Source organism: Schistocerca nitens, chromosome 2, assembly GCF_023898315.1.
Source record: "Schistocerca nitens isolate TAMUIC-IGC-003100 chromosome 2, iqSchNite1.1, whole genome shotgun sequence".
Classification (NCBI taxonomy): Eukaryota; Metazoa; Arthropoda; class Insecta; order Orthoptera; family Acrididae; genus Schistocerca; species Schistocerca nitens.
Genome location: NC_064615.1, coordinates 736,891,926 through 737,036,104, shown reverse-complemented (window position 1 = coordinate 737,036,104; position 144,179 = coordinate 736,891,926). Strand labels below are relative to the sequence as shown.

The window sequence follows — 144,179 nt, the reverse complement described above, 5'->3', positions numbered from 1 at the left end:
CCTCGCTATCCCAGCAGAAATAATGTCCATCATAAAACCTTTAAAATCAAAAATATCTAGTGGGTATGATGAAATATCAACAAAGTTAATTAAAGAATGTGATTCTGAGTTAAGTAACATATTAAGCTATCTGTGCAACCAGTGGAATGTTTCCAGAATGGTTGAAATAGGCTGAAGTTAAGCAACTGTTTAAGAAGGGAGATAAAGAAATAGCATCAACTTTACATCCAATTTCACTTTTGCCAGCATTCTCAAAAATTTTAGAGAAAGTAACGTACAATCGGCTTTATAACCATCTTATCTCAAATAACATACTGTCTAAGTCACAGTTCCGATTTCTAAAGGGTTCTGATATTGAGAAGGCTATCTACACTTACAGTGAAAATGTACTTAATTGATTAGACAAAAAATTGCAGGCAACTGGTATATTTTGTGATCTGTCAAAGGCATTTGACTGTGTAAATCACAATATTCATTTAAGTAAATTAGAATATTATAGTGTAACAGGAAATGCTGCAAAATGGTTCAAATCTTATATCTCTGGGAGGAAACAAAGGGTGTTTTAGGAAAGAGAGATGTATTAACCTATCAGGCATCATCCAACTGGGAACTAATTACATGTGGGGTCCCACAAGGTTCCATTTTAGGGCCCTTACTTTTCCTTATGAATATCAATGACGTTTCCTCAGTAACATTACCAGATTCCAAGTCTGTTTTGTTTGCCAATGATACAAACATTGCAATAAATAGCAAATCAAGTCTGGTTTTAGAAAGATTGGCTAAGAAAATATTTGTGGACATTAATCACTGGTTCCTAGCCAATTCTTTGTCACTAAACTTTGAAAAAACACACTACATGCAGTTCAGAACTTGTATGGGGTGTCCCACGAGTATATGCCTAACATACGATGACAAACAGATAGAAGAAGTGGATAGTGTTAAATTCTTGCGATTACAGCTTGATAATAAATTCAACTGGGAGGAGCAGACCACAGAACTGCTGAAGTGTCTTAACAAATCTCTATTTGCAATGAGAATTGTGTCAGGCATAGGGGATATAAAAATGAAATAGCTGGCATCCTAAGCTTACTTCCATTCCACAATGTCATATGGGATTATTTTTTGTGGTAATTCATCAAGCTAAGCTAAAGTTTTCCGAGCACAAAAACGTGCAGTAAGTGTTATATGTGGTGTGAACTCAAGAACATCCTGTAGAAACCTGTTTAGGGAACTAGGGATACTAACTACTGCTTCCCAATATATTTATTTCTTAATGAAATTTGTCATTAAAAATATATCACTTTTTCAAACCAATATCTCAATTCATGGAATCAATACTAGAAATATGAATATTCTTCACAAGGATTTAAGGTCACTTACTCTTGTAGAAAAAGCTGTGCATTATTCAGGAACACACATTTTCAATAACTTGGCAGCAGCCATAAAAAGCTTAATAACCAATGAAATTCAGTTTAAGAGAAGCCTAAAGGATTTTTTGGTGGCCAACTCCTTCTACTCCACTGATGAATTTCTCAGTAGAACCAACTGATTTCTGTAACTTCTGCACAATTTCATTGCAGTAATGTGTTCATTGTAAATAAGTGTGTGTGTCACTAAGTACAATCTAACTTCTGCACCATTTCAGTGCAGTAATGTGTTCATTGTAAATAAGAATTATAGTAGTTCTATTACCTGTTTATTACCTTATAAATAAAAAACATTTTTATTTTAAATTCAATGCATTAGTGTTTGTAAAATGATTCTTTCATGTAGCGTTCATTCAAAAATGACTATCATTCCACTTGGGACCTGTGGAATGGTACATTAGCTTATTTGTTTGAGCTGTAAATATTGGTCATGTATTATTGTTTTTCTGACATGTTCTACAACTTGGAGGACCTTCTCAGTACGGATCAATTGGAATGAAAGTAAATCTAAATTTAAATCTAAATCTTCTTTTTCTGCAAACAATAACAGCACGCTGCTTGAAACGTGAGCCGTATGTAGACGCCATTTTGACGCTGTACTACGGCTCTGCCATCTGCCAGAACGGTTCGAAACTTCACCAGCGTGTGGAATAAACATCAACTGTGAAGCGCCAACAAGGACCTTTGTCTATGTGTATTAAGGGCTCGTAATTGGGATGAATGGTAATGTTGACGTTTTTAATTTATTCTGCTAATTGTTGACTGCTTTTTCTGAAAAGTTTTCGGTGTTTGTATGTGCCTTGACTAGTATCTGGTTAATGTCATTCATAATTTTGTAACCAGGAGTGTTACTTGAGGTGACAGTGTGCCTCATGGGCAACTTTCTTTGTGTAGTGTTGGTTGGCATCTGATCTTTGGTACCCAAGGATTCGTGGCAGTCCCATATTTTTCCTCACTGTCATCAAGATATGTGTATTTAATAACTGTGATCTGAGTTTTGTTTGAAGTTCCTTTCTGAGGTCTTTCGTACTTAAGTAACGTCATTTTCAGTGACAAAATCGAATGTTTTTTTATATATTCTTCTTCCTTGATTATCACAAAATGTTTCCTTTATCTGGCTTGGGAATTGTGGCTTTGTTGTCACTTAGCTTTATACTTACATCTTTGAGCTTTTTCTGTCATTTTGGTTGGCATTATAACCTGTTCTTGTTTGTTTACTTCTGTGGTTAGCTTTCATAACCTTCTGAAGAAAAGTTCTAACGCTGAGGTATAACCAAGAAATACCAAATATTATACTATTTAGTATGTGCTGTGACATAAATATGCTTATATAAGAAACTATCTTTAAATAAGTTTATTTTAGCAGTTAAGAATATCTGGAATGATATTAACATCTGTATGAGAAAATGCTGAGAGATGATGGTGTGGTTGTTATTCTGGTATGTATGTCAGACAAATTAATTTCCAGCAAAAATGTAAGTAAATACGATAATGAGATGATTTCAGTATATGACTCTCTTAAAGTACTCACTAAAATAAATGTGTCTCTCCTTATATGATTAAATTTCAGGACATAGCTTTTCTGGCACATCCAGCATATAATTGTCAACATATACCAGATAAATGTACATGTAACTATAATGAACCTGATGATGGCAGCATGTTGCTGAAACATGTTATGCTAATAAATGCTAATAAAAAGTAACTGTAGCAATAAAAATTATTTCATAAAAGAGATATCATCACATATACAATTCAGAACAGAGTTCACTGGTTGGAGATATTTGTTGGATGTGACTAAAAGTTACAAAGTGGTTGACAGGCCACATTACTTTTTGATTTTGGAGAGAGGTATAGTCCGTGACTGACATGAGTATTATGATATCTCTAAAATTAAAAGAAGTATAGCATCATGCATTGACGTTGCATATCGCATAACAATGATTGGTACTGAATATGTTCATTTGGCACCCCACACCAACAACCGCTTTGTTTAATATGATTTTGCGTCTCCCTGGAAAGGAAGGAGGGAAGGAGATGAAACTTGAAATAGTACGTGAGTTATTTTAGTGATTACAAAATTGAATCAAATTTACAAAGCACTTGGCAGTATAAACGCACTTATTGACCTGACGCCCCCCCCCCCACCTGGCTTAGGTGCATGCACTGATCCGGTTGCTGATTGTGACATAAGGCCGTCGAATTATCTCTTGTAGTAAGCTGGTCCACAACTATTGTAACTGGCCCTCGATATCCTGGGTACTGGTAATGCACACTGCACACTGATGGCCGTTCTACCTGCAACAGAGGACTGTAACTCTAATCATTTACACAGCCGGCGATGGTGTGTGCGTTTGCGATGATACACTGAAACAGGACCGTGGTGGTGTATTTGCAGAAACTACCACCCATTTTGACAAAACTGACATTTAGTTGGAAACAAATAAGCTCAAGGAACCTATAGGAAGCAGCATAATCTTATCTCAAGAAACAGCTTTGTTCATCAGAATGTTGTTCTGGCATTAGGTATCAAGCAGTCATGACAGTAAATAGAGTGGTAATAGTGGATAACTCTAGAACCAAGTGACTAGGTACACAGCATCAAAGATGTTTACCAAATTTTCATTGTGCCGAAGAATGTGATCATGACGCCAATGACTATACTACTGGCAAACACTGTGTACTTCCCCCATCTTATCGAAAGCCAATTTTTTTTTTAGTCATGAATCTCCTGACTGGTTTGATGCGCCCCACCACGAATTCCTCGTCCCTTTCTTCCTCTGCAATTTTTACTCCCTAATATCATGGAACTCATTCCCTGAGGTCTTAACAGATATCCTACAATCATATACCTTCTACTTGTCAGCGTTTTCCACATATTCCCTTCCTTTCCGATTTTGCGCAGAACCTCCTCGTTTTTCTACCTTATCAGTCCACCTAATTTTCAACATTCGTCTCCAACCTTTAACTTCTCGTGCATTATCGTGTTGGAGCAAGATTTCTGCTGGGTTCTTGTACGATCGAACTCGTCGGAAACGGTTCTTGAGTTTATTCATAGCCTTCACGCATACCTCTGAATTGATGGTTGACCCTCTTGGCATCACATCCACGAGAATGATGTCATCACAATCCCAGAAGACTGTCACCATGACTTTCCTGGCAAAGGGGCTTTCTTGAATTTTGTGGTGAATGAGGATGACACCACTCCATGGACTGTCTTTTTGTTTCCAGCGCCAAGTGGTTCACCCAGCTTTTACTCCGCGTAACAATCTGTGACAGGAAGACCTCTTCATCAGTCTCAAAACGCTCCGACATTTCAGATAAAATGGCCTTTATTTGGATCTTATGGTCCACTGTGAGCATTCGTGGAACCCATTTTCAACACCTCTTTGAATATCCGAAAGTTCGATCATTGGAGACGCACTTCCAACGCTGACCGACAGCTGTAGAGCCAATTGTCGTGTTGTGATGCGCCGGTCGGCACGAATAATGGCATCCGCACGTTTCAGCATGTATGGAGCAGTGGCTGTGACAGGACGTCGCGATCGTGGGTGATCATGGAGCTCTGTTTCTCCTGTGGCTGTAACTTTCTGTACCCATCACCAAACTGTACTGCAACATCGCCATATACTGCACACAAATATTTATGGATGTTCATCACGGTTTCTTTACGTAATATAGCAGAAAACGCGAAAAGATCGTACAGTCCTATTTTCTGTTTACGTTTTGCCGCAGCAGATCTATAGAATTTCGTTTAGTTGTTCTCTGCTCTCTCCAGCAATTTAACTTTAGCGTACCTCTTCATTATTTAACTCACATTTCCGGAAAGTAGCATAAAGTTTAAGTTACTGTTTCAGAAATTTTGCACTGCTGTTTTGTTTACACACAGTTGCGTATAGGCCAAATTTGTGGAACCATATTTTCGTGTTTATCTGTAATTTAACTGATTTATTCTTAATAAACTATTACGTTTATCATGAGTGAAAAGTGCTTGACTTGTCGTAGAATTGTTAGGTGGGGGCTTTGGTGTGATGGGTGATGTAGTTTTTTCCATGTGGGTGAATGTATTGGCGTGGGAATAGGGGAAGTAAATGAGACTCGTCAGTGGTTTTTTAGGATATGTAGTAGAGATAGGAAGGTACTAGAACAGGAGGGAAAAGTTGCCGCCATTCAGGCTGAGTTAGACAAGGCCAGGGGAGATCTTGACAGGTTAAGGAGGGAGAAGGGTAAAGGGAGATGGGAAGTGGCAACAGGCAACAGGAGAAACAGGCCTAGAACTTTGTCTGACAGCTTCGTGGTGAATATGAAAAATAGATTTGACCTGTTACTTCAGTTAGAAGCTGCTGAGCCTCAAGCAGTTGCAGGTGTAGACAGGGCACAACAAACTTTCAGCAGTAAATTGAAAAGTAAGAATGTAGGGAAATCAGTAAAGAGAAAGAAAGTGTTGTTGTTAGGTAGTTCCCATGGAAGAGGTGTTGGCCAACTTCTGCAGGATGAACTAGGATCAGAATACCAGGTCACCAATGTTTTTAAACTCATCCATCAAGAGAGTTAATTTGGAGTTGGAACGGCTGCTTACGTCAGGTGCAGGGTCACACATTGGTTTGGCTCCTGTTGATTCTCTCAATAGGTGGGATTATACTAGGCATGGCCTTCACCTCAATAGGAAAAGGAAGAGTAAACTGGCTGGGAAAATAGCAGGAAAGTTAAAGGGGGAAGGCACTGTCATGAGTGATAAAATACCAGTGATCATAGGATTCAGGAAAGACGCCTTTTTGCGTTAGGGAAGACAGAAAGAAACAAAATTTTAAGAGAGAGACAAACATTCAGTTTGAGAAAAAAAAAAAAAAAAGCAAACATAATTCTAGCTTGTTACATCAGCATAAATAGCTACTGGTTAAGAATTTTCAACAGTCATCAGAAATTTCAACTCACCCAATTTTAACTCAGTGAAGGTGAAATGTCAGCTGTCTTTATTGCATCAAAATATTCGAGGACCGAGAAATAAAATTAATGAATTAATTATCTGCATAGATGAATTAGAGTCTTCAAACCCAGCTGACATAATCTGCCTCTCTGAACATCATGTGACCACTGGTATAGAAATTTTAAGTGTTACAGGGTTTAGGTTATCATCTCACTTTTTTAGAGCAGAAATGGAGAAACGAGGAGTTGCCACATTCATCAGGAACTGTTATAAATTTAAGAACATAGACATTCATAAATTTTGCCTAGAACAGCATATGGAAGCATGTGCAAGGGAAGTAGAATTTCACAAAAAATCCTTCATAATATTAAGTGTACATCGAGCACCTGCAGGTAACTTTAATCTGTTCATAAACCACCTTGAAGCTGTACTGGCCCATTTAACAACCAAAAACAAAGAAATAGTGGTTGCTGGTGATTTCAATGTAGATTTCCTTAAAGACTCTCCCAGTAAGAACTTATTTGAATTAGTAACACTATCATTCAACTTAATTCCCACTGTAAAGTTCCCCACTAGGGTCGCCAATTGCTCACGAACAGCCATTGATAATATCCTTATAGAAAAGTCCAAGGAACAAAATTATATTACAAAACCAATAGTGAATGGCCTCTCAGACCATGACATGCAGGTCCTTTTGTTAAATGTTAATACTGAAGAAGATGTAAAATCTGTTAAATCTGAGCTCAAGAGGGTAATCAATAAGACAAAAATTGATTATTTTAGGACACTCCTCAGAGACATTCACTGGACTGATGTTTACAGTGCTCATGGCCTGAATTAAAAACATAACACTTCTGCTAATAAAGTGATTACCTTATTTGAACACTGTTTTTCCCCAAAACTAACCAAGGTTAGAGCAAAGTCTACAAAAAAGCCATGTATTACTCAAGGGATAGGGGTATCTTGTTAAACAAAAAGAAAACTGTATCTGTCAATCCGAAACAGTTCTGAAGTTGATGCTATAGCACATTACAAGAAATACTGCAAAATTTAAAGACTGTAATACGGACATCAAAGCAAATATATTACAAGGAAAAGATAGTCATATCAGATAACAAAATAAAGACAATATGGGATACAGTGCAGGTGGAGACTGGCAGAACCAGACATGAAGAGGGACAAATAGCATTAAGAGTAACTGAGATGTGTATAGTGTTGCAGAACATTTTAACAAACATTTTATAACTGTTACTGAAAAGATGAGGTTATCAGGTTCTGTAGATGCTGCTATGGAATATCTCAGACCAAACATTTCAAGTAGCTTCCATAATATGAATTTGACCCTCGCTATCCCAGCAGAAATAATGTCCATCATAAAACCTTTAAAATCAAAAATATCTAGTGGGTATGATGAAATATCAACAAAGTTAATTAAAGAATGTGATTCTGAGTTAAGTAACATATTAAGCTATCTGTGCAACCAGTGGAATGTTTCCAGAATGGTTGAAATAGGCTGAAGTTAAGCAACTGTTTAAGAAGGGAGATAAAGAAATAGCATCAACTTTACATCCAATTTCACTTTTGCCAGCATTCTCAAAAATTTTAGAGAAAGTAACGTACAATCGGCTTTATAACCATCTTATCTCAAATAACATACTGTCTAAGTCACAGTTCCGATTTCTAAAGGGTTCTGATATTGAGAAGGCTATCTACACTTACAGTGAAAATGTACTTAATTGATTAGACAAAAAATTGCAGGCAACTGGTATATTTTGTGATCTGTCAAAGGCATTTGACTGTGTAAATCACAATATTCATTTAAGTAAATTAGAATATTATAGTGTAACAGGAAATGCTGCAAAATGGTTCAAATCTTATATCTCTGGGAGGAAACAAAGGGTGTTTTAGGAAAGAGAGATGTATTAACCTATCAGGCATCATCCAACTGGGAACTAATTACATGTGGGGTCCCACAAGGTTCCATTTTAGGGCCCTTACTTTTCCTTATGAATATCAATGACGTTTCCTCAGTAACATTACCAGATTCCAAGTCTGTTTTGTTTGCCAATGATACAAACATTGCAATAAATAGCAAATCAAGTCTGGTTTTAGAAAGATTGGCTAAGAAAATATTTGTGGACATTAATCACTGGTTCCTAGCCAATTCTTTGTCACTAAACTTTGAAAAAACACACTACATGCAGTTCAGAACTTGTATGGGGTGTCCCACGAGTATATGCCTAACATACGATGACAAACAGATAGAAGAAGTGGATAGTGTTAAATTCTTGCGATTACAGCTTGATAATAAATTCAACTGGGAGGAGCAGACCACAGAACTGCTGAAGTGTCTTAACAAATCTCTATTTGCAATGAGAATTGTGTCAGGCATAGGGGATATAAAAATGAAATAGCTGGCATCCTAAGCTTACTTCCATTCCACAATGTCATATGGGATTATTTTTTGTGGTAATTCATCAAGCTAAGCTAAAGTTTTCCGAGCACAAAAACGTGCAGTAAGTGTTATATGTGGTGTGAACTCAAGAACATCCTGTAGAAACCTGTTTAGGGAACTAGGGATACTAACTACTGCTTCCCAATATATTTATTTCTTAATGAAATTTGTCATTAAAAATATATCACTTTTTCAAACCAATATCTCAATTCATGGAATCAATACTAGAAATATGAATATTCTTCACAAGGATTTAAGGTCACTTACTCTTGTAGAAAAAGCTGTGCATTATTCAGGAACACACATTTTCAATAACTTGGCAGCAGCCATAAAAAGCTTAATAACCAATGAAATTCAGTTTAAGAGAAGCCTAAAGGATTTTTTGGTGGCCAACTCCTTCTACTCCACTGATGAATTTCTCAGTAGAACCAACTGATTTCTGTAACTTCTGCACAATTTCATTGCAGTAATGTGTTCATTGTAAATAAGTGTGTGTGTCACTAAGTACAATCTAACTTCTGCACCATTTCAGTGCAGTAATGTGTTCATTGTAAATAAGAATTATAGTAGTTCTATTACCTGTTTATTACCTTATAAATAAAAAACATTTTTATTTTAAATTCAATGCATTAGTGTTTGTAAAATGATTCTTTCATGTAGCGTTCATTCAAAAATGACTATCATTCCACTTGGGACCTGTGGAATGGTACATTAGCTTATTTGTTTGAGCTGTAAATATTGGTCATGTATTATTGTTTTTCTGACATGTTCTACAACTTGGAGGACCTTCTCAGTACGGATCAATTGGAATGAAAGTAAATCTAAATTTAAATCTAAATCTTCTTTTTCTGCAAACAATAACAGCACGCTGCTTGAAACGTGAGCCGTATGTAGACGCCATTTTGACGCTGTACTACGGCTCTGCCATCTGCCAGAACGGTTCGAAACTTCACCAGCGTGTGGAATAAACATCAACTGTGAAGCGCCAACAAGGACCTTTGTCTATGTGTATTAAGGGCTCGTAATTGGGATGAATGGTAATGTTGACGTTTTTAATTTATTCTGCTAATTGTTGACTGCTTTTTCTGAAAAGTTTTCGGTGTTTGTATGTGCCTTGACTAGTATCTGGTTAATGTCATTCATAATTTTGTAACCAGGAGTGTTACTTGAGGTGACAGTGTGCCTCATGGGCAACTTTCTTTGTGTAGTGTTGGTTGGCATCTGATCTTTGGTACCCAAGGATTCGTGGCAGTCCCATATTTTTCCTCACTGTCATCAAGATATGTGTATTTAATAACTGTGATCTGAGTTTTGTTTGAAGTTCCTTTCTGAGGTCTTTCGTACTTAAGTAACGTCATTTTCAGTGACAAAATCGAATGTTTTTTATATATTCTTCTTCCTTGATTATCACAAAATGTTTCCTTTATCTGGCTTGGGAATTGTGGCTTTGTTGTCACTTAGCTTTATACTTACATCTTTGAGCTTTTTCTGTCATTTTGGTTGGCATTATAACCTGTTCTTGTTTGTTTACTTCTGTGGTTAGCTTTCATAACCTTCTGAAGAAAAGTTCTAACGCTGAGGTATAACCAAGAAATACCAAATATTATACTATTTAGTATGTGCTGTGACATAAATATGCTTATATAAGAAACTATCTTTAAATAAGTTTATTTTAGCAGTTAAGAATATCTGGAATGATATTAACATCTGTATGAGAAAATGCTGGGAGATGATGGTGTGGTTGTTATTCTGGTATGTATGTCAGACAAATTAATTTCCAGCAAAAATGTAAGTAAATACGATAATGAGATGATTTCAGTATATGACTCTCTTAAAGTACTCACTAAAATAAATGTGTCTCTCCTTATATGATTAAATTTCAGGACATAGCTTTTCTGGCACATCCAGCATATAATTGTCAACATATACCAGATAAATGTACATGTAACTATAATGAACCTGATGATGGCAGCATGTTGCTGAAACATGTTATGCTAATAAATGCTAATAAAAAGTAACTGTAGCAATAAAAATTATTTCATAAAAGAGATATCATCACATATACAATTCAGAACAGAGTTCACTGGTTGGAGATATTTGTTGGATGTGACTAAAAGTTACAAAGTGGTTGACAGGCCACATTACTTTTTGATTTTGGAGAGAGGTATAGTCCGTGACTGACATGAGTATTATGATATCTCTAAAATTAAAAGAAGTATAGCATCATGCATTGACGTTGCATATCGCATAACAATGATTGGTACTGAATATGTTCATTTGGCACCCCACACCAACAACCGCTTTGTTTAATATGATTTTGCGTCTCCCTGGAAAGGAAGGAGGGAAGGAGATGAAACTTGAAATAGTACGTGATGTTATTTTAGTGATTACAAAATCGAATCAAATTTACAAAGCACTTGGCAGTATAAACGCACTTATTGACCTGACGCCCCCCCCCCCCCACCTGGCTTAGGTGCATGCACTGATCCGGTTGCTGATTGTGACATAAGGCTGTCGAATTATCTCTTGTAGTAAGCTGGTCCACAACTATTGTAACTGGCCCTCGATATCCTGGGTACTGGTAATGCACACTGCACACTGATGGCCGTTCTACCTGCAACAGAGGACTGTAACTCTAATCATTTACACAGCCGGCGATGGTGTGTGCGTTTGCGATGATACACTGAAACAGGACCGTGGTGGTGTATTTGCAGAAACTACCACCCATTTTGACAAAACTGACATTTAGTTGGAAACAAATAAGCTCAAGGAACCTATAGGAAGCAGCATAATCTTATCTCAAGAAACAGCTTTGTTCATCAGAATGTTGTTCTGGCATTAGGTATCAAGCAGTCATGACAGTAAATAGAGTGGTAATAGTGGATAACTCTAGAACCAAGTGACTAGGTACACAGCATCAAAGATGTTTACCAAATTTTCATTGTGCCGAAGAATGTGATCATGACGCCAATGACTATACTACTGGCAAACACTGTGTACTTCCCCCATCTTATCGAAAGCCAATTTTTTTTTTAGTCATGAATCTCCTGACTGGTTTGATGCGCCCCACCACGAATTCCTCGTCCCTTTCTTCCTCTGCAATTTTTACTCCCTAATATCATGGAACTCATTCCCTGAGGTCTTAACAGATATCCTACAATCATATACCTTCTACTTGTCAGCGTTTTCCACATATTCCCTTCCTTTCCGATTTTGCGCAGAACCTCCTCGTTTTTCTACCTTATCAGTCCACCTAATTTTCAACATTCGTCTCCAACCTTTAACTTCTCTCCCCATGTGAAAGTTGAAGTTAAATTAATATGACTGAAAATAGTTACTTGAATGGAAACTAGTTACTTGAATGGAAACTATTAGGCGAGACAAGTCGCTTCCACAATATTTTCTCACAATTATCTCTCACTCTTCCAGGTATAAGATTAATTACTCAACCTGGAAAAAAATCTCTTTGGCTCTGCAGAATTCCGGTGATCGTCGACTGTGAATATTCTTAAAATAATGAGAGGCGTAATCGTACGCCTTGGGGAAGCCGTCCTGGGCGCTATGACGTACTCACTCTGCAGCATCAGAATCAGTGTCCAAGATGTCTAGCAATTTAGATAAACTCCAGAATTTAACCTAATAAAGTAGAGCATAAATGACCGTGGTGCAGGCCCCACTAATTTCCCAGGATACAAAGTTCTCTACGAGTTACGACAATCCAAATAATGTTCTGAGCCAAAGAAAAGTGAGAACTTAACCAAAGAACTAAACGTACCTCTTCAATTCATGAAATTATAATTTTCCTAGTTACAGTTCAGTATACAGCATTATTTTGTATGGGACGAAATGTTACTATAATTCATCAAATTATATTCGATATTCAAAATGGCAACTTACAACAATGCTGCTAATTACAAGTCCCCTGAGATACTAAGCTCTGCAGTTATAAATCAGAAATGACTACGTTTATTGTACACAAAATGTTCCACATTCTCTCCACAGAGTTTTTATATCATGAGTCAGATATAATCTGTCTCTCGCTGTCGTAAGGAGTCTTTGAGCCACATAAATCATTTGCTCGGTTGTGCTTTTATGTTCCAACAGTCAATGTTTACTACCATACAATGCTGTGCACCAAACTTAGCAGTCGGTCTTCATGCCACAAGTGACCCATCGGAAGCATCCGATAAGATTTACTGATAACACTGCTATCCTCACTGAAAGTGAAGAAGGATTACAAGATGTGTTGAATGGATTGAACAGTATAACGAGTACAGAATATGGACTGAGAGTCAATCTAAAACAGAGAAAAGTAATGAGGAGTAGCAGAAATTAGAATAGCGAGAAACTTAACATTAGTGTTGGTGATCACGAAGTAGATGAAGTTAGGGAATTCCACAACCTAGGCAGTAAAATAACCCAAGACGGAGAACAAGGAGAACACAAAAAGCAGACTAATACTGGCAAAAAGGACATTCCTGACCAAGAAAAGTCTGTTAATATCAAACATATGCCTTAATTTGAGGAAGAAATTTCTGATAATATACGTTGGAGCACAGAATTCTATGGCAGTGAAACGTGGATTGGTCAAAACGTTCCTTCAGAATTCCTTGCCTAACTATTCCACACAATTTTCAACATTCTTCCGTACCATCAACATGAACAGTAGTTTTGTTGCCACTTCCCCCAATGATTTTAGAAGTTCTTATGGAATGTTATCTATCCCTTCTGCCTTATTTCATCTTAAATTTCCAGATCTCTTTTAAGTTCTGATTCTAATACTGGGTCCCCCGTCTCTTCTATATCGACTCCTCGTTCTTCTTCTATCATATCAGACAAGTCTTCCTCCCTCATACAGGCTTTCAATGTACTATTTCCACCTAGTCACTCTCTCCTCTGCATTTAACAGTGGAATTCCCAGTGCACTCTTAATGGTACCATCCTTACTTTTTAATTTCACCGACGGTTGTTTCGATTTTTCTATGTGCTCAGCCAGTCGTTCAGACAGTCATTTATTTTTCTATTTCTTCACATATTTCATGCAGGTATTTCACCTTAAATTTCTTTCACTTCCTGTTTCTTTCACTCCTAAGTGATCTGTACTTATGTTTTCCTGAATTTCTCTGAACATTTTTGTGTTTCCTCTTCAATCGGTCAACTGAAGTACTTCTTCTATTACTAATGGTTCCTTCGCAGTCATCTTCTTTGTACTTACGTTTCTCTTTCCAACTTCTGTGATCGCCCTTTTTAGAGATGTCCATTCTTCTTCAACTGAACTGCCTACTGTGCTATTCATTATATTCATTGCTCCTAACGTCGGTTCAGGGGTGCGTTTGGTCCTAAATTCATTTGTATGGAAGTCAACGCGCGACATCAGCGTGCAGTGTTGCTAATCAGCTTAAAACCTGCTCGCCTGAGCTTAACAGATTCACATTAATAGCTAACAATCAAAATCTCCAGCAACATCCACCATGCCAACAGCTGCCTGGTTAATCTGTGCAACACTTAAAACCCAAGAAAATTCAATCAACAACTGGAACAGTTCAAATGAATTCAATAGCTGCACAACTGATCTGAGAATACCTAAAACCACTAATAAAATTTAATAACATTGTTATAAAGCGAAGGAACACAATGGCTGCCCAGTAGATCTGTGCAGCACTTGGAACGTCACATAAAAATTTAATCAAAAACTTAAACGAATTCAACAGCTACCCAGCTGATCTATGCACAATATAAAACCACTGATAAATTTAAAGAACAAACTGCTACGAAACTGACGGCACAATGGCTGCCAGGTAGTCTGCGCAGCACTTAAAACCACATAGAAATTTAATCACAACTTCAAGTACCCAAACGAATTAAATAACCGCCCAGCTGATCCTTGCAACACTTTAAAACCGCATTCACATTTGGACAGAAGTCTAGCGCCAGTCAACGCGTCTGTCAAGGAATTCCCTTCAAGGAACGGAGAAGCCGGCACAACAACCTCGAGGTGGTCCACAGCACAAACCACCGAAGCACACTCTCCAACAACATCCAGTGTCCGTGCTGCCGCCAGAGCTTCACACGTCCCCTGACCTACGCAAGAGGACGTTGGTTGCTTTCCCTGTGTGCGACAGATCGAACCAGCAGGTCCTTCAAACTAAACCTGCAGCCGCTCCGAGCCGAGAGATACGCCCGCGCAAAGTGCCACACGACACTGTGGTTAGATCTCGTTTTCGGTTGTATACAGGAACATAAATATTTATACAACACTGCCAGGAAGTTTCATATCGGCGCACACTCCGCTGGAGAGTGAAAATCTCATTCTGGAAACATCCCCCAGGCTGTGGGTAAGCCATGTCTCCGCAATATCCTTTCTTTCAGGAGTGCTAGTTGTGCAAAGCTCGCAGGAGAGCTTCTGTTAAGTTTGGAAGGTAGGAGACGAGGTACTGGCAGAAGTAAAGCTGTGAGGATGAGGCGTGAGTCGTGCTTGGGTAGCGCAGTTGGTAGAGCACTTGCCCGTAAATGGAAAAGGTCCCGAGTTCGAGTCTCGGTGCGACACACAGTTTTAATCTGCCAGGAAGTTTCAACACAGCGTAGCTTGATACATCAGGGTTTTAGTTAACTAGTCATGATTGTGGCTTATTCTTATGAGACAGCACACACCGCTTACAAGGGTGCAGGCCGCTGTGGCCGAGCGGTTCTAGGCGCATCAGTCTGGAACCGCGCTGCTGCTACGTTCGCAGGTTCGAATCCTGCCTCGGGCATGGATGTGTGTGATGTCCTTAGGTTAGTTAGGCTTAACTGGTTCTAAGTCGAGGGGACTGATGACCTCAGATGTTAAGTCTCATAGTGCTTAGAGCCATTTGAAATTTTTTTTTGAACTTACAAGGGTAGACGAAACTTTCAAGTGCTGTGGCTATGCTGCTGTTAAACCAGTTCAGTAGTATGAGACTTGTTCTGCATGGTAGCAACATCGAACGCTGAAAATGTTTTCTGATGAATGGGAAGAGGAAGGTAAGAGTACAGATGCTTTTGTTCATGAATGGAGACAAGCCTAACAAAAACAACCGTAGAATGCCTTGACGGTTTACAGCCTACCGCCATGGCACCATATGGAACACAAAGAGCTGAAAATAAGCTAAGTGGCATATTTGCAGCAGCATTAAGAGAAGTGGGCGGCAGTAACAATAGACCGAGGCTCTTTCCCCCGCTTTTAATGAGAATAATACCTCCGTGCGGACTATGTGTCCTGAGCCTCGAAGGAAAAAAAAAAGTAAAATAGAGAGATTTTAACGGTGGTGCAAGAGCTCAAGATAGGCTGGAAGCGTTAGGAATCAGTGACCACTGTGGTCGGATACGAAAGGACATGTGCAGCAGCCCTGTGTGTGGACGAGCTGGTGACAAGGAGGCAAGGAGGCGGTGATTGGCCGCTGGGCGGCTGGCGAGGAGGTAGGCCCGCGCGACGCGGTCGGCCGTTGCCCTCGCCTGCCGGCCGGCCCTACTTAAGGAGCTGCCCGCCCCTGGACGGCGATCCGCGAGCGCGGCACACGACACGCGACCGCCGCCCAGCCAAGGTCAGTACCGCCCAGGCGCACCATTCTCTCTCTCTCTCTCTCTCTCTCTCTATGTTAGCGTAGCGAGCGTAACAAGTCTACGGCGTGGCTTCCATTTAATAGCTTAACATCCAAACATCGGTCGTCTGAAACACAGCTAGTTGTTTATTCGCACGAAATGTTGAGTGCTATCGACAAGGGATTTCAAATTGATTCCGTATTTCTGGCTTTCCAAAAGGCTTTTGACACCGTACCTCACAAGCGGACGGAAAGTCATCGAGTAAAACAGAGGTGATTTCTGGCATTTGTAAGGTGCCTCAAACGTGAGGAAGACATTTTTACCACTTTTAATAAATTATTGTCTCTTATTGATGTATTCACGATAGTTAGGAAGTGCTGTAGTCCGTAGCCGGCCATGAGTCGGAGAGCATTTCCCACGCTGGCTGGCTAGGTGACGATGCGACCATAGGTCGCGCGTAGTGGGGTAGTGCTCGGTGCTGGACCGTAGCAACAAGCGTTAGCCTGGGAAATATACATGACGGGAAGTACCGCCATCTTAGCGCCAAAGTCACCGATTTTGTTTATTTATATTTAATAATTACAGTCATTTATGACAACATGAATACTTGGAGGAGCCTCTGGATGTTTAAAACTATTTATCATAAATTTGCCTGGTTTAAATTCACACCCGTTCATTAACAAATGCATAACTTAGTAAGTACGAACTTGATCGGAAATCCATGAACTGTGACGAAACTAGTAAGAGATACGGACTGCGTGCCAAAGTCGGCAGTCGGCGTTAAGAGCTCTTCCTATCTTGTTCGATGGTAGCCATGTTCTCGGTGACCAGTAGTTTGTGACATAAGTGTTTGATTATTGATCTAATAGGAATAAAAGTGATATTACGGCATTCTGAGTGTTAATTTCGAGTAAATAGATATCCCAAAGTTGATCGACAGCAATTTCAGATAATTAGATTTCACCGACAGAGACATCCAATGCGCCAATGAAGAATCTGCACGGGACGACATTAAGAGAGCTGCACCGCGCACAGGTAGGAGGAAATCCGACGACACGACCCACCAAGGTGGATCAAGGGAGGTCCGACTTACACTCGCAAATTCCGGGTGGAAATGCTGTCCAGTTATACTGTACGTTACATATACCAGCCTCTACGGACTCGCGGCTAAGCTGAGTAATAACAGTATCAGTTTAGAAGCGAAGGGATCTTGCACGTTCCCCAAGGTAGTATTATGGACCCTCTCCTGTTCGTTATCTACATAAACGATTTAGGAGACAATCTGAGCTGCCGTCTTAGGTTACTCGTGGATGATGCTGTCCTCTATCGCCTAGTAAAGTCATCAGAAGATCAAAACAAATCGCAAAACAATTTAGAAAATCTATCTCTATGGTGCGAAAACTGGCAATCGACCCTAAATAATGAAAAGTGTGACGTCATCAACATGACTGCTAAAAGGAATCCGTTAACCTACGATTACACAATAAATCAAGCAAATCTAAAGGTCGTGAATTCAACTAAATACCTAGGAATTACATTTACGAACAACTTAACTTGGAAAAAAACATATAGAGAATATTATGGGGGAGGCGAACCAAAGACTTCGTTTTATTGGTAGAGCCCTTAGAAGAATGCAACAGATCTACTGACGAGAACACCTACAGTTGTACGGCCCCTTTTGGAGTACTGCTGCGCGATTCGGGATCCGCACCATATAGAGTTAATGGAGTGCATCGAGGAAGTTCAACGCAGGGCAGCAAGCAAATTTTGTACTGTCTAGAAATTGGGGGGATAGTGTCACGGGCATGATACAGGATCGCGGTAGCCATTATTAAAACACAGGCGTTTATCAATGCGGTGGGATCTTCTCACGAAATTTCAATCGCCAAATTTCTCCTCGGAATGCGGAAATATTTTGTTGACTCCGACCTACATAAGGAGAAACGATCATATTAGAATAAGGGAAATCAGAGCTCGCACGGAAAGATACTGGTGTTTGTTTTCCGCGCACTGTTCGAGAGTGGAATAATAGAGAATTATTATGAAGATAGTCCGATGAACCCTGTGCGAGGCACTTAAGTGTGATCAGAGAAGTATCCATGTAGATGTAGATGTAGATGTAGAAAGATCCAGCCCAACACCGTATCTCTGTTTCAATAAAATTCTTCTGCATTTTTGACTACTACAAGCAGGGCGTAAATATTCCAAAGCAGCCGCTGTTACTGTAAGTGCTCTTCGTCAGAGTAACCATGTATAATTACCGACGTATTTAGAACTATCACGTATCCTGGGGAATTTAAGTAAAATTGAGTACTGCTGAGAGAACGTACACAAGAATAGCCGTGGTGCTTTATGGTGACATTATTTCCTGTTTGTCGTTAATACAATGGGGAAAGTTACTCACGGAATCATGTACCCATCTTTAACTTTTATGAAGCGGTTCTGTGAAGGCAGTGTCAGTTTTCGAGGAAGTGATCGAGATTACAATTTCAGCTTAGAAGTTCGTAAAGATATGTGCTCTATTTAGAATTATTCTCGAGATGATAGTATCTATAAATATTTTTTTATCGTTACAAGGTGGTTTTACTTTCACTATTTATTTTCATATATCAAATTTTTGCTGTAAATTCGATGAGCTTAAATATTTATTATTGTCGACAATTCATTTTCAACATTTCTATATCTCTTTTTATTTATATTAGGGATTGAATACCCATGAAGACAAAATCACACATGGAATCCTTATTTCAATGGATTACTAGTTTCGTCTAACAACCAAGTCATCTTCAAAACATAAAACATACTTGATTAATGTTGATGCCGTTACGACTTCACACATCGTAAAGTCTTTCTTACAATAAAGACTTCCATACATGACATAGCTAAAACAGCTTTTTATCGTTCGTGGTCAGTGTAATTGAACGATGGTCTCAACACAAACGCCTTATGTCGGTAAAACTTAGTAACTGACACGATCAGTGTTTACATCGTCTCGTCACCCTTTCGCTGCAGTATCGGCCGCCGCTCAAGTGTATACTCCGCATATGCTGGACGTTGCGTTCCTTGAACGTTGTAATGGGCATTTGCTGCCACGCTATTCACATGTACCACGTTACAGCAACATATATATGATGATCTCTGTTACGAGATCATGTAGGATTGTGTGAGTTACTAAGTTTTAACGGAATAACACCCTTTTGTTATAAACTTCAATTGTTCTGGCCAAGAACGATGATAAGCTGTTTTTAACTGTGTCGTGTATGGATGTTGTCATTTTAAGAAAGATTTTAACGATGTGTGAAGTCTTAATGGCACCGACACTAATGAAGAATGTTTTATGATTTCAAGATTAGTTAGATTGTTAGACTAAACTAGTAATCCATCACAACAAAGATTTCATATGCGATCTTGACTTAATGGGTTTTCAATTCCTACCATAAATAAAACATTCATAACTATTCGCAGACCTTCTCGTTGACAATGTTAACTAACTTGAGTTCAGTAGCTGTTTAAATAGTGGACAATCAGCTTTAAATAACTCAGTTCACTTTTTTATTTTCAGGATAACATGTTACGTCGTTTGACTTGGGGGGAACTTTACATACGTTTGCGTTTGCAGCTATGATGAGACTCAGTAGTTTATCTCGCGTATCCACATTTCCTCGAGACACGCATGCGTTTAACCAAATACATGACGCTGACCGGTCTGAAGAACTTGATAGGAAGACGTTTTTAGCGTCACAACAAGTTATTTCCTTATAGATGGTGATATTGCCCGACACCAGTAGCACAACGCGAGGTATTCCCATCGTACCACTAGAGAATATAGTCAAAGAAAATGAAGTCTGGTTGGTTAGGAACTGTTAGAACAACCCATACGGTGGTAAGAACTTCGTTCTATATCTGAATCTACACGGCAGATCACAAATAAGTGCCTGGCAAAGGGTTCTTCGAAATACCTTCAAGCTATATTTTTATCTCTCTTCTTTCTAACAGCGCGTGGAAAAAATGGACACTTAAATCTTTTTGTACCAGCTCTGATTTCTCTTATTTTATCATGATGATCATTCTTCCTTATGAACGTTGGCGACAATAAAATATTTTCACATTCAGATGAGAAAGTTAGTGATTGAAATATCGTGGAAAGATCTCACCGCAACGAAAGACGTCTCTGTTTTAATGATTGCCATCCCAACTCGCTTATCATATCCGTGACACCCTCTTCCCTCTTTCACGTTACTGAAAAATGAGCTGTCCTTTGAATTGTCTCGATGTTCCCCATCAGTCCCATCTGATGCGGATTCCACACCGCTCATCAATGCCCCAGAAGTGGGCAGGCAAGCGCTGTGTCAGCAGTCTCTTTAGTAGACCTGTTGCACTTTCTAAGTGTTCTGTCAGTAAGTCGCAGTCTTTGGTCTGCCCTCCCCACAACGTTATCTATGTGATAGTCTCATACACTGAATCACTGTAAACTTTCAAGATAACTACGGCACACCTCATCAAAAAGGTTGCATAGACCGATGAGTTGCGATGAACATAATGCGTTTCCATACAAGGATATGAGTATGCCGAAAACCACCTTAAGCAGTGCATCCCGTTTGCCAAGAAGGAACCTTCCAAGCATATGATGGCGGAATTAGTCTAGCACGTGTATGTTTACATGGGTTGAAATGGTATCGCTTATACGCCTATTACCATCTTTCACTGGTGAACATTACAAGGATCCACTGTGACGCGGTTACCGTCGGTGCGGAAATAACCTAGCATAGCATCTTGTTTCGTTCTTTTATTGCATTTGAGGGAGGCGGCGCACATTCGCATTACCGTCCAGCCATCCACACTTAGATGTTTCAAGAATTTCTCAAGTCGTTTCAGGCGAACGCCAGAATAATCCTTGAAAGGCCATGATCAATTTCCTTTTCCAGTTTGAGGTTGTGATCGGTCTTTAGTGACTGTAATCAAATGAAACTATCTGGTTCCAGAGACCTTTTCAAGTCTCAGACATCTATGGTGCAGACTGAAGCGACGAATGAAAATTTGTACCAAGGCCGGGATTTGAACTCAATTCCCCCAATCATTAGGAATGTGCCTTAATCACTATACCACCGTGGCACATAGGCTTTGCACAGCTGTACAGACTACCTTGCCCACTTCCATTCCCCATCTGATATTCCCAAACTCCCACCAAACTGGAACAGCAAAGCACCTGTGCTTGGGTTTCAGGCAGGATTCTACAGTTTCGTTGAATGCTGAGGTGGTATTCGAATGCAGTGGGGAACCTTTGCAATGCTAGTCGAATTTAGGGGGAATATCAAGTAGGCTGAAGTGTGAAAGGAAATTTGGATTGAGGAGGGAAGTGTACTAGGGTACTCCATGCAATTGGGCAAAGCCGTTCTGCCACGGTGGCGCAGTGGTTAGCGCATCTGCCTAGTTAGCAGAAGACCTGGGCTCGAATCCCAGCCTTGGTACAAATTTTCATTTGTCGCTTCAGTCTGCATATGTACGAGTAATGATCTTGTTGTCGACGGGACGTTAAGCACTAATCTACCTTCCTTTCCTCTGCATTCAGTTCGACAGTAAGCTTGTCTATGGCACTACTATGTATTACAACAGCAATTTTTTTCCAAGGTCCGATCGGTCGCGAAATTTAAACTACAGTGAAAATAGTATCAAACTCTTCGCAGATGTGTTGCACAGCGTCTGTAGTATGCCCATAGATAGCGTCACGAAAGATTTTTCAAGTCAGTGTGCACAGAGAGCACGTAGAGGTGCCTTGAGTAATAAAGTCTCCCACCAAGTATGAAGTGTTAGCTGTCATTCGATTTCCTTACGCTCAGGTGTTCCGCTGATTTCTTGTGGCGACATAACGTAAATGTCACGTGCGATAGCAAACTGAGACAGTGGTATAGGAACGTTGAAACAGGACGTACAGACGTTCATGATGCTGGCGGTCAGGGAAGGAAGCGATTGTCAATCGATGATCTTGTGCAGCGAGTGGATCAGGCGATTCGAGAAAGTCGTCTACGAAGGGCAGTTCAGAACAAGCGAAGAGAAATTTTGTCATCAGGCGTTGTCCTTCATCATGACAATGGTCGGTGTGGCACAATGCAGCTGCAACAAAGACACTCCTGCACCCTCAAGCTTTTTTTTTTTCGCTCACGTGAACCGCTAGATATTACGACAGCATTTTTACACGCACAGCGAGTTGCAGCCCAGCTCAGAGAATTGGTGGAAAGCACAGGCGGCTGCCTTCTGAGACGAGGGTATTGGAAAGTTGGTACGCCGCTGCGCCAAATGTCAAAGTCGAGTAGCGACTAGCTGGAAGGTATAGCTAAATGTTGCAAATAAAATATTTTTGTTTTACACTGTAGTTCCCATTTCTGCAGCCGATCGGATCATGAAAAAAAAAAAAAACTCTCGTGTTATTAACGCACGACCAACAATGTCGGATAACAAGACCCTAGGCGGAAGCGATCAGTTCTGAATGTAAACTTGAAGTCACCGACGTAAGGAGGGCTTTACTGTCGTCCATAGCATGTACTGTGAGTGAATGGAAACAAGACACATGGCGCATACCGTCGACATCTGCACTGTTGTACACTATTTTCAGTGCAACACAGGTACAAAGCAGATTGGGGCAAGGAACCAAAGGAAATGCAATAACTCTGTAACGAGCCACGGGAAGCCGTGGGTCCCTTACACCAAATCACTCAGGCGGTGTCCCTGAACAACCTGTGAATCTTTGTAGGTAGAGTTCTGGTCCATCCCGTATACCAAGTCGAGTGAGCTGTATGTGCCTTTGACTCAGTTCCTGCCAATTTTAGTTAGTTGTGTTCGGAAAGTAAACCATTATGCACCGGGATACGTCCTAAGTATTTTCTCTGTCTCGTCGAATCGATGCTGTTAGGTGTCCATAACAATTCTTATGAATGTCAATATACCATGTCCGTTTACATTTTATAACAATGTGCTAGTGTTTAAAAAAATCCAAATTTGTTACACTTAACACAAACAGATGGTGAAATTCTCCCGAAACTTTGTCTGCAGTATTTTCCTCGGTTGTGCAAGTATGCCCTGCAGAATATTTACGTAACGAATACTACAATCGGAAAGCGCGTTCGAATTAGGGTTCGGGGAATTTGTATCACAGAGGGGTACTTTCCTGTCTTGATCACGGGCAAGTGATCTTAGAATAAGTCACTGAAATATGTTCAAAGACCATAATTCTGTCAACGTAGTCTTGTGTTCCTTTCTTTCAGCAACTATCGCAGACTGTTCTAAAAGAGATTTCAGTTCTGAATCTATTTTCTTAATTCTTGTGTTGTGTAATTAAAAGTCTGAGATAATATCAAGCTAGCAGATACTGTTTCACTGCTGAAAAGGAATTTCTGATCTTCATATTTTCATGTGGTATATAGGTATAAATTACTGAAACATCGTTATTTTACTCCTTTAACTAATGCTCATTTATTTAGCATGCTTCGCTTCAGAACTTGAATTTTAGTCACAAAAGATGACTCTACAAACTAAAAATGTGCCAGTATGTCTTAGGCGAGAAATCTAAGGAAAATATTGTAGGAATAAGGTTGTAAAAGAAATATCCTAATTATAGGTCCTGTTTCAATATGTATGACTATAAACTCCAGTTCAAAAGTATACCAGTGGCTTCACTTCGTAGTTAAGTGACTGCACAAAATCTTGTTTGTATAAAACGTTCTCAGATTTTTTACTGCATCAATTCTCAGGTAAAACTTCACGCTTTCAACAACTGCCACCACAGTCTTTTCACAAAATCTGCCTTTTATAAAAATGTATTAACAATTATACTACTACAAAGTGATCAATTCAGTACGTAATGCATATTATCGACTAGACCACAGCAGAGGCTAAACTAAATTATGAAATGAGAGTGATTTGTCAATATTTGGTAGTGCAAAGGTAGATATGCTAATAAATTTAGATTATTTTAATAAGTCTCCCCAAAGAGATTAAGAGCTGCGAGAGAATGAAACTTTATAAGTAATATGAAATATGAGTTTGTGTTGTTTCGTAGAATCCGGAACTGCAGTGCGTTTCTACTTGTACATACGTACAATGCTGTAGGAAATTCCAGTATTCCATTGACACCTAATTCCCATAATCATCCAGAAATCATAAATGTTGAATGATCAATAATTGCCGAAGGTGGGAATAGAACTAGTGATCCGAATGTTCCCAGCCAGGGAATGTAGCAACTGCCCAATGATCTTTTTTAAAAAATTTCATTGTTAATATTTATAACTCAGTGAAATGCTTGTTGGTAAGTTCCATAATCTGCCCAAATGTTACTGTGTTTGGCCGATGGATACTCTCCTTAAATTCGTGCACATAATTTTTGCTGTACCGCTCTTTAAGAATTAAAATCAGGAAGATGTATCTGTGAACTTAACACTAAATCTGGTCGTACTATAAGTGGGATATTTTCTAACTGCTTTTGAAAGATCTTGTTGGATACAGAAACTTTTGTGTGTTCCGAGTATTTAGGTATGAAGGTATCTTTTAAGAACTGTCAAAATATTTATGGATTCTTTTGTAAGACCTAAATCAGTACTTTTATTTATGCTGTTTAGCAAGTTTTGTGTTTGCTCATGCGGCAGCAGGCGTGGCCACACGAAGTCACTCAAAGGAAGAGGATATGATAAATCAATGCGAGAGAGAACCTCTCTTCCAACTCGAATGGACGCGCTTGAAAAGGAGTTTAACGGACTGAATGCGCTGATAGTGGAAATAAATCTTTACATATTTGCGATGCCGAACAGGAAGGTGGCTATTTGTGAGCACACAATTTTACTGCGGTCCTCCTTCAAATCGTGAGTTTCAGTCTGCACCTGGCTGGCGGAGGTTGTGGTGCTAGAAGGGCGCTACCTAAGCCTCGATTGCCACAGAAGTTCCGTCCCGCTACCGCGTTCTCTTTCAGTCTGTACGTATTGCTGCACGGCTTCTGTCTCAGGCTGAGTTTTTTATGACATGAAAAATGTTTCACAGCACTCCAGCAGTCCGTCAGCGTTTTTGCCTTAATGTGCTGTGATAACGTTTCAGAATATTTTTATGCTCAACATCCCATTCAGTGAACGTCTTCCGATGCTCTTTGTCTTAATATATGTAGGATTTTGTGATATACGGTAGTTGTGTACGGTCATAATGAAACACTGTCTTAAATTAGGTGACCATTAGTGTGAATTTTCACTATTTATTAAATAAAGATATAGGAATTGCAACATTTTGAAAGTTGACTAAGGAAATGTATTTATTTAGTAAATATTATTTTCAACCCGTATAGCGCGGGACACTGGAAGCAACAGTGATAATCTTGAGGAGGAGGAATGAGTCTGCAAACAGATTTTCATATATGTGGCAAGAATAGGCTTTCATTTTTGTGACAGTGAACAGTCACTAATAATTCTGATTTCTGTTTCTGTTGTATGCCATTTTTCCCACGGTTATTTTGTTTGCCATTTGAGGAAAAAGGTTCTTGAATCACTGCTGAAAATTCATACTAACACCTTTTTACACAAGAATTACTAGGGTTATTCGGAAAGTAAGGAACGAACGGTAGCGAAATGAAAATACAGTGAAAATCTGACGAAGCTTTGCACAGATGCATGGGGCACTGAGTCTAGTACGCCCGTCTATCGCATCATGTCGCTCTTTTCAGTTCTGAGCTCACAGTGAGAACGTAAAGATGGCTAGAAATTAGCGTCTCCCGCCAAGTATGAGGGCCTGTCGAAAGATTTCGCCTGAAGCTATGCAATCCACATAACATAAATATCATACGGTTCGTTCTACGCGACAATTCTCGGCCCCACTCTGCAGGGGCAATGAAGATGTTCCTGCAGCGTTTTCGATGGGAAGTGTTTGATCACCCACAACAGAGCCCGTAATTGGCTACCACTGAGGTTCATCTCTGCTCAAATGAACCACTGGCTATGAAGACAATATTTTGACACAGGCAGCGAGCTGCAGTCCAGAGTAGAAAATTTCAAAAAGCACTGGCGGTTTCCTTCTATAACGAAGAAATTGAAAAGTTGGTACAACGCTACGACAGATGTCTAAGTCTGAGCGACGACTGTGTAGAGAAGTAGCTGGAAGGTGTAGCTAACCACCGCAAATAAAACACTTTGATTCTCACTGTGGTTTCCATTTCGTGACCTATCGTTCCTTACTTTCCGAGCAGCCCTCGTATGTACAGTTACTTTGGATTTCCTAATTTAAATAACTCTGAAGTTCCTGTGTACTAAGTAGACTGAATAAGTGAACAAATAATCACCCCGCCATTATATACGTGCTATTGGCCACACCTAATAGAACCTGCTGTTTCGGGTAAGCTCGTTCTACATGAATGGACAGCGAGCTTCATAAGTTAATTACGGAATTCACTGAATTCTAAACGTGCATTCAATATGGAACATTCCCCAGTTCACGGTTGGAAAAGTGTTATCGAGGTGGTTTATCTTTGCCTTCCTCTGGCCTGTGGACGACATGTCCCATGTGAAATGGCATCGTGTAGATGACCGATAAGTGGATGTGGACTCTCGAACACCACGGATTACCATCAACTGCATCTTACTGTCACTTGACTCCGTAAATTTTGCCCATAAGTATCATGCTGCTATATTTGCTTTTTTTCGGCTAACATCCAGCTGTAGGATTCGAATAAGCTACCTCAGGGTCGAAATTCACCACCATATCGTCCGAAGAAATATGCATTCATTTATTATAAAATATTAACGAAAATACACCAACCTCAAATGGATAACATCACTGAATGTGGTAAAATTCGGGATGGAATGTACCTGCCGATGAACCAGCTCAATCAGGTAGTTATTGCGAAACTTGAAATACGTCTACAGAAAAAAATCGCAACAGCAAAAAATAATTAATGTAGAGTAGTGGAGTTCCGGGAATAGATATGTCTTGGGTAACATGTTAAACTGATTAACATTGCAAGATCACAGGTTAACGTAAGCGTGAGATAAGACATTGGAAATGTGAAGTGCTGGTACCCTAATAAACGGTATAACCGGAAAAATGTTGAATACAAGGACGCAGACGAGCATGCATTCTGTCGTACAAGTGGCGGACTTCAGTTTGTGGGATGGTGTTCCGTGCCTGTTGCACTTGGTCGACCAACACAGGGATGGTAAATGCTGGAGTTGTCCGATGATTTCCCATATATGCTCGATTTGAGTCAGAGCTGGGGATCGAGCAGGCCAAGGCAACATATCGATACTCTGTAGGGGATGTCGAGTTACAACAGCATTATCCTGTTGGAGAACACCCCCTGGGATGCTGTTCATGAATGACAGCACAACAGCTCGTGTCACCAGACTGACATACAAATTTGCAGTCAGGTTGCGTGAGGTTAACCATTAGGTGGTCCTACTGTCATACGAAATCGCAACCCGGACTATAGCTCCAGGTTTACTTCCTGTGTATCAAGCGCGCAGGCAGGCTGGCTACATGCCATTAACTGGTCTTCTTCTGCACGGCCATCACTGGCACCAAGCGAGAACCAGTTTTCATCAAAAAGAACAGCAGACTTCCACCCCCCCCCCCCCCACGCCCACCCCCTCCACCCAATCAGCTCTCGTTTGAAACCACTGAAGCGGAAAAAGACGGGGGTTTGGGATCAGTGTAAAGCTGGCTCGGAGTTGGCCTTGAAGTAATCGATTTGCAACAGCTCGTTGTGTCACTGTGGTGCCAACTGCTGCTCTGATCCCTGCTACAGATGCAGTAGAATGTGCCAGAACCAAATGTCGGTAGTACCACGTGGCGTCCGGATGCTGGTCTTTTTGCGACCGTACATTCCTGACTAACTATGCCAGCAATCGCATACAGTGGCTACATTTCTACTACGTTTTCACCTTCTCGTAGCCCTATTACACGATCTCGTTCAAACTCAGTGAGGCGTTGATAATGGCATTTTTGTCGCCTTAAAGGCATTCTAGACCAGCATGAACTCACCACGTCTAATCTCAAAGGTAATTAACGCTCATGACCTTTACAGCGTGTATTTAAAGTAAATTTGATTTGCATCCTCATAGTAGCCCTATTAGCACCACTCTTACCCGACTGGCGCGAAATTTTAACAGACATCATCATTCAGATGTAGAAACACGCCTACCAACTTTCGTTTATGTCGCAAAACTAATTCTTACTGCAGCGACTTTTTTTCTGTCAGTGTATTATAAAAAAACACCGTTATGACACAAACCTCTAAGCTATAGATAAGTGAGTATGCGCTAGGGAAGTTTCCTTATCACTACTGTGTTTTCTCTCTCACAACATAAAAGCTGCATTGAAGTAGGAATTTAAGGTGTCACAGCGTGATGGTCAAAGAGTATATAACTTACCCTTCTCTATAATCGGAATTCAAACGAGCCAGGCCTGCTCCTGAGATGTTGATCAGTAGTGGGCGGAATAATAGGCACAAAAATATCCAAATCAAGCATTTTATATTCACTAAAAATAACAAAAATATACACAAACTCCGGGAACAATATCAACCACGCCCTTAAAGGGAACGAAGCATTACAAATTCGGGAAATATCATAGACACAAGCGTGTTACTAGTAATTTCTACATCAGTTGTAATAATTTAACTTTTCTAACAATCAGCACACTGAAAGATATAAGTCAACACAAGGCCTCGGGCGTAGACAATATTCCATTAGAACTACTGATAGCATTGGGAGAGCCAACCATGACAAAAATCTACCATCTGGTGAGCAAGATGTATGCGACAGGCGAAATATCCTCAGACTTCAAGAAGAATATAATAAATGTAAATAAGTTATTCACAACTGCAACCAGTCACTTTTTTGAATAATAATGCTTTATTCCATAAACCGGTTTTCAAACCTTTTCAGGTTCATCTTCAGATGGTTTCGGGAGGATCCGGGAAATTACATCATTACTGGTAGCAGCATAATGCTGGGTGCTGGTTCTCGCTATGTGTTATATCCAATGCGTCACATTCATGAAGACGGTCATCAAATTCCAAAGCCTCCTCCTTAATTGTCTGAGTATCAAATTCAGGAATGCAGAAATGTAATGTGGAGTCTGACACCGTCGATATCTCACCTGTTGACTCAGTTTTTATCCAATTAATGTTTCTGTAATCCATTGCTGCAGTAAGTTGCTTCATGGGTCCTACCCAATTATAATAGTAAGGAAATTGCTGTTGTGCTTATGTTCTAAAATAAATTTTCGTCTTTCGTTCTTTCATGTATATAATCCTTCGTTGTTTTTTTATTGCCTGGAGAACGCTCATATATTTTTATTACATATATGTCTTAGCTAGACTGGCTGCTTAATGAGTAGTGAGTACCTAACTGGAAAGATATTTTCCATTTTTGATGCACCAAAACAAAATTATTTACTTTCAGGTTGCTTATCTTAGTATGCTAGCACAATTACAGGTCTCTCATCGTGAGCGAAAATTATAACTTTGTACCAAAATAAAATTGTATTATTTCTCAAAATATGGAAGCTTCCAAGTGCAAAACATATGTGGCCCTAGAGTCCTAACAAATAGTTTAAATTAAATAGTTCTACATCTAAAATGACTGCATTACGTTTCAAAACATAAACGGCTCGCTTATTGGCATCTCTGGAATCTGTTACAGCTTAGTTGAGGAACCACGCATTAGACACTGACTGCTGCCACACACATAGTGATGTATGTTACAGCGCAAGACCCAGGCAGCTACAGCGTCGGAAGTAAGTCTCTGCTGTGGCTACAAGCGGGCACACGACATTAGGCGCTAGTTCTGCTATGACATGTGGCGGCCTCGTTGCAGTCAAAATGTTAATGAAACCTAAATACAAGAAATTAGTGGTATAACATTATAAAGCACACATTGGCACTGCTGCTGATCTAACAGCTTAAAATGTATTTGTTGACGAGAATTACTAACTTTTTTTTTTTTTGTCATCAGTCTGCTGACTGGTTTGATGCGGCCCGCCACGAATTCCTTTCCTGTGCTAACCTCTTCATCTCAGAGTAGCACTTGCAACCTACGTCCTCAATTATTTGATGACGTATTCCAATCTCTGTCTTCCTCTACAGTTTTTGCCCTCTACAGCTCCCTCTAGTACCATGGAAGTCATTCCCTCATGTCTTAGCAGATGTCCTATCATCCTGTCCCTTCTCCTTATCAGTGTTTTCCACATATTACTTTCCTCTCCGATTCTGCATAGAACCTCCTCATTCCTTACCTTATCAGTCCACCTAATTTTCAACATTCGTCTATAGCACCACATCTCAAATGCTTCGATTCTCTTCTGTTCCGATTTTCCCACAGTCCATGTTTCACTACCATACAATGCTGTACTCCAGACGTACATCCTCAGAAATTGCTTCCTCAAATTAAGGCCGGTATTTGATATTAGTAGACTTCTCTTGGCCAGAAATGCCTTTTTTGCCATAGCGAGTCTGCTTTTGATGTCCTCCTTGTTCCGTCCGTCGTTGGTTATTTTACTGCCTAGGTAGCAGAATTCCTTAACTTCATTGACTTCGTGACCATCAATCCTGATGTTAAGTTTCTCGCTGTTCTCATTTCTACTACTTCTCATTACCTTCGTCTTTCTCCGATTTACTCTCAAACCATACTGTGTACTCATTAGACTGTTCATTCCGTTCAGCAGATCATTTAATTCTTCTTCACTTTCACTCAGGATAGCAATGTCATCAGCGAATCGTATCATTGATATCCTTTCACCTTGTATTTTAATTCCACTCCTGAACCTTTCTTTTATTTCCATCATTGCTTCCTCGATGTACAGATTGAAGAGTAGGGGCGAAACGCTACAGCCGTGGCTTACACCCTTCTTAATACGAGCACTTCGTTCTTGATCGTCCACTCTTATTATTCCCTCTTGGTTGTTGTACATATTGTATATGACCCGTGTCTCCCTATAGCTTACCCTTATTTTTTTCGGAATCTCGAACAGCTTGCACCATTTTATATTGTCGAACGCTTTTTCCAGGTTGACAAATCCTAAACGACGTTATTCCCAAGATGTCAGTAATGATAAAATCTTACGCTCACAAAAGCAATACCAAATATTTCACCATTCATCCGTACATTTTCCCAGGTTTATAATGCACCTAGCGCAGTAAGATGATCTTAATGCTTACCGACAACAAATGCATTTGTTGATACACAGTCAGTTCCACAAGAAAGTGTATGCCATAATTTTAAATATAACGTCCGTAGCGACATCTCTGGTAGTGGTCTCGAATCTGTTCTCACTGCGCTTTTGCACAGTGTGTAGATAAACAATGTGAGAGTCGGCTGCTGTTTAAAATACGTGCTAAGTATCTGAAGTGTCACGAGGCAGTGTTCCTTGTAAATCATCCAAAGGGTCCAAAGCTTTCATAGGTAGCCTCTGTTAAAATTCTTAGAAAGTCAAAGACATTCGTTGCGAAATCGGTCAAACGAAATTTAGAGGTTGGAAACGTGTATGATTTACAGGAGACGGGGCTAACGTGCGCGACAACAAAAACTCAGGACAATGAAATTGTGCGTCTTTTAAGATTTGTTCGAACGAGGCAAACTGAGTGCTTGAAGAGGTTAATGATCCGAAACGTCGCAGCCGCCTCTGTACAGCGTGGAAACCAGACGATGGTGAGTCCACAATGGATTGGCCTGCAGTGTCGCCGGGTGTAAATCCGATCGTAATGTTTGGTCGTATATTAAGATGAAGCTTAAAGGATAGCCAATATGTACTTAGAAACAGCTGTCATATATAATCAGGACGATATGGAGATAGTTACCGAGAGAATATGCAGAAAATCTCGTGGAAAGCATGCCAAAAAGTGTCAAGCTATAATCGATAATGGCGGCGATTGAATTAACTATTAGGTAATCGTCCAATTAGTTATAACATGTATTTTCATGTAAACATATATTTATAATAGTGCCTTATTTCATACGGATAACGGCGTACACTTCTTTGTGGAGCTGACTGAATCACATGGTAATTGTCCAAAGTAGTAACAAAAACACCTGAGAATGTGGACCGGTTGAAACATGTTTCTCAGTGTCATCGTAATACTCAGTCTTGGGTCAATTAGTAACTTAGAAATAATCCGGCCCCATGGAGCAAGGTCATAATTTTTTATTTAAGCACTACATTTCTCTGTGTAAGACTTCAATTACGGCGTCAGTAGGTAGATGCTGAATTGCCTTGCTAAGAAACTGTGCTATTACTTCTAAAGACAAAAGTTATGTGGACGGCAAATCGTCTTACTTCCGTTACATCTTATGCGGCAATCAGCCAAACATTATAATGACCATATTAACTTAATATTGGAGTTGAAAACGTTTGTCATCTACTGCTATCACTCAATAGACACCACATGGCACGTTGCTTCATACATCGTCATTTTAAAGAAAATTTTAACATACTGTCTCAAAATTGCCCTGCACTCGTACATCACCGTGAAGCAAAACTGTACCAGTTTGCCTAGTATAACACTACGTTACAGCTAAAGTGAAACAAACTGTCCAGTAGAGGCAACAATGATCAATTTACAGGACGAATACCATTACCTCTGGTGGGGAGGGGGGTGGGAAATTATGGTCAATTTGCAGGGTGACCACAACTACCGCTGTCGGATGGTGGAATCACACCAGTCATCAAAATGACACTGACAATCACAATAAGGCATTTTAATGGCATTAAAACGAATACCACCATGATGTCACGGATTCTGCCATCTTGGATTCTCACATCATGTGGATAAGGTCAATGACCTATGTGTGATGTCATGATGATGTTACAATAATGGTGATGTGACTTTGACATCATGGATACGGTGCAGACCTGCACACATGAGCCGCCCGGTGTGACCGTGCGGTTCTAGGCGCTTCAGTCTGGAACCGCGTGACCGCTACGGTCGCAGGTTCGAATCCTGCCTCGGACATGGATGTGTGTGATGTTCTTAGTTCAGTTAGGTTTAAGTTGTTCTAAGTTCTAGGGGGACTGATGACTACAGATGTTAAGTCCCATAGTGCTCAGAGCCATTTGAACCATTTTTTTTGCACACATGACGTCACAAATCTGAGCATTTTGCTTGTTGGAAAATGTCTTGACTTTCCGCCGCCAATAAATGCCAACATACTGGTAATCGCTTTCGCTTGTTCTGACAAGTCGTAGCTAGAGAGAACAAGTGTCAATCTGCTTAGTCGACGTCATGATTAAACTTGGTGACGTCTACGAAAGTGCACTGACGGAGTCTCCAAGCTTGTCGTATTTCGCCTTGTCGGGGTAAATGCACATTCACTGTAACGACAGTCCCTATGTAACTCATCATTTTCGCTCCGCTCAGTGGTTTTCTGACGGTAGTGGTAGTCAACTATCAACTGACCATCATTGCCCCAAATTAAATTTGGGGTAATGGTATCCCGTTTTTTTAATGGTTTCTGCGAATGAAATTGTAATCCGTTACGTCCCATTCTGTTCCATTTTACTGAATGAAATTACGATCCATTTCTTTTTGATCTTTCGCATTAGAATCCATTCTGTTTCGATCTCTTCCATTCTGACCTGTTCCATTCCTTTTTTTGAATGGTCTGTGCGAATGACGTTCTTATACATCCCATTCTCCTTTTTGAACGAAATTCTGATCCATTCTGTTCTGTTCCTATCAGTTCCGTTTCTTTCTGTGGTGTGTGGGGATGAAATTCTGATCTGTTCGATTCTGTTCCATCATTTCCCCACTCAGCTGTATCAACCATGCGTTTGGATACCTGTAATGCCAATCACCCACTGCACATACACACTGAAAGCTACTGGTCTCACAATACTGTTTTAAGAAATAGTTCTGACACCCTCAGTGGCTGACACCTTAATTAACTGACACCTCCAGCAGATGGAACATGCAGTAGATGACACACTCAGTTGCTGACACACCCAGCAGCTAGTATGACCAACTCTCCCAATTTTCTGGTATCTCCTATATTGTAGCAATTTTTAATCCTTCTGGCTCAGTAGTGGCAATATGGCTGATATGTTTATTTTATTAAAACTTATGGAAAAATTAAGTTACAACAGCAGCATCACGTATGTTTTGCTCTCAAAATCTGACATATATTGAGAAATAGTTCAATTTTATTTTGGTGCAAGGTTCTAATCCTCGTTCATGATCAGACAACTGTAATTGTACTTGTGTATTATGATAAGCAATATCCATGTGTTCTTTGCTTATTTTTATAAATAATTTTATTTAGAAGCCAATATTGTATTTTTTGCAATATAGACTCTTCATTTTTGTCTTGTTCCACCATTGTATTTGGCGATGTTGCCGGTACAAATAACCATTTGATATTCCAGGCATTATGAAGTTCTCCTTGTGTATTACGGAACCATTTGGTTTAAGTGATACAAATAAATTGTTCTAAGGGTCTCTTCAAAACAACTTCATCCCGTCCTATAAAACCGCTTGCTCAGTTTGTTTGCCTGTGGCTGTGTTGTGTGTTTTTGCATGTCGTATTTTGCAGCATTATGATTATACCAGTTGATTATGATAATACAGCATGTAAGTTGGAATGGTAAGGAGCGTAGGAGTGGGGGAGTGGGTGGTGCTATTGGCTTTGCTGGGGAAATCTATATTAATCATTTATTAATAAAAGAAAAAATCTAAACATTAAACGCAATTATAAAAGGAAATTCACACTGGCTGAGCACAGTACTGCAGTTTGACCACAGAGTACACTTTATCATATTTGTCCATAAGACAAGAAATTTTAAGTAGTCAGCTTCAAGTAGAAATATATTGAATGTCATTTAACCACAAGAAAATGAATATTTGGCCTAACAACTGGTAGCAAAATACAGGGAAATCCGATTTGGCACATCTATATTTATGAAACTAATAAACATATACAATGAATTTTGTGTTTTTATGAAAGGGAAACTCAAAAAGTTTTTTTGTCGTAGGTGTTCAATATGCCCCCTTACGCTGCACGGTGTATGTCAATACGGTATTCGAATTGTTCCCACACTGCAGTGAGAATATCTTGAGCTACAGCTTCCACAGCTGCTGCTATGCGATGTCTCAGTTCTTTCATTGCTGTTGGTAACGGAGGCACATAAACAGAGTTTTTTATAAACCCCCACAAGAAATAATCGTATACAGTCAGATCTGGTGACCCTGGAGTCCAGTAATGTAAGGTTCAATCATTTGGTCCAGTGCGACCGATCCATCGTTCAGTAATCCTTTGATTTAAAAATTCCCGCACTTCTAGATACCGGTGTGGCGGTGCCAAATCCTGTTTGGTAAATGAAGTCGTTCAAATCAGTCTTCAACTGTGGGAAAAGAAAGTTCTCAAGCATATCGAGATATGTGCTTCTTGTAACAGTGTTCTCGTGAAATAAAAATGGACCATACACCTTTTCGCCGGCCGCGGTGGTCTAGCGGTTCTAGGCGCGCAGTCCGGAACCGCGCGACTGCTACGGTCGCAGGTTCGAATCCTGCCTCGGGCATGGATGTGTGTGATGTCCTTAGGTTAGTTAGGTTTAAGTAGTTCTAAGTTCTAGGGGACTGATGACCTCAGAAGTTAAGTCCCATAGTGCTCAGAGCCATTTGAACCATTTTTTTTACACCTTTTCCCGTGAAACTGAACGAAACACATTAAATTTTTAAGAACCCCTCTGACGTTTTACAACTTCATGTGGTTGTTCCTTACCCCATACTGCCACATTATGACGGTTCACCTTTCCATTTAAATGGAATGTTGTCTCGTGACTAAACGTCTTGCCAAGAACGAAATTGCAGAACTACACACGTTGTTGTCTGTCATCTTCACGAAGAGCTTGGCTCAAATGGCTCTGAGCACTATGGGACTTAACATCTGAGGTCATCAGTCCCCTAGAACTTAGAACTACTTAGACCTAACTAACCTAAGGACATCACACACATCCATGCCCGAGGCAGGATTCGAACCTGCGACCGTAGCGGTCGCGCGCTTCCAGACTGAAGCGCCTAGAACCGCTCGGCCACACCGGCCGGCTCATGAAGAGCTTGCTGTAGCTGAATTTTGTATGGTTTCATGTGTAAACATGGACGCAACACACGCTAGACGGACATCGGGGACATGTTGAGCTGTCGAGCTGCACGGCGAACCAATTTCTGCGGACACCTTGTGAAACTATGATGGATGATTTTGACATCTGTGTCAGACACTCGGGGACGGCCCGGCAATTTGCCTTTACACAAACAACGTGTTTCTCGGAATTGTTCATGCCATCGTCTATTGCTCTATGCTGTAGGAGTATCCACGCCATATATAGTAAGGAAGCCACGCTGAACTGACCCGCTTTTTGTTGTTCCGACACCACTTTTAATACAACTGAAGTTGGCGCACACTGCTGCTACCTAGCGGGAACCATGTGAAGCTCGAGAGTTTGCTTTCTCTAACTGTATATTGTTCACGCACATATCCTAAATAAAATAAAAATTATAATTTTTTTAAAATATTGGGTGATTGTTTTTGATACACCCAGTATATGTAGCTGTAGTATCTCATGCACATTACATAGAAAACCTAACAAAACCCAGGCATACTCTTAAGGCACATTTATTGACCAAAGGTGATGACAAAACTGAATGCAAATGATTAACGTAAAACTATAGACCGTCATAAGAAATATTTAAATTTACAGTTACTGAAACTTTGCAACCGGTGATATTTTCTGGTTATGAACTGCGAAAGGAATTTACATGCAATCACCAAATTGTTTAAAATAAATGTTCACATAACAACTTAAGAGAATAAAAACATACATAAATGACCTACATCAGTTATATTATCCTCAGTGCAACTGATGGACTAAACTTTACAGAGTGAAGTTGTGACTCATTTACAACCGGACAAGCAATTGTTTTTAAAATAAATATCCAACACACACCTCTGCAAATAAAAACATGCATGACATGTACATCAGTTAGCTTAATACACGTCGAAGTCTTTATATACAGGCTTTGCACAACTAGTGCACTAAACCTTACAGAATCGAACAGTAGCAACCTGAGATCAATAGCTTCACATACATCTTTCAGTCAACCTGAGTGCTACCAGCGGAATAAATAAATACACAGAGGGGTCCAAAAAGATGTATCCACTGTTTAAAAGTCCATAACGTGCAAACTGATTGGCGGAGTTGTCTCATTTTTGGTGAAAGTGTAGCTTAAAGTTCAAGTTAAAGATATCACTGTAGGTTTTCGAAATGGTCACCATTAACATCCACACACAAACGATGCCGCCGAACTGCAGAACTAACTACTGACTGCTACGTGTGCAGTTGGATATTTGCACATGTACGTACAATGGATTCTCGAAGGTCATCCAATGTGCGTGGCTTTTGTCGATAAACGACGTCCTTTAGTGTTCCCCAAACGTAAAAGTCCAGAGGAGTTAGGTCTGGAGAACGTGGTGGATACTCCACAGCACCTCTACGGCCTATCCATCTTCCTGGTAGATGTTCGTCGAGATACGCCTTAACACGATTTTGGTAGTCGGCTGGGGTACCATGTTGTTGAAAGTAAACTCTTCCGTCTCCATACAAGTCACAGATGGCAGGTAAAATGGCTGTCTGAAGCTTCTGAAGGTACACCTCACCGGTAACTGTGCCGTCAAAGAGGAATGGCCCAATCAAGCCCCGGTAAGACAACCCACACCACACATTTACTTCTGGCAAATTCACGGCTTTGTCTACATGGACGTTCGGATTTTCGGCGGCAATTGTGGCGATTTACTGTACTATTGAGTTTGAACTGTGCCTCATCAGGCCACACAATCATCTCTGGAAACTCTTCATCGTTGCGCACCATGTTACTAAACCACTCGCAGTACTCCATTCTAAGATCTGGGTCGTCCTCGTTCATTGCGTGTAGCAATCGTGGGATGTAACACTTCCAGTTTGCTGTCTTCAAAATTCGCCGAACACTTGAGCGACTCACTCCAGTTTCACGGGCACACTGTCTCACAGACTTCTGTGGTGAGCGAGTGAATTGTTGTAACACACGTCGGGAGTCAGCTGGACTTGTTACTGTTAGAGGTCGTCCAGATCGTTGTTCGTGTACATCTTTAACACAGCCTTCGGCTTCAAATTTGTCTCGAATGCGACGAATCGTTAAACGTGTCGTCGGCTCTGTTTGATACTCATTTTCAAAAAAATGGTTCAAATGGCTCTGAGCACTATGGGACTCAACTGCTGTGGTTATCAGTCCCCTAGAACTTAGAACTACTTAAACCTAACTAACCTAAGGACATCACACACATCCATGCCCGAAGCAGGATTCGAACCTGCGACCGTAGCAGTCCCACGGTTCCGGACTGCGCGCCTAGAACCGCGAGACCACCGCGGCCGGCTACTCATTTTCCACTGCCGTTGAACCTCATTAATGTTTTCGTTCTTAAAATACCACTTCAAAACTGACTTCCTTTCATCGAATGTAAGCCTTGCGACAGCCATGTTTACTCGAGTAACTAGGTGCAACTAAGAACAAAACACTGACTATCTGGCGACTGTCATCTGACAAAACAAAACAACGCAATAAAAGGCCTGTGTGGCGATTGCCGGAACTACAAACTATTACACTACCAAAGATGAGACAAGTCCGTCAATTAGTTTACCAGTTATGGACTTTAAACAGTGGACACATTTTTTGGACGCCTCTGTATAATGGCAATGGAATAGCTTCTCAATAAAACATAACAGTCCTTTGCAGCATGTAAAACACATAGTTACAGACACGGGCAGACAAACGACAAGCCAAGCTAAACACCAAATTCAATCAACAGAGGCGAACGAGGAAAGAAATTCCCATTTGAAAACAGACCACTCACTTGTATGACAGCACCATGCCCTGAGATACACAGTTTAACAAAACAGTAGGTCATGTACAGCAGCCAGCACTAACATAACTCACTGAACTAGGCAAACATAACATCAAAGACACAAAAAAAAAAAAAAAAAAAACACAGCGTCGCACGAACCGCTCGCAAACGTGATCACTGTCTTGTAGCCACAGACATAACTTTAGCAGCCATACCAAGAGAGATGTGACAGACGTAGCATGTACCTGGCACCGTACTGCACACACAACAGCAAGATGGTGGCAAGCTGCCAGTCCACACCCATCGCCAGTGTGTCTGCAGCATCCCTCCAGGCCTTGTATTTTGTAGACGGCACCGCGGTAGTGGCAGGCAAGCAGCCTGCACTCAGTTCCGGTTATGCCAGAACTTCCATACTCGCGCCGCACTGCGTGCCCGCTACCGAGAAGTGGCACGCAAACAAACAGCCTACATTCAGGGGGCACGACTCAGGGCTGCCCTCATCGTTCACAGTGGTGGGCACAACTCGAAGACACAAGCTGGCTGATGCCCAATGTACTCCAGCAGACGATGTGTTCCCTTCCTCGTTCATAGGCTGACTCCAGACTCAGAGCCCGCAGCAGCCAAACTGCTGAACTTTCTCTTAGGACACAGAAAAGAAGCCCCACAGTGCACTCGTGGGAAGGTTCTGAGATATCGATACCCAGAGATATGCTACCATGGCTCGTAAACGTCCAAGAGAACCTTGACGACATAGTTCCGATCTGTAAATGTTGCAGCCTTCGTGGAAAGTTTTTTTCACAACCTCCAGCAGACCTAGTTCAAATGTGAAAAAAAGTAATGTTAGCATGTCAGTAGCATCAGTTACGTTTTTTTGTTTAGTGTAGAACAGGAGGGATCACCTCTTCCATCCTAAATGGTGCTTTCTCTGGTGACACGTTGTTGAGAAACTTCTAAAATGTCAGGTGATGATAGTTCTTTCTGTGAACCACGAATAACGTAGCCTCGGAAATAAAAGGCAATAATGTGTTGCTGTTCTTGTGTTATTCCGAAATTAAACTGCAGTGTTCCTTTAGACATGCGTGTTGCCCGAGGCACAGGCACTGCGCCGACTGCACCCGTTATGAAATACGTGAAATGTATTTGCAGTTGCGAATGTGGACAATCATCGGCCCTATATTAGACTGACGACAGTGAAAATTTGGCCTGCACCGGAACTCGAACCTGTATCTCCCGCTTTATGTGAGTGGTCGCCTTAACTCCTTTGACTATCTGTGGACGCCTCAGGGCTACATCCAAACTGCCACATGTTGTCGTTCCTCTGTCACAACCAGTACTCGTACATACATTACGCAATTCCCGTACGGGGGAGGACATTTGTTAACAAGACAGGCAATGCACTATCGTATTTCCAGAAATTTATGACATTGAATTAACGTTTTAACAGATCACAAGCATAATAGAACAATTTGTATGTGGAAAGTGTTTAATTTTAGGTATAGCACAGAGATCGAATTATTGTCTCAAGACAGCCAATGATCTGTTCAGTACAGAATCACACCACGTTCGAACTCTTACGGGAATCGGCGAAATACAGCGAAAAATAAGAAGAATGGGTGGGACACTATATAGGTTGTGTGTGGATAAATTTAGAATCTGACTGTGACAGCATATACGCCAAATTTCGTAGCACTGTCGTAACGCATATGTTCGTTGTACGTCCTACTTAGATTTATGCGGTTTTTCAGGCAGTGCTGCTTGTCTGTTAGCAATGAAAACTATGCAAACACCGCTGCTATCGGTCGCTAAGTGAAGGCTATCGGCCACTGCGTTGGGCGTGGTGAGGTGTAATGCCTGAAATTTGGTCTTCTCGCTACATTCTTGACACTGTATATCTCGCAATACTGAGTTTCCTAACGATTTCTGAAATGGAATGACCCAATCGTGTAGTTCTAACTACTTTTGCACGTTAAAGTTCTGTTGATTCCCGTCCTGCAGCCATAATCGCACCGGAAACCATTTGACATGAAACAGCTGCGTACAGTCCGCCCCCGGTAGCTGAGTGGTCAGCACAACAGAATGTCAATCGTAAGGGCCCGGGTTCGATTCCTAGCTGGGTCGGAGATTTTCTCCGCTCAGGGACCGGGTGTTGTGTTGTCCTAATCATCATCGTTTCATCCCCATCGTCGCGGAAGTGGCGTCAAATCGAAAGACTTGTACCCGGCGAAAGGTCTACCAGATGGGAGGCCCTAGTCACACGACATTTTTTTTTTACCTGAGTACAAATGACAGGACGACGACCTTGCCGCAGTGGATACGCCGGTTCCCGTCAGATCACCGAAGTTACGCGCTGTCGGGTGTGGCTGGGACTTGGATGGGTGACCATCGGGGCCGCCATGCGCTGTTGCCATTTTTCGGGGTGCACTCAGTCTCGTGATGCCAATTGAGAAGCTACGCTAATCTGTGCAGCTGCGATGACCACTATGTCTCACTGGGTCAGTGGTCAGAGCCTCTGCTTAGTAAGCAGGACACCTGGGTCCGCATCCTGGTCTGGCACAAATAAACAACTTTCCCCCATTGATTTCAATTAGTGGTCACTCGCAGCCAATGTCTGTAAGTTCCTTGTTTTTTAATTTCATTATTGCTCGTAACAAGTGACATAAAGGAAGTCTGATACGACTGCAATTAAACGCATGCACAGAATACAGTGAATGGTGTGACGAGCAGGTAGTGTCAGCCGGCTGCCGCGACATGTGGACCTCTGTGGCGCCGGTGCTGCTGCTGAGTGCTGCCGCCGCCGCCTCTCAGCCGCCAGACGTGGCGGCCGCCTCTGCGCGGCTGCTGCTGCGCGACGCGTACCCCGTGTGGCAGCCGCGGTCGGCGCCGCGCGACTCGGGCCGCCGGCTGCTGCTGACGCCGCTGCTGGAGGCGGGGCTGGACGCGGCGGCGCGCCGGCTGTGCCAGGTGCGCGGCGACCGCTTCCCCGCCGACACGCCCAGCTACTCGGGCTTCCTCACCGTCGACAAGCAGCGCGACGCACACCTCTTCTTCTGGTTCTTCCCCGCCAAGGTACGCCGCCGGTACCCTTAGCAGTGCAAAAAGTTTAATACGCTTTAGGAGATGTTATACACTGAGGTGAGCCGGCCGCTGTGGCCGAGCAGTTCTGGGCACTTCAGTCCGGAACCCCGCTGCTGCTACGGTCGCACGTTCGAATCCTGCCTCGGGCATGGAAGTGTGTGATGTCCTCAGGTTAGTTAGGTTTAAGTAGTTCTAAGCTCTAGTGGACTGATGACCTCAGCAGTTAAGTCCCATAATGCTCAGAGCCATTTGAACAATTTTTTGACCTCAGATGTTATGTCCCATAGTGCTTAGAGCCATTTCAACCAATTTTGAACACTGAGGTGACAAATGTCATGGCATGGCGATATGCACATTTACAGATGGCGGCAGTACCACATACACAAGATATAAAAGGGCAGTGCTTTGGTAGAGCTGTCATTTGTACTCAGGTAAAAAAAAATGGCGGCTGACTAGGGCCTCCCGGCGGGTAGACTTTTCGCAGGGTGCAAGTCTTTCGATCTGAAGTGACTTCGGCGACTTTCGCATAGATGGGGATGAAATGATGATGATTAGGACAACACAACACCCAGTCTCTAAGCGGAGAAAATCTCGACGCAGCCGGGAATCGAACCCGGGCCCTTAGGATTGACATTCTGTCGCGCTGACCACTTTCTTTTTTTTTTTTTTTTCATTTCGTTCGTTTTTGATCGTTGTGTTTGGTCGTTGAGGACGTAACATGACATCCGTTCAAGTTCGTTTGTTGATCCTTCCACTCAGTTTACTCAGTTTTTTATTACAGAGGCCAACCGGCTCTCTGAACGAACACGCTGAGGTGCTGTGCCGGCTTGTATATTCTTCATTGCATATGTTCTGGGCGGACGTCCCATGACACCCGTTCAGGTTGTTCTTTGAGCCTCTCACTCAGTTTTTTTATTACAGAGGGTAGCTAACCCTCTGACCGAACACACTGAGCTACAGTGCCGGATAATTCTATTTTGTTCGTTGTGTATATTCGGAGCGGAAGTCTCATGACACCCGTTCACATTGTCCGTTGATCCGTTCACTCAAGTTTTTTTTATATTATAGAGGGTAGCTAATCCCTAAAAGGTATCAGATAGATTATATAATGGTAACACAGAGATTTAGGAACCAGGTTTCAAATTGTAGGATATTTCCAGAGACAGATGTGGACTCTGACCACAATCTATTGGTTATGAACTGTAGATTAAAACTGAAGAAATCGCAAAAAGGTGGGAATTTAAGGAGATGGTACCTGGATAAACTGACTAAACCAGAGGTTGTAGAGAGTTTCAGGGACAGCATAAGGGAACAATTGACAGGAATGGGGGAACGAAATACAGTAGAAGACGAATCGGTAGCTCTGAGGGATGAAGTAGTGAAGGCAGCAGAGGATCAAGTAGGTAAAAAGACGAGGGCTAGTAGAAATCCTTGGATAACAGAAGAAATATTGAATTTAATTGATGAAACGAGAAAATATAAAAATGCAGTAAATGAAGGAGGCAAAAAGGAATACAAACGTCTCAAAAATGAGATCGACAGGAAGTGCAAAATGGCTAAGCAGGCATGGCTAGAGGACAAATGTAAGGATGTGGAGGCTTATCTCACTAGGGGTAAGATAGATACAGCCTACAGGAAAATTAAAGAGACCTTTGGAGAAAAGAGAGCCACTTGTATGAATATCAAGAGCTCAGATGGAAACCCAGTTCTAAGCAAAGAGGGGAAAGCAGAAAGGTGGAAGGAGTATATAGAGGGTCTATACAAGGGCGATGTACTTGAGGACAATATTATGTAAATGGAAGAGGATGTAGATGAAGATGAAATGGGAGATACGATACTGCGTGAAGAGTTTGACAGAGCACTGAAAGACCTGAGTCGAAACAAGGCCCCGGGAGTAGACAACATTCCATTAGAACTACTGACGGCCTTGGGAGAGCCAGTCCTGACAAAATTCTACCATCTGGTGAGCAAGATGTATGAGACAGGCGAAATACCCTCAGACTTCAAGAAGAATATAATAATTCCAATCCCAATGAAAGCAGGTGTTGACAGATGTGAAAATTACCGAACTATCAGTTTAATAAGTCACAGCTGTAAAATACTAACGCGAATTCTTTACAGACGAATGGAAAAACTAGTAGAAGCCGACCTCGGGGAAGATTAGTTTGGATTCCGTAGAAATGTTGGAACACGTGAGGCAATACTGACCTTACGACTTATCTTAGAAGAAAGATTAAGAAAAGGCAAACCTACGTTTCTAGCATTTGTAGACTTAGAAAAAGTTTTTGACAATGTTGACTGGAATACTCTCTTTCAAATTCTAAAGGCGTCAGGGGTAAAATACAGGGAGCGAAAGGCTATTTACAATTTGTACAGAAACCAGATGGCAGTTATAAGAGTCGAGGGGCATGAAAGGGAAGCAGTGGTTGGGAAGGGAGTGAGACAGGGTTGTAGCCTCTCCCCAATGTTATTCAATCTGTATATTGAGCAAGCAGTAAAGGAAACAAAAGGAAAATTTGGAGTAGGTATTAAAATCCAGGGAGAAGAAATAAAAACTTTGAGGTTCGCCGATGACATTGTAATTCTGTCAGAGACAGCAAAGGACTTGGAAGAGCAGTTGAACGGAATGGACAGTGTCTTGAAAGGAGGATATAAGATGAACATCAACAAAAGCAAAACGAGGATAATGGAATGTAGTCGAATTAAGTCGGGTGATGCTGAGGGAATTGGATTAGGAAATGAGACACTTAAAGTAGTAAAGGAGTTTTGCTATTTAGGGAGCAAAATAACTGATGATGGTCGAAGTAGAGAGGATATAAAATGCAGACTGGCAATGGCAAGGAAAGCGTTTCTGAAGAAGAGAAATTTGTTAACATCGAGTGTGGATTTAAGTGTCAGGAAGTCGTTTCTGAAAGTATTTGTATGGAGTGTAGCCATGTATGGAAGTGAAACATGTGCAATAAATAGTTTGGACAAGAAGAGAACAGAAACTTTCGAAATGTGGTGCTACAGGAGAATGTTGAAGATTAGGTGGGTAGATCACATAAATAATGAGGAGGTATTGAATGGGATTGGGGAGAAGTTTGTGGCGCCGGCCGCGGTGGTCTCGCGGTTCTAGGCGCACAGTCCGGAACCGTGCGACTGCTACGGTCGCAGGTTCGAATCCTGCCTCGGGCATGGATGTGTGTGATGTCCTTAGGTTAGTTAGGTTTAAGTAGTTCTAAGTTCTAGGGGACTTATGACCACAGCAGTTGAGTCCCATAGTGCTCAGAGCCATTTTTGAAGTTTGTGGCACAACTTGACTAGAAGAAGGGATCGGTTGGTAGGACATGTCCTGAGGCATCAAGGGATCACAAATTTAGCATTGGAGGGCAGCGTGGAGGGTAAAAATCATAGAGGGAGACCAAGACATGAATACACTAAGCAGATTCAGAAGGATGTAGGTTGCAGTAGGTACTGGGAGCTTGCACAGGATAGATTAGCATGGAGAGCTGCATCAAACCAGTCTCAGGACTGAAGACCACAACAACAACAGCTAACCCTCTGACCGAACACGCTGAGTTACCGTGCCGGCGTTTATCAACAGACCTTTAACGTGCAAAAGCAGTCAGAGCTAGACGATTGGACCATTCCATTTCGCAAATCTTTAGGGAACTCAATATTCCGAGATATACAGTGTCAAGAGTGTTCCGAGAAGACCCAATTTGAGGCATTACACCTCACCACGTCCAAAGTAATCGCCGACAGCCTTCACTTAGCGACCGATAGAGGCGGTGTTTGCGCAGAGTTTTCATTGCTAACAGGCAAGCAACACTGCGTGAAAATCCGCAATGTAGTACGTACGACGAACGTATCCGTTAGCACAGTGCTACGAACTTTGGCGTAAATGAGCTATGGTAGAAGACAACCGACGCGAGTGCGTTTACTAACAGCACAATATGGCCTGCGACGCCTCACCTGGGCTCGTGACCATATCGGTTTGGCCCTAGACGACTGGAAAACCGTGGAGTGATCAGATGAGTCCCAACTGCAGTTCCCAGCAGTTGATAGTAGGTTTCAACACAGCGCTGTGCAAGATGGTGGTGACTCCGTAATGCTGTGCGCTGTATTTACATTGAATGGCAAATGGCTCTGAGCACTATGGGACTCAACTACTGAGGTTATTAGTCCCCTAGAACTTAGAACTAGTTAAACCTAACTAACCTAAGGACATCACAAACATCCATGCCCGAGGCAGGATTCGAACCTGCGACCGTAGCGGTCTTGCGGTTCCAGACTGCAGCGCCTTTAACCGCACGGCCACTTCGGCCGGCTACATTGAATGAACTGGGCTCTTTGGTCCAACTGAACCGATAGTTGACTAGAAGTAATTATGTTCGGATACTTGGTGACCATTTGCAGCCACTCATGAACTTTATGTTGCCAAACAACGATGGAATTTTTATGAATGACAATGTGCCATTTCTCCGGGCCACAGTTGTTCGCGATTGGTTCGAAGAACATTCTGGACATTTCGAGCGAATCATTTGCTCAGCAAGATCTCCCGACATGAATCCCATCGAATATTGATAGGACGTAATCGAGAGGTAAATTCGTGCTCAGAATCCTACAACGGCAACATTTTCGCATCATAGATTGTCAAAGGGGCAGCATGTCTCAATATTTGTGCAGGTGACTTCCAACGACTTATTGAGTCCAAGCAACCTCAAGTTGCTGCACTACGCCGGGAGAAAGCAGTTCCGACACGATTCTAGGAGGCATCCCATCACTTTTGTCACCTCAGTGTACATCGTTAACGACTTTCGGCGATCACTGGAACTTGAACAGGAAAAGAAAAGAATATCTATTTTACTTTGTTAATTCCACGCATTTGGGAGAACTTAAAAATGTGGAACATATTTTTGTACTGTGACCCATAGAATATCGGAAATGCCTTTAGAAGAACCGGAAAAAGAGAGAGAAGCGAGTGGCTGCGCTGCCGCTGGAGCCCCGCCGCCATGCTGACCAAGGCAGCGGCAGGAGCTGCCTAACCGTTATGCTGCACAGTCGATAAACTAAGCGCCGTCTAGCGTTTTATCACCATCTCCTACTACCTCTTCATTTTGTAAGGAATGTTAGCCGGCCGGGGTGGCCGAGCAGTTCTAGGCGCTACAGTCTGGAACCGCACAACCGCTACGGTCGCAGGTTCGAATCCTGCCTCGGGTATGGATGTGTGTGATGTCCTTAGGTTAGGTTTAAGTAGTTCTAAGTTCTAGGGGACTGATGACCTTAGAAGTTAAGTCCCATAGTGCTCACAGCCATGTGAACAATTTTTAAGGAATGTTATCACAATAAATGCCATGATACTATCAAAAACGTACACTTAGTATTATTTAGAAACTTTCATGTTTTTTAGTAATTTTGTTTTTAAGTTACATGAATTTTAAAGATAAACATCACTGAGAGTTCAAATAAAACAATTATCTGCGTCAGTCACTCTTTTTATTTCCATCCACGACGTGTTTCAAGACTGTACGCTCTCACCTTCAGGTGGAACAATGATTTTATTTTACATTTTTGCTCGCTGGATGGAGCCAGTTGTTTGTTGTGGTTTCATTTTGTTACAAAAACGTATAACAAGTACAAGTTACCGTAATATGCCACTAAGATTATAAATTTTAGACGATAATAGGTTACTTACTATCTGTTCTAGTGCACAGAACCACGTAGTTCGTCATAAATATAATTTTCAACTTCATTTGTCTCACAGAGCGCTAACTATTAACGTAAACAAAACGAAGATTATAACGATGTAATGATACAGTGCATTTGCTCAGAGATCATTCATTACTAGCTTACATTATGGACTACAGACAGGTGTAACAATTATAAAATTGTTTCATTCTTTACATCTTGGTAAAAGTATTACTACTGTAAACCTATGATGGTGAAGACGTAAATAAACATAAAATAAAAAAAGAAAAGTGTAAAACTTGCACACTTAATATCAACATAATCGAATTATTACTGTTGCTGTGCAATGATTTGGGTATTATCTTTGATTAAGGGCACTCAGAAAGTGGAAAGAGTTATAGTTTGGCATCTACTATTTCTGCGAAGCTTTTGAAGAAGCTCATTGTCACTGTCTCACCTTTTCATTTAGCGTTTTATTTTGTGAAAGAAAATTTCCAGTTCTTCATAACGACTGAGTTTATTTTATGATATAAACTTTCACGAAAGGCCGACTCCGTAGCCGAATGGTCTGCGTCACTATTTTCGGTCCGGAGCCAACGAGATATACGGGCCCTGCAACGAACTTGTGACGTCACACTAGTCGGGTTCTCCGCTACTCTCTTATTTTGTGAAATATTATTACATTGTCTTCTATGTTATCAAAGGAAAATGTTGTTATTGGTTTGTCTTTTGTGAGACAAATTAAGTTAAAAATATATATTTATGACGGACCGCATGGTTCTGTGCACTGAAACACATTCGTAGGCTGAAATAAAAAGAGCGACTAACGCAGATAATTGTTTTATTTGAACTTTTACTCTCATTAACAGTCCAATTTGGACGTCATAAGGTTATAAACACCACCACTCACGGACTAGGCCTTACTGCTATTCAGAATGGCTGACTACTGCCTGCTAGGCAGTGAGAGGAGTGATCTATGTTCGTGAGACATGTTATCAGCCTGCCACCCATCCTCTCAACCGTTATAGAAGTAGCTGAATCGTGGTGCCGGCGCTGCTTCTTTATTCAAGCAGCTCCCCATTTAGCCTCACGAAGCTGAGTGGATCTTGTTCCAGACATCCCTACCTCAGAAAAATCCGAGGATGTACCGATGATCTTACCGCACCGAAGCAAGCCTCACGAGAAAGACAGGCCGTGGCGCGTACACCACATGACACTGCAGGTCTTAGGGGTGCCAGTAGCCATCTCCGGCGGGGAGTGAGTAACTATTTCAGGCAAGTTTAATGTCTGACTGCTCATTTAAAAGCTCACGACAGCACAGGAGATGTTTAAGACTCTTAGTGGGATCCTTTTCAGTTACATATTGATTTCCCGTTGGCACTGCACCGAGCAGACCGTTCGCGCAGAGTGGTGGAGAAGCCGACTAGTGTGACGTCACAAGTTCGTTGCAGGGCCCGTATATCTCGTTGGCTCCGCACCGAAAATAGTGAAGCAGCGCATTCGGTTACTGAGTCCGGCTTTCGTGAAAGTATATATCATAAAATTTTACCTTGGTGTTTCAACATATGTTTAGTTTTTCAGTATAGATATTTGTTTCTTCCAATAAACTTTTAAAAAGATCTTCTAATTGAAGGAAGTATGTTAATCAAGGCTGCACTGTAAACAGTTCCAGCTTTGCGCCAGAAATAGCTCTCTTGCTCTTGAGGAGTCGTACAGCACATACAGTCTACTGTGTTTGGAGTCTGACAAAGCATCACGTGACGGCTGTCTGACGCTCCATTCTGTCGGTATTCGTTTTACTCGTTTCTTGTCCCAGATCAGTAGAGTTGACAAAGTAAAATATATATTATTTTCATTTTCTTCACTACTAGTATCTAATGTAGTTTAAACACATAAAACTTTTAGCCTTTTTTTCTGTGATTGTGTTAAAAGATCACATTAAGGGTACAAAACAACAAGAAGTCAGTTACTGTATCGACCACAAAGCCAAAATTTCGGAGCTTGCCTTACTCCTCATTTTAACTTACTAATGCCAATTTCGCGTTAGGGAAGTTTTAAGGTACTGTTGTTCAAATAACATGTTGAAGAAGCAAACTTTTGCGAGAGACATACAGGTAGAAGGAAAAGAGATATCAATGTTAAGGTTCTCAGGTTACGTAGCTTTGCTGGCCGGGCGAAAGGGTCGCTCATACGGCCTTCTGAAACGAATTTATGACTCATTTCCCGCAGAGTATCGCTTAAGTGCAAATAAAGCAAAGACTAATGTAATGCAAAGTAGTAGAAAGGAGGTTTGCTTAACATCAAAATTGGCAGCGATGCAGTAGTGGAAGAAGCTACAGTACTCACCTACAGGTGTTTGGCAAAAGCATGGAAACACCGCGAGAAATGCATCTTTCAACATAAATGCACATGCTAGCCAGGCCTGCAGGTTAAACTGTTATATTTGATCACGAACGCCACCTGTGCAACGCTCTCAGTACGGCTGCAAGCGTAAGCCGTGGTCTGAACAGTGTCCTGTATAGTTGTGAAGACATTATATAGGAGCTCAATCAATTAGAAAGTGGGATAATTGTTGGTCCTCGTGTGGCCGGTACATCCTTAACCAAGACAGCCCGTTTAATGTTTCGAGCGTTAACGCGTCGAAGATTTATACCGCATGCTGTGAAAGCAGAAAACCGTCGTCCGCTAAGTCACATCGCGGACGAAAGTGTGTGTTCAGTGATCGAGACACTCATTGAAGATAACTGGGACAAAAAATAAGAGGACGACAGCTGCAGATGTCACTCAGAACTGTCTGTCGTATTCTTAAGAAAACAATACAAAGGCAGCACTAAAAGAAGGGAATTGCAGAACGATGTGCAATTCCAGTCAGATATATAAAGGTCCCAAACAGGAAAACGTGGTGCCGAAGCCATGAAACCTGGAGTATGGAACATTGGAAGAAAGTCTTTTGGTCCGATGAGTCTTGTTTCACAATGTTCCCAAAATGGTAGAGTTTACGTCTCAATAGTGAAACATGGCGGGGGTTCGGTGATGTTTTGGACAACAACATATCACAGAATTGCATGGGCCACATCCTTACTCCGCAAGGTCGCATTACTGCCACAGGTCATGTCACTGTTTTGGCTGGTCAAGTCCATCTCATGTACAAAGTTTGAAGGCCACTGGTAATGCTGTGTCGTAAGACTAGAGGGCCCTGCTCACACAGCTCATGTTGTCCAGGAAAAGTTTTGTGAGCAGGAGGATGAATTGTCGCATCTCCCCTGGCTTCGACAGTTTAAATGGTTCAAATGGCTCTAAGCACTATGGGACTTAACATCCAAGGTCATCAGTCCCCTAGACTCAGAATTACTTAAACCTAACTAACCTGAGGACATCACACACATCCATGCCCGAGGCAGTATTCCAACCTGCGACCATAGCAGCACCGCGGTTCCGGACTGAAGCACCTAGAACCGCTCGGCCACAGAGGCCAGCGCGTCGACAGTCATCAGATCTCAGCACTATTGAGCCATTGCAATTTAATTTCGATAGAAGGATGCGTGATCGCTATTGACCCCCATCATCGTTGCCTGCACTTGGCAGTATTTTGAAAGGATATTGTTATAAGATTCCCTTGACAACCATACAGGATCTGAATTTATGCATACCGAGACGACTGGAGGTTGTTTTGAATGCCAGCTTGTTTCCTACACCGCATTAGGCATGGTAGTGTCTTGTGTTTTTGGCTTTTCATTGTTTTTGGCTCCCTCCTGTTTGTAGGAAGCCAGATTGCACAGAATGGCCGAAACGAGAAAGATGTTCGAAGTCGACTGGCATAGGCAGAGTAAGCTTTCTTGACTGGAAGAGCCTCTTTGGTATCAGATATTGGTACGGAAATGAGGAAGAAGTTTCTGACAGTGTACGTCTGAAGTGCAACATTACATGGAAGTGAAATGTGGACCATGGAAATCCGGAGAAGGAAAAACTTGGATGGATTTGAAGTGTGATACCATCAAATAATGTTAAAAACTAAGTCACATATAAAATACAACATGAAGACACACTAAAGAGAATAGATGAGGAAACAATTCAGTGGAAGAGGGACAAATTAATGGAAGATGCAAGATGTGTTGTGGCATCGAAGAACAGTTAACTTTTTGCTGCAAGGAGCAGTACAGGAAAACGTAATACGAGCAGAAATAGGCTAGAATATGCAGTAAAGGTTGTTGAGCATCTTGGCTTGAGCATTTACGTACAGATGAAAAATTTCGTATAAGATAGAGCAGACGGTAAGACAAAAACTAACCAGTCTAAAAGACTGATTTAGCTGGTGTATTCATTTCAATAGTAAATCGTCTAGGTTTACCCAGAGCAACTGAGCATTAAGAATGCCTACAGGCCCTTGGGCGAAACGATAAAATACCTGACGGCTTACCAGAGAGAACATCATCATCGTTGATAAAGAACGTCCGTCCTCAGAGACCAAAAACAGGAAAAGTTAACGTAATATTGGTAAACTGCAGGAGTATCCAGGGCAAGGTTCCCGAATTAGTATCTCTTATTGAAGGAAATAGTGCGCATATAGTATTAGGAACGGAAAGTTGGTTAAAACCGGAAGTGAACAGTAACGAAATCCTAGACACAGAATGGAATATATACCGCAAGGATAGGATAAACGCCAATGGTGGAGGAGTATTTATAGCAGTAAAGAATTCAATAATATCCAGTGAAGTTATTAGCGAATGCGAATGTGAAATAATCTGGGTTAAGTATCAAAGGTGGGTCAGATATGATAGTCGGATGCTTCTATAGACCACCTGCATCAGCAACCGTAGTAGTTGAGCGCCTCAGAGAGAACCTGCAGAACGTCGTGAAGAAGTTTCGTGATCATACTATTGTAATAGGGGGAGACTTCAATCTACCAGGTATAGAATGGGATAGTCACACAATCAGAACTGGAGCCAGGGACAGAGACTCTTGTGACATTATCCTGACTGCCTTGTCCGAGAATTACTTCGAGCAGATAGTTAGAGAACCAACTCGTGAAGCTAACGTTTTAGACCTCATAGCAACAAATAGACCGGAACTTTTGGACTCCGTGAATGTAGAAGAGGGTATCAGTGATCATAAGTCAGTGGTTGCATCAATGACTACAAGTGTAATAAGAAATGCCAAGAAAGGAAGGAAAATATATTTGCTTAACAAGAGTGATAGGGCACAAATCGCAGAATATCTGAGTGACCACCATCAAACGTTCATTTCTGAGGAAGAGGATGTGGAACAAAAATGGAAAAAATTCAGAAACATCGTCCAGTACGCCTTGGATAAGTTCGTGCCGACTAAGGTCCAAAGCGAGGGGAAAGATCCACCGTGGTATAACAATCATGTACGAAAGGTGCTACGGAAACAAAGAAAGCTTCATCATAGGTTTAAGAGTAGTCGAATCATAGCTGATAAGGAAAAGCTGAACGAAGCGAAAAAGAGCGTAAAGAGAGCAATGAGAGAAGCATTCAACGAATTCGAACATAAAACATTGGCAAACAATCTAAACAAGAACCCTAAAAGTTTTGGTCATATGTAAAATCGGTAAGCGGATCTAAATCCCCTATTCAGTCACTCGTTGACCACGATGGCACCGAAACAGAGGAAGACCGAAGAAAGGCAGACATACTGAATTCAGTGTTCCAAAACTGTTTCACTGCGGAAAATCGTAACACGGTCCCTGACTTCAGCCGTCGCACGGACGCCAAAATGGAAAATATTGAAATAAACGATATCGGAATTGAAATACAACTGCTATCACTTAGTAGCGGAAAAGCATCCGGACCAGACGAGATACCCTTAAGATTCTACAGTGATTATGCTAAAGAACTTGCCCCCTTTCTATCAGCAATTTATCGTAGATCTCTGGAAGAACGTAAAGTACCTAGCGACTGGAAGAAAGCGCAGGTCGTTCCCATTTTCAAGAAGGGTCATAAATCAGATGCGAATAATTATAGGCCTATTTCGCTTACGTCAATCTGTTGTAGAATAATGGAACATGTTTTATGTTCTCGTATTATGACGTTCTTAGATAATACAAATCTCCTTCATCATAACCAACATGGATTCCGCAAACAGAGATCATGTGAAACTCAGCTCGCCCTATTTGTCCAAGAAATTCACAGTGCCGTAGACACTGGCGAGCAGATTGATGCCGTATTCCTGGACTTCAGGAAGGCATTTGATACGGTTCCGCACTTACGTTTAGTGAAAAAAATACGAGCTTACGGATTATCGGACCAGGTTTGTGATTGGATTCAGGATTTCCTAGAAGAAAGAACACAACATGTCATTCTTAACGGTTCAAAATCTGCAGATGTAGAGGTAATTTCGGGAGTACCGCAAGGAAGCGTGATAGGACCTTTATTGTTTACAATATACATAAATGACTTAGTTGACAACATCGGTAGCTCCGTGAGGCTATTTGCAGATGACACGGTTGTCTACAAGAAAGTAGCAACATCAGAAGACTCGTACGTACTCCAGGAAGACCTGCAGAGGATTAATGAATGGTGCGACAGCTGGCAGCTTTCCCTAAACGTAGATAAATGTAATATAATGCGCATACATAGGGGCAGAAATCCATTCCAGTACGATTATGCCATAGGTGGTAAATCATTGGAAGCGGTAACGACCGTAAAATACTTAGGAGTTACTATCCGGAGCGATCTGAAGTGGAATGATCACATAAAACAAATAGTGGGAAAAGCAGGCGCCAGGTTAAGATTCATAGGAAGAATTCTAAGAAAATGTGACTCATCGACGAAAGAAGTAGCTTACAAAACGCTTGTTCGTCCGATTCTTGAGTATTGCTCATCAGTATGGGACCCTTACCAGGTTGGATTAATAGAAGAGATAGACATGATCCAGCGAAAAGCAGCGCGATTCATCATGGGGACATTTAGTCAGTGCGAGAGCGTTACGGAGATGCTGAACAAGCTCCAGTGGCGGACACTTCAAGAAAGGCGTTACGCAATACGGAGAGGTTTATTATCGAAATTACGAGAGAGCACATTCCGGGAAGAGATGGGCAACATATTACTACCGCCCACATATATCTCGCGTAATGATCACAACGAAAAGATCCGAGAAATTAGAGCAAATACGGAGACTTACAAGCAGTCGTTCTTCCCACGCACAATTCGTGAATGGAACAGGGAAGGGGGGATCAGATAGTGGTACAACAAGTACCCTCCGCCACACACCGTAAGGTGGCTCGCGGAGTATAGATGTAGATGTAGATGTAGATGTAGATGTAGATGTAGATGTAATATATTCTCTTCAATTTCTTGTGACATTTTCTGAGATATGTTGATTTTGGTTCGCATACTAAGTCCATGATGCTTCATAAACGTGTTGCACCACCAACTCAACGCTTCAAGTCTGTTAAGTTCCCTATAGCGCTAGCTTACGAGCATGTATTTGAATAATTTTTGTGTCAAGTCCACTGTCATTTTGACGGTATCCTTGAATCCATTTCAATACCTCATCTTCTAGATTCGCCCACTTTACATTCAGTCCTTTATTTGCACATTGAGTCTTCCTCATTTTTTTCAGTTCTTCTTTACTAGCCCGCCTGTTGCGAATGGTTTTTTCTGTTGGTGGAGGGCCGAAATGCCGCTCAGCTGCTCCGTTTCCATGTTCTTCTGCTTATGCTGTTACTTGCAGTTTATAGCCTTTTATTTTTTTCCATTACGAAACTAGCTACTAACAAAAATATCGTATTGTTACCCATAATACAAATCACTTTGAATTCAGATTCACTGGCACCGTAGACTGCAATGACGCAACATGTGGTAGACAGTTTTCTGGGTTTCTGATGACGGGGAGGGAGGGAGTCAGTGTTAGTAAGATTGTGAATCCCCGCAACTCATGTTCGTCTTATCGGTGCACTGCTGCTGTCAGTTGAATACCATGTTTCCACATACAGATAGGTTTCCCGTGGCATTGAATATATGGCGGAAATTTGAAATCATGATGGAAATTGTTACATTAATTTCGAGTGTAAGTTCTTGAATTTTGGAGGACGTTTTTCGCAAAAAGTGCATCTTATAGACCGTAATATACGTTAATCTAGTTCCTAATTGGTTCTTAGTACAAAGGAGTTACGTAACTACTACGAATACAATAATCGTCCCGCTGGTTATTACGCGTAACGAGCTTCTGACGACCACGCACACTCCGATGCTCGCGCTGTGACTTATACGTTACAAACTTCCAGGGGTGATGCAGAAAGGTAAATATAGCTATTCGAGGTCGAGAAACGATCGAGTCGAAAGTTGTAACCGAATATCGTTCTGATATCTCTGAGAATGGAATACATGTAACGGTACTGTTGCAGTTAAGATTGTAGGCTAGGCAGTCCCGACGATCACTTAGGTATAGAGGTTGGAACAGTAACTCAACTAATACAGTGCAGATGGCATACTGTGTACTGGCATGAGCAATTCTGGTGTACAATGTCTGCACTGCAGTAGACTGCAGTCTGTGTTTACAGGTTGAAGTACTAACGTTTATCAACCTTGACAAAGTGGAGTTGTACTCGATGACGGATCTTGCAGACACGCTTTTCATGTATGGGCAAGCAGATGGAAGCAGCAGAGAAGCAGAAAGATTGTACGGGACCATATATCCTCCTAGAAGACTTCCATCTCAAACCATGTTACCAAGACTGTTCCAACGATTACGTGAAACAGGGCAATTGGCACCAGAGTACAACGACCGAAGAGGACGACGAACTACACAGATTTCCGACTTAGACGATGCAGTGCTTGTCCGAGTGGATGAGTCGCCTCAGTCAGTACTCGATCACTTGCACTTGAAATGAACGTTTCGCTGAGTACTGTGTGGCGAATGCTACAGGTTCAAATGGCTCTGAGCACTATGGGACTTAACTTCTGAGGTCATCAGTCCCCTAGAACTTAGAACTACTTAAACCTAACTAACCATCCATGCCAGAGGCAGGATTCGAACGTGCGACCGTAGCGGTCGTGCGGTTCCAGACTGTAGCGCCTAGAACCGTTCTGCCACATAGGCCGGCGAATGTTACAGGAAATGAAGCTACATGCTGTCATGTCCTTAGTTGAAAGATAAGTCATGTCAACGATATTTCGAGTTAGTTAAAGAGGGAATTCTGGGTGTGGCAGAAGAAAGCCGCAAGAGGTGGAAGATAGGAGCCGAATTGGGAAGCTTATATGGATAAGTCAGAGTAAACAATAAGTAAGAGAGAAGGCGAGCGGGGCTTGTGGTGGGGACCAATGGATGGCTTAGGACAAATGCGGTGGCCATATAGGGAAAGGCGTTCTATCTCCTCCACACAGTCTCTGAAAGATGACTGAAGAATAACAAACCAATGTAGCCAACAGGCACTCTGAAGCCTCAGACGCTACGTTATGCTAGGGACTGGCGGGGTCTAAGAGGAAAGGTGAGCAAAATGATAGGACCGGGGGTTGAGCAGGCAGACAATAGAGACAGTGGGCAGATTCAGTGGAGGTAGGCGTGACAAGTGGTCGCACAATGAGGCAGCCAGAGCGTTAGGCTGATGTTGCTGGGTCGGAATTAGATAGCTGTAAACCTCCGTTGATCTTAGATTCCTACGAGAGTTTCAATTATCAGACGAAACAGTTATAGACAGTCACTGCATCTGTGGAAGGACTTTCGCGAGGCGGCACCTCAGCTGGAAAGGTCAATTTGTACTAAAGATTCGGAATAAATTCAAAGTTAATTATTCCTTTTGAGTGATTATTCTGCTTGTCATTCTCCCACCTCCTACAATCACATCAGGGATTTTACGTCAGACATACAATTCTTCCTCTCAGTACGATCAACCAACTGAATTCGCTGTAGCACGAACCCTTGTCCCTCAGTCCCTGGCAAACTTCACGCTCAGGATGCGAAAATCCCCAGAAAGTGAATGCTTTGACTCCTGCAAACTTCGGACCTCGTGTCGTATTCTGCCAACGATTCTTGCATTGCCTTACAGTCGAGCTTCACATTTCTGCATATGTTTGCAGATGGTGCCTGTTTCGCCAGAGATGGAATGCTACATAGTCACATGAGTCATGTTTAGGCTGGGCTATAATTGTGAAGAGCCATCAACACAGATTATCAACCAACATGTGGGCACTCATAGTCAGGCATTACATACTAGACTCATTTCTTCTTCCTTCCCACTTAAATGCACCAGAGTACACAGTGTTAATCAGAGACAAACTAGCCAGGTTCCTGGAACATAAACTACTTGTTCGTGGGCAACGGAAGTGGTTCCAACATGATGGAGCGCCATCTCACTTTGGACTGAGGGTTCGTGAACACCTGTAGCAGACATTCCTGAAAAATGGATAGGCAGAGGAGATCCTTTCTCGTAGCCGGCAGTCACATGATCTCACCTCGCTTGATTTCCTCTTGTGGGTCCATGTGAAAAGTCTTGTGTAAAGACGCCTGTCGGAATAAGAAGTCTTGGCAAGAGATATCACTGCTTGCGACACTTTGCGGACGACACCAGGGTTTTTATAACAGGGTATAATCCCTTATCTCCAACTGATATTTACTCTTGTCCATCATCCCTGAGAGTTTGTAAAATCATGACGGAATGACTCTGTGTAAACGCCGGTAAACTAAAGAGTGATTACGTGAAACATGGCAATTGGCAATCCTTGTGGTGGAGGAAGTGGACTTTCTCAGAAGAACGCCTTACCTGCCGTACAGGGAGACATTCTTTTAATGTGTTCTTGGATTGGTTATATCAGTTACTAATTTCTGTATTCCGTGTATTGTTACACGTTTAGTGGAAAATAGACTCTCCATGAGCACTCAGTTGCTACTCGTTTAAAAGGGGTGCTGCGGAAGAGCTGATGTAACACTGGCAAAAAGCCTGTACAGGGTGGTCCATTGATCGTGACCGGACCAAATATCTCACGAAATAAGCGTCAAACGAAAAAACTGCAAAGAACGAAACTTATCTAGCTTGAAGGAGTAAACCAGATGGCGCTATGGTTAGCCCGCTAGATGGCCTTGCCATAGGTCAAACGGATATCAACTGCGTTTTTTCAAATAGGAATCCCCATTTTTATTACATATTCGTGTAGTACGTAAAGAAATATGAATGTTTTAGTTGGACCACTTTTTTCGATTTGTGATAGATGGCGCTGTAATAGTCACAAACATATGGCTCACAATTTTAGACGAACAGTTCGTAACAGGTAGGTTTTTTAAATTAAAATACAGAACGTAGGTACGTTTGAAAATTTTATTTCTGTTGTTCTAATGTGATAAATGTACCTTTGTGAACTTATCATTTCTGAGAACGCGTGCTGTTACAGTGTGATTACCTGTAAATACCACATTAATGCACTAAATGCTCAAAATGATGTCCGTCAACCTCAATGAATTTGGCAATACGTGTAACGACATTCCTCTCAACAGCGAGTAGTTCGCCTTCCGTAATGTTCGCACATGCATTGACAATGCTCTGACGCATGTTATCAGGCGTTGTCGGTGGATCACGATAGCAAATATCCTTCAACTTTTCCCACAGAAAGAAATCCGGAAGTGGGGGATACGTCAGATCCGGTGAACGTGCGGACCATGGTATGGTGCTTCGACGACGAATCCACCCGTCATGAAATGTGCTATTCAATACTGCTTCAACCACACGCGAGCTATGTGCCGGACATCCATCATGTTGGAAGTACATCGCCGTTCTGTCATGCAGTGAAACATCTAGTAGTAACATCGCTTGAACATCACGTAGGAAATCAGCATACATTGCACCATTTAGATTGCCATCGATAAAATGGGGACCAATTATCCTTCCTCCCATGATGTCGCACCATACATTAATGCGCCAAGATCGCTGATGTTCCACTTGTCGCAGCCATCGTGGATTTTCCGTTGCCCAATAGTGCATATTATGCCGGTTTACGTTACCGCTGTCGGTGAATGACGCTCGTCGCTAAATAAAACACCTGCAAAAAATCTGTCATCGGCCCGTAATTTCTCTTGTGTTCAGTGGCAGAACTGTACACGAAGTTCAAAGTCGTCTCCATGCAATTCCTGGTGCATAGAGATATGGTACGGGTGCAATCGATGTTGATGTAGCATTCTCAACACCGACATTTTTGAGATTCCCGATTCTCGCGCAATTTGTCTGCTACTGATGGGCGGATTAGCCGCGACAGCAGCTAAAAAACTTAATTGGACATCATTTGTTGCAGGTCGTGGTTGACGTTTCTCATGTGGCTTAACACTTCCTGTTACCTTAAATAACGAAACTATCAGGCGAACGGTCCGGACACTTGGATGATGTCGTCCAGGATACCAAGCAGCATACATAGCACACCCCCGGTTGGCATTTTGATCACAATAGCCATACATCAACACGATATCGACCTTTTCCGCAATTGATAAACGGTCCATTTTAACACGGGTAATGTATCACGAAGCAAATACCGTCCTCACTGGTGGAATGTTACGTGATACCACGTACTTATACGTTTGTGACTATTACAGCGTCATCTATCACAAAGCGAGAAAAGTGGTCCAACTAAAACATTCATATTTCTTTACGTACTACACGAATATGTAACAAAAAATGGGGGTTTCTTTTTTAAAAAAAACGCAGTTGATATCCGTTTGACCTATGGCAGCGCCATCTAGCGGGCCAACCATAGGGCCATCTGGTTTCCCCCTTCAAGCTAGACGAGTTTCGTTCTTTTTAGTTTTTTTCGTTTGATACTTATTTCGTGAGATATTTGGCCCGGTCACTATCAATGGACCACCCTGTATAGTGGGTTGTGAGTCATACTTGGATATTTCAGTCCATAGAGCAATTGTCCGCGAAAGGCAAATGGCCCACATCCGTGTCCCGGTCCGACGCACAGTTTTAACCTCTTCGGTCCCAGTGATAAAATAAGTAGAGGAAAATGTTTTCGTCGTGTGTTTTATTGTTGTTATACATAGTTACATTCGAAATTACATTGTGTTCATTTTATTTTTTATTTTTGCTAAACTATTTAAGGTATGCATATGTGTTTCGGGTCTTAGGCAGTAGAAGAATAAAATATTTTATATCACATGTTAACATATTTGTTCATGATATCTTAAAAAGCAGTTCTTCTTAATTACACCCAAAAAAATGTTGTGTGGCTAGGGTCTCCCGTCTTGTAGACCGTTCGCCGAGTGCAAGTCTTTCGATTTGATGCCACTTCGGCGACTTGCGCGTCGATGGGGATTAAATGATGATGAGTAGGACAACACAACACCCAGTCCCTAAGCGAAGAAAATCTCAGACCCAGCCGGGAATCGAACCCGGGACCTGACGATAGACATTCCGTCACGGTGACCATTCAGCTACAGGGGGCGGACAATTACACACAGCTATATATGTACTGCACTTCTTGCATACGGTCCTGCAACCTCCACAGCGACATTTAGAGACATTCTTCGCCAGGGTGTTACAAAAAGGTACGGCCAAACTTTCAGGAAACATTCCTCACACACAAATAAAGAAAAGATGTTATGTGTACATGTGTCCGGAAACGCTTACTTTCCATGTTAGAGCTCATTTTAGTTTCGTCAGTATCTACTGTACTTCCTCGATTCACCGCCAGTTGGCCCATTGAAGGAAGATAATGTTGACTTCGGTGCTTGTGTTGACATACGACTCATTGCTCTACAGTACTAGCATCAAGCACATCAGTACGTAGCATCAACAGGTTAGTGTTCATCACGAACGTGGTTTTGCAGTCGGTGTAATGTTTACAAATGCGGAGTTGGCAGATGCCCATTTGATGTATGGATTAGCACGGGGCAATAGCCGTGGCGCGGTACGTTTGTATCGAGACAGATTTCCAGAACGAAGGTGTCCCGACAGGAAGACGTTCGAAGCAATTGATCGGCGTCTTAGGGAGCACGGCGCATTCCAGCCTATGACTCGCGACTGGGGAAGACCTAGAACGACGAGGACACCTGCAATGGACGAGGCAATTCTTCGTGCAGTTGACGATAACCCTAATATCAGCGTCAGAGAAGTTGCTGCTGTACAAGGTAACGTTGACCACGTCACTGTATGGAGAGTGCTACGGGAGAACCAGTTGTTTCCGTACCATGTACAGCGTGTGCAGGCACTATCAGCACCTGATTGGCCTCCACGGGTACAATTCCGCCAATGGTTCATCCAACAATATGTCAATCCTCATTTCAGTGCAAATGTTCTCTTTACGGATGAGGCTTCATTCCAACGTGATCAAATTGTAAATTTTCACAGTCAACATGGGTGGGCTGACGAGAATCCGCACGCAATTGTGCAATCACGTCATCAACACAGATTTTCTGTGAACGTTTGGGCAGGCATTGTTGGTGATGTCTTGATTGGGCCCCATGTTCTTCCACCTACGGTCAATGGAGTACGTTATCATGATTTCATACGGGATACTCTACCTGTGCTGCTAGAACATGTGCCTTTACAAGTACGACATAACATGTGGTTCATGCAGGATGGAGCTCCTGCACATTTCAGGTCGAAGTGTTCGTACGCTTCTCAACAACAGATTCGGTGACCGATGGATTGGTAGAGGCGGACCAATTCCATGGCCTCCACGCTCTCCTGACCTCAACCCTCTTGACTTTCATTTATGGGGGCATTTGAAAGCTCTTGTCTACGCAACCCCGGTACCAAATGTAGAGACTCTTCGTGCTCGTATTGTGGACGGCTGTGATACAATACGCCATTCTCTAGGGCTGCATCAGCGCATCAGGGATTCCATGCGACGGAGGGTGGATGCATGTATCCTCGCTAACGGAGGACATTTTGAACATTTCCTGTAACAAAGTGTTTGAAGTCACGCTGGTACGTTCTGTTGCTGTGTGTTTCCATTCCATGATTAACGTGATTTGAAGGGAAGTAATAAAATGAGCTCTAACATGGAAAGTAAGCGTTTCCGGACACATGTCCAGATAAAATATTTTCTTTCTTTGTGTGTGAGGAATGTTTCCTGAAAGTTTGGCCGTACGTTTTTGTAACACCCTGCACATTGACGAGGGTGATTAGCCTGCTCATATCGACTTAAGTTTCTTGGCTGAGGAAAAGCATTTCTTCTCCTGAGTTGTCATGAGATAGATAACTGTCAGAGCTCTGCCATTTACACACAGGTATTTCTCTAGAGAGCTGCGAGGAACTTTTCTCACATGAGAAGACTAGCCAGATTCAGTCTAAAATTTATTTGGGGCAATATGTTACATTTTGGTACTCCTTACTTAATACACTATGTTTTGTACATAATCCAGCTGGTAACAATAGCTCAGGCCATCTTTTTGTTCTGGTATTTGACCTATGCAAGGACACCGGATCAACAAAAGTTATGATTGCAGTTTGTTTGTCTCGGAGGGAGACATCCAACGGTACCACACCCGTGCGTGGGTACACAATGGTAATTTATGACATGATAATCAATGACCTTTAAATATCCAATGGCACTTGAATCCACACCTCCATGATGCGAGTGCAGGACAGGCCAGTATTTCATAACTTCTAATTGTGAACGCCACCTGTAATGTATTCATTCGACATATCGAGCAGGGGACTACTCGACGCACCACCGTGGCAGTGTAGCGAACTACGACGTGTAATAACAGGCAGTACACGGCGATTGGAGCTCACGTGTCACAGATAGCGGCTCTAAACGTCATAATACTTGCACAATGTTTATTGCCTGCACACCTACCTATCATTTGAAGAACAGACGTTTAAGTGGACGATGAAAAAATTAAAATGATCCTGATTTACAAAGAATGTAGAAGAAATATTAAGGCTGTTATCTTGTATCCTGAACGTTTTCTAGGAAAGCTCGCTCTCTTTCGGTTTTTTTACAAAGCTTTATGTCTCATGGCAGCGTACAGACCGGCAAAAGGGAACGAAGCAAACATGTTACAAGAGAAGCTAATGAAACAGATGTACTAGTGACAGTGCACCACAACCCATGGATAAGCGCCCTTCGTTTATACCGCGTTTGTGGCTTTTGGGTAGGTAGTGTTGTCACAATAGTACATCCTCGTACGTACTATCCATACCATGTGTCACTGCATCAAGAATTTCTTGGTGCCGATTTCCGTACCCGGGACGTGTTTTGTGAGTGGGAACGTCAACAAATGCAAACGTCTCCCTTGTTATTTGCGGAGGTACTATTTTCCGATGAGTCTACTTTCACAAACCATGGTAGCGTAAAGCGGAATAACGTGCATTACTGGAGTGTAGCATCATGGGGAACAAAACTCATTGGTCAGCATTTTATCGACAGCACGTTGAATGGACGTAAATATAAAACGTTTTTGAAACAGGAACTACCGGTGCTATTGCAGAATGTTAACCTGGACGTTCGACAACGTATGTTGTTTTAGCACGACGGTTGCCTAGCGCAATACGCAACTGAAGCACGGGAGGTGTTAGACCGTGTTTACACTGGTCGATTGATGGGCAAAAGTGGCCTTATTAATTTGCCCGCTACGTTGCTGAATTTGAAGTCGCCAGATTTCTGTCTGCGGGGAGATATGAAAGATAATGTATGTTAGCAAGTGCCAACAGGCCGTGAAGACTTGGTCGACCACTGACATTCCTGTAGATATACTTCTTTGTACATCATCATCATCATCATCATCATGGTAGTTCTCCAGGCTGTCCGCTATTCTGCTATCGTCTTCTGCTCTGCATCATTTCCTCTTCCCTTTATGTCGTCTATCATCTTCCATCTCCTTCTTCCTTTCATTCCTTCCAAACCATCTGCTAGCAAGCACTCCCTTCTCAATGAATGTCCCAACCAGCTCTTTTTCCTTTCTCTTATAACCTTCAGCAGACATCTCTCACCAACCCTTTCCAATACTCTTTCATTACTCACTCTTTCCATCCAGATTATCCTGTCCATTCTCCTCCACATCTCAAATGCTTCTAACTTTTTTTCATCCTCTCGTCCCAGCGTCCATGTTTCTGACTCATATAGTGCCACACTCCAGACAGAAACAGTTGCCAAGCCTTTTTCTTGGACTTTTATCTGTTGAATGCCTCCTTCGCTATGGCAATTCGAGTTTTCATCTCCTAGTGACATCTCGAAGCTTCATTTATTGTGCTTACAAGATATTTAAATGCACTTACTTGGCTAATGGTAGCTTGTCCTGTTCTAATATTTGACCGTCTGCGTCTTGTACTGATGACCATACCCTTTGTTTTTCCTGTGTTTATTTGCATCCCATATTCCACACAAGCTTCATTCAGGTCTTTCAGCATGTTATTCACTGTCTGCTCACTTTCTCCCACTAATACCATGTCGTCAGCAAATCTTGTACATTCTATTCTCTTTCCACCAATACATATTCCTCTTTTCCCATCTAAGCCTTTCGCAATAATCTCTTCAAGGTATGCGTTAAACAACAGTGGGGAAAGCCAAAACCTTGTCTAAAACCTCGTCTAATGCTGCTTTTTCCTGACATTTCATTTCCAATCCTTATCCTTAGTTTCTGATGTAAATATAGATTCTGTATCAGTCGTCTCTCTTTCCAATCTACTCCTTTCCTCTTCAAAATATCCATCAGCTTGTTCCACTGAGCTGTGGCCGAGCGGTTCTAGGCACTTTAGTCCTGAACCGCGCTGCTGCTACGGTCGCAGATTCGAATCCTGCCTTGGATATGGAAGTGTGTGTTGTCCTTAGGTTAGTTAGGTTTAAGAAGTTGTAAGTCTAGGGGACTGATGACCTCAGATGTTAAGTCCCATAGTGCTTAGAGCCATTTGAACCATTTGTTACACTTAACTATGTCAAAAGTCTTTTCTAAATCTATAAAAACCGCTAAGTTTTCTCTACCTTTTGCCATATACCTTTCCCCCACAGTTATTAACAGGCCAATAGCATCTCTTTTTCTTTTTCTCTTCTAAATCCGAACTGCTCCTCTGCAATCCCTCTATTCAGTTTGCCATATAGCTTTCTATTCATTACTCTCAGCAACACTTTAGCTGCATGAGAAATTAGATTGATGGTCCTATACTTTTCACATTTTTTAGTGTTTCTCTTTTTCTCTATTAGTATCATAACTGTTGCAAGGAAATTCTCAGGCCATTCCCCTTTGTCATATATCTCATTACAGAGGAAGCCTATTTCTTTTCTTGCCTTGTATTCCCAGACGCTTGAACAGTTCTGCTGGCAAATCATCAATTCCACATGCCTTCCTATTCTTCATCTCCTTCAGCGCCTTTTCGACTTTTGTTTCGAAGATGGTGAATCCCTTTCCATTTTCTGGCACATATTGCTCCTCTTCAACCTTAATTTCGCTTTGTATTTCATCCTCCTTGTACAGACATTCAATATATTCTTGCTATCTGCTCAAAATCTCCTGTGGTTCTTCTGCTAGAGTACTATCCGATCTTTCTATTTCCATGTTATTCCTCTTTCTTTTACGCCCAAAAACTATTTCACTACTCAGTTTATATATCATTTCATTCTTTCCCTCTTTCTCCATTTTCTCTATTTCGTCGCGTTTCTGTTTTATCCATTTTCCCCTTGCTTCTTCAGTTTCTCTACTTAATTCATTATTCAGTTTCCTGTACCTCTTTTGGACTTCTTCAGTTTCTACATTTTTCCACTTTCTCTGCTCTTCCATCTGTGAACAGTCATTTGAAAAGTGGATCACAAAGCGTTTTCATGTTGGCGGTACAACGTTTGAACACTTTGTGCGATTGGAAAAAAAGAGCAGCGTTCGCCTCGTGCCAAAGTGCCGCGTCGAGTAGTCCCCTGTTCGATATGTCGGAGAAATACAGCGTTGCGAAAGGGATTCACAGTTAGAAGTTCTGACATACTGGCCTGCCCTGCCCTCGCAGCGTCGACGTGGAGTCCTATGTGCCATGGGATATTCAAAGGCCATTGAGTAGAATGTCGTAAATTACGATTGTGTATCCATTTACATTCCTCAGATTACAGCGCCATCTGTGGCGAAACGAAGGAAACGCTTCAGACACAACGTTTGTAGATTTTGCCGTAGAATCGTAGTTTGCAACAAAAAAACGGGGCTTTCCATTGAAGATTTCAAAGCTGCCCTCCCCCGCCACTGCACGGGGTGGGATGACATGTCGAGTGTGGTATCGTTGGATGCCCTCCTCCGAGACAAAGAAATTGAAATTATAATTTTTGTTGATCCGACGTTAAAATGAAAATCCTATATATTTTTTAGCACATGACCATCACTTACAATTACCTCATGGCTCACTTACAACACAGGAGGATAACAGAACAGCAGACTTGAAACACTATTCTCATTCAGCATGAGAAGTATTTCTTCATTGTTGGTACTTGAAAATATCAGCCTAAATTAATTTATGACGTTATAACAATCTGTTTCGTAACAGTCAAGTTAGATATAGCCAAAGCATTTATAATTGTGAGATTTCCCTTACTCAAAAGAAAATAAGCTGCTAATTACACTGTATAGGAAATGCAGGAGAAGCTCTGAGGATGTAACCCAACGTACTGGAATGTGTACTTCAATTTTCGACATCCACTGTGATGAACATAAATAATTCTACACCACTGGCCATTAAACTTGCTACATCAAGAAGAAATGCACATGACAAAAGGGTATTCATTGGACAAATATATTATACCAGAACTGATATGTGATTACATTTTTACGCAATTTGGGTGCAAAGATCCTGAGAAATCAGTACCCAGAACAACCACCTCTGGCCGTAATAACGGCCTTGATACGTCTGGGCCTTGAGTCAGAGCTTGGATGGCGTGTACAGGTACAGCTGCCCATGCAGCTTCAACACGATACCACAGTTCATCAAGAGTAGTGCCTGGCGTATTGTGACGAGCCAGTTGATCGGCCACTATTGACCAGACGTTTTCAATTGGTGAGAGATCTGGAGAATGTTCTGGCCAGGGCAGCAGTCGAACATTTTCTGTATCCAGAAAGGCCCGTACAGGACCTGCAACATGCTGTCGAGCATTATGTAGGGTTTCGCACGGATCGAATGAAGGGTGGAGCAACGGGTCGTAACACATCTGAAATGTAACGTCCACAGTTCAAAGTGCCGTCAATGCGAACAAGAGGTGACCGAGACGTGTAACCAATGGCACCCCATACCATCACGCCGGGTGATACGCCAGTATGGCGATGACGAATACACGCTTCCAATGTGCGTTCACCGCGATGTCGCCAAACACGGATGCGACCATCATGATGCTGTAAACAGAACGTGGATTCATCCGAAAAAATGACGTTTTGCTATTCGTGCACCCAGGTTCGGCGTTGAGTACACCATCGCAGGCGCTCCTGTCTGTGATGCAGCGTCAAGGGTAATCGCAGCCATGGTCTCCGAGCTCATAGCCCATGCTGCTGCATACGTCGTTGAACTGTTGGTGCAGATGGTTGTTGTCTTGCAAACATCCCCATCTGTTGACTCAGGGATCGAGACGTGGCTGCACGATCCGTTACAGCCATGCGGATAAGATGCCCGTCATCTCGACTGATAGTGATACGAGGCCGTTGGGATCCAGCACGGCGTTCCGTATTACCCTCCTGAACCCACCGATTCCATATTCTGCTAACAGTCATTGGAGCTCGACCAACGCGAGCACCAATGTCGCGAAACGATAAACCGCAATCGCGATAGGCTACAATCCGACCTTTATCAATGTCGGAAACGTGATGGTACGCATTTCTCCTCCTTACACGTGGCAACACAACAACGTTTCACCAGGGAACGAAGGCCAACTCCTGTTTGTGTATGAGAAATCGGTTGGAAACTTTCGTCATGTCAGCAGGTTGTAGGTGTCGCCACTGGCGCCAGCCTTGTGTGAATGGTCTGAAAAGCTAATCGTTTGCATATCACACCATCTTCTTCCTGTCTGTTACATTTCGCGTCTGTCGCACGTCATCTTCGTGGTGTAGCAATTTTTATGGCAAGTAGTGTATGTGCACCCACGGGCTGAAGAGGTTATTAATGTGGTAGGAAATTTCAGTCAGAGCGCTGCCCGGGAAATACCACTTTTCGGTTCCGAGTCCCGGTACGACACACCGTTGTAGTGTGTCAGGAAGTTTCCAAGAAAAAAAAAACAGCAAAAAAAAGAACGAAAAGGTTCAATGGCTCTGAGCACTATGGGACTTAACATCTGAGGTCATCATTCCCCTAGAACGTAGAACTACTTAAACCTAAATAACCTAAGGACATCACACACATCCACGCCCGAGGCAGGATTCGAACCTGCAACCGTAGCAGTCACGCGGTTCCGGACTGAAGCACCTAGAACCGCTTGGCCATCGCGGCCTGCGGAAGTTTCCCAACAGTGCACACTGCTGCAGAGTGGGCGACTCATCGTAGAAACACATTGGTTGGCCTGCTGTATGTCGTGTAGAGCCGGTGTGAGGCTGCCACTGAACCACTTGCTGTCTGGTGTTTCCTCAGAGCCGCGTGGAGGAGTCGCCGATCGTGCTGTGGCTGCAGGGCGGGCCCGGCGCCTCGTCGCTGTTCGGCCTCTTCACGGAGATGGGGCCCTTCTCCGTCGTCAACAACGGCACCACGCTCCGGCCCAACCCACACTCCTGGCACCACGGACACTCGCTCCTCTTCATAGACAACCCCGTCGGCACAGGTAGGTGTGCTGCGCCGCTCATGACGGATAGTAACAACGAACATGAGTAAAACCAATAAATATCAGGGACGGCTTCCCGACTGAGAGTGGAGGGAAAAAGATCCTATGAACATGTGTGCGGAAATGGACGGTGTGCTTGCAACGACAACAAATCGTTCCGAAACACCGTACAAAGATGTATCGTATCAACGTCACAACAGATTTTCGAAGTGGCCTCCGTGGGATGCAATGCATGTGTTCACACGTCGCATCATAGATTGCCGCACTCTTTCGCACGTTCCGCTCTTTCCCCAGATAGCGTCACTGGATCGTGAACACGCCGTTGAAGGGTCTGCACATCAGGAACTGGTTCAGCATACACAACGCTTTTCAGACAAAAAAATCCAGGGGGCTTAAATCCAGTGATCTAACAGATCCGTGTCCTATCCAACATCCGGAGAAGATGTTGTTGAGGGACTGTAATGTGGAAGTGGAGTGGTGCTCTATCATGCAGAAAACACTTAATCTGTCGTACTGCCAAAGGCACATTCTTAAAAATCCCAGGCAGAGTATTCCGCAGGAAGTCCAGGTACAGTCCTCTGTCGAAGCGTTCTGGAATAATGACCGGTCCAAGTATGTGGTCGCCAAAAATATCTGCCAACGCATGTTGCTGAACCGATGCTGATGAGACGCCTCAACAGCCCAGAGATGACGATTATACAGATTGATGATGCCAATTCTGGCAACCGTTGCTTCGTCGATGAAGAGGACTGATGACAGAAATCCCATAATTGTGATGGTCTGCTGCAAAAACCATTGACAACATGTTTCCCGTAGAGGGAAATCCTCTGCTATAATCGTTGCACTCGTTGTAGGTGATAGGGGTAGTAGCGGTTGTCATGCAGGATACACATAATCGTTCTCTGGCTTGGCGGGCCACTCGCCTGGAACTGATACTAGAGTTTGTCTCAATATCCTACAGAACCCGGTCCTTCAAATCTGGCTTACGTACAGTCCGCTGTCTCCCTACACCTTCGTCTGTCTCAAAGGACCCAAAAGGGCTTGAAATGTTGTGTGATGTGCTTGGTGTCTGTGAGGGTACTTGTTTTAGTGTAACCGTGCTGCCTCTCGACCTTTCCCATCCGCTTGGCCTACACAAACACCATCACTGCTTCTTCTCGACATGAATACCGGACCAGTCCGCTGCTTACAGTTCGTTGCGTCAATCGCACAGCTAGCAACACACAAGGCACGTGGTGAGAGGAACTTTCAGTTGTCAGCGCCATCTACCACGCAACGATGCATTTCGGGACCTTTTTTTCCTCCATTTCCAGTCAGGAATCCGTCCCTTCAGTTTGTCGATTTTATTAATATTCATACTGTTTAACAAGCTGTTCAAACTTGTAATCGTCGTTTGCCTTTGAGGCTCTAACGGCAGTCGTGTTTCCAGATAAAATTATGTGAAATCTGTAGAGTTATAAACTAACTTGCAAGTGTGATACTTCAAAAACGTGTACCGTGTATTTGTGCGTGTTTCTAGAAAAGATGAGTTTGCAAACGAGGACAGACATCACGAAAATAATTGTAAGTAATCGAAAAACATAAGCACAACAAAATTACTTTTATAGGTAATGTAATTTGTTATGTCGCCGACTGAACTCAAATTAACACCTTTTCGCTGCGTATGATAACTTACCGTATCAGTGTAAAGAACGTCCTACAGAATCTAACGTTCTAGAAAATAAGGTAAGAATGGAACAGGCACACAATGTTTTAAAGTGTAAGTTTCATTCCAATAGCTATTACTTAAAACGTGTTTCTATTCTATAAAAGAGAATCAGTGTGTAAGTAGGCTGTTTAGGTTTTTATGTTGGTAACACCACGTAGCGCTCTGTATGAAAATCACTGACTGTGCTGTGTGCAGTCTGGCTGGTTGGCATTGTTGAAATATTCGCTATTGTAGTGTTGCGCAGTTGGAGGTGAGCCGCCAGCAGTAGTGGATGTGGGGAGTGAGGTGGCGGAGTTTTGAGAGCGGATGATCTGGACGTGTGTCCATCAGAGAGAGTAAATTTGTAAGACTGGATGTCATATATATATATATATATATATATATATATATATATATATATATATATATATATTATGAGTTTTGAACATTATTAAGGTAAATACATTGTTTGTTCTCTATCAAAATCTTTCATTTCCTAACTATTCCTATCAGTAGTTAGTGCCTTCAGTAGTTAGAATCTTTTATTTAGCTGTCAGTATTGGCGCTCGCTGTATTGCAGTAGTTCCAGTAACGAAGATTTTTGTGAGGTAAGTGATTCATGAAAGGTATAGGTTATTGTTAGTCAGGGCCACTCTTTTGTAGGGATTTTTGAAAGTCAGATTGCGTTGCGCTAAAAATATTGTGTGTCAGTTCAGTGATGATCTGAATAAGTAGAGAGAGAAATGTCTGAGTACGTTCAGTTTTGCTCAGCTGTTTGAAAATCAAATAACGTAGAGGTTTATCAGCACAGTAATTCATTAATTTTTTTAAGGGGACATTTCAAGTCTAGTGACAGACAACGGCACAAAATTGTTGAAATATCTTTGGGCATTAAAATGAGCAGTTGTGTACGTAAGAGGAAGACCTGAATTTCCATAAGTTACTCAGGAAATCTGAGTATCGTCTGCCTATTTGCTTGACTTTAAGGAGAGCGGGGGAATGCAAGAATAAACCTTCTGAAACTAAAAAAGTTAATCTTTATTGATGTTAAAACAAGTCATCGAGCAAACAGAGGCTGCCTGTACCAAGGGCAGATATGTCTGCAGCTAAGAAACCGCAGTGTGCTACTGAGTACCATGTTGCTCCACCCTGTGCACCGTAGCTCTTTTGGATCCTCATTGGTATCCTGTCCTGAATATTCTCGGCATGTTTCTCCTAAAGCCTGTTTTACTTCTCTATGGCGACACTCTTGAGATCATCCAGGGTATAAGCTGGGATCCAGCCACGATCTATTGCAAATTTCTTCTGGTCCCTAGCATGCTGAGTCAGATTCATATCACAAGATATCGTCAGCCATTGTATTCATTCTATCCCCGCCTCCAGGAAGTTAGTGTGGCGTGGTGGTACGCTCGTGCATTCACCAGTCTTCTGACTCGTTTGACGCGGCCCGCCACGAATTCATCTCCTGCCCCAACCTTGTCATCTCAGAGTAGCACTTGCAACCTTCGTCTTCAATTATTTGCTGGGTATATCCCGGCCTATGTCATCCTGTACAGTTTTTACCCTCTACATGTCACTCTAGTACGATGGAAGTTATTCCTTGATATATTAATAGATGTCCTATCTTCCTGTCCCTTCTCCTTGTCAATGTTTTGCATATATTCCTTTTCTCGCCGATTCTACGGAGAACTTCCTCATTTCGTACCTTATCTGTTCACCCAATTTTCAACGTTTTTTCTCTAGAATCGCATCTCAAATGCTTCTGTTTCGATTTTCCCACAGCCGATGTTTCACTAGAATACAGTGCTGTGCTCCAAACGTGCATTCTCACAAATTTCTTCTTCAAATTAAAGCCTATGTTTGGTGCTATCAGACTTGTCTTGGTGAAAAATGCCGTTTTTGTCAGTGCTCGTCTGCTTTTGATGTCCTTCTTATTCCGTCCGTTATGGATTATTTTTCTGTCTAGGTAGCAGAATTCCTTAACTTCATATACTTCATGATGAGCAATTCTGATGTTAAATCGTTGTTTTCATTCCTGCTACTTCTCATTACCTTCGTCTTTCTTTGATTTACTCTCAGTCCATATTCTATACTCATTAGACTGTTCATTCCATTCAGTGGATCCTGTAATTCTTATTCACTTTCACTGAGGACAGCAATTTCATCAGCGAATCTTGTCGTTGATATCCTTCCACCTTTAATTTTAATTCCAAACTTTTATTTCCGTTATTCTTTCTTCGATGTGTAGACTGAACAGTAATGGCAAAGGATTGATCCCTGTCTTACACACTTTTAATCCGAGCTCTTCATTCTTCATATCGTATTTCCCCGTCTTTCCATATGCTTTAACCCAACTTTTTCAGAATTTCGAACATCTTGCACTATTTTACATTGTCGTAAGCTTTTTTAGGTCGACAAATCCTATGAATATCTATTGATTTTTGTTAAGTATTGGTTTCAATAGCCGACCGGGATGACCGAGCGGTTCAAGTGCTACAGTCTGGAACCGCGCGACCGCTACGGTCGCAGGTTCGAATCCTGCCTCGGGCATGGACGTTTGTGATGTCCTTAGGTTAGTTAGGTTTAAGTAGTTCCAAGTTCTAGGGGACTGATGACCTCAGAAGTTAAGTCCCATAGTGCTCAGAGCCATTTGAACCATTTTTGCTTCCAATATCAACTACAATGTCAGAATTGCCTCTCTGGTGCATTTACCTTCACTGGAGCCAAACTGATCGTCATCCAACATAGTCTGTTTTCTTTTCCATTCTGTATGGATTGAAATAAAAACTTTGAGGTTCGCCGATGACATTGTAATTCTGTGAGAGACAGCAAAGGACTTGGAAGAGCAGTTGAACGGAATGGACAGTGTCTTGAAAGGAGGATATAAGATGAACATCAACAAAAGCAAAACGCGGATAATGGAATGTAGTCAAATTAAATCGGGTTATGCTGAGGAAATTAGATTAGGAAATGAGAAACTTAAAGTAGTAAAGGAGTTTTGCTATTTAGGGAGTAAAATAACTGATGATGGTCGAAGTAGAGAGGATAAAAAATGTAGAATGGCAATGGCAAGGAAAGCGTTTCCGAAGAAGAGAAATTTGTTAACATCGAGTATAGATTTAAGTGTCAGGAAGTCGTTTCTGAAAGTATTTGTATGGAGTGTAGCCATGTATGGAAGTGAAACATGGACGATAACTAGTTTGGACAAGAAGAGAATAGAAGCTTTCGAAATGTGGTGCTACAGAAGAATGCTGAAGATAATGAGGGTAGATCACGTAACTAATGAGGAGGTATTGAATAGGATTGGGGAGAAGAGAAGTTTGTGGCACAACTTGACTAGAAGAAGGGATCGGTTGGTAGGACATGTTTTAAGGCATCAAGGGATCACAAATTTAGCATTGGAGGGTAGCGTGGAGGGTAAAAATCGTAGAGGGAGACCAAGAGATGAATACACTAAGCAGATTCAGAAGGATGTAGGTTGCAGTAGGTACTGGGAGATGAAGAAGCTTGCACAGGATAGATTAGCGTGGAGAGCTGCATCAAACAAGTCTCAGGACTGAAGACCACAACAACAACAACATGGATTGAAACTGGATGCATGAGCTGCTAAGCTGATTGTGCGATAATTCTCGCATTTGTCAGCTCTTGTAATCTTCGGAAATGTGCGGATGATGTTTTTTCGAAAGTCAGGTGGTATTTCGCTAGACTCATATATTCTACACACCAACATGAATAGTCGTTTTGTTGCCACTTCCCCCAATGATTTAACAAATTCCCATGGAATGTTATGTATTCCTTTTGTCTTAATCCTTCCAAAGCTCTCTTAAATTATGAAGGGGAATACTTGTCTGATGACGTTGTAGAAGAAAAAACAGGTATCGACATAGAAGAGATAGGAATTCCAGAATTAGAATCAAAATTTAAATGAGCTTTGGAAGGCTTCTCTGCATTAACGTCGTGAAAAACGAACCCATCACCTAGACGTTGCCTCTAGGCTGAACAATAGATTGCGCCATCCTGTTCATATACAGTACAGCACCCAAATTACTCCCTATGTCGATAAGATACGTCCGACGTTCATATATCATTTTGTCCCATAATACGTTCCGTCTATGTTTCTGCAGAGCCCGTTACACTGCCTGTTTAAGACGTTTATAGGTACCTGACCACCTACACGGTCTTCTGTCACGATCATATTACGTCATAAATCCTGCAGTCATGGATGAAGATAAATTCGACGCAAATGATCCAAGTTCCGCTGCACGTTTTCCCTTGCCAACATTCTTCGCGCAGGAAGGTGCTGAGGGTTTCTACCGAAGTACCTAATGAACGTCTGACGCTCGATTGACATTGTGGGCCGACACAACTCTTCCATTTGTCTCTAAAGAAAGAAAAGAGTATCCATAACTTGTACAGGGATTGCACAATAATAGAGTAACACGAAAAACGCAAGACGATCCGAATACGTAATAGGAAATCCTTTGCATTCAAAACAGCTTCCAGTCGTTTCGGAATGGATAAATACAGGTCCCGTACGGATTACAAGGAACTCTTATATATGCCTCGTACGAAGTAATGGCAAGTTCAGACATATAGGTGTGACTCGCCCTTCTCACCAAAGTAAACTACAAAGGGTCAGTAATATTGGGATCTGGTAACTTACGGCCAGGGGAGACGCTACAAAAGCTATCATGGACGATGCGAACTGTGTGAACAGCAGCTCTGTCTCCTGGAAAAACAGCACCTCCACTGGATAAAATATATTGTACAATGAGATGGATCTAATCAGCCAAAACGGTCACATCATCCTTGGCAGTAACGCGATACCCATAGAGCCCATGGAATATGGCTGTCCAAATCATCACGAAACCCTCGCCTTTTTTCACTCTTGGGACGTAAACTCGGCCAGAAGTTGGAAACAGTGTGAAACAACTGACTTTCTTCCATTGCTCCATAGTCGAGGTTATATGGTTTCATCATCACGTTTCCGTGTTAGGGGCATTTGCAGCACTGATTAATGTTTTTGGAACTGCAGTTCGCTCTATTATTTCCTGTTTCCGGAGCCCCCTTCGTGTTTTGCAGGCGCTTTCAGGGTCTCGAGTGCAACTTTCATTTCTACAATGACCTCTGCAGCTGTGGTCCTCTTGTTTTCGTCACAGTTCTCTTCAACTAATGTCTGTGGCGATCACTCAAAACACACTTTCGTCCGCGTCGTGACTTAGCGCGTGATGTTTTCCTCTTTCATAGTATGAGGTATAAACCTTCTATACGATGCCTCTTCAAACACTTCGGCTACCATAGTTACGAAAGAACCCACCGTACGAACACCAACAATTTGACCATATTCTTATTCACTTAGCCCCGACATAATGCACTTACTACTACACGGAACACTGGACCACGGCTGGCACTTGCAACGTATTGAGGACATTACCCAGCTGTCGTTCGCGGTCAAATACAACAGCGCAAGCTCAGGACTTGGCTATGTTCAAGAGTGCATTTTCCGTAATGTTCCCATGTTTTTGTCCTACCCGTCTAGGTTTCGACCGTCATCTGGTGTTGTGCACCAGGGACGACTAACGCGAGGGGTCTTTAACGTTGTGTGTTCATGATAGTGGTATAATAGTTTAATGTCGTCGCTGTTGTGTACGACAATTCGGAGAGCAATTTCCCAGGCTGTCAATCATTCTTCCTGTAGAGTGGCAACGCACTAACGGCGTAGTCTTGAAATGATCCTTCGAGGTTTACTGACGGACTGAACGATGTGTATCAGTTACATTGCTCCGTTCGTGATTGGAAACACAGCGGGCTCTGTTGAGCAACACTGGTTTAATTTTACTTCCATGGCACGCGCACAGCTATTCCTTGTGGTATAAAGAGCACTGAAAAAGAGGTTTGCGATAAAAAACACTAACTATGTTAGTCATGCGAGTGATACCAAACTTTTTTGGAGGAGGCATCATTGAATATCTGCGTGTGAGCATCTAGTCGAATCGTACAATATTCAACCTTGTGGGACATGTGGGGTGTTGGATGTGACAAAGGGCAGATCTTGAGCTGAAAGAAAGGAGGAGGGAAACCACACGCATCTTCAAAGTCGACAAAATCTCAGTCAGCATTGGAACACAGCCATAGTTTGAACGAAGGACATCGTAAGTGCTTCATATTGGTGCCTTCCACCCAGGCAGAAGCAATGTGTTCACTACAACACACCGTGTCGTCACGCTCCATTCCTGGAGACTTGCTGATTCGTCGTCCCTTGAACTGGATGCCGCTAACTCGGAAAGCGTGTGGTCTACTGACGAGCAGCATCGCAACATTTTGAGCTATGAACCTTGGATCTGCACTTCCACTGATGACCATCTTGTGCGAGTGTGGTGACGATGTGGAGAACCGACACATTCTGTCAGTGTTTTGGAGAGTCACCCCAATGCTGTTCCTAGCGTCGAGTTGTGAGGAGACAACGGTTATGAGCTGAAGTCATCTCTGGTAGCAATTCAGGTAATCATCAGTATATCACAAGACACTCTGCATCGTCACGTGTTGTCTCCAATGAGACAGTATCCTGGCTCCAATTTCCAACAGTACAACACTGGGCCACACGTGGCATGCATCGTTATCAACTGTGTGCACGATCATGAGGTGCTCCCTTGGAGATTTGGAAGAACGTGTGTCCAGTAGCAACAAGCACAATATGAAGTGCAAATTACAGCAGTTGTAGGACACCTTACCACGCGGTAGGATGTAAAGTTTGTATGACATCGTTCGGGAAACAACCAGTGCTAATTTAGTTAACTGCAAAGCTTATTTTAGTCAATACTGACATAAAATGTTTAATGGTTATATCGTTTTCAATTGGTTGGTCACTGTTAATAACTCATAAGCACTTTTCAGCCGATGATTGCGTCAACATTTCCATTAAGTTCCTATTAGTTCTCTAGTGAGAGCATAATGGAAATACTGAATCCTGCTAAGCGTTGATATAACCACCGGCTAACTTTATAGTTAAAAATAGCTTTCTCACTGATGTGATGATGACTAAATTTTGTAATCACTAAACTGAAAACACACAAGCTGTCCTGCTGCGTGCTTAATCTTTCTGTGAGAGAAAAGTGCTAAGAGTCGCCCTGGTGTTGCAGGCTTCAGCTTCACGGACCGCGACGACGGCTACGCGACGGACATGCCGCAGGTGGGCGAGGACCTGTACGAGGCGCTGCAGCAGTTCTTCACGCTCTTCCCGGGACTCCGGGAGCGGCCCTTCTTCGTCGCAGGAGAATCCTTTGCCGGTACTTACCCACTGCTGGACTTATTACTGCTTCACATGAGACCAACAGCCTGACAGCTACTGTGCACAACTGTAGACCTAAATGCGTTATGAGAAACATATGTTTTTTTATAGAACAGGTGAGTTATATGGATTCTGAATGTCTACACCACCTCCATTGCTGCTTCTGCTGCTATACGAGCCACATGACGAGTATGAGAGCCAGGGAACATGTCAACTAGACTAACTAGAAGAAAAAGTGTCGCGCGAAACTAAGGAAAAGACAACAATAGGTAAAAGAAAATAACAGCGTGGAATCGAGGACGATTGATGCACCACCTAATGCAGAATATAATAATTATATTTTACAGTTTAACTCTCTCACTTTTGGTGTTGACAAAATGAAGAGACAACCACCAATCGCTGTTTTCAGTGGAGTGTAGTAATTTCCAAACAGTACAGGACTGAGAATTTGTGTTTGTCTCCATTTTATCGGACCAGTTTTCTGTCCTACTAGGGATGGGTAGAACAAGGTTTATTATCAGTCGCACTGGCGGTGATGCAGAGAATAGCTAGAACTACCGGACGTGTGCAGAGCTGTGGTACTTAACAGACTCTCTTCTCACAGTGGATGGGCTCGTGTGACAATCCCGTAGTGGTGATGGCACTCTCTGGGGTTTGCAAGGTGCGGCCGTCGTATAAGCCAGAGGGTCTCTCAACTTCCTTCCATGTCGGTACTCTGGCTGGACGGGAATCCAGTGGCTGTTGGACGTTAAACTGGCGTTTTCTAGCTCTTGTCCATAGTGTGGGTGGAGTACTTTAATTGTAATTTCTAATTAAACATATTGATTCGCACTGTAATATCTGAAATAAGTAAATCACCCATCGGATCAATGATAAAGGAATTAATCTGATTATGAAAGTATACAATGATCTCAGCGAGCGCAGTTTGTTACACGCATGTAATGATATTCACAAGAATTGGGTTTAACAATCATTGAAACTGCTAAGCTAATGCCTTGGCAGACTTAAATAGGGGATCTCGAGTGCAAAACAAGCGAATGCCCAAACTGCAAACAAGTCTTTGGAATGAAGACTGAAATTACTGAACATAGTTATCAATGATTTGCCTTTCCCTTGAGATCGCTTTGCTGTTGCAGCTGGATCTCGCCATACGTATAATCTGCAAGTGGTGGCTAAAGTGGCTCCAAAATCAGTCATTTGCTTGAAACCAACAACTCTTCCCTATTCTTTGTCTAAGCTTAATTTGGCCGGATGAGACTCTCATCGCGGACGAGCCTGGAGAAGTCGTCTAGAAGTAAAGTTACTAAAGAAGAGGCCTGCCCTAGAAGTCTACCTGTGAAGATGCCAGCCTGAGAGGTGACTCCCTGCGGGGCACTTCCAACAACGAAAGCTCTGTGCTCTGCGTTTTTCGACACAACTTAGTTTTGAGTGGCTGAATAATAATTCTTGTGCGTGCTGACCAATAACAAGTTATCCTACAAGACGCTGGTTTCCCTACCTTACTTGTGTTTAGGTGGTTAACCAGCTAAAAACTTCTTAAGCTTCGTGCTCCCAAAATCTGTCCAATCTCTCCCTTACTCCGCCTACTTTCCTACACTGGCTAATATTGTAGGACCTCTATAAGTAAAGTTGCACTCCTTATTCCCACTTTTAAATTACACTCCTGGAAATGGAAAAAAGAACACATTGACACCGGTGTGTCAGACCCACCATACTTGCTCCGGACACTGCGAGAGGGCTGTACAAGCAATGATCACACGCACCGGACAGCGGACACACCAGGAACCGTGGTGTTGGCCGTCGAATGGCGCTAGCTGCGCAGCATTTGTGCACCGCCGCCGTCAGTGTCAGCCAGTTTGCCGTGGCATACGGAGCTCCATCGCAGTCTTTAACACTGGTAGCGTGCCGCGACAGCGTGGACGTGAACCGTATGTGCAGTTGACGGACTTTGAGCGAGGGCGTATAGTGGGCATGCGGGAGGCCGGGTGGACGTACCGCCGAATTGCTCAACACGTGGGGCGTGAGGTCTCCACAGTACATCGATGTTGTCGCCAGTGGTCGGCGGAAGGTGCACGTGCCCGTCGACCTGGGACCGGACCGCAGCGACGCACGGATGCACGCCAAGACCGTAGGATCCTACGCAGTGCCGTAGGGGACCGCACCGCCACTTCCTAGCAAATTAGGGACACTGTTGCTCCTGTGGTATCGGCGAGGACCATTCGCAACCGTCTCCATGAAGCTGGGCTACGGTCCCGCACACCGTTAGGCCGTCTTCCGCTCACGCCCCAACATCGTGCAGCCCGCCTCCAGTGGTGTCGCGACAGGCGTGAATGGAGGGACGAATGGAGACGTGTCGTCTTCAGCGATGAGAGTCGCTTCTGCCTTGGTGCCAATGATGGTGGTATGCGTGTTTGGCGCCGTGCAGGTGAGCGCCACAATCAGGACTGTATACGACCGAGGCTTACAGGGCCAACACCCGGCATCATGGTGTGGGGAGCGATCTCCTACACTGGCCGTACACCACTGGTGATCGTCGAGGGGACACTGAATAGTGCACGGTACATCCAAACCGTCATCGAACCCATCGTTCTACCATTCCTAGACCGGCAAGGGAACTTGCTGTTCCAACAGGACAATGCACGTCCGCATGTATCCCGTGCCACCCAACGTGCTCTAGAAGGTGTAAGTCAACTACCGTGGCCAGCAAGATCTCCGCATCTGTCCCCCATTGAGCATGTTTGGGACTGGATGAAGCGTCGTCTCACGCGGTCTGCACGTCCAGCACGAACGCTGGTCCAACTGAGGCGCCAGGTGGAAATGGCATGGCAAGCCGTTCCACAGGACTACATCCAGCATCTCTACGATCGTCTCCATGGGAGAATAGCAGCCTGCATTGCTGCGAAAGGTGGATATACACTGTACTAGTGCCGACATTGTGCATGCTCTGTTGCCTGTGTCTATGTGCCTGTGGTTTTGTCAGTGTGATCATGTGATGTATCTGACCCCAGGAATGTGTCAATAAAGTTTCCCCTTCCTGGGACAATGAATTCACGGTGTTCTTATTTCAATTTCCAGGAGTGTATTTATGTGAACCATTGGCAGCCGTTTCTACATATACTTAAAATTCGGGTTTGCGGCACTCAGGCAAGGTGACGGCCTCTCACGACCTTCAAAAGGGCTACAAACTTTCTTTCCTGCTTGCACTTTCTAATTGTAGGATATTATCTTAAGCCGTCATTTTCGGCAAGGTTTTAGAGCCCGATGTTTCCCTCCACAGAGGCAGTTCTTCCGGGACTCTGCTGTTAAGCGGCACGCATCCCATGACTATAGGGCATCGAGGAGCTGTAACCTGCATTGTCTCTCTTCAGACGCTCTGCACCAGAGTACCTTCCTTTGTAACTTTCATTCCATAAAATCGAGTCCGGAACGACTCTATATCTGCCTGGCATTTCTCGTCACGTGGTGGATGAGCGGCAATTCGCTAGATAAGGCTGGGGGACTGTCTCCTCTACAGAGCTTCTCTCATTCCCTACCGAGTCCAATGTGTTTTCACAGTTGCTTCTCATTTAGCTGAGCATGCAGTTGAACACAGGAAATTGTAATCGAAGTTGTAAAGTATTGGCAATCATTGGTGCTGATTCTCATTTCATTATCTTCTCAACACTATTTATTCCGATTTGATTTGACTCTTTTTTAAAGATTTTACATAAATTATGGGACACTTTGTAAAAAGACAGTAGCGTAATACTAAAATTCGTAAACACATTGTTAACTATGCCTCACTCCTTGAATATTCTATTCACAATTGATAAATCTGACATTGGAAAGTACTTTCACTGTGAATAAAATGACTACCCTACATCCAGTCAGCAACAGTTTGCAGAGAGTGTAAGACATTCACTTCCTCTCCCGTTTATTATTCAGTAATAATACTATCATCTCCGGTTATTTATCTGTAGGCCATCTTTATATTCACTGAGAATAAAATGATTATGAAATACACTCCTGGAAATTGAAATAAGAACACTGTGAATTCATTGTCCCAGGAAGGGGAAACTTTATTGACACATTCCTGGGGTCAGATACATCACATGATCACACTGACAGAACCACAGGCACATAGACACAGGCAACAGAGCATGCACAATGTCGGCACTAGTACAGTGTATATCCACCTTTCGCAGCAATGCAGGCTGCTATTCTCCCATGGAGACGATCGTAGAGATGCTGGATGTAGTCCTGTGGAACGGCTTGCCATGCCATTTCCACCTGGCGCCTCAGTTGGACCAGCGTTCGTGCTGGACGTGCAGACCGCGTGAGACGACGCTTCATCCAGTCCCAAACATGCTCAATGGGGGACAGATCCGGAGATCTTGCTGGCCACGGTAGTTGACTTACACCTTCTAGAGCACGTTGGGTGGCACGGGATACATGCGGACGTGCATTGTCCTGTTGGAACCGCAAGTTCCCTTGCCGGTCTAGGAATGGTAGAACGATGGGTTCGATGACGGTTTGGATGTACCGTGCACTATTCAGTGTCCCCTCGACGATCACCAGTGGTGTACGGCCAGTGTAGGAGATCGCTCCCCACACCATGATGCCGGGTGTTGGCCCTGTGTGCCTCGGTCGTATGCAGTCCTGATTGTGGCGCTCACCTGCACGGAACCAAACACGCATACGACCATCATTGGCACCAAGGCAGAAGCGACTCTCATCGCTGAAGACGACACGTCTCCATTCGTCCCTCCATTCACGCCTGTCGCGACACCACTGGAGGCGGGCTGCACGATGTTGGGGCGTGAGCGGAAGACGGCCTAACGGTGTGCGGGACCGTAGCCCAGCTTCATGGAGACGGTTGCGAATGGTCCTCGCCGATACCCCAGGAGCAACAGTGTCCCTAATTTGCTAGGAATTGGCGGTGCGGTCCCCTACGGCACTGCGCAGGATCCTACGGTCTTGGCGTGCCTCCGTGCGTCGCTGCGGTCCGGTCCCAGGTCGACGGGCACGTGCACCTTCCGCCGACCACTGGCGACAACATCGATGTACTGTGGAGACCTCACGCCCCACGTGTTGAGCAATTCGGCGGTACGTCCACCCGGCCTCCCGCATGCCCACTATACGCCCTCGCTCAAAGTCCGTCAACTGCACACACGGTTCACGTCCACGCTGTCGCGGCATGCTACCAGTGTTAAAGACTGCGATGGAGCTCCGTATGCCACGGCAAACTGGCTGACACTGACGGCGGCGGTGCACAAATGCTGCGCAGCTAGCGCCATTCGACGGCCAACACCGCGGTTCCTGGTGTGTCCGCTGTGCCGTGCGTGTGATCATTGCTTGTATAGCCCTCTCGCAGTGTCCGGAGCAAGTATGGTGGGTCTGACACACCGGTGTCAATGTGTTCTTTTTTCCATTTCCAGGAGTGATCCGTTAAACTTAAGCTCAGAACACATATTTTCTGTTGTTTATGTGCAAACTTAAAACTGAAATTAGAGAAATATCTTCTATTGTGTCTGTGCTACACTCAAGTTCTTCGAAGGACCCATTGGTATATGATAAACAGCAACTCCGGTCAGAGGATAATGTTAACCACCATTTTCATTCATTGTATACTTTGTCTCCTGCTTAGCGTAGGAGCACAGAATTTCTCGTGTCCCATCACAAATATTCCTTCTCTTGCCAGCAAGCAAATGTTTGACCGCGGAACGTTGAAATATTTTGATCAGTTGAATGTCAGTAAAGAAACAACTACTACTTTTATAACGTTAAGTTCCTTCTCTTTATTTCTTATGTTCGCAGGGAAATACATCCCGGTAGTGGGCTACACAATACTGGAACGCAACAAGGTCGCCTATGAACCCATTAATCTCCAAGGTATGTAATTACACTGTCTGATATTGGCTAAAGAGATAGTTGCATGTTTCGTAGGTCATCTGAATATAAACAGTCGGATGTAGAGCATGTCGTTTGAATAACAGTTTGCTGAATTTTACAATAATCTCTATTCCCAGAGTCTGAACATTCGTAGATATTTAATCAATTATATATGTTCAAAATGTCATCTTTGATATAGACGTTGTTAAGAGGATAGCCGGCCGTTGTGGCCGAGCGGTTCTAGGTGCTTCAGTCTGGAACCGCGCTGCTGCTACGGTCGCAGGTTCGAATCCTGCCTCGGGCATGGCTGTGTGTGATGTCCTTAGGTTAATTGGGTTTAAGTAGTTCTAAGTCTAGGGGACTGATGACCTCAGATGTTAAGTCCCATAGTGCTTAGAGCCATTTGGACCATTTTTTTTTGTACAAACAGCCATCTTCTCTGAAGTGTACGCAATACGCAGTGCTGTAAAATACGTGCATATCCTTCTGAATTTAGTGTTTCCTTAAAACACAGTAACAGGATCATAGCTTAACCATGGGAAACAGCCCCATAACGTAACATCACTTTCTCTGTACTTCAATGTCGGTAGTATGCATTAGGTGACGTAACAGCCCCATAGCGTAACACCACTTTCTCTGTACTTCAATGTCGGTAGTATGCATTAGGTGAGGTAACAGCCCCATAGCGTAACTCCACTTTCTCCGTACTTCAATGTCGGTAGTATGCATTAGGTGAGGTAACAGCCCCATAGCGTAACACCACTTTCTCCGTACTTCAATGTCAGTAGTATGCATTAGGTGAGGTAACAGCCCCATAGCGTAACACCACTTTCTCCGTACTTCAATGTCGGTAGCATGCATTAGGTGAGGTAACAGCCCCATAGCGTAACACCACTTTCTCCGTACTTCAATGTCGGTAGCATGCATTAGGTGAGGTAACAGCCCCATAGCGTAACACCACTTTCTCCGTACTTCAATGTCGGTAGCATGCATTAGGTGAGGTAACGTTCTCCAAGCATTCGCCAACCCAAACGCTTCCATCGGTTTGCCGCAGGGTATGGCGTCATTCATCACTACAGACCTCTCATTTTCATTCATTCATTATTTAGTAACATCTCTCTTTACTCCACCTTAAACGTCGCTTAGCACCGACTGTAGGAATATCCAGTGGCGTCGGTCTTTATAGGAACTCAAGCGTCGCATACCAATGATTACAGATGTCTGGCTGATGAGGAGCTGCTCTACCATTGTATCCCATTCTTTTTCAACTCCCTGCGCATTGTCATTGTACTAGCTGGAGTGCTGATAGCACTCTGGAACTTACGACTGATTCCTTCCGCTGAATTCATACAACTTTCCTAGCCACCCTCCGTGAAGCTCAGCCGTTGTTGTCCGTCAGTAAATGAGGACTTCCTGATCTTTGTATACCTGTTACTGTTCTTTCGCGTCTTCCCTTTACAATCACATCACCAACGGCCGATGTCGGAAGAAGGTTTTAAAATGTTACTGACGGATTTGTTAATCTCAGTGCGGTGTAATAGACACGTTCGAGGTCACTGAGTTCTCCTGCAGCACCCATTCTACTGTTGCTGCTTCTGTACTGACACAATACTCGATGCCTACATGTAGCCAGCTGTGCATTGCATAGTAGTGTCTGGGTGGTTTTGATATTTTATTAGACAGCGTACTTAGTGAAGAATGCATGACTTTAACCTCTACCAACAGTCATGTGAAGACGCGGCTAAACGTAGCCACCAACCTCCAACTGCCCACAAGTCATTAAAAATACGAAAATTCAACTTCGCGTTTTGTACAGTTATACTTCACGAATTTACTTATTCACTGGAATCAATAATTCCACTTTACTAGCTGTACGTGAGAATAATGCTTCTTTGCACTGTACCCCACGTGGTGTCAAACCGATCCTCACACAAAGTTCTTCCTACCAAAAAGGTACTAATAATTAACTTGCTCACGGATTTGCCCTTATAGTGTCTGACATGATTTCCTCCTAACGTCCAAAATACTGAAATAAAGATTATTAATTACAAATATGACTCACTAAATACATTCAACAAACCTCAATCCATAATGTGTTCTTATCAAGTTTCAGCGGTACCGTCTCCCACAGCGGACATACCTCAACCGTTCTCTGTTTCCAAAGTGGGGAAGCAGTAGCAACCAAAGAGGATTACGGCCTCTTTCATCAACGGAACTGACTTTATCTGACCGACCACCTGTCTTGACTGTACAGTTAGACCTCATTGCGTTTCTGCCTATATTACTACTAGTTGTCAAAATTGCAGTAGTGGACTGCAGATACTGTCCAACCTTATGAAATTCACATTCACTCATCACAGTTAGGCACGCAGGATTGAATTATAGGATAAGACTATATTTAAGGCTTAGGTGCACAAAACACAACATAAAAACTATAAAACGACTCACTTTCTTACTCAAGACATTCTATCTTCACGTACAAATAGGAAGCGACGCCCCCCCCCCCCCCCCCCAATGTCAAAGTGACAGCTTTCGGAACGGGGATGTATGCCGGTCTCGGATCTAATCCCGCCGGTGGGTCAACAGGGAACAGTCGGTGAGCTGGCCAGCTTGGATGTGGTTTTTCACTATGTGAATATCAGGGTGGTTCTCATGTTCAAATGGCTCTGAGCACTATGGGACTTAACATCTGAGGTCATCAGTCCCCTAGACATAGAACTACGTAGACCTAACTAACCTAAGGACATCACACACAGCCATGCCCGAGGCAGGATTCGAACCTGCGACCACAGCAGCAGCGCGGTTCCGGACTAAACTGCCTAGAACCGCTCCGCCACAGCGGCCGGCGGTTCTCATGTTCCTCAAATATACGTTAAGGAAACGTTTACAAGACTTTATCACATTTGCACGCTGAATTTGTACACAGAGAGGCAGGGTACAGTGCTTCTGTCCTGGGTATGAATAGGGCACTTGTGACGTTAGCTGTTTGATGTCCTTAAACACTTACTCAGACTCTGACTTAATATATTATCAAAGTATATGAGATGGGTCTGATGGATCCGCCTCAAACTCAGTAACAAAGAGGAAATCTGGAATCAAATTCCTGTATGCAGAACGGAAATATCGGACTTGTAGTAATGCGTTTGGTATACTGAGCCGTTTCAGCTCGTACAGGTCATGCAGCAATAACAGTGATGAATATGTGGAACTGATGATAAGAAGATGATAGGAAAATAAGCTGAATTAAAATCAGTCTAAATTGTCCCGACTTAGGATCGACGCCATGGATAAGAAAGTGTTTGTATCAATGGTTCGACACCACTTTCTGAGGACTGGACAAGTACTATGCACACCACTTCCTCAGCTCCCATTGTCCAAAAACTTTTAATGCCTCAGACTGCTATGGGCACGTGGACGCTGTCCCCAATAAGCTGGCTGGGAAAATGTAGTGTTCCAGACGATCCCTGTTTCAAAGTTTCCTGTACTGGAGGGTGTGTTTCCGCTAGACATCACTTTAGGACCGCAGTTAGGCAGGCTACCTTGTCGTACAGAGTAGGGGCACAGAGGAAAAACGCAGAATGTGACGGTTTACGTTGCTATTGGACAATAAATTGGACAACGGCTCCTACATAATGACGTTCACCTGAATAGCAGTAGGTGAGACTTCTTGGCGGCAGATACTGTCTCTCATTGAAACAACTCGATATTGCTATAAATTAACGGGACAGGACTGCAATTTGTTTTCATACTTACCCATATTTACAGACCGAAGCGATGAATGAAAATCTGTACCAAGGCCGAACCTGCCTTAGTACAAATTTTCATTCATCGCTTCGGTCTGCATGTATATATCATAGATGTTTGAGACTTGAAAAAGTCTCTGGAACCAAATAGTTTGAGGTGATTTTCTTCTATGGAAGACAGGATATGGCTGGTGAGCCACTTGTTCGTTACGGTAATCTTCCAAAGTCATATATGGACATTCGTCAGGAACATACCAAAGCTCTATCGGAACACGTAACTCCACGTTTAGAGTCTTTTGTAGAAGGACGTTCAGCTTTCATGCTGTTTTCAATTTTCGGAGTAAGAGGGCATATGCAGTCCTGTAATCTTTATTTTTTTGAGTTGCCATGCACGTAATTTGTAGTATAAAATTCATTATACATGGTGAATAACCTACATCTACGTCTACATCATTCTCCGCAAGCCTCGTGATGGTGTGTGGTGGAGAATACTTTTTGTACCACTAACTGAGCGCTACAACCCTGTTCCACTCGCGAAAAGCGCGTGGGAAGAATGATTGTCGGTAAGCATCTGTATTGGCTCTAATTTCTCGAATTTTCTTCTCGTGGTCATTGTGCAAGACGTATGTGGGAGGAAGTCATACGTTGGCCGACTCCTCCCGGAAAGTGTTCTCTCGAAATTTCTATAATAAATCACTCCGTGATGCACAACGACTCTCTTGTAACGTCTGCCAATGGAGTTCGTTGAGCATCTCCGTAACGCTCTTGTGCCGGCTAAACGGTCCCACGACGAAACGCACCGCTCTTCATTGGATCTTCTCTATCTCTTCTATCAGTCCTACCGCATAGGGAACCCAGACAGATGAACGATACTCAAGAATGGGTCGAATAAGCGCCTTATAAGCCAGCTCCTTCGTGCATTAGTTACATTTCCTTAAGATTATTCCTATGAATCTGGGTCTGGCATCTGCGTTTCCCAATGTTTTATATAGTCATTCCACTTAAGATCGCTCTTGACAGTTACTCCTAGATAATTTATGGTAGACACTGTTTTCAGCGGTTTGTCGTCAATAGTGTAGCTGTACAGTAATGGATTTTTTTCCCTATGTACACGCAATATGTCACATTTATTTAGGTTCAGGGTCAACTGCCGGAGCCTGCACCATTCATCAATTCTCTGGAGATCATTCCGCAAATCGTTACTGTCTTCTAACGTTGCTACTTAGTTATAGACAACCGCATCACCTGCAAACAGCCTTAAAGAGCATCCGACGCTTTCTACATCATTTATATGTACTGTAAACGGCAACTGACATATCACACTTCGCTGGTGTACTCCGACAATTAGCTTTCATTTGTCGATTTTGTTCCCTTAAAAGCGACATTCTGTGTTCTACCAGTAAGAAAGTGTTGAAACCAGTCACAACTCTGCTCCGATACTCGATAAGCTCGTATTTTGTTTCACTAAACGGCAGTGCGGGACGGTGTCAAATGCCTTCCTGAAGTCAAGGAACACGACCTCTACCTGAACGCCGTTGTCCACGGCGCTGTGGGTCTCATGGAGGAACAGAGAGAGCTGAGTGGCGCAGGATCTTTGTTTGCGGAATCCATGTTGATTTTTATAGAGGAACTTTTCATCTACAAATACGTCATAACACTTGAGCATAAAATTTTTTTTCCATAGTTCTAAAATGGATTGATGTCAACGATATGGATCTATGATTGCTTGCATCTGTCCTATGGCCCTTCTTAAAAACGGGAATGACCTGCGCTTTCTTCCAGTCGCTTGCTCAAACAATCTACTATAAATTCCTGCTAGAAGGCGAGCTAGTTCCTTAGAATAAACATTTGTAGAAACTTTCGGAAATGGAAAGTGTTATTGGTGTGCAGTGTTAGCAGAATGAATCGGTAGTTAGGGCTCGTATTATTAGAGAATAAACAAATTGTAATAATACTTAGGAAGTGTATTGTGCGAACAAGTTTTAAATGGAACAATGCCTATTGACATTAACAAACTACAAATAGGGTAAGTTCGCGGTTTTCAGAAACCAAACTTAATTTTCCCTTTATAAAGCTGTATTCGATAAACGAAATTCTGTATGTTAAACACCATCAGAAGATTTCGGGCCTCTGTCGCTATTATCAAACGTTCCTACAGACGGACAACACAGAAAGAAAAAAGTAACAGTGGCGCATTTTCCGTTATTTTCTATTAACAAATGGCTTCAAATGGCTCTGAGCACTATGGGACTCAACTGCTGAGGTCATTAGTCCCCTGGAACTTAGAACTAGTTAAACCTAACTAACCTAAGGACATCACAAACATCCATGCCCGAGGCAGGATTCGAACCTGCGACCGTAGCGGTCTTGCGGTTCCAGACTGCAGCGCCTTTAACCGCACGGCTACTTCGGCCGGCTTTCTATTAACATATATTAACGATTTATGTACCGGTATCTTGTTATGTGGTCACAAACCCGAACACTGATGTAAATTGTAGAAGTCGCTGAGTGCTTACAGATTGACTCCTTGTAAAAAGACTAAGCTAAGCTGATCGAGCCGTTCGTTTCCTTGTGGCTCCTAACACCGTTATTGCACGTATGACAAATTTACTGCCATGAAATTTCCAGTGGATGACGATATGAAGCAAACAAATAATAGATATGACAAGGTTCCATGTTAACGACAGTTTGTTTTTCATGATTTCTGACTCCAAGAAACCTTCCATGTAAGCATTACCCGCAATGAAACTTTTGTGAGTATTTTTGACACCTACAACTTATTTGTACTGGCTTTCAGATAAAATTAACTCAGTTGTTTCTTTACATGTGTAAGTCGACTGAAAATAATATTTTGATCGAAAATCGCTACCGTATGAAATATATTCTTTCAGGAACTCTTTGATGCTTAGTAATAACGTCCTTCTAGAATTTAAGTGCTTTATAGCCAACATGCCTTTGGCGCTATATGGTACACAAGCAGCTGAAAACAAACGAAACGACAAGTCCGCCCTTGTTATAAGGCAGGTGGGTTGGAGAAAACATTGCCAAAGTAGCAGTATGCCTATATGTAGAATGGACTGTCACTCTAACATGAACCATGTGTCGTAGCGTATTGAAGAAGAAATTAGATTTTCCAGCCGTGCAAGAATTCATGAGAGTACTAGGGAGGCTGATGTGGATCGATCGCTGTGGTTGGGCATAGCCAGAGATTTACACTGAAGTGCCGAAAAAACTGTTATTGGCATGCGTGTTCAAATACGGAGATATTTAAACAGGCAGAATACGGCGCTGCGGTCGGAAACGCCTGTGTATGAGAACAAGTGTCTGGCGCAGGTATTAGATCGGTTATAGCTGATACAATGGCAAGTTATCAAGATATAAGTGAGTTTGAAATGGTGTTATTGTCGGCACACGAGCGATGGGACACAGCATCTCCGAAGTAGCGATGAAGTGGGGATTTCCGTACGACCGTTTTAGGAGTGTACCGTGAATCTCAGGAATTCGGTAACATATGAAATCTTGGACATCGCTGCGGCCGGAAAAGGTCTTGCAAGAACGGAACCAACGACGACTGAAGAGAATCGTTCAACGTGACAGATTTGCGGCCCTTCCGCGAATTGATGCAGACTTCAGTGCTGGGCCATCAACGTCAGCGTGCGAACCATTCAACGAAAGATCATACATATGAGCTTTCGGAACCCAAAACCCACTCGTGTACCCTTGATGACTACACAACACAAAGTTTTACTCTCGCCTGGGCCCGTCAACACCGACATCGGACTGTTGATGAGTGGAAACATGTTGCCTGGTCAGACGAGTTTCGTTTCAAATAGTATCGAGCGGATGGGCATATAAGGTAAGGAGACAACCTCATGAGTCCATGGACACTGCATGTCAGCAGGGGACTGTTCAAGCTGGTGGAGGCTCTGTAATGTTGTGGGGCGTGTGCAGTTGGACGTCTAGATAAGACTCTGACAGCTGGGACGTACGTAAGAATCCTGTCTGATCACCTGCATCCATTCATGTCCATTTTGCATTCCGACAGAATTTGGCAATTCCAGCACGAGAATGCGACACTCCATACGTCCAGAATTGCTGCAGAGTAGCTTCAGGAACACCCTTCTGACTTCAAACACTTCCGCTGGCCACCAAACTCCCCAGACATGAACATTATTGAGCATATCTGGGATGCGTTGTAACGTGCTGTTCAGAAGAGATTTCGACCCTCTCGTACTCTTACGGATTTATGGACAGCCCTGCAGGATTCATGGTTTCAGTTCCCTCCAGCATTACTTCAGACAGTATAGTCCATGCCGCTATGCGTTGCGGCACACCTGCGTGCGCTCGTGAGACCTACACGATATTACACAGGTGTATCAAGATTTTTTTGCTATTCAGCTTACTTGGATGTCTGTCTCTGTATGTCGAAGAACTTAACAGTAAAAGAGGAATACTTTATTCCACAATAAAGGTTATTACTTTGATAGAAATGTGGAGACTGACGCGCGAAGCATTGTATTTGCTGATGACAAGCAGTAAGTTTCCTCTAAGAGTTGGTAAGTTCCGCACGCCGATGTCAAGTAGGGCCTACGACAGCGAGCGGCTACAGTTTCGCAGAACTGCTGTGATACGAGCCCCTGCCGCAGATGCGGTCCTGCAAGGCGGAAGAACCAGTCAGCCGGACCAGGAGCAACGAACGGCCCTGCAGTCAACAACCGTGCCTGGAGCCCTGCCAGAGCGGCGCGGCGCTGCGGCTGACCTTGTGACTCTCGACGGGCAAGCGGGCCGAGCCTGCCCAACACCTCACGGCTGTCAACGTCCTCTGGCTATGCGGAACACCGACGCCGTATGCAGATTTAGTTCGCAGTTTTGCAGTGTGATGAAGCTAGATACAAAAACATCTTGGGCAGCAAATGTCTTTGTTTCAATTTGCGCGCTTGGTGAGATTTATATCAGACTATTTGTTTCTTTCAGATATTGCAGCACCTGAATTATTTTAAGCGTCCTCTTACAAGAATTTTTTTGTAGGTGAACAGAAAGTCATGTCATTCACAGAAAACATGGCCCGAATAACTGAGCGAGTGAGATGGCAGAGTCGTTAATGTATTGAATTTCTCTCTTGGCTGATGGAGTTCATGTAGACGAAGAACAATGAAAATACACTGACGGAGAAGACAGTAACACCATGAAGGAACTGAGTGACGTAACTAAAAGTTAGCAGGTGTGTTTCTTCATCTGAAAGAAACGTTTATTAAAAAAAATGGTTCAAATGGCTCTGAGCACTATGGGACTTAACATCTGAGGTCATCAGTCCCCTATAACTTAGAACTACTTAAACCTAACTAACCTAAGGACATCACACACATCCATGCCCGAGGCAGGATTCGAACCTGCGACCGAAGCGGTCGCGCGGTTCCAGACTGTAGCGCCTAGAACCGCTCGGCCACCCCGGCCGGCCCCTTGGGAAGAAGTCAGCCATTGCACATGATTTCTGGCAGCGGTGGTCACAAGAGTGTACGCTCACAAGAAAACCTGGGTCCGGACGGCCACGTGGTACTGCCGAGAGGGAAGACAACTGGATTGGGCGTATATGGCTCTGGCGCATAATACTCCATCTGCAGCAGTCATTTGAACAATTGTTGGCACAGTGACACAACGGACTGTTACTTCAAAAACAGTTCGGAGCCAGACCCCCTGCAGCGTCCATTCCACTGACTGGAAACCACGGCCATTTGAATCTTCAGTGGTGTCAAGCGAGAGCTCAATGGAGGACAGGGTCGAGGTCTGTTGTGTTTTCTGATAAAAGCTGGATCTGTCCCAGTGCCAGTAATGGCCATGTGTTGCTTAGAAGAAGGACACATGAGGTCCTGCAGGAAACCTGTCTGTGTGCTGGACACACTCGACCTACACGTGTAGCTATGGTCTGGGGTGAGATTTCGTATGACAGCGGGAACACTCTCTTGGTTATCTCGCGCACAATGACTCCAAAATTGTAAGTCAGTCTGGTAATTCGATCTGTTGTGCTGCCGTTCATGAATAGCATTCCACGGAGTATTTTCCAACAAGATAACACTCGCCCACATATCGCTACTGAAACTCAAAGTGCTCTACAGAGGGTCAAAATGTTCCCTTGGCCTGCTCGATCACCACATATGTCTCCAATCGAGAACATGTCGCACATCATCGGACGACAACTTCAGCCTTATCCACAAACAGCATTAACTGTCCATGTATTGACCGAACAAGATCAACAAGCACGGAATTCCATCCCACAGAGACCGAGCGAGGTGGCGCAGTGGCTAGCACACTGGACTCGCATTCGGGAGGACGACGGTTCAACCCCGGGTCCGGTCATCCTAATTTAGGTTTTCCGTGATTTCCCTAAATCGCTCCAGTGCCCTTCGAAAGGGCACGGCCGACTTCCTTTCCTAATCCGATGAGACCGATGACCTCACTGTCTGGTCCCCTCCCCCAAAACAACCCAACCCAACCCATCCGAACCCCCCATCCGACGCCGGCCAGGGTGGCCGAGCGGCGCTACAGTCTGGAACTGCGGGACCGCTACGGTCGCAGGTTCGAATCCTGCCTCGGGCATGGGTGTGTGTGATGTCCTTAGGTTAGTTAGGTTTAAGTAGTTCTAAGTTTTAGGGGGATGATGACCTCAGAAGTTAAGTCCCATAGTGCTCAGAGCCATTTTTTGAACCTCATGCCACAGACTGACATCCGGCACGTGTACGACAGGATGCATGCACGTTTGCGTGCTTGCGTTCAAGATTCTTGTGTTCTCTACATTAATTATGTTTTGGTGTTGCAATTTTTATCCGTCAGTGTATATACTAATCGAAACAACTAGTTTCTACCTATTTCATAGAAAGCGCTGATCACGAAATCGTTCATAAAATCTTTGATTAGATCTGGTTTCGAACATATTCTGTGTAAATGTTTGTTTGTGTTTGTGTGTATATGTGTGTGTGTGTGTGTGTGTGTGTGTGTGTGTGTGTGTGTATGGGTGGGGAGGAAGGGAGAGCGCCATGCAATGTAAGATCGTGATTTATTGTGTCCACATTGTAACAAGACAGACTGTGAAATGGACCAGCTGATAAAAGATCCACAACCGCCTTAGGATAAATCAGAACTGTTGGATCATAGATTGCGTAATTAATCTATCCAATCTATTGACACCAGACTATTGCTACAAACTATTATATCAGATGAATTCAACACAGTAAGCTCAGCTCACTCATTTATTCAGACCCTCCATTACACTTAAGAGTTACATCACACACAGATGCTGTAGACGACAGCAGAGTAAAGGTTCCTGGTCCCATCCGTCGCTACGGCATCAACATGCATCAACATGTTGCTACTCACTAGGATTTTAAAGAAATTCAACGGAGTGGGCTCGGCTCACATATTTATTCATAGAGTCCATTGCAACGACATTTGTATCACAGAGACATGCTGTAGAGGGCAGCAAAATCTAAAGTTTTACGTAAGATGCCAACAAATGACGTAAGAGTCAAAATGGTTCAAATGGCTCTGAGCACTATGTGACTTAACTTCTCAGGTCATCAGTCGCCTAGAACTTAGAACTAATTAAACCTAACTAACCTAAGGCAATAAGTGATGTAAGTTCGCGAACCTCTTGTCGACCCCTGTTCACTAGTCTGGGTATTTTGACATTGGCCTCTCAATATACATATTATTTACTGCCGTTTCTTGTTAATAATATCAGCTTATTCCAAGGAATTATCAGCTTTCACTCAGTTTATATCGGCAGAAATCCAATGTGCATTTGGATCACACTTCCTTCAATCATGTGCAGAAAGGTGTGCAGCATACTGCTGCATCAATTTTCAGTAAGTTACCACAAGAATTCAACTATCTTAGCAGTAATCCATGGGATTTCAAATCGAAATTGAAGAGTTTCCTCATGGGACAATCCTTCTATTCCGTTGAGGAGTTACATGAAACATTAAGCTGATTCTTACGTTACATTGTTCATTGCATTTAGTTAAACTTATGCTTGCCATTTTTGGGTTCATAAAATTTTTATTTTACCTGTTAATGCTTTTATGTTGTAATTTCATGTACTGACAAGTTCCATGATCTTAGAGATTTGTTCCTCAATTTGGTCCTACGCAGCTAGACGAGTAAATAAATAAAATAAGTAAAAGCAACATTACTGTGTCCCGCAACACATCAGTCACAAGCTCTTAGTGCTCATTTTGATGTCGATGAGACGTAATGATACTTCTTTTCACGCCTACAATTCGTTCATTGTCTTTCCAGCGGTTCATACTGGCATAACATTGATCTTTCCAGTCAGGACAGGGTGCTTTGGGTTCTACTTTTACGATATCCCTTTTCAGTGTTAATCAAAACTTTTCTACACATTTGGATCAAGTAGGAGCACACTTCCTGGGTGTTCGATTTTCACAAATGTTTATGTATAATATGCGATGAACTGGTCTGTCCTGTCTCATTGTATACCAACCAGTTCGCAAGAAACAACAATTTTATTTCCAGTTCGTAAAGCTCTCTTACGAGAGGACAACTCCTCGTAATATCCAGCTTGCGGTCTGTACTAAGCACAGCAACGTGTTGCAGGCGTGCTGATCGGAAACGGCTTCTTCGACCCGGAGCACATGCAGGCGTACAGCGAGCTGTCGTACGCCATGGGTCTGGTGGACCACCGGGTGCGCCAGGAGATGCGCCGCTCGCAGGAGGCCACGGTCGCCGCCATCCGCGCCGGCAACCTCGAGGAGGCCTACGTCGTGAGTACTCCCCTCCCCTCCTCTGCTCTCCGACTGTTTATATTACACGCGTCTCATGTTACACGAGTCATGTCGGCATTCCGCGAAAAGATCGAGGGGTAGCACACACGAGGCAGCCTTTCAGATGGAGTCGTTGAGGCTCTCAAAGCCAGCAGCTGATTTAAAAGCGTATTTAAGACACTCTCACATGCATAAATCGAAGGGAAGGTGACAAACTAACTTAAAATACACAGGGTGATAAAAGATTTCGCTGAGTATGTGAAATAATTATATCGCCCTTCCCAAACAGAGACGGTTGTCTCATGCCGCAATCCCACTACATAGCAAGATAACGCAAGGATATCTTCCAGTCATAAGTGTAACAGCACAGTGGTTATGACGGTCCGATATTTTGTTGTTGAATACCGGAGCTACTAGATCTACGGCACAGTCCCTACCACTGACCCTATCGTATCCAAAGTGTTAAAATACCTACGAGAAAATAGCTTCTGTGGTCGGATCTAATTACGAGGGTTGCAACTTTAATAGTGGCAACTATTTATTTACAGCTCGTACAATAGAGATATGCATTTCAAAGTTTTACTGACCTTCAAAGTAGTCACCAGACTTGTGTATAAAACGTTGCTAGCGATGTAGAAGTCGTAGGATACTCTTAGCAGTGTCAGTTGTGTTGACAGTTCGAGCGGCTAGGCCTATTGCCCGATGTATTTGTAGCTGTTCGCCGGCCGGTGCGGCCCAGCGGTTCTAGGCGCTTCAGCCTGGAACCGCGCGACCGTTACGGTTGCAGGTTCGAATCCTGCCTCGGGCATGGATGTGTGTGATGTCCTTAGGTTAGTTAGGTTTAAGTAGTTCTAGGGGACTGATGACCTCAGATGTTAAGTCGCATAGTGCTCAGAGCCATTTTTTTGTAGCAGTTCTGAAGCGAAGGCCGTGAAGTGTTTCCTTCAGTTTAGAAATCGAGTTGAGCTCACGAGTGCTTAATTCAGGGGAGTGTAGTAAGTGGTGTAGCACTTAGCAGCCCCATCAGTCAAACAAATCAGTAACAGCTTGCACTGTACGTGCATGAGCATTGTCTTGCATGATGATGGTCAGGTCCTGCAAAAAGTATCATCACTTCTGTCTCTATGCTGTTCACTTTTGGAACACAACCTACGACCAGCTTAGAGACAGAAGTGATAACACTTTCTGCAGGACCTGACCATCATTTTGCACGACAATACTCAACCACGTACAGAGTATACTGTTACTGATTTGTTTGACTCATTGGGCTGCTAAGTGCTATATTACCTACTGCACTCCCCTGACTTAAGCACTCGTAAGTTCAACTCGATTTCTAAACTGAAGGAAACACTTCACTGCATTCGCTTCAGAACTGCTACAAATCCGTCGGGCAATAGGACGCGCCACTCGAACTGTCAACACAACTGGTACTGCTAAGAGTATCCTATGACTTCCATATTGCTAGCAACGGGTTATACACAATGCTGGTTACTACTCTGTAGTTCATTAAAACTTTGAAAGACGTATTTATTTTGTACGAGCTGTAAATAAATAGTTGCCACTATTAAAGTTCCAACCCTCGTATATTGTCATGCTGGTTAATGTTACAAAGCTATATCGGTCAGTTATTCATACTGCTGTCCCTGTAACCGTTAAAGTTTGGTGAAAAGTATGCAATACAAAGAAATAAACAGATGGCAATGTTCAGCCAGTACGAATACTCAAAAATATTGAAAAGATCCGTTTACTTTTGGAGTTTGCATGGTGTGCACCAAGAATAACTGATCAAGGTACAATGTAGGCATGCAGTAAATGTTATCGTCTGTAAGATGACATTTTAGATAAAATGGATTAAAAGCAAAGCCTATGGTGAAATTCCTGGAATCGTGTTTATGGGACATGGACTGGAATCTCATGCTTCCCTTTCGGGGAAACGATATTTAATAAATAAATTCTCATATCACTTTATGACCGCCTCCTAGGATTAGCGTAATATGTCAAGTGATGTCTTTTGGTAAAGCGCTTTCAAAGGGGACCGACTAACTGTTCATTTACTATGGAAAAGCATGTAATTGATACGAGGAGTAAAAATAGATCCTCATCGGTCCTGATGGATAGTTGGGGGAGTGAGGATGTAATAATTATAAAATTATTATTATCGTATTTCGTGAGTGTGCTATGGAGCTGTTGTGCAAAGTGTGGAGGCCCGTGTGCCATTGAAGCGAGAGACGAGTGAGGAACCATTTTTACCTCTAACCAATCTACCACAGACCCACAACATGCGGAGATTAATCAAAGCTGGTCTCGCGTCTCGCTCACTCGTTACACCGATATCCTCAGCAGGCTCATAGTTCACGATGATCTGACTGCTCATTTGTTTTTGTTGTCCAAGACTGAACTGGATTTCTGCACTGTGACCGGTGAATCCACTGTTACGAGAGTCGTTTGATAAATAATACACCAATTTGCTTTCGAGTCATTGATATGCGTAGGAAAACGTCATTTTTGATGCTTCAAATTTGATGTTTCTTCTGCATGTGTGCAAAGTTTCGAAGAAAAATTCAAATGGTTCAAATGGCTCTGAGCACTATGGGACTTAACATCTATGGTCATCAGTCCCCTAGAACTTAGAACTACTTAAACCTAACTAACCTAAGGACAGCACACAACACCCAGCCATCACGAGGCAGAGAAAATCCCTGACCCCGCCGGGAATCGAACCCGGGAACCCGGGCGTGGGAAGCGAGAACGCTACCGCACGACCACGAGATGCGGGCAAAGTTTCGAAGAATTCCGACAGATGTCAGAGCCGCAATGAACCATCTAAATGGTGTCTACGCGAGACACTCGCTACAGCCAACGTGCTGAAATTAAATTTTTACCTGAAAAAAAAAGAAACAATATTAAATATCCATAGAAATTTGTATGCACTCTACAGTAATGAGAAAGTTCATAAAAGAGCTGTTAGGCGATGGATAAAGAGAATCAAGGTGTCAGGAAATGTAGAAACTGAGGACCATGATCTGCCACATTCTGGAGACGTCCTGCCACAGCCAGTGTTCCCGACACGGTCAATTGGGCGGATGCCATTATTCTTGCACGCCTGCGCATCTAGTATGACTGCCAGTCGTTGGGCGCGCACTGAGACCGCACTGCTTGATCTTCCTACAGTAAGGTTTTTGTAAGGCCCTGCTACAACCCAGTCACATGACACGGCAAAGCGAAACATACGCCACGTTGACGGGATCCTGTTCTCCGCCACATAACCCTAGTTCTCATTGAATTAAGCTCAATGTACAATGTTAGTCACCCTCTTAAAATAACATACTGGTCGCTTTGGGGCGCTGTAGTTGGTGTAAAACTGCTAGGCAGTGATGTGATCCTCCGCCGCTGACGCGTCAAGGCAGAGGAGAAGTGTGTACAAGTGTATTGTATGGGATCTCCGCAGCAAGATGTGTCGACGTACAGACGTGACAGTGTGGCTGAAAGTAGATATCGTGTTTTGATGTGCCCCTGCCCACGCTGTGACGAAAGTTACCTATCATGATTGTGTATCTACGTGAACCGTTCAACATGTCTACAAGGAATGATGTACCACTCGCAATCATGCAGCAGTGCATAAGAGGAGTGGTCGTACAAAGATCCCAACCCAGTGATTGGAAAAGAGGGTCACACCTTGCGAATAACAATAGGTTTCAAACGTGACGAGAATAGCTGTTTTCAGTGAATGAAGGTCCATCTCAATCGGTTTCCCAATGAATACTGGGAAGAAATGAACTTTTGGAGTTTGGTACCTCGCGAAAAGGCTATTGACCAGAGCGACACATAATGTGACACCTGTTCATTCAGCCAAGCAACGTCGAAACTGGAAAGTAGCTGACTGCGGATGTTGTCTGACGAGCCACAATTTTGCATCTTTTCAAATGACGCAAGGTGTCGAATGTACCAATGACTCATAGAAGCGTTTAAATCGCAGTGTATGAAGGGCGTTGTTCAGGCTGTGGGTGGTTCAGTGTTGTTTTGGGGTGGTTTTCGTACCATTATTTGGGTGCACTCGTTCAGATTACCGTGAACATGAACATGATCAAGATTGTGTGGTTCTTCCACATCTTCATGGTGAGTATGCTGCAGACAATCCAATCTTCCAGGATGACATTATTTGTAGTCAGTGGATTGTACACAAACGTGCCTAGTTTGATAAATAAATTTCGTGTGACTAGGGCGTCCCGTCAGGTAGACCGTTCGCCAGGTGCAAGTCTTTCGATTTGACGCCAGTTTGGCGAGTTGCGCGTCGATGGGGATGAAATGATGGTTATGAGGACAGCACAACACCCAGTCCCTGAGCGGAGAAAATCTCAGAGCCAACCAGGAATCAAACCCCGCCCTTAGGATCGACATTCTGTCGCACTGACCACTCAGCTACCGGGGGCAGACCCTACTTTGATGAACTCTATGTATATTGTACAACGACTGGCTCGATAAATCATGCGGTTGTAGTCGCATGTAAAATGCTTTGGGCTATTGGGAAAAAAAGAATTTCAAGAGGTTAACGCCCCTTCAACATCGAGATCATTAAGGACAGGGGCTATTGGGAACAACAGGTGAAACTATACAACCGACAGCGCAGCAATTTGGTTGATCTACGGTATATGACAGACCTTAACAAACTCGTGGACTCGCGACTATTTTAAATGATTTTCTTTTTTTCTTTTGTGGAGTCATTAGTCTTGTGAGTGGTCTGAGGCAGCCCTCCACGAATTCCATCTCAGAACGAGATTTGCAACCTACGATCTCAATTATTTGCTGGACGTATTCGAATCTATGTCTCCCTCTATACCTGTATCTAGCACCATTGGTTATTTCGTGGTGTCCCAGCAGATGTCCTGTCATCCTGCCCCTAGCCGCGCGTGTTAGGAATTCGGTCTAAGGCGCCTTGACACGGTTCGCGAGGTTCCACCTGTCGGAGGTTTGAGTCCTCCCTCGGGCATGGGTGTGTGTGTTGTCCTTAGCATAAGTTAGTTTAAGTTAGATTAAGTAGTGTATAAGCCTAGGGGCCGATGACCTCAACAATTTGGTCCCATAGGAACGTACCACAAATTTACGAATATCCTGCCCCTCCTTCTTGTCAGTGCTTTCCATGTATTCCTTTCTCCACCATTCTATGCAGAACCTCCTCATTTATTACCTTATTAGTCCACCTAACTTTCAACATTTCAAATGCTTCGACTCTCTTCTGGTTCTCCCCTAGTCCAAGTTTCACTACCATACAATGCTGTGCTCCAACCGCACATTCTTCCCCAGATTAAGGCCTATGTTTGATACCAGCAGACTTATCTTCGGCAAGAAATTCCTTTTTGCCTGTGCTAGTCTACTTTTTATATCCTCCTTGCTCCGTCCATTTTGTGTTATTTTGCTACCTAGGTTGCAGAATTCCTTAACTTCAACTACACTACTGGCCATTAAAATTGTTACACCACGAAAATGACGTGCTACAGACGCGAAATTTAACCGACAGGAAGAAGATGCTGTGATATACAAATGATTTGCTTTTCAGACCATTCACACAAGGCTGGCTCCGGTGGCGACGCCTACAACGTGCTCACATGAGGAAGTTTCCAACCGATTTCTCATACACAAACTGCAGTTGACCGGCGTTGCCTGGTAAAACGTTGTTGTAATGCCTCGTGTAAGGAGGAGAAATGCGTACCATTACGTTTCCGACTTTGATAAAGGTCGGATTGTAGCCTGTTTCGATTGCGGTTTATCGTATCGCGACACTGCTGCTCCCGTTGGTCGAGATCCAATGTCTGTTAGCAGAATATAGAATCGGTGGGTTCAGGAAGGTAATACGGAACGCCGTGCTGGATCCGAACGGCCTCGTATCATTAGCAGTCGAGATGACAGGCATCTTATCCGCATGGCTGTAACGGATCGTGCAGCCACGTCTCGATTCCTGAGTCAACAGATGGGGACTTTTGCAAGACAACAACCATCTGCACGAACAGTTCCACGACGTTTGCAGGACCATGGACTATCAGCTCGGAGACTGTGGCAGCGGTTACCCTTGACGCTGCATCACAGACAGGAGCGTGTGCGATGGTGTACTCAACGACGAACCTGGGTGCTCGATTGGCAAAACGTCATTTTTTCGGATGAATCCAGGTTCTGTTTACAGCATCATGATGGTCGCATCCGTATTTGTGCGACCTACCGGTGAACGCATTTAGAAGCGTGTATTCGTCATCGCCATACTGGCTTGTCACCCGCCGTGATGGTATCAGGTGCCATTGGTTACACATCTCGGTCACCTCTTGCTCACATTGACGGCGCTTTGAACAGTGGACGTTACATTTCAGATGTGTTGCGACCCATAGCTCTACCCTTCAGTCGATCCCTGCGAGACCCTACATTTCAGCAGGATAATGGACGACCGCATGTTGCAGGTCCTGTACGGGCCTTTCTGGATGCAGAAAATGTTCGAATGCTGCCCTTGCCAGCACATTATCCAGATCTCTCACCAACTGTAAACGCCTGTTCAATGGTGGCCGAGCAACTGGCTCGTCACAATACGCCAGTCACTACTCTTAATGAACTGTGGTATCGTGTTGAAGCTGCATGGGCAGCTGTACCTGTACACGCCATCCAAGCTCTGATTGACTCAATGCCCAGGCGTATCAAGGCCGTTATTACGGCCAGAGGTGGTTGTTCTGGGTACTGATTTCTCAAGATCTATGCACTCAAATTGAGTGAAAATGTAATCACATGTCAGTTCTAGTATAATATATTTGTCCATTGAATACCCGTTTATCATCTGCATTTCTTCTTGGTGTAGCTATTTTAATGGCCAGTAGTGTACTTCGTGATGACCAGTTTCCTCTGTATTCGCATTTCTGCTACTCCCCCTTACTTTCGCCTTCCTTCGGTTTACTTTCAATCCATATTCTGTACTCGACGGACTGTTGAACCCATTCAACAGCTTCTGCGATTCTTCTTCACTTTCACTGAGAATAGTAATGTCATTGGCAAATCGTCTGATGTTCTTTCACCCTGGTTCTCTCATTGCTCCTGCGGTATATAGCTAGAAGTGGTGTTACATAGCATCAGTATTGTGTCTCCGGGGGATGACTAGTTGTTTGTCCGGTGTGCTCGTTTGTGAATATTCCTGTGTATTGTAACTTTCCAATAGGCAGCTAGAACTTCTTCAGGCGGCTGTGGACAAGAGCACACGGTTTTTTTTTTGCTGTGGCAGGCGTGGGTGCAGACGCTGACGCTGCTGTCGGTCAACTCCCGCCACCTGTCGCTGTACCACCTGCTGCGGGAGAGCGAGCTCTCGCTTTACGGCGACGGCACCTTTGCCGACTTTCTGCAGAGCGCCGACGTCCGCCGCGCCATACACGTGGGCGACGCGGAGTTCTCCAGCGTCGGTCAGGTCAGCCGCCTCTCATCTCCACTACTACAAAATGTTACCCGGAGTCAGTGGCAAAAGTTTGCCATTGTGCTACAGTATTTTTAGAAAAAATTAGCAGCGTGCAAGAGGCGTTTATGTTTTAGCATACTGAAATTTACAGTGAAGTGACAAAGTCATGGGATACCTTCCAATTTTGTGTCGGACCTCCTTTTGCATAGTGAAGGAACTCTAAGTGGCATGGACTCAATAAATCGTTGGTAGTCCTCTGCAGAAATGCGAAGTGTTTCCGATGAACGACTTTGTGCACGAACTGATCTCTCGATCATGCCTCATAAATATTTGATGGGATTAATGTCGAGCCAAATCATTCTCTCGAATTGTCCAGAATGTTCTTCAAATTAATCGCGAACAATCGTGACCCAGTGACATGACGCATTGTCATCTATAAAAATTCCATCCTTGTTTGGGAACATGAAGTCTATGAATGGCTGCAAATGGTCTCCACGTAGCCAAACATAACCATTTACGGTCAATGTTAGGTTCAGTTGGACCAGAGGACTCAGTTCATTCCATGTAAACACAGCCCACGCCATTAACACCATCAGGTTGCGCAGTCGCTTGTTGACAACTTGGTTCCATGGCTTTGTTCGGTCTGCGCCACACTCGAACTCTACCATCATCTCTTACCAACTGAAATACTGTCTCAACTGGCCAGGGTTTTCCAGTCGTCTTGGGTCCGACCGATATTGTAACGTGCCCAGAGGGGGGGGGGGGGGGGGGCGCTGAAAGCGATGTCTTGCTGTTAGCAAAGGCGATGTCTTGCTGTTAGCAAAGGCACTCGCGTAGGTCTTCTGCTGCCATGGCCCATTAACGCCAAATTTCACCGCACTGCCCTAATGGATACGGTCGTCGTACGTCCCACATTGGTTTCTGTTGTTAGTTCACGCAGTGTAGGTTGTCTATTGGCACTGACTACTCTACACAAACGCCACTGCCCTTTAACGTTAAGTGATCTCCGTCGGCCACTGCATTGTCTATGTTGAGAGGTAGTGGCTGCAATGTGGTATACTCGGCACATTGTTGACACTGTCGATCTCGGAATAGTGAATTCCCAGACGATTTCCGAAATGGAAAGTCCATCCGTCTAGCTCCAACTACCGTTCCGCGTTCGATGTTTTAATTCCCATCGTGCAGCCATAATCACTTCCGACGTGTTTTCACACGAATCACCTGAGTACAAAAGACAGCTCCGCCGATGCAGTGCATATCGCAATCCCGTCACTTTTCTCATCTCAGTATAAACAGATTGCGTTTCACTATGTCGTCATAACAGTTGCGACGTAATACTGTTTCGATATTAGCTTTCCCTAATAACTAATATCAGTTACATTGTATATATGTCTGTCATTTCCGGTATTTTTTTTTAATTGAATCATTAATAGTCCTACATCTTACACTTCGCCTTTACCTTACGGATCACTATTCCCGAACAAAAAAAGATAGATCACAAAAGTTCTATCTGTACATCAGAATCGCAGATCCAATTCTTTCGTACATTTTCATACTAAATTTCCTGTCCGCGCCGATAGCTGAGTGGTCAGCGTGACGGATCGCCGTCCTACGGGCCCGGGTTCGATTCCCGGCTGGGTCGGGGATTTTCTCCGCTCAGGGACTCTGTGTTGTGCTGTCTTCATCATCATTCCATCCCCATTCGGCACGCAGGTTGCCGAATGTGGCGTCGAATATAATAAGATCTGCACCACGGCGGCCGGACGTGCCCCACAAGGGGCTTCCCGGCCAATGGCGCCAAACGCTCATTTCCATACTAAATTTCCTAGTATACCCACTTCTTTTTATCACCATCTATAGCCTTTTGACTTACAAGTGTAGTAATAGTAACTAAATTGAATATATTAATTTAGGTATATGAATTGAATTGATTAATTGAGTAAGAATTTATAATCATTAGTTCAACATTGTGAGGAATAAAACAAAATGAAAACAATTAAGATAGTAGCAGCACAATTCGTACCCGAACCAACAAATTGACTGTGTATGTACTTGATCACAACACCACAACTCTGATATGCGAAGTGCTGCAAAAAAATCCCTCATACTCTACTCTAAAATCTTTAGAAAGGGTTTTACATTTTCCAACGGCCTACACAGGCGAAATATTAGAGGAACTTGAAACGTGTATGTATCTGCTTCCACCCACACGGTCTAAGCCGAATCGGTGATTCCTGTGCAACGCCATCTCCTTGTTAGATTTAAATTTGGAGTAGGGCTACCTAACTTAAACTCTCAATTTCTCCGCCAAAGATCTATTGGAAAGCAGATAAGCTACAGAATTCTCCATGTTCCTTGCACAATACTTTACATGTACTTTCAAAGAAAAATACTGACCTGGTGGTGTGAGCAACGTGGCATCCTCAACGGTGGCAGGGATGATGTCACGTGACAGCATTCCCAGTCGAAAACAGATAGTGGCGTCTCTTCTTTGAGTTAATCGTAGCTCTGCTGATCGTCATTTTAGCACTCGACTGTGGGTTCTAGTTATCATGGTGAGAGCACTACAAACATGTTATCGTCTGTTTTATTTGCATATCAGTGCGCACATTCGAAGAGAAACAGCGGAATTTTTGTGCGATTTCCAGCTCATATTCGAGGAGAACTTAAATAATTTTAATTCGTTATTTACAGTGTACTGAAGCAAATATCAGTGTACATTCGAAGAGAAACAGCGGAATTTTTGTGCGATTTCCTGCTCATATTCGAGGAGAACTGAAATAATTTTAGTTCGTTATTTACAGTGTACTGAAGCACATTAGCACGTAATCACCGTCTGCCACTTCCCAGTAACCACCCAACTTCCTCGTATCTAAGGCACACGATATTCATCTTCCTTATTAACATGATCTCGTTTAAATTAGCTGCATTCTGACGTTTAAGGTCTACAGTTGCGACGTTGTGCGAGGATTAATATCTGCAGGTAGCCATAGTAGCTCTCCATGGTGGTAGAAAATACACTGTCTTATAAAAAATTGAAGCACCCCGGGGAGTAGAAGGACATTAAATGAAATTTCTCAAGCTGAGAGTGTGTGTGACGTTATTTCAGTGATTACAAAATGGAATCAATTCTACAAAGAACTTGACGTATGAGTTTACTTATCAGTGTGATGTTGCTCCACCTCTGGCCTGGATTCGATTGGTAAGGCTGTCATAAGCCGTCGCACCCTCTACTGAGGCAAACTGGCCCTCAACTGCTGTAACTGGTCCTTGACATTCTGGTTACTCGCGCTGCAACTGAGTTGACATCCGAGCTAGTCCCATACGTGTTCTTGACACATCTGGTATCTCTCTGGCCGCGAGAGTACTTCAACACTAGGCAGACAATTCACAGACGTACGTACCATGTGGGGACGATCATAGTCCTATTGAAAAATAGCACCACGATACTGTCGCAAGAGAGGTAACGTGTAATGATGCAGGATATCCATGGCGTACCGTTGTGCTCTCAGAGTTCACTCAAGCCGTGTGCTGAAGTCACATCCCCATACCATGACGCCAAGAGTAACACCAGTCTGCCTCTCTATAAAATTGGAAGACTGGGACCTCACTCCAGATCGCCGCCATACTCGCTGATCTAGAACACAGTGCTATGTCATTTATCATCAGTCTATGATTCCCAGTCATGGCCCCTCTACAAATGCAGCCGTGTCTGTTGTGGTAGTAATGGCTGCTTACACGTGGGACAGTAATTCCAAGTCAGGCGGCTGTTAGTCTCCCATCAGTCGTGCAGGATGACACAGAGTGTTTCATGGATTCTCAAATGTGAAGTGTGGATGTGAAGGGCCTACGATGTGCTTTGTAAACAATATGGTGGTCCTCCCATATGGTAGCCAGACGTGGTCGGTCTGAACATAGTAGACGAGAACGGCTGCCACCATGTTCCCATACAGTCCAATTTTGGGCAACTGTCTTATCCGAATGCCCCATACATCTCGACATTGCACGATTCGACTACTGGTGATCCACAATACGGACCCTTACAAAGTATGTTTGGTGATGACTACGATACCAGCCATGAGTTCGCGACATCCCCGTATTCGTCACAGTGATCACTCATGTGATTTTTTTTCCTTTCTTTATTGTGATTTCATTCGCCTGCCCCATATGGGCAGGGGAGGGCTGTGAGCGGCATTATCCGCCGCTCTTCAGTCGAGTGACATGAAAACTAATACAAGAATAAAATATTACATAGAAGGTGATAAAAAAGGGGGACATAAAACAGAGTAAGGCGAGATAATGGAAGTAAAAATACACTGACATGGAGATGTTCATCGGCGGACAATTAAAAAAGTCGACATAAAGTTAAAAAACACAGTTGGTGAATCGTAGAACACAAAAAAGACACTGAAGTCGCACACACAGGTTAAAAGTTGGCCACAGTATTAAAAACACTCCAGAACAACACACTGTAAACCCACTTGGAGCACACACGATGAAGAATAAAACTGCGAGGTAGGACCTGCTGAGGGAGAGGCCAGAGAGGATGGAAAAGGAGGGGAGAGTAAGGTGTAGCAGGGGTGGGGTCGGGATGAAAAGAATAGAGGCGTCAGCGGATGCACCAAGAGGCAGGAGACAGGTGGGGCAGGAGATGAAGAGGGAAGACAAGGCAGGGGGGAGTGCAGAGACACTGAAGGGCCGGCCGCTGGTGTCCGAGCGGTTCTGGCGCTACAGTCTGGAACCGCGCGACCGCTACGGTCGCAGGTTCGAATCCTGCCTCGGGCATGGATGTGTGTGTTGTCCTTAGGTTAGTTAGGTTTAAGTAGTTCTAAGTTCTAGGGGACTTATGACCTCAGCAGTTGAGTCCCATAGTGCTCAGAGCCATTTTGACACTGGAGCATGGGAGAGGGAGGGGGTGTAGGAGGGGAAAGCCGCTTAAGAGAAGGGAGGGGGAGGAGAGGGAGCTCTGAGGAGGAGACAGGAGGAAAATGGGGTTAGAGTTGGTAGGAAGGGTAGATGTAAGGGTAAAGTTCATCATCCGGGAGGGGTAAATGGTGGAAGTTGCGTTGGGAAAGGAGACGGAGGGTGTTGAGATGGAGAGGGTGGGACACAATGGTAAAGGCGCGGCAACTGTTCAAAAATGGTTCAAATGGCTCTGAGCACTATGAGACTTAAGCCGGCCGGAGTGGCCATGCGGTTCTAGGCGCTACAGTCTGGAGCCGAGCGACCGCTATAGTCGCAGGTTCGAATCCTGCCTCGGGCATGGATGTGTGTGATGTCCTTAGGTTAGTTAGGTTTAATTAGTTCTAAGTTCTAGGCGACTGATGACCTCAGAAGTTAAGTCGCATAGTGCTCAGAGCCATTTGAACCATTTTGAACTATGGGACTTAACATCTATGGTCATCAGTCCCCTAGAACTTAGAACTACTTAAACCTAACTAACCTAAGGACATCGCACAACACCCAGTCATCACGAGGCCGAGAAAATCCCTGACCCCGCCGGGAATCGAACCCGGGAACCCGGGCGCGGTAAGTGAGAACGCTACCGCACGACCACGAGCTGCGGACCGCGGCAACGGGCTCGGGGTGGAGAGGAAGGGAGACACCAGAGGATGAGGGGGATCAAGGCGGCAGACAATATATAGTGTGCGGATGTGTTCAAGGAAAAGGAGAAGGTGGGAGATGGGGATGGGGTCATAGAGTATGCGCGTGGGGGACGGAAGGCGGATGCTGAAGGCAAGGCGGAGTGCATGGCGTCTCTTGTGATGTTTTTTTTTTCCTTTCTTTATTGTGATTTCATTCGCCTGCCCCATATGGGCAGGGGAGGGCTGTCAGCAGCACAATCCGTCGCTCTTCAGCCGAGTGACATGACAACTAAAACAAGAATAAAATAATACATACATAAGGAGGTAAAAAAGGGGAACATAAAACAGAGTAAGGGGAGAAAATGGAGGTAAAAATACACTGACATGTAGACGTTCATTGGGGACAGTTAAAAAAGTCACCAGAAAGTTAAAAAACACAGTTGGCGATACTTAAAACACAGAGAAGTCACTGGATGCGCATGCACAGGTTAAAAGTTGGCCGCAGTATTAAAAACACTCCGAAACAGCACACTTAAAACCCACTTGGAGCACACACGACGAAGAATAAAACTACCAGGTGGGACCTGCCGAGGGAAAGGTCAGAGAGGATGGAAAAGGAGGAGAGAGCATGGGGCAGCTGGGGAAGCAGCGGGATAAAGAGAGGAGGGTCTCTTGTGATGCTGTTCGCGCCTCTTATATACCCACCAGGCCTGTAACGACACTACACACGAACAACACAAATGGACACTAGTGGCTGTTTTACCCTTCACAGAGAATTGCAACTCTCATCATTTACATACCAACCGATGGGTTGTACGTGTACATGCAAGAGCGTGCTTTAAAGTATTGCCTGCGAATTTTTTATTCTGCTCTCGATATCGGTTGACTTCCCACTCCACTGACGCAAGTTGCAACCCTCTACCGTTAGAGGGCTCCGAATTGTAGCAAGCAAGATGGCGGTGTGTAACGTCTATGTCGGTGCGTAAGAAACAACGTGCTTTAATCGAGTTTCGAATTCGAAAAGTTCGTCTACACACGGAGCAACCTCTCTTTCAGTAAGACAACGCCAGGCCACACGCGAGCGCTGCGATATCTGCAGCGATCCGAAGCGCTGGGTTAACTGTCATCGATGACCCTCTATGCAGTCCCGACTTCGGCGCATCCGATTTTAATCTATTTCGAGACCATAAAAGACACCTTCCAGGTCTGCGCTTTGATACTGATCAAGCGGTGCAAGCAAAGGTGAGGCTGTGGCTCCGTTAATACAGTCAAACATTTTATCTTGACAGTATAAAAAAACTGGTCTCTCGTTGGGAGATATGTGTTCGTTGCCACGGCGATGATGCTGAGAAATAAATATATAGACGAGAAGAACGAATTTGTAGGTTGTTAATAAAGATTTTATTTAACAATATTTAAGAGTTTTCACACAAAAAATTGGGAGGCATTACTCTTGAGCGTGCCTTAGCAGTGCCACGTCTCCCGGGTGCTTCACTATTTTTGTCACGCTGTGTACTTTTAAAGTGTCTATCGTCTAAAAACATGAGGGAAGAAATCTGAAATTCATGGATGGTATAAATATCTATATGGTCCCCAAGTATGTCTAAAGTCTTTTATTAAATTTAATCATGGTCAGAGTTATGTCATGTTTTTGGAAATGGTTTAAATTTCGTGTCTTGAAAATATCTTCAAACTTATTACGTCACGTGTCGAGAATTGTTGAACTCAGTGACATAGCTTTCCTTTGCTGATTATGAGAACATATCGCTCGATAAGGATCTCTGGAAAGTTGTGTATCGCTTTGCGTTTGCTGTGTATGAGAATAGTAAGACAGCGTTGGAAATTTTGTCAAGTGTAGGAAGTGTGAGGTTTCGGGTCTGTACCTCATACAAAAATAACAACGCTCTGTAGTATACACATGGTATAGATATTTATAATTTTTCTAAGAATGTCAAAAGTCACAATTTTAATTAAGGGTGAAGTTACTTTAGAAAAATATGGGAAACTTTGGGAGGCGGAAATGTTTTCCGCTGGAGAGGTGGTAGATAGAATGCTTTGTGTAGAGGAAGCGACAACCCCGTGGTAGCCGACAATACCACACTCCAATTGGGGAACTGTTGGCTGGGGCAGTCCATCCAATTCGCTGTAAAATGACAACTACTTTAAATCGGACTGCGGAAACCACTGCAGGATGCAACACAGACGTATTCATGTGGTTAGGAATTTTATCTGGAGCGCTATACATCGATGGAAGGGCTTGAGAGCTGCGTTCACAAGAGTAAAGCATGAAAACAAAAATATTTGCTATCATGGTGGTAATTTATGACAAATAAGAACGCTGTGTGAATTGAGTGCTCGTAGTGTAACGTTGATTCCTTGCATACTTCAGAACTTAAAACTCTAACAGGATTTATATTTCAAAGTCGAGGGTTTCCGTGCGTTACTGGTACTTTAGCAATGTACATAAGCTAATAAATCTCCCTTCCCTCTATAAGTAAAGAGATATTTCGTACACCATAATCCAAATATTGATGGTAAAAAATTATTGCATAAATTTTCTTCAGCACTTTATTAAACAATAGTGAGCCATATACTTCTATCTTTCGTATCAGTTGCACCATGCAGAATGTCTATTCTAGCACAGTTATGAGTGACAACAATTCAGCAAAGACCTAATAGTTTCACAGTTACGGGCTGCTTATGGTACCAAAACATTTGTGCCAGTGGATACAGCTCTGACTAGAGACTTGAGGATCAGCCATAATTATTTATATGTCATGCTAACTTCCCTACTGCATTTCCCAGTACGTTGTAAATAATATGACGGAAGTACAAGTTAGTGCGGCGGAATATTTTGATTTGTAACTGTTTTTCAAAGTTGGTTATTAGGATAATGTCTATGATATGAAGCACTATGATGTCAATTATTGCTCTATAGTCACAAACGTTTGTTTCCTTTGCAGTTTTTGTCATGCCAACTGAAACGTTCCAGGAAGTCTCCTTCCTTCTAGCCATCTACATCCACATCCACATCTGCATAGATACTCTGAAAATCACACTTAAGTGCCCGGCGGAGGGTTAATCGAATCACCTTCGCATTAATTTTGTATTATTCCACTATTGAAGACCGTGCGAAGAAAGAACATCTATATTTTTCCGTGTGAGCTTTTTTTTGTGATGAGGAGAGTTTCTCCCTATGTAGGTCAGCGTCAACAAAATATTTTCGCATTCGGAGGAGAATGTTGGTGATTCAGCAGGGTACATCTTCAGATTATGTGAACATTCAAAGACACCAGTTTTATCTACCAATAAAGCCGACTACGATGCAATTCAGTTAACGTGTGACGAATATATCCATTCGCATTACTCCCAAACTGCAAAATAATTCTCACCTAAAAGGACACTAAAATGAAAAGCCTTTGTTAAGTCCCGACAAGTAGATGCGCCACTTTGTTTGGTGTACCATTTACTCATTTTAGAGATCAGTTTTTCCGAATACCGACACACTAAAGACTACGAAAAATAATATATCTCGATTAGAGTGACATAATCTCGATACCAGACTTTTCTGAATTTATCGATTAAAGTGACATAATCTCGATACCAGACTTTTTAAAATTTATATTTACCCCCAGCAAGCCATCTTATGGTGCGCGGTGGGGAGTAATTCCGGTACTATCATTTCCCTTCTTGTCCTATTCCATCGCTAATGATGTGCGTGAAGAACGATTATTGGCAAGTCTCCATGTGAGCTCTAAGATTTCTAATTTTCCAGCAATGTACGTGGGAGGAAGTAAAATCTTGCCTGACACATTTCGGAATGACTGCTGTCGGAATTTCAACTGTAAATCGCTCCCTGACACGCAGTTCCTCGTAGCGTGTAGTACCGAAGTTTGATGCGCGTCTCCTTTACACGCTCGCTCTCATTAAAGGGATCCCTGACGAAACGCGGCGATCTGCTTTGAATCTTCTGTATCCTATCTGGGAAAGGCCCCAGACAGAGGAATATTTTACAAGGGATTCCTGTCGAGGACTGATTCTACCAATAAAGCTCAGCCTGGCATACGGGTTTCGTGGCAGCTGTAGTTTAGATCGCTCCAGAAGGCTACTCCTTGATATTTTACAGCATTAATCTATCAACTGATTTATTGACAGTTACGAACCCGAAAAGTGACGGATCCTTCCTTTTTTTTACTGCGCTCTTCCTCATGTTTATTTACAGTGAGAGTCAACTACCAGTCCCTGATCCTATCGTTGGTCCTCTGCAGGTATTCCTGTATTTCTCTGCATTATGCAAAGGTGTCTTTAGCTCCAGCTTTAACAGTAATTGTTGTTGTGGTCTCCAGTCCGAAGACAGGTTTGATGCAGCTCTCCACGCTAGTCTACCCTTTGGAAACCTGTTTCTCTCTTCATAGCTACTGGAACCTAAATCCATTTAAACATGCTTACTTAAGTAAAGTCTTGATCTCCCTTCATGGTTTTTCCCCACGACATTTTCCACCATTACCAAACAAAGAGTTCTTTGATGTCCCTGGTTGTGTTCTATCAAATAATCTCTTCTTTATTGCCATAAATTTCTTTTTTCCCTGATTCATTCAGTACCTCTTGATTAGTTATTCGATCTACCGATCTAATCGTCAGCATTCCTCTGTAGCACCAAATCACAAAAGCTTCTATCTTCTTCTTGTGTAAGATATACATTTTCGAAATTTCCCTTCTATGTAAGACGAGACTCCAGGCAAATAGTTTCAGAAAAAAATTCCTAAAACCTTAAATTTATAATCGATGTTTAAAAAATTCTTTTTTCAGGAACACTTTTCTTCCTGTTGCCGGTCTGCATTTTATATTCCTCCTATTCTTACAATTGTTTTGCAGCGCCAACAGGAAAACTAATCTACTACTTTAAGTGTCTCGTTTTGTAATGTAATTTCCTCAGATTCGCTTGTTTTAATTCGAATACATTCAGTTATCCTCGTTTTACTTTTATAAACCCGCGCTGATACAATAATACTGCCGATGATCGTCCTGTTGGTTACGAGCTGAAATCGTGCCGCTGAAGTGCCGTGGCCCGATATGACCCACTGTCGTCCTGATCACCAAAACCGTCCCTAATCCCTAATTTGTTCCGTAATTTTACCCAAAGACTTGGCTTCCTTACAAGTCTGTTCAGTAGACTAATCGCGGTGGAACTCTCAAATTACGAGCTGACACGTCAGATCGAGCTGCAGAATTATGAAACTTACTACTTCCGGCGGAACATCTAAACGCGCGGAATACTGTGGCTCTTAGGAGTATTTGCAGACCGCTTAAATTGTCTGTTCCCTGAGTTCCCTGCTGAGTTCATAGAGCTCACCCCCTCACCCCGCCCCGTTCACCCCCTCACCACTCTACAGCCCTCCTCTAGGCCCTCGCCGCAGTGGCGAATGTAAACATGGATTTTTCTTTGAAGGAACCGTGGATCTCACGAAAACGGCGTGTCCTGTAAGGTAACATCTCACTGCTATGTAGCAGCCACGGGGCACCTCCAGAGGCGAGGCTTTTGTCTGGTGCCGCCGGGATGCTGCGGCCTCCAACCTCTTTTTGTACAGTTTTTACCCTCTACAGTTCCCTCTGGATCCATGGAGGTCATTCCTTCATGTCTTAACAGATGTCCTATCATCCTTTCCCTTCTCCTTATCAGTGTTTTCCACATATTCCTTTCCTCTCCGATTCGGCACAGAACCTCCTCATTCCTTACCTCATCAGTCCACCTAATTTTCAACATTCGTCTGTAGCACAACATCTCAAATGCTTCGATTCTCTTCTGTTCCGGTTTTCCCACAGCCCAGGTTTCACTACCATACCATGCTGTGTTCCAAACGTACAGTACATTCTCAGAAATTTCTGCCTCAAATTAAGGCCTTGTTTGATACTAGTAGACTTCGCTTGGTAAGGAATGCTCTTTTTGCCAGTACTAGGCCGCTTTTTAAGTCCTTGTATCGTCCATCATAGATTATCTTTTACTTTCAATCCTTATTCTGTACTCATTAGATTGTTCATTGCATTCAGCAGATCATGTAATTCTTCTTCACTTTCACTTAGGATAGCAGTGTCATCAGTGAATCGTATCGTTATATCCTTTCACCTTAAAGTTTAATTCCACTACTGAACATTGCTTTTATTTCCATCGTTGCTTCTTCGATGCACAAATCGAACAGTAGGGGCGAAAGACTACATTCCTGTCTTACACCCTTTTTAATCCGTGCACTTCGTTCTTGGCGTCTCTTGGCTCTTGTACATACGGTAATACTTCTCTTCTTATAGCTTACTTCCAGGTGTGCAAATCCTATGAATGGGTCTTGATTCCATTTTAGTCTTCCTTCCATTATCAACCGCAACGTGAGAATTGCTTCTCTCATTCCTTTACCTTTTCTAAAACCAAACTGATCGTCATCTAGCACATCCTCATTTTTCTGTTCCATTCTTCCGTATATTACTCTTGTCGGCAACTTGGATGCAAGAGCTGTTAAGCTGATTGTGCGATAATTCTCGCAATTGTCAGCTCTTGCAGTCTTCGGAATTCTTCGGATGATGTTTCTCCGAAAGTCAGGTGGTTATGTCGCCAGACTCATACATTCTACACACCAACGTGAATAGTCGTTTTGTTGCGACTTCCCCCAATGATTGCAGAAATGCTGATGGAATGTCACCTGACCCTTCTTCCTCATTTGATCTTAGTTCCTCCAAAGCTCCTTTAAAATCTGATTCTAATACTGGATTCCCTATCTCTTCTAAATTGACTCCTGTTTCTTCTCCTATCACATCAGACAAATCTTCTCCGTCATAGAGGCTTCCAGTGTATTCTTTCCACCTATCGCCTCTCTCCTCTGCATTTAACAGTGGAATTCCCATTGCACCCTTCTTTTTAATGTCACCGAAGGTTGTTTTGACTTTCCTGTATGCTAAGTCTGTCCTTCCGACAGTAATTTCTTTTTAGATTTCTTCACGGTCCCGCGGTTCCAGACAGTAGCGCCTAGAACCGCTCGGCCACCCCGGCCGGCTACAGTCCAGTATTTGATTTCGGAATCTCTGACCAAGATGTAATCTAACTCAAATCTTCCTGTATCACCCGACCGTTTCCAAGTGAACTTCCTGCTCTTGTGAATTTTTGAACAGAGCATTCGCTACTATTAGCTGAAATTTATTACAGAACTCAATTAGTCTTTCTCCTCTCTCATTTCTTCTCCCAAGCCCATATTCTCCAATATTCTCCTGTAAACTTTTCTTCTGCTCCTTCCCCTAAAACTACATTCCATTCTCCCATGACAGATTTTCATCGCACTTTACGTACTGTATTACCCTTTCAATATCCTCATATACTTCGTTTGTCTCTTCATCTTCAGATTATGACGTCGGCATGTATACTTGAACTATCGTTGTCGGTGTTGGTTTGCTGTCGCTTCTGTTAAGAACAACCCTATCGCTGAACCGTTCACAGTAACACACTCTCTGCCCTCCCATCATATTCATAACGAATCCTATTCTCGTTAGCCGGCCGCGGTGGTCTAGCGGTTCTAGGCGCGCAGTCCGGAACCGCGCGACTGCTACGGTCGCAGGTTCGAATCCTGCCTCGGGCATGGATGTGTGTGATGTCCTTAGGTTAGTTAGGTTTAAGTAGTTCTAAGTTCTAGGGGACTGATGACCACAGATGTTAAGTCCCATAGTGCTCAGAGCCTATTCTCGTTATATCAGTTTCTGCTGCTGTTCAAAATGGTTCAAATGGCTCTGAGCACTATGGGACTCAACTGCTGAGGTCATTAGTCCCCTAGAACGTAGAACTAGTTAAACCTAACTAACCTAGGGACATCACAAACATCCATGCCCGAGGCAGGATTCGAACCTGCGACCGTAGCGGTCTTGCGGTTCCAGACTGCAGCGCCTTTAACCGCACGGCCACTTCGGCCGGCTTTCTGCTGCTGTTGATATTACCCTATACTCATCTGACCAGAAATCCTTGTCTTCTTTCCATTTCACTTCACTGATCCCTGCTATATTTAGATTCAGCCTTTGCATTTCCCTTTTCAGATTATCTGGTTTCCCTACCACGTTCAAGCATCTTACACTCCACTCGCCGATTCTTAGAACGCTATCCTTTCGTTGGTTATTCAATCTTTTTCTCATAGTCACCTGCCTCTTGGCAGTCACCTCCTGGAGATCAGAATGGGGGACTATTCAGGAATCTTTTGGAGACGAACAGATCACCATGACACATTTTCAATTACAGGCCACATGTCCCGTGGATACGCGTTAAGTGTCTTTAATGCAGTGGTATCAATTGGCTTCTGCATCCTCATGCCGTGGATTATTGCTGATTATTCCACCCTTTGGGGCAGTTTCCCACCCCTAGAACAAGAGAGTGCTCTGAGCCTCTGTCCGCTCCTCCGCTCTCTTTTGACAAGGCCGTTGGCAGAATGAGGGTGACTTCTTACGCCAGATGTTTTCGGCCCCAATGCTAATTATTAATCAAAATTCAAGCAGTGGCGGGATATGAACCCGGGACTGATACTAATGAAAGAGGCGACCGCTAGACCACGGGTACAATCCGCAAGCCTACCCTTTGAGAAAAGAGAGTTACGGAAAGTTCCCGTGGGACGGCTTTAGAGAGGACGGGGCTCGTAATGTTTGGCATCGGCTATCAGCCACAGGGAGGCAATCAGTTTTTGGAACGAGATGCTGTGGTAGGTCGGCGCTCGTAGTCTTCCAAAACTTGACGCAGAACCTTCCAGAATAAAACTGTTAGGAGTTTTCGGGTTGGAGAAGTAAAGTATACGAACTCAGAATTGGCCAAATGTGGCAGTTTTGGTGGGCTCGACCCACGAAAGAGCTGGAGAGTAACGTATCAGGTCAGCCCACCCGGTTAGCCGAGCAGTCTAACGCATGGCTTGCCAGAGTGGGAAGGAGTGTCTGGTCCCCGACACGAATCCGCCAGGAGGACTTGTGTCGAGATCCGGTGAGTCGGCCAGTCTGTGGATGGTTTTTAGGCGGTTTTCCATCTGTCTCGGCCAATGCGGGCTGGTTACCATTATTCAGTCTCAGCTACATTATGTCGCCGATTGCTGCGCAAGCAAGTTCTCCACGTTTGCGTACACCACCATTACTCTACCACGCAAACATAGAGTTACACTCGTCTGGTGTGAGACATTCCCTGGGGGTATTCACTGGGGGCTGAACCACACAATAACCCTGGGTTCGGTGTGGGGCGGCGGAGGGGTGAAGTGGACTGCGGTAGTCGTTCTGGGGGTTGTGGACCACTGCGGCTGCGGCGGGGACGCAGCCTATCCGTCGTTTCTATGTCCACGGTTAACTCACAATACATGCAATACAATGTATGAGGCTACTTCTTCACCGCTAGTGGTAGAGAGAGGGACACTTGAGCGTTAGGAGCTGCAGAGAGGTAGTCGATGGCTGGGGCTGATGCAGATTCGAAGCCCTGGACTTGAAGAGGAGCAATGAACATGTGAGCAGATGGGGCACTCCAAGCCAGCGTCCATCTCCATCTGCGACCTCATTGCACCTCGCCTCCTGCAAGTGATGTAAACTTCACAGCTGTACGATGTATGAAATTCATACAGGGTGATAGGCATGTTGTTTCAGATTAATTAATTAGTCCCTATATGGTGTCCTCTCGGCCATGATTTTACTCTTTGGTGTTCTCTTTCTTTTACTATCTTCTAATGCAATCATCACCACCAAGTTAACTTCACAGTTAATAGCCAGTTAACACTATTTCTTATTCGATTGGACTGTTCTGTGATACCTTTTACAGTCTTTTCCTTCCAGAAGACCACAATTATTATCTGCAAGTCCACTCATTCTCCTGTGATGAGTAATGGATTCTTATTTATTCTGAGCAATCATTCGAATTTGGAACCAGTTAAGGTATATTATTTGTAACCCTTGTTTGATTATAGTAACTGACAGTCCTCATCATTAATTGATAAACATGGATCAACTCCCATTGCAGAACTTTCGACAATCTACATTTGAAAACCATAATTTCCATCAGTACACCAATAGCCCTACCCGAATGCACCAACAAAATGAACTTCCGACACTCCACTCCATTTCACGTTTGTCAGAAATCAAAAACACCCTTTGAGTGCGTTAGCGTCTCTAGAATGAGTGACTGTGGTTAGGAGTGGACCCTTATTCTAGGACAGAGTACATTGGTGTTTAGCTGTACGTAATTTGTTTAATTTCAGAATTATTGTCAAAGAAGTACACAAATTTACATAGGTTGTGACAGGACAGTTGTCAAGATAACGCATTATGTCCTGTTTAGACATAAGTACGACAATATCAGATTTAAATAGAAGGTTCTCTACAAGTTGATGTTGGTCAATATTACGACAAATCATCCGATTCCGTTTCTAAGTTCGGTACTATTTAGGATAACAATCAAGTCTGCGGAGGATGGTTATTTTTTTGAGACAAGATGAACAAAAGGTTACTCAAGGTTCACAGCGTATGCAGGCTGGTGAAACAACATACTTAAACCTCTGCTAGCAGCATTTACCTTAGATGCAATGAGCTGTCGACTGCAGGGCTGCTCTCGCCATCTGAAAATGCTATAAAAAAGCTAATCAAAATCTTTACTGATTTGATCAGCAGAAACTGTCCTATGTTTCTCATTAGGCGAGAAAACATGCGCTCATCCTTAGTCCGAAAATATGGCGATATACAAGTGCGTAGTTGGAGTAGTGTGTATACTACAATGTCCCCTAAGTTCTCACAATATCAGTTAACTAAGTGGCTGTTTCGTTTCTCTGCTGTTGGAGCTCAACGACTCTTCAGCTAATTTCTAGCTGAATGTCAGCCAAAGTGAACTTAGTGTTCACACAAAATTCCTCTTTTGGCATCGTACAGAGTTTGATGCGCCCTGTTCTACACTTGAAGCTGGTTCAGAGAGCCCACTAAGTTTTGGGGCTTGTGTCTTTTGTAGCAATCAGTTCCCCACCTGTCTCCTTTTGTGTTTCACGTCATGGCTTTTTCAGACCAATGGGAGTGTTCCTTTCATCTTGTGGAAACTACTTCTGCCACTCACAATGTTCCTACCTTCAAACTGCATCGGAATTTCGTCCCTGTCTACTCCTTCCAAGTTTATTCCAGTCAAACGGACATTTTGTGCCCGCTCCTGACACCTAAAAGTTACATGCGTACATCACGAGCTCACCACAGGCATTTCACGTGATCATCAGTGTCGCTCGTCTGTTTGTATCCATCTGGAAATTCCCCAATGCAGTTTTCTAAAGAATTTCTCCATATCAAGCAGTGCTGGCCCACTACCTGCTCTCCTCAATGTATTGCCTGGCGCGTTCACTGCCCCTCTTGCCGCGGGTCACCAACCCCTTTCTTAAAAGTCTTCCATTGTACTAGGGCTGTGACCGCGCAACTCGCATCTGCCCCCAAACTAAAACGTTTCCTCCAGCAGCTTTTTTCACATTTTGCTCATCGATGTGTGGGATTTGGGTTCAGTGTGTTAATACCATCGAATCGAGTGTCATCCCTTTGCGTTATATATTGTACATTTTAATAAACAAATCTCCTCATAATCGCTGAAGTATGCCAGGTGATATATTCATCTACTTGTTAAAACACATAAAATCTCTCACGTAAGGTGCAAAATTGACATTCATTCAATCTTCAAACATTACAATCTCTTATCGACAAGGATTCTTCAGGGACCCATGGACCATACATTATATTAATTCATATATTACTTGATGTAATGTGGTATTTCATATATTCTTTAGAAGTAAAATAACAAAATGAGAAATGGAGCTATAGCTTGATGTGTGGAACCTCCTTCCATCGTCATGATGGCAGGAACCTCTGGTCCAGCATGCAGGAGGAAAAAAGAAAAGACGAATAAGCATTTAGAGACTTAGTGTTGGAGAGTTCATTTTTGTCACTAAGCAGTAACGTACTTGCACCATTTAAATGTTATCTGTTTAATTACTATGTAGTGATTTGAAATATAAATTCTGTCTGGGCGCGCAGTCCGGAACCGCGTGACTGCTACGGTCGCAGGTTCGAATCCTGCCTCGGGCATGGATGTGTGTGATGTCCTTAGGTTAGTTAGGTTTAAGTAGTTCTAAGTTATAGGGCACTGATGACCACAGAAGTTAAGTCCCATAGTGCTCAGAGCCATTTGAACCATTTTTTATAAATTCTGAAATCTGCTACGAATTTACAGAAAAGTTAAAATGCAATCAGAAGTTATGTTGATACTACTTTGGTGTAATAGTAATGCTGGTGACGAACGAGAATAATAATATTCAGGATGGAGAAGGAATGTTGAGCACTACAATGAGGTCCTGTCGAAAGTCATAGAATTACTAGCAGTTACTGATGGAGAAGATGGAGCAGGGATGAAAAAGAAATATGTTGTGAGGGGGTGGCGTTGTGGAATGTGGGTGCAAGAAAGAGTATGTCTAGTTCATCGTTGTTTAGAGGGAGTTGGTTGAAATTCTGGTGATAGAACATCGATAAATCCTGGGGCTCCTTTAAATGTACTGGCGTAACAGGACAGCTGGGTTGATGATTAGGGGGTAGAATATTGGCTGCTGAGAGTCGGTTTCCTTATTAATGTATTGGGTCTGAAGGTAGTCCAACCAGAGTAGGTGTAGGAAAGGGGTAAGTGATACAGGATATGGGATGGGGAATGTAGGCGAATGCTGAAAGTGAGCAGGGGATGGGTGCACGTGTATTAGAACTTCAAAGAGTGTAGAATTTAGCAGAGACAGAGTCTAACTAATATCGACATGTTGTGCGATGGGATACATGAGTGATTTTTGGGTTGCAGTAATGTAGAAGAATGTAGATACCACACGCGGTATATATAAGTAGATCTAATAGTTGTTGTTGGTTTCGGGCTCTGTGTTGGATAGTATGGAGGTGTGCATTCGACACTAGTTTTGTGTCAAGCTTTAGTCTTAAGGAAGGTCCTTGCTGCATGTAGACCCTAGGTAGCGTGAGGAACGTATGTGACGATTCTGTCAAGGAGCTGTGCTGACCAATATTTCGAAATATCAATTCTGTCATATAGTAGTTCTATGAATTCGTTAGCCCTCAGGTTACCTGGAACTGTGTTAATGAAAGGCTATAGCAGAAAGGAGAGAATGAAATCGAATTAGATAAATTTCACTTTAAGAACATACACCAACTTATTAGTTTGTAAATCTGTGATTAGCACATGTGGCTTACATCACAGGTTCGCAGATGTTAAGTCCCATAGTGCTCCGAGCCATTTGAACCATTTTTTTATTCCGTCGCGTGTGGACTTCCTTGTTATTGCATTGCATCAGAAGGTGCTCCAAGGAGAGGAGATGTAGGAAAAGGGTGGGTTGGTTCAGGATATGGTTTGGTGAAGGTAATATGCTGTCAGAAAGAGGGGAGAAAGTAGTGGTCATCGATGGCCAATGCTTTGAATCGTATTTTTTATTGTTTTTTACAATAAAGTCTCAAATTTCGAGAAAAAACGGTGAAAGGAAAGCTGCAGATCAGATAAGTAGTTTAATCTTTGTTCACCCATCTTTAAAATGTAAGCGCCGGCCGGTGTGGCCGAGCGGTTCTAGGCGCTTCAGTCTGGAACCGTGCGACCGCTACGGTCGCAGGTTCGAATCCTGCCTCGGGCATGGACGTGTGTGATGTCCTTAGGTTAGTTAGGTTCAAGTAGTTCTAAGTTGTAAGGAACTGATGACCATAGATGTTAAGTTCCATAGTGCCCAGAGCCATACGAACAATTTTTTTTAAATGTAAGTAAGATCGATGGACGTCTCGTAAGGGTGCGTATGGGAAGTCGTGTACCTGAGATCAACGTCTTCCGACTTCTCTTGCAAATTTCAAGGTGCCAGACATAATTAGTTACCATTCCCTTTATTCGTGTATTACCGATCAGGAAGGGACTGGGTGCCTCGACAGTAAATATCATATTTGTTATACTCTCGGCTACATTATTTTAGTATCTAACCATCTCCTGCCCTTGCCAACTCTAGACAGTGTAACAACACCATGTAATAGAGACAGCGGAGCAGTGGGACTACCCTTGAATGCAAAACTGAAACGTCAGTGTTTAAGGCGCCCGCAGAGGCTACATTATGAAGTAATTCCGTCGACATACTGTGTACACCGGCAGATGAGCAACAAGGCAACTAACACACAAGTTACTGGACACTGACACCGAATAGATTCAAAATCGGGTTTGGTATCATTTACAACGTACATTCGTCTAGCAATAGTGGTTGATGATGGAATCATTAAATGCTCATTAAACGTGTTAAGTTCCAATATGATAGAATTATCTGTAGATGGATTGGAATTTGGACAAAGTTCTTTCTGGAATAATCTCGACTGTAGTGTTCTCCTAGTGGGTCGACTAGCACGCTTTTTCCGTATACAGAATGGCATTGCCATACACAGAGTGATATGATGATATGCAGTCTCAATAATTTTTTGCTGTTGACCAGGTGTACGCGAAGATGGTACCGCGCTTCATGTCGACGGCGCGCCACTGGCTGGAGCACCTGCTGGACTCCGGGATCCGCGTGCTGTGCTACAGCGGCCAGCTGGACCTCATCGTCGCCTACGCGCTGTCGGCGGACGCCTTCCGCCACCTGCAGTGGCAGCACGCAGCCCAGTACAGGGAGGCTGACAGACAACCATGGTGTGTAGTGTTCTCCTCGTACCCACACCGGAATGTTCTGCTTCTGTATGGAAACTCTAAAAACCACTACTCTCACACTGAACACCGTCGGATTTCCTGCACTTCCTACTACGAGCGGTTTCCAATACGTAATGCAACAATTCTTTTTCTCGGCCAGTTTCCCTTGACAAAATGAGTAATATTTGCAGTTCAGCCCTTATAGTTTCATGAAGTTTCAGTATGTGGCGGCGCTGTAGGTAGCCTTCAAAATGGCGTCTGTAACGGAGGTGCAGTACAAGCAGTGAGCTGTCATTGAGTTTCTTTTGCCGCAAAACCAGAGCATCGCACATATTCATAGGCGCTAGCAGAATGTCAACGGAGACCTAGCGCTAAACAAAAGTACGGTGAGTCGTTGGGCGAGGTGTCTGTCGTAAGTCGCGCAAGCTTGTCCGATCTCCAGCCGGCCGAAAACAGCTGTGACTCCTGCAGTGTTGGAGCGTACGGACGCTCTCGTTCGAGGCGTTCCATGGATCACAAGCAAACATCTCGCTGCTCAACTGGACGTCTCTGTTGGTAGTGCTGACACATTCGCCCACACGTTGGGGTCCTCAAAGGTGTGTGACCCCTGGGTTCCTGGCGGCCTAACAGAAGATAAAATATCACCTTCAGACTTCCATCCGTTAGGCCCAGTATGTGGATGATGGGGAGGTTATTCACGCAAAAAGACGTTCGCTCCAACGTCGACCAATAGAGTGGTACAATGTGGGCATAGAGGTCCTCTCAGGTGGCAGGAGCTCGTCGCATTGAACGGAGATTATGTTGAAAAACAGAGTTTTATAGCCAAAAGAGTGGGGAACAATTTGCTATATTGGAATCCTGAGTAAAGCCAACCTGCTTTCATAAAAAAAATCTGTTGCATTATTCATTGAACGCCCCTCGTAACTTGAAATCAACCAATCTGTCGTTGCATACCTTCTCATTAACCCTCCTATGCTGCCGCGCTTATACCAATACACACTATCCCCGCCCCCTAATCTTTGACCCAGACACTCCCCACATTCGGCCTGCCTGGCCATATAATACGCCCTTGCTTCCAACTTTAGCAGAATAGTCATCTTCATGACAGAGCTACTTTTTACCCCCATTCTCCCGCGCTTCCTTCCTGCGTCCACTTTGGGTCATTGCATTCCTGAATTCTTCTATCCCACGTTCTTTCCAAAATACTCTTGCTCCAATAACTCTCCTCACCTGCTACTAATTTCGTGTAATTCCAGTAAGGTGTAGTACTCGATTTCCATACAGAGTACCATGAGCTAACTGTGTATTAAAAAAGAAAAGAATATTTTACTTAAAGTCGTCAATACATAAACGACTGTTTGAATAATTTTAAAAACATGCCCTTAGTTATATTTTTAACATTTTTAGAAACTATATTTATGTATTTTGCTAACGTCCTTAGCAGAATAACCACCTGCCCGGTTAACCGTGAGCATTAGTTCGCCGCTTCCGGGATTCGGTGAAGCGCGCCAGCCCCGGATCGCATCCGTCCAGCGGATTAACGACAAGGGCCGTGTGCTAGCCAGCTTGGATGTGGTTTTTAGGCGGTTACCCCACATCCGACTAACTGAATACTGGGCTGGTACCTACCTCCCGCCTCAGTTACACGATTCGCCAACATTTCGAACACCTACTCACGGTTTCACATGGAATAACGCTAAACACAAACGGATGGAGTACACAAGTTCTATGGCATGGGGGTGGGGAGATCAGGAAAAAGAAGTTCGTAGCTTAAGGGCGGAAATAAACCACCGTCAGCCCAACTTCACCCTGATGTGCGAGACACTCAAATAACAACACAAGAAAACAAAACACTGAGAAGCATGTTGAAGAAACGATATCTTGCGTAGCCTCATTGCTCACTGCAATCATCCATGAATATCTGCAAATTCCTGGTTTTAATACTGCTTAAAAATCACAAATTGCTGCTACGTGATATGGTTAATCGTAAACAGCTATTTTACACGTGTGTCGCGTTACAGATTCTTGTATTTACAGCAGACCATTGACTGAAATAACGCTACGGTCGCAGGTTCGAATCCTGCCTCGGGCATGGATGTCTGTGATGTCCTTAGGTTAGTTAGGTTTAAGTAGTTCTAAGTTCTAGGGGACTTATGACCACAGCAGTTGAGTCCCATAGTGCTCAGAGCCATTTGAACCATTTTTTTGACTGAAATAAATGGCACTTCGTGTGAAAAGCCTGCGTATGACAGCGTTGTTAAAATGTATTTTCTTCCTCTTTGATTACTGCCAAAATATATGTAATTTACGTTACAAAACTTTGCGCGGGCGTATGTGAATTCTGTTCAAAAATGTTTCATAAAAGTGTTACGCGTTTCATATTACTATTGTCAATTTTACAATACATTTCACGAACTGATAGACTAGGAAAAATATCACTGTCATTTTTACTCTCAAAAAGTATAAATACATTGATAACTTATACCTTGCTGGTAGTTAATCTCAGCATACTCTCTGGAATATGTCTCTATAAGGAGGAAATCTAACGTAACGCTCAAAAAATGGTTCAAATGGCTCTGAGCACTATGGGACTTAACATCTGAGGTCATCAGTCCCCTAGAACTTAGAACTACTTAAACCTAACTAACCTAAGGACATCACACACATCCATGCCCGAGGCAGGATTCGAACCTGCGACCGCAGCGGTCGCGCGGTTCCAGACTGAAGGGCCTAGAACCGCTCGGCCACACCGTCCCGCTATTGAAACGCACAACTATCTCAAAAATATTTGTCCCAGAAATACGCATCAGTACTCATACTTACGGAGTTATTTTGTAGCTTCATATGAGTGGAAGTAGATACACGACTATGAGAAGTAAGTTACTTTTTCATTTATTTGTAATGATCAGAAGTTTTCAGAAGCTTTTACAGGCGGAGACAATGAATTTTTGTAGATGTAAAGCTTCATAATCCCATGCCTATGCTTACGTTACATCCCATAAAGCGAAGTCAACCATCAAGCGCGTGGAACACTTAAGGTAAAATTTTTGTACTTCACTTAACATTTCAGGAGAACAGTGAACCTACGAAACGTTTTGGAAATTTTGTTCAGATGTTTAACATAGCAGTCGAGAAAGCTCATGTCACAAAAGTCCCATGTGACGTTGTATTTTCTTATTATTTTGCCTGTTAGTACGGTGCTGAGATTTTGTAGTTGTTGCAGTACAGGAAAACAGGATAGTCCGCAGCTCGTGGTCGTGCGGTAGCGTTCTCGCTTCCCACGCCCGGGTTCCCGGGTTCGATTCCCGGCGGGGTGAGGGATTTTCTCTGCCTTGTGATGACTGGGTGTTGTGTGATGTCCTTAGGTTAGTTAGATTTAAGTAGTTCTAAGTTCTAGGAGACTGATGACCATAGATGTTAGGTCTCATAGTGCTCAGCGCCATTTGAACCATTTTTTTGAAATCAGGATAATTAATGCGATCTCTACTACCATCTGTTAGTTACAGAAATATCAAAAGCATGACTAAGAAAACACGATTACGGTTTAAGTTGCCTGGAATAGTTCCGCCGCTGATACACATATATTCACTGTTATCGGTTCTGCACGCACAAGATTTTTGACATTTTCTTCCTAAACGCAGTCTACACGTAGTTTCATCTCTGTACAACTAGTAAATTTCTTTCAGTAGAACTACCAGGATGTTCCTACATCCCCTGGATCCTTATGTCCTTATATTGTGCTTAAGAAGAAGAACAGTAGCAATATGCTTGAGTTCCGGAATTTGTGGGCGCGATGGTTGTTTTGGCACTGTCTTCAGTGGCGATCTAACAGTATATGTTGCTCCTAATACGCAAGTTATCATCGGATAATACACGCAACATGGATGTGTGCACTTCACAAACACAAAAAATGTTCAAATGTGTGTGAAATCTTATGGGACTTAACTGCTAAGGTCATCAGTCCCTAAGCTTACACACTACTTAACCTAAATTGTCCTAAGGACAAAGACACACACCCATGCCCGAGGGAGGACTCGAACCTCCGCCGGGACCAGCCGCACAGTCCATGACTGCAGCGCCCTAGACCGCTCGGCTAATCCCGCGCGGCTTCACAAATACATTCATCATTAAACGGCTTTCTATTTTTCCTCAATGTTTTACTGTTATCACCCGGTTTCAAAATATCCTCTGTTTTATTCTTTAACTTGATCAAAAAGTAAGTATTCCGACACATTCCCAACACACTGATGAATAACCGCTCCAGTTACTAAAACGTACTTTATTTTGTTATTATATATTGAAGATTTTTTGTTGTGGGATCTCAAAATGGCTTCAGTATCAAAATCGAAACCAGTCGGGAGTAAAATGATCTTTTTAGCGACTGGAGCTGTTATTCATAAATTCTCTACACAGTTGCGAAACAGCAGCACTCTCCAGACGTGAAGAAACATAATTCCCAACACAGTTGCATCTGTGAGTTACATGGACAGCTTTTTTTGTTTTCACGTGGTCCTTCCATTGATTAAACGTGAGCTTTTTACGTGACCACGTTTTCTTCCATCGATACTATTCCGTAGCTTCAGTTTTCCTTGACTTGTTTCTAAGGCTGTAATGCACTGTCAAGTATATTTTGCGAACGTTATTATCGCAGCCACAACATATCAATATTGCTTTGAAATATGATCAACGTTAATGTTTCACAGTTCGTACTTTAGTCTCACTTTTACAGGTACGTTGGAAACAGCCTAGCTGGATACATGAAGACCGGAGGGAATCTGACGGAACTCTTGGTTCGAGGAGCGGGTCATATGGTGCCAACGGACAAGCCAGAATTCGCTCTTCAGATGGTAACGGATTTCACAAGAGGAAGGCTTCCTTGAACGTCAAGATATCCAGCGGAATGTATCACTGAGAGGATCCGATAGACTGCCGAGTTTACGTACCTAAGAATGTTGTGGAGTGAAGCAGGTGGACAAAGAGTTGGTACTGATTCAGTGGCACAAAGTATTTCGCTTTGCTGGATGACTGTTAATCAAATGCAAAACCAGGACATACAGATGTTTTGTTAAAGAGTCTTGTGTTTCTACATCTAAATCGGAATTAGTATAGTTATGTATGGTTGATGCGTAAAGTATGTCAAGTCTAAACACGACATTCTGACAAGAAACTTTGAAGGCACGTTGTAAATCGAATTATTAAGATAAAATACATACAATAAAGAAAATTAATTCTTCATCTTTCTTCTTATTTCTCTCAGTTTTAGCTCCTTCCTTTAGTTGTTTTAGCCGACCGCTGTGACTTAGCAGTTCTAGGCGCTTCAGTTCGGAACCGCGCTGCTGCTATCGTCGCAGGTTTGAATCCTGCCTCGGGCATGGATGTGTGTGATATCCTTAGGTTAGGTTTAAGTATTTCTAAGTCTAGGGGACTGATGATCTCAGATGTTATGTCCCATTCTGCTTATGGCCATTTGAACCATTTTTTTAGTTATTTTAACTTTTATTTGAAATAAAGAAGAGAACAGTATATACTTAATTGATTTAAGACTGACTAACTGGAAACTATTGAATTTTATAGATTGCCCATCATTAATTTCATACTCACCATTCTTTTTGGTAATATATAATTTACAGAAAAATTGAAAAACAGCAAAAACAATCATTATTGTGACCTGCTATTAAGCTAACTACGTAGCTAACGACGCAACATTTAGAAAGAGGTGTAAAGGCAAATGTCTCTGATGTTATCATATATCCTTAATTCACGTTAAAGGTATGGAAATACTCCTGAGATAAATTTCGTATTAACCAGCACGACGCCCTATTTTCTTATCTCTTCTTTGGTACAGAGAAACTGCCAACTATCCTCCTTCTCGTAAAATCAAGTCTTAAGTGGTTCATCTTTATCAGGTGTTGTTTTATAGAAGAGTACTCCGCAAACATCTTTAGAAATTCGTAACCATACCACAGTGGCTGTGTGACTTGGTGATAACTGTTTTGCGCGACTTCATAGACAATGGTAAAGAGATGTGGGCTACTGGGTGGTGCGGCAACTGTCGTCGTAGGAAAGCTAGACAGGAGCAGAAGTGATTAACGAGCACGTTAACACGAGAAACAGAAGGTTTACTTAACTTGTATTTCTGCAAGTATACGAAGACTCATTACAAATGATGCAGCAAGAATTAGAGTCCAGCTCGTACAGTAGCAACTAGGACGAGGCTCGCTGTACTGAGCACGAACGTAGGTGTCACAGTGCAGAGGATCCAAGTGAGAGCTGATGGAGCGGCCGCCTTCGGCCGTCAGACACCGCGGCGGCAGAGGCCCCTCACAGTACACACCCGCTGGAGGCGTGTCTCACAGGCGCGCACTACTGGGTCCGCCAAACCCCGCGCGACCGCTATCGACATCAGGCGAAACTTGCAATTCCGTTGCCAGCCTAAAAATACCCCTGGAGTGGTAGCGATACGTGATACTATAGCTCAGCGTGCGCCGGCAGGGGACTGCCATCCCTTCGTAATAAGAAAAAACTGACAGAAGTTCTCACTGAGAGAATTTCATAGACGTCATGAGACATCCGCAAAGCATCATTGACGACTTAACGACGAAAACAGAAAGTATTAAAATGCCACGTCACAAATCTAGAAATATAGGGTCCGATCGCTTGTTAATTCTAGCCTTTTTACCTGTCACTTACCACTTCCTTCGCCTCTGGAACTGTTTGAGGTGAAAAATGCCGAGTTGTACCACGGTTCGGAGTCCACGTTAACCTGTAGGTTCCTCTATAACTGGCTGGGTAAGTCAGTGCAATGGACGGGGCAGGGCAACGGGATACACGTCGCCCCTCCCCCACCCAAGAATAACATGTACAGTAAAGCAGTGCGATCTTCACTATACTCTCAGGACTGATGACAGTCTTACTTATTTAACCACATCACATTTCGCTATTGAAAGTTTGATAACTGTTGTCTTGTTCAAATGTGTGTGAAATCTTATGGCCCGCATCTCGTGGTCGTGCGGTAGCGTTCTCGCTTCCCACGCCCGGGTTCCCGGGTTCGATTCCCGGCGGGGTCAGGGATTTTCTCTGCCTCGTGATGGCTGGGTGTGTGTGCTGTCCTTAGGTTAGTTAGGTTTAAGTAGTTCTAAGTTCTAGGGGACTTATGACCACAGCAGTTGACTCCCATAGTGCTCAGAGCCATTTTTTTTGAAATCTTATGGGACTTAACTGCTAAGGTCATCAGTCCCTAAGCTTACACACTACTTAACCTAAATTATCCTAAGGACAAACACACACACCCATGCCCAAGGGAGGACTCGAACCTCCGCCGGGACCAGCCGCACAGTCCATTACTGCAAACTGTTGTCTGTTTTATATTATTGTTGCTAGGCGGTTTCCTTGAACTAGTTTCAAAACAAGGAGTGGGCTAATTTTACCGCACTGATGAAGTAGCTGCGCTCTCTGGCGCGAATATTCGATAGAAGTAAGAGTAGAGGCTACCGCCCTGTCACCAGTGCGTTCATTAGAGACGGAGTACAATCACGGATTATGGAAGGATGAGGGAGGAAGACGGCCGTGCCCTTTCCAAAAGAACCTTCCCGGCATTTGCCTCGAGCATTTTAGGGAAATCACGCGACACCTAATTTTTGGCTGCCAGGCGGGGACTGGAATCATCGTCCTCCGGAATGAGAGTTCAGTGTCATAACCACTGTGCCACGTTGCTGTCATAATCGGTAGAACTACGTAACTGTACCTTTTTCCTTTCTTCAGGCTGTGAGGTGCATAACACTCTAAACTTGTATCCCGTCAGTCAAAACGTGGGATAAGTTACTAATAGTAATCTGTTAACATAGTAATATTTATTACTTATGTAGCGTATGGCTAGAATCACATCACATAAGAAAACATTTTGTTCTTTAACAATACATATACATACAGGATGTTTGGAAATTCCCACTACAAACAACTAGGACTTATGGAAGAGAGTGAGTACATAATATTTTCAATAGGAACCCAAGTCCTGAAACGTACCGCTTCCTTTCTACGATGGTTTCAATTCAGATGTTTAATTCATCCACTTCTGCATGAGATAGATAACAATTCTAGAGGAAACACAACGAAACATCCATTTATCACTGAAGCACATTTTTTTATACTGTATTAACGCATCATATGTTTGCATTATTTCAAAATTACAATATAGAAATAGTACAGCCTACCGGCTGCATTTAATTGCTTAATATATTTACCTAGCTTTCGATACCTATAAGGATATATTCATCAGAATGAAAATTTAAAAGCCCCAAAACAACAGTACGTAGAAAAAGAAGCTTGACTGAAACTCTAACAAAGTGAAAATGTTATGATATAGATAGGTTATTCACGTTAAGTTACTTTGCCAGACGGCAATAGTCAAAGTTTAGAGAAGACATGCTCAAGTCAAAGCTTAAAACGTTCCAGTCTTCGGTACGACCACCTTGTAGGGAACAACACCAGACTGAGCAGCCCAGTAGCTTACATTGCTGCTACGAAGAAAGAAACAAGTTGCGCCTCCTATCGGGCGCGGACAGTGACATACGCTCACTTGGGACTTCATGAAAGAAATAATCGAATTAGTCAACAGTTAATTACGAAGAAACGAAATCAAAGGATGAGAGCTTAATGTATTTTTGGAACTACAAATTAGTCAAGTAAATGAAGTACATTAAATGAAATAACAAGTTTACTATTACCAGTCACTGTTTGTTTACAAAATATGACAAAATACATGTGATGTGTTACGACAGTGAAATGAGCCAGTGACCACTGGAGACAGTGCCACAAATTCCTTCAAAAAATCGTAACACAACACACACACAAACGTCATACTAACAAATGTAAATCCACCTGATGACGGAGGTTTAAACCTTTGAAACGGGTCGTGGAGATAAATAAACAGTGACTGATAATAATGAACTTGTTGTTTCATTTAAAGTCAATAACAGTCACGGTAAAGCCTAACCTGCATATGGGAACTGAAGAGAAAGATGTTCCAGAACTAGAGGCAGGACACATTGTAAAAAATAATGGGATCAAAAATCCTTGAGTAGCGGGTTAAAGCCATTGAAAAAAATTGTTCATTGGGGATGAGGCCAGCCATCGTTATTAGAAATATGCTTGAAAATCTCCGTCGAGCCTGTGATCTTTCTTTTTCCTACATGTAATGAAAGTTTCTTCGGCGCTTCTCGGTTTGTGGAAATTAACAGATGATCAGCAAAAGTGAAATTATGTACATTGGTGTCTCTTTTTCCCAATACATGTTCCTTATACGTAACACTGAAAGATCTTCCAGTCTGTCCTATATAACAAACAGGACACGTATCACAAGTGATTTTATAAACTCTTGAACTGCGTATAGGAGCAACTGTGGACTTGGGTTGTAAACACGATTTTGCTGCAAGGTATTGTTAGTAGAAGAGGCGTCTTCGAATCTAAACTTTTTAACTAGAAGACGACGAATTCTGTAAGAAATAGGCCTTAATATGGAATCGAAAAAGCTATTTTATGCCCGTTTCTATCACGAACGGCACTGATAACTGAAGTAGTCACTTTAGCGTCAGTTTTCACTTTGAAGATGTTTTCAGATAACGAAGGATCATAATCGTTATTAACTTCAGTAGTTTTTATTAAATTCGTCTCATCATTAACCTTGTCTGGTGATAAAGGTACAAAAACTGCACGATGAATGGATGAATGGAAAAATGCTTTTTATATGGGAATCAGGATCCACAGAACTAACAGGCACAATCTGATCTGTATTAGTGGCTTTTAGAAAAATAGAGAGCGAAAGTATGTCGTTATCTATGGCAATACTGAGGTCCAAGTAATATAGCTGAAGATCATTATTTTTTAATTCACAAGTGAAGTTGATTATTTTCTTGAAGACTTTTAAAAATACCAAACAGATAATCAATACCTTCCCGTGAACCACTACATGTGATCAAACTGTCATCTACATACCGAGAATACGACAAAATACCCAGATCAGTAGCTGAAAAATTATTGAAGAATTTTCCTTCCAGCGAATTAATGAAAATATCCCCCAAGATGTCTGCCAACGAGTTACCCATTGCCAGGTCGTCAAGCTGATGGTATAGTCTGATGTTCAAAACAGAATATCGGTATTTAAGTACTGTTCTTACAAAATGAATGTCAGTGATTTTCTTATTAGAAATATATTTTTTAAAATTACATAGGTATTTTTTCAGTGATGTCATTAGTCGTTTGAACTGATACTTCAGTATATGGGTTCATAATGCCCAGGGAAAACAATTTAGTATCCTAATTAGACTTCAGATCTTTGATTTTACTGACTGGGTTTTCAGTATTGACTACAGAATAATAATTTCGAAAACCAGAGGTCCTTATTTATTTTATCGTGAAGAAACCTTGCTGCCGGTCGGTGTGGCTGAGCGGTTCTAGGCGCTTCAGTCTGGAACCGCGCGACCGCTACGGTCGCAGGTTTGAATCCTGCCTCGGGCATGGATGTGTGTGATGTCCTTAGGTTAGTTAGGTTTAAGTAGTTCTAAGTTCTAGGGGACTGATGACCTTAGATGTTAAGTCCCATAGTGTTCAGAGCCATTTGAACCATTTGAAGAAACCTTGCTAACTTGTGACACGCACTGTTCGTACTGTTCATAAGAGGACGTGTCTGACCGCGAAACTGGAAACGCCGGACCTTCATGTAGTTCTGAAACATTATTCTCTGCAAAAAATTGCGATGTTTTAGACACGTACTCGTTCTGAGTAGCAACGATTGCAGCATTACCTTTGTCATTTTTCATTATAAGGTCATTGGTTTCTTTTAGACTGACATTAAAAATTTTAATCAATTTTTTGTCACAACCATACTGACAGGAGTTATTAACTGCATGTTTCTCAAAAAGATTACACATCATGAGCTACCGTCGTTTGTTGATTTGCGTCCATTTCGACAGTATCAACACCTACTTTAAGATTTATTATACTTTCTGCAGCATTTTTTTCTGAGCGTTAGGTATTACATTGTATGTAAGCCCTTTTTCCAACAACGTCTTTCAGTCTTATTTAGAATTCTGTTAAAACATTTATGCTCACGCCTTTTAAAACTTCTAGCAACAGCTTTTTTACAGGTAATATGCTCTTAAACTTAGCCAGTATCTTTTAGCAATACAGTTCCTATAGTACTCCCTCCCGTCATTAATCCAATTTGAAAATTAAACTGGTATACAGCACTAATTTTATCGGAAATAATTTTTTGAACTAGACAGTGAAAAGTTTTTGGATCCTTCATACTGTCTCTGATGTTAAGATAGGACTTAACGTAATTTGCCAAAAGATCATTTGCTTCGCAATGCTTATTTATTTCCGATGAAATACATTAAGCTCTCTTCCTTTGAATTTTGTTTCTTTATAAATAACTGTAGATTAATTCGATTATTTCTGTTATAATGTCTGAAATGGGCCTAAGTCACTGTCCGCGCCCGATAGGGGGTGCAACTTGTGTCTTGTTTTTGTAGCAGCCATTTAAACCACTGGGCCGCTCAGTCTGGTGTTGTTCCTTGCAACGTGTTCGTACCGAAGACTGGAACGTTTTTAATTCTTCACTTGAGCATGTCTGCTCTAAACTTTGACTATTGCCTTCTGGCAAAGTAACTTTACGTAAGTAGCCTTTCTATGTCATGACATTTTGATCTTTGTTAATGTTTCAGTCAAGCTTCTTTTTCTACTTATTGTTTTTTGGGGCTTTTAAATTTTCATTCTGATGAAGATATCCTTAGAGATGTCGAAATTTAAGTAAACGTGTTAAAGACTTATATGCAACTAGTTGGTTGTGTTATTTCTCCATTGAAACTTACGTACTGTAATAATTCCTAAATTAACCCAGCATACTGTAGCTACAGAACAGTACTGATGGATTACAACAGCGGCTCGATGTGGTGACCATCAGCGTTGTTACAGACGTTGCACCTACGAAGCATGTTTTGGTACACACTCTCCATCCCACCTGGTGTCTCTTCAGTTTAAAGTGCAGTGGCCAGGATTCGTGCAGCAGATCTTCCTCTTTCTCTACAGGAGTCTCTAAAATTAAATTTTGGACGCGACCTAAGAAGAAGTAGTCAATAGGGGTTATATCCGGCAATCGCAGCGCCCACGCGGTTGGACCACCTCGATCTATCCATCTTTCGCCGTGTCGTCTGTTGATATGTCTCCGATCACACTTGAGATGTGAGGTAGTCTCGCAGCAAGGCAGACGTTAAGTGACCTGAGGTGACCGTCTGCCGTAGTATACGTCATCTCGTCTACCCTCTTGCATACCAGGACAAGCAGCTGTGAGACTTTTCTCTTTCCCTCAGCAAACGTGGACCGTTGTACATCTGAATTGAAACAGTCGTAGAACAGAAACGTTATGTTTACAGACATGGATTTCTATTCAACATATCATGTACCCACTCGCCTCTGTTGGTTCTAGAACCTTGTAACAGGAATTTCCGAACATCCTGTATGTTCAACTAATAGAAAAAAATCAAGTACAAGTTAATTACGTTTATAGTATTTCCAAGGGACAGAAGCTCACATACAGGTATTCAAGGTCTGAACGTACACAGTTGATGTCTTTGTTGCCAACAGAATTTCCTCCGGATCGCCAGGAAAGTATCATTTAGAGCACTTACGTTATGATACGCCGAACGAGCTGTCTTTCTGCAGCACAATCAGAAGCTTTGCGATGTTGTTAATTCCCAGTTGTACATTGAGTGCGCCCATCTTACACTATTTGTTCCTTTCTCTGTTGCGTGCATGCCAGATCTTGCGATGGTCTTCAAAGCCTGGTGGTCTGGTCAAGACGCAGGGCATCTTCAGATGTTCTGAGGTAGTGTTGTTCTGTCATATTTCTGTCCATTTGGTTGTTGTTGCACCGCTGGCCACAAAGATTTTGTACCTTGTGGAAGTGGATGACAGGAGTGAAGTCTTGTTTTTACTGAGTATGGGAATGTCATGAACAGGGAGGTAAGAATCACTCGCTATTTTCGTAAACTCCCTCTTGAGAGCAGATTCAAGCTGCAAAAATGGGGGAGCAATATGGCTGAGGATAGGCAAGCAGAAAGTTTTAGTGTTTTTGATCGTTCCTGTGATGAAGCGAATAGTATAACTGAGCTGCGTATCGACGAGACTGGTACACGGGTTGTTGATCCAGCGCATTATTCTTCCTGAGGGAACACCAGTCCAAGGGCTGATGATCGCCATGTCGTACCACAAAGTTTCTGAAAGGTATTTCTCGAGTTCACAGTCACAGACAGCGAAGTAATAAGCCCATAGTTTCTGCTTATTGTTAATTCCATACAAGAAAGGTGGTTTGATCCGGCTATAAATTAAATGTTTTACTATTTGATGCATCGTCTTTTTATCTTTCATTTTCGCTAGGTAAGCGATACCGGCAAGTTTTTGATGCTCGTCAAGTTTTTACTCAACGAAGCGTTATCAGGCTACAGTTTAATTTGCAGTACGATCTTGTCACAAGTTACACACACATATATATTTTACGTTGTTTTTAATAGTTTCATCATGTGCATTCATCACAAAAGAGCCTATAAGATATGTAGTTGCTTTCCTCAGAACCTATACTGTAGTGGTATATATCACTAAAGAGGAGTGAGATTTATCCCCACGTCTTCTTTCCGGCCAGTGATACTCGCAACTAAGTTGTTTTATAAATCGAATGTGAAGGTACAGATATTGTTCGGGGTTGTTATTTTTATTTTAGATGTGGTGAGCTCTACTGAGTGGCACGAGAGGAAATATCTGCTCGGACGCGGTATTAAACCTTCGATAGATTGCAGGATTGTCTTGGAGATTGCCAGAGCTCCAGATTATAGATGAATGAGTGATGGAAGACAGTAAATGAAAAGTCTAAAAGAATCTTTGTTGTTTATTCCAATTCGATATACTGAACCAAGAAGGTTGATGTAATCTGGCTGATGTATGTTTTGTGAAGACAATACACAAGTTGTTGACTCGACTACATCGCAAGTTATTTGGTAGAAATGTGGACTAACAGTTCTAAGTTGTAACGCAATAACTGGCGAAGCGAAAGTTCGAGAAGCATAGAGGGTGTTTCCATAAGAGCGTGCAAAAATGTAACAGGACATAGAGAATGCTCCGGTGAACAATTTGAGATAGGAAACCTGAGGTCGGAGAAGCCGGCTTCAGGAGATATGGAAGTAAACTTGTCTACTGCTTTGTCTAGTATTGCTGATTTCCGACTTATTTGAAAGTAACATATGTACAAGTTTACACGGACTGTGCTGTTAATTTACATGTACGTTCTTTATTTCCTGCAAGGAAACGAGGAGGGCGAGCCTGATTACTAGGAAGTCATGATGCAGTTTTTATGTAGTTTACGTGTCCATAGCTCCGCATGGTTCCATGACGGAACTTGCTGTGAATCAACGACAGACTCATTCATTACTCAGTGCTATTCAGAGACGTACAGCGCAGTACGATGGAGCTGTAAAGGTACCGTATTTTCTAGTCTCTGAATTGAAAGGGAGGTCTTACACAATGGCCTGCGAGGTCACCTGACCTGAGTCCCTTGGTTATTTCCTGTGGGGATATCTAACGTCACTTGTGTGTGAGACCACAGTGGATACGGAGATGGAATTAGTTGCCAGAATTGTAGCTGCTTGTGCTGTGGTTCAAAACACACCAGAGATATTTATGAGCGTGCGTCAGAATCCTGTTCGCAGATGTCATGCTTGCATTGAGGTTGATAACCGTCAGTTTCAGCACATTTTGTAAGATACAGTACAAATGGTACGTTCATAGTGTCAATGAAGGTATTTGTAGTTAAGTAATGTCAATAAAAAAATACACAGTAATGTGATTTTAGCCGGCCGCGGTGGTCTAGCGGTTCTAGGCGCTCAGTCCGGAACCGCGCGACTGCTACGGTCGCAGGTTCGAATCCTGCCTCGGGCATGGATGTGTGTGATGTCCTTAGGTTAGTTAGGTTTAAGTAGTTCTAAGTTCTAGGGGACTGATGACCACAGCAGTTAAGTCCCATAGTGCTCAGAGCCATTTGAACCATTTTGAACCATTTGAACCATTTTTAATGTGATTTTACTCCTATTATCTCTTCAAGCTGGCTTCTCCGACACCAGGTTCCCTAACTCAAATTGTTCAGTGGAGCATTCTCTGTGTCTTGTTACATTTTTGCCCGTTCTTATGGAAACACCCTGTGTAAAGATACAACTGTCATAAATAAGGGTAAAGAGGACCTACAGTACATTGAACGTTACACCTCACTATTCTTCAAATATCCCTGCTGTCTGAAACTTACCTGTGGACCGATTAAGATGATGAATTTAAGTCATTAGGAAAAGTCAGATGTAGAACGGTCTCTCAGCATAAAGATGTTACGCGTGAATCCACTGGAAATTATTCAATAAAGCCCCTTCATACGGAAGCTAATTTTTTGTTTGTAAAACATATTGCGTCCCAAACGAGACACAAGAGCACTAATTAAAGATTTTGATATGAAACTGGATAAGATATAGTCTAAACGTCCTATAATGCTTCCGAAAAAAATACGTGCGTGGTTTCACTATGAGAAATAACTGTGATTATGATGAAGGTATGAAATGGCTTCAATTATCAATCACATAACTTCTGGACCCATGTTATACAATAATTATTACGTAAAGAGAGTAGAAAAGTGATATATACTGAGAAATAAACTCAGGGGTTACCCAGCCCAAGACTGTATAATGGAAAAGAATTTTCAGTAGCTACTTATTAGAAAGAACCTCTTCAAACAAGGAAATGTTCACCAGTTCAAATGTCTATGTGCTTACGAATTATATGTTTTCTTTCTGTGTATTTCATATAAGAATCTTTGGAACCTAACCACCAAGGCTCTAGACCGCCTAGCATCCGGCACGTAATGAGATAATGGCGCGCCGGTATGGACTGTGTGGAGGTAAACCCTGGCCCAGCGAGCAGTCATCTTAGTTTGTGCCGTCAGGCGGTAAGACGATGTCAATGAGTAACTAACAGTCAGTTAGGAACTGCGGGTTCGTGATTGTTTGAAAAGAATTTTAGTGTTCTACAATGTGAAATAATGAAAGAAAGCGACATCAACGTATGCCACAAGGCAGGAGATACACAATTTTAAAGATATCAGAGAGAAAATCAGTTTGAAGAAAACAGGTACGTTTTCAAACAACTTACGGGTATTCAGCCAGATAATATTTTCCACGACCATTAACAGTATTACCTGGCTGAATACCCGTAAGTTGTATGAAAATTGTGTACGCCAGGTAGAAACTCAGGTCCAAGAGGTACGTTGTACAACGAATGAATAAGGAACTAAAACCGTTAAAGTAATTAATTAAAATTCAGTCAAATTAATACACTTTTGAACGTTACATGCCAATCACATAATCAAGTTTTCGTCAGACAGCTTTACAGAAGAAATAAAACTTACCCGTAGTTACACTACGAGAAATACTTAGTTTCAATAATTGACTAGCTATTGACTTCTTCAGTACCATACACAATGTAACACGATGGTGTGCAATGAACAAAGACAGTTAACACTCTGAGAAAACGACCTATTACTGTCAGTTATAGTTAGTTGTAAGCGCAACTTCAAATAAAAAAAAAAGACAAATCCATAAAACTTGGTTAAACGTTCTGAGAGATTCCTCGCGATCATATCTACGTTACATTTCATGGTACTGAAGGTGGGATGAAATTCCTTATTTATCTTCAAAGCGTGCACACCGGAATGACTGGATTGCGTGTAACAATTCAGATAGTTTAAACCCTGAAATCAGTAAGTGGACTTTGTGGAGGAGGTTAGTGTGGACGCACAACACTGTATTATGAGTGAAGTAAATGCCAAGTATACAATGAAGGCTTTCACCGTCGATATTTACATCCTTGAAGTTTTGTATTTTGTGGCAACTGAACCTAAGGCTAACGCATGATTCTGTGCTCAACGTGTCATCTCCTAATGCCACTAATTTGCATGAAACAGAAATCATTAATAGCTAAACAATTAGGACTTGCATTTTATTCTATTTGAAGTAGAATGCACGGCGAACCACACAACTGGCTGTGACAATGCAGATATAGCAAGGTTAACAATGACGTGTGCGTGTAACTAAAAGATTTTTTCAGTACAACCGAGATAAACCTTCAATTAGTATTTTTAATAACTGATATTACACTTCCTTTACACAATAATTGAAATCGTCCAACGTGACATGTTGGCGTCTCTATAGGAGACGCAGAAATTATTTGTTAGCATCCCTAAACTCCTACATCCCTGTTGTGAAAGCAGGAACGTTATATACGGCAACCGGTCAGAGTGCAGTCTGAAGTCTCCATGTCGATTTGGAGACTTTCCGTGTGTTAGCCGACCCTTATCATCAAATTTCTTCGATACCGAGGTTCTGTGTGAACTTTGGTCAACGACATCAATTTCATCTTATCAGTTATGGATAAGATATTTGAAAAGAGACACCTTTATTAGGTACCAGAAGAGTCATGTTTTCCAACTTTCTAACATCGGGCAAACAGTCTGAAATGGTACGACAGAAGCTCTTTTGACGAATTCATGTTTTACTTTAGTTGCTTGAGTCTGTTTCAGGTAGTGCTTTCTTTTAGAGTCAACAGACTTAATCTTGATGGTATTTATTTATTTTATTTTACATTTCACAACATTATTTTTAAATTGTCAGTCGTCTAATGGACTTGTTGCTGTATTCATGAAGGGAAAATAATACGATCCTTGTTATTCATTTGTAATCTTGACGGGGCATGCTGTAACTTCTCATAAATTATATTTTTCTTCTCCTGAAATTACGCTAACGAACGTAATTGAAATATTAATCTGTATTGTTCGACTGATATATGCATCAGATTCAACGAAGCCTTATCGCAGATGGCCTCATTGTAACGTTTGGCACTGGAGACAGTGGCTTCTGAAAGAAACCGCGACAAAAGAAATCTTTCATCTTTGGACCTTTGTTAATTCTATCCAGCAAAAGTCGCAGACTGCCGAGCAATACTCAAGGAGTGGTCGACTGAATGTATGTGATACAAGCGGAGGACTTTTTATTAAAGAAAAGTTTCTTATGGATAGAAAGCACCAAGCTACTCCTCACGTTTGCTTTGCTTCGACCACCTTCAGTAATTTTAATTCCTAGATAGAAAAGTTGTTTCTTGTCTTCCATCTTGTTTTCCCCAGCTTCGGTTTTTTTGTAAGTATTTTTTATACAAAATCAAAACTTTGTGGTAAGCAGTATTTTTCGACATCCTCTTTTGTAGCTTGGTATCACATTTGATGTCGATGGCTGCCTTTTTAAGTGCCCCAAAGATTCCTAATAAGTCATTCACTTTTTCTGGTTGAGGCATAGCTTAATCTCGGAAACTCCACGGTAACGGTGGTATCTCTTCTTCTAGTGTTCCTGGTAGCACACGTCTATGTTGGTAATTCCAATTGAAACTGAATTGTGGATGAAAAATTTAGAAAAAGGTCATTAAAAGTTATTTAGTCAAGTTCGCATTAACAGTGTTGTTACTGAAAACACCTGCAGTAATAAAAGTAAAATCAATCAGACGGCCATCGTCCGTTCCCTCGAACAGGCTTCCCTATCTGCTTCAAAATCTGTTCACATGCAAACCATAGACATTCCTTAGATTCCAGTGGCAATATAACTACACGTTCAATCTGTCCGCCGTTACGTATATACGTTTGATACTAAACTGCTTCCAACACTAGTACATTTAGATTTTCCAGCCATGCTAGGTACGGGCCTTTTCTTTGAACGAAATTAATAAAAATAATGATAACAGTACTTATTAATTAATACTGAGCAGTCTGGTGACGCACAGTGCACATGCAGCTTAAGATACCAAATTTTACCAAAGTACAAGGGCCGGTTGGCGTTACCATCAGCGCACTTGCTGTTGGTAGCGATCATCGCATTTACTGATTGCGGGGCCAGTGTTCTTTGATCGTGCAAACTGATGAACAATGCCACACCTCCTAGGAGCCAAGGCAACCTGTCAGTAATTTTCCACGTCGTGGCGCTCGACGAGAAGACATCCTCGGCATGTGGATGATGATTGTGGCAAGATGAGGGCAGAAAAATGAACTCCAGTGGGACGAGATGCACGCATCGCGTTGAGTGAATATTTTTGCTATGCTTTCCTTTCGGTGGGTGTGCCGAAACGGGAGCCTCCCTATAATTATTTCTACAATAAATGATCGTGTACATATAAATAAAATTAGTGATAAAAATAACCAGTCTCCCAAATCGAAGCTGAATTTGATTAAAAATGTTAAAATTGGAGGAACTCTGATATTTTTCAAATGAAATGAGCATAAGCTATACGGTATGTAGTCCCGGAAGATCTAAAAAACATAAAATTTTTAC

General features: G+C 42.8%; 1 protein-coding gene and 1 non-coding gene across 2 annotated transcripts; both read left to right on the top strand.

Moving 5' to 3' along the window:
* Positions 1-21,765: 21,765 nt before the first annotated feature.
* Positions 21,766-21,837, top strand: Trnat-agu (transfer RNA threonine (anticodon AGU)). Its single transcript has one exon. It is a non-coding gene; the product is annotated as a tRNA-Thr (tRNA).
* Positions 21,838-39,533: 17,696 nt separating this feature from the next.
* On the top strand, positions 39,534-129,716 carry LOC126235294 (venom serine carboxypeptidase-like). The gene is made up of 9 exons (XM_049944019.1): positions 39,534-39,770; positions 42,127-42,324; positions 69,473-69,659; positions 78,486-78,632; positions 84,431-84,505; positions 96,859-97,025; positions 104,275-104,454; positions 124,535-124,731; positions 129,458-129,716. Exons 1-9 carry the CDS (start codon positions 39,534-39,536, stop codon positions 129,606-129,608), a joined length of 1,539 nt encoding a protein of 512 aa, XP_049799976.1. The 3' UTR covers positions 129,609-129,716.
* Positions 129,717-144,179: the final 14,463 nt, after the last annotated feature.

Coding starts and splice junctions, on each gene's coding strand:
- LOC126235294 (XM_049944019.1), top strand. CDS start 39,534: ATGGTGGCAAGCTGCCAGTCCACACCCATCGCCAGTGTGTCTGCAGCA. Junction 42,325..69,472: donor TCTGGTTCTTCCCCGCCAAG/GTACGCCGCCGG, acceptor GTGTTTCCTCAG/AGCCGCGTGGAGGAGTCGCC. Junction 97,026..104,274: donor ACCTCGAGGAGGCCTACGTC/GTGAGTACTCCC, acceptor TTGCTGTGGCAG/GCGTGGGTGCAGACGCTGAC.